This window comes from Periophthalmus magnuspinnatus, chromosome 4 (assembly GCF_009829125.3).
Source record: "Periophthalmus magnuspinnatus isolate fPerMag1 chromosome 4, fPerMag1.2.pri, whole genome shotgun sequence".
Lineage (NCBI taxonomy): Eukaryota > Metazoa > Chordata > Actinopteri > Gobiiformes > Gobiidae > Periophthalmus > Periophthalmus magnuspinnatus.
Window position 1 is genome coordinate 2,083,710 of NC_047129.1, and position 144,179 is coordinate 2,227,888.

At 39.2% G+C, this 144,179-nt stretch overlaps 2 protein-coding genes across 3 annotated transcripts in view; both read left to right on the top strand.

The window, feature by feature from the left end:
- hs2st1b (heparan sulfate 2-O-sulfotransferase 1b) overlaps positions 1 to 13,545 on the top strand; it is a 41,156-nt gene extending 27,611 nt beyond the window's left edge. Inside the window, exons 2-7 of the mRNA XM_033965516.2 lie at positions 743 to 981; positions 5,054 to 5,139; positions 5,462 to 5,600; positions 6,394 to 6,491; positions 7,879 to 8,036; positions 11,441 to 13,545. Coding sequence (XP_033821407.1) covers positions 743 to 981; positions 5,054 to 5,139; positions 5,462 to 5,600; positions 6,394 to 6,491; positions 7,879 to 8,036; positions 11,441 to 11,667 — 947 coding nt within the window. The 3' untranslated portion in view covers positions 11,668 to 13,545. The remainder of the gene's footprint in view (positions 1 to 742; positions 982 to 5,053; positions 5,140 to 5,461; positions 5,601 to 6,393; positions 6,492 to 7,878; positions 8,037 to 11,440) is intronic.
- Positions 13,546 to 59,868: 46,323 nt separating this feature from the next.
- lmo4b (LIM domain only 4b) lies at positions 59,869 to 113,170 on the top strand. 2 transcript variants are annotated; one of them, XR_008648684.1, is made up of 6 exons: positions 59,869 to 60,331; positions 63,264 to 63,501; positions 72,334 to 72,430; positions 74,153 to 74,308; positions 80,697 to 81,352; positions 113,161 to 113,170. XR_008648684.1 is itself a non-coding variant. In XM_033965451.2 (5 exons), exons 2-5 carry the CDS (start codon positions 63,269 to 63,271, stop codon positions 80,703 to 80,705), a joined length of 495 nt encoding a protein of 164 aa, XP_033821342.1. In that variant the 5' UTR covers positions 59,869 to 60,331; positions 63,264 to 63,268; the 3' UTR covers positions 80,706 to 81,498. The 2 variants fall into 2 exon arrangements, 1 of the variants encoding a protein (XP_033821342.1); XM_033965451.2 differs by lacking the exon at positions 113,161 to 113,170 and having other exon boundaries at positions 80,697 to 81,498.
- Positions 113,171 to 144,179: the final 31,009 nt, after the last annotated feature.

The window sequence follows — 144,179 nt, forward strand, 5'->3', positions numbered from 1 at the left end:
CCCTTCCACCTGCTGCCAGAGGAAAACAGTAAACAACTCACTAAAGAATGTGGAAATATACAACTTCATTATTGTAGAGTCGAATGATTATTGAGGCTATGCAATAAGGTTGGTTCATAAATACAAAATTTCTAAATAAATTCTTGCAAACAAAGAATATATAATGCCCAGATTTGCACATCAAAACATTCTAGTCTTATGCTTAGGACTGGGCAATATAGCATTAAACCACTTTTTCCCCTTTTATTAATCATTCAGAATTCACAATTCTAATTATTTGCAACTTTTTTACCCAAAAACAGAAAATAAAAGAAAGTTGTTCCACGTTGGATGTTTTTACTGCATTGGAAAAGTTAGAAAAACATGTGTCCCTAGTGTGAGTGGACTTACCTGGCCTAGAGGAGGGCCTTCTCCTGCTTGTTTCTATTGAAATGTTGTCCCTTTGGCTATAATCTTCCACAGTAAGGCATTAAATGTATCTCTCTCCGTGGATAATCTTCCAAAGTATGGTTTTAATTTTCTGTCTCCATGGAGTTATGCAGGTAATGTGCCACCTCCAGAAACTTACATACTGTGCCCTTAATAATTTTAAGTTTGAGCACAATGCTAAGGTGTTTAAAGTATAACATATAGTTGGATAATAAACACATAATATATACAGTGAAACCAGTAGATACATTTATTTATCAAATAAAATGTATTGTACCTCCCCATTCCTGACCTTACCTGTGTTGTGTTTCAGAGCGCACCATAGCCAGACATGAGGTGGCGCAGGTGGAGCAGAGGCACAGTGAGTCTTTGGGGCGAGAGTCATCATTGACGTCAGAGAGAGATGATTCTGTGATCATCTACAACCGAGTCCCAAAGACCGGCAGCACGTCCTTCACCAACATCGCCTATGACCTGTGCCCCAAGAACAACTTCCACGTACTACACATCAACACCAGCAAGAACAACCCCGTCATGTCCCTACAAGACCAGGTCAGAGCCGCTCGATTAAAGTGGCTCTACTTGATTTGTATTCATGTAGTTGAGCATAGCTTTTGCCCCAGTACAGATATATTTTAAAAGCTGCTCTTAAGCTCAAAAATGAGGCCGCTGTGTGTTATCTACATCTAATTGTAAAGAGTTTTATTGTATGAGAACCAGGAAGTGCACAGGTAGCATGTTAGCTGTTAGAACATGATGGCCAAACTCTGTTCCAACTTCTGAAAGCTGTGAAAAACACTTATAAATTCATTGCAGTGAAAAAATGTGCATGCTCAGAATAAAGTATAGCTTTGAACTGTTACAAACCGTTTACTGAACTAGTTTGTTTATAAGACCGTAAAAGTAAGGTATAGTGACTTTAAATTACTTTGCAGTCTAGATTTAACTAACTCAACTGTGAATATTTGAGAATTTGTGTTGATTAAATTAGGACTTCTGACTGACATTGATCATCCATAAGTGTCTTACTCATGGACACAACAGCAGTATGAATGCCACTGCAGGGGTTAATCTTCTAGACTTCTTTTTAGTGAGCAGTGTGCACAACTACTGGTATTTTGTGTTAAAATGGTAATCTTAAATGTGCACTTTGTAAAATTTTTGGTGGGGAGTCAGCCATCTGCTCGTCTCCGCAGTTACGTTATTTCTTTGCCTGCATAGTTCCACACTATTGCATTAAAAATATCTTTCCAGGATTTATTTCGGCACAGATGTTTTTATTGCTCAAAATACATTTAAAAACATTAATTAACAGGCCTACTCAAAGTAAGAATTATGATATGATGCAACTCAGACAAGTACTTTTACTTGTAGGATATTTCACTCTAAGCCTGCAGTACACTTATTTAAAGCAATTTCAAACATGTCATGTCTGACAAGTTTTAAATCCTACTTAACATCCCGAAATTTTGAAGCACGATATATTGCTACATAGAAAAATAATGCTAAACAATAACACTGAAGCAACTTTATGCCTCTGACACGATAACAGGTTAATACCAGTAAACCATTTTTAAAATTAACCGTGTTGTTAAAAGGCATGAGCTGCCACAAATTACTCACAGAGTTAAACAATATTTAAGGCAAGGCAAGTTTATTTGTACAGCACAATCCGTACACAAAGTAATTCGAAGTGCTTTATAGAATAAGAAAGACATAAAAATCACACAAATCAAAACATAAATAATCACAAACAATCATCATAAAGTTAACATTAAAAGAGAAGAGTGCAGATTAAAATCCTTTCAGTCGTATGCACAGCTAAACAGAACTGTTTTGAGCCTGGATTTAAACATTGTCAAAGTAGAGGCCTGTCTCACATCTTCAGGGAGATCGTTTCATGTTTTAGCTGCATAAAACTGAACCGCTGATTCTCCATATTTAGTCCTGACTCTGGGCACCAGCAGGAGGCTGGTCCCTGAAGTCCTCAGAGTGTGAGATGTTTCATATGGCACTAACATGTCGGAGATATACTTTGGTGCTTGGCCATGGAGAGCTGCTTTAAAGTCTATTCTCTGAGCTACAGGAGCCAGTGCAGAGACCTGAGCACAAGACTGTGTGCTCGTACTTCCTATTTCCAGACAATATTTAACCATAGAAGTTGCATAATCAACCCTTTACAGCTCAAATCTTATCGCATCACATATAAAATAAGAAAAATCTCACCATACTTGCAAAGAAAATGTGCACACGATAAATATTGTCCCCCAAAATATATTGTTCTAGCCTTCATGTATTGGAAGATAAGTTGATGTGATAATTATTGTGACAGGCCTAACTTTGAGTGGATTCACCTCTCCACAGTTCTGACCTGCTGTAACTAGGGCTCTACTGTGGAACATTTCAAGCGGAACAATAACTTATCCACCAGAAAAGTTGTATAGTCTAGCTTTAGCGCACTGTGACACAGCTACTCCAGTCATTTTTCCCCATCACTTGTCGAGTAGAGACTTGTGTATTGGTACTGGCAGTATTATTAAGCGTTTTCTTCAATTATTTTCTGTGTTAATGTTAAAAAAATAATGTGTGTGATGTTGTCAGCTGACAGTACTGCTTTGCCTTTAGGGTGTTTGTGTTTGACCACTTTGACATTCTCACATAATTTCCAAAGTGGTGCATTGACTTTTTGCCCACTTTTTGACACCACTCTTTTCATGGCACCCCACACCCACCCCACACCGGCACAGCTGTGGTTTAGCCCAGGACACAGTAAACAGCCTGGGGCTTTGTGCTGGTGAAATCTGGTTCTTATGCCAAGGTAATATCCTGCGCGCCATGTCACTACAGGCTGAGCTCTACTGATTATCATTATTATTATTTTAATGAGGATAAAGCACCACACCACACATCACAATCATTTCATTTCAACAGGAACATTTGTCTTGTTTCCAGGAAAACTACAGAGCGCTGCCAAATCCAGGTTTTGACATTGCCATAATTTCAAATCAAACCACAGGACATTATGAAATATTACCTACAGGTGTTCAGAACCCAAAGTTGTTACATAGAGCACGCATGCCAGTCTGACTTTTCTATTTAAGACTTGGCACTGCTATTGTTTGACTACAAGTACCCTCGTGCACTAGACAATATAATGAAAACCATTTGTTTGTTTAACTTGATGCTGCGGTCTCTTTGGTGATATTCATCTGTTTTTAGTCCACTTGATACTATTGTAGTGTCCATGGGCAAGACATTAAAGGTTTTGGTGGGTGATATTAAAGCTGTTTTTTTATTATGCAAAATCAACTTTAAGAGCTTTCAACCGTGTCATAATTGTTTCCCCTTCTCATTTATCCTCTTGAAGTTGTTTTTAGAGTTCCCGTTGAGCACCGCAGTTTTCTAATGCGTAATTCAGCAGACTTGTTTCTTTTATTAAGTCATTTTAGATGAATATTGCAATTTATAACATAATGATCCACGGGTGTCATAGTTTATAAGTATATAGCAGATGCAAACATAGTAGGTCTTCATTAACAACAATGGATGACTCTATTTTTTTGTTTTGACAAAAATGGGCTGAAATGTGTTGAATGTTTTAGCTGTTGATTAAGAACCAGACAAATGTGAAAATGGAGAAATATTAATTTATAGCCTTGTTTGAAGAATAACTTTGTTCCATTTTCATTTTTAATCAGCTCTGTTTGCAGCATTTTGAGACACAAACCATAAACAATATTTCAATTTTGCATATTTTCAAAACAACATACATAATATTATTGATAATCCCATATTTCTGTTTGCCAAATCTGAAGTTGTTCATAAAAAGGGGAGCAAAGTAAGATGATAATTGTAATTTTATTCATAACGGTGCACTGTGTAATGTTTCTGGTGGATGTTCCACCACCTGCTTGTCTCCAGGGGGATGTAATGGCTTTGCCTGGAATGTTCCATATGGCATTCAAGGCAAGGCAAGTTTATATGTATACCACAATTGGTACACAAAATAATTCAAAGAGCTTTACAGAATAAGAAAGACTAAAATCACTTATAAACAAATCAAAACATAAATAATTGTGAGCAGGCTCACATCTCCACAGTTCAATGTATATTATCTCCATGGAGGGAAGCAGGTGACACCACGGGGCCAAGTTACAGGTCTGAACTGTGGAGATGCGAGCCTGCTCACAATTAGATCTGCATCTTTTACATTATGTAAGCAATATAATCTACTGTTATTTAATAAATGGAAGATATGCAAGTCCATTGCCATACCGTGGAAGATTCCAGGCAAAGCAAAAACAGGAAACTTCACCAGAAAAGTTACATAGCACACCCTCACTTCTTTACTTTAAAAATGAGAATAATCTCAATACTTACACATTTTTCAGCTCTACCATTAATAACCATGATCAATTGTACCATATTGGTATAAAAAAAATGTAGTTTATTATTATCCATCCAGTCATCCATCCATTCTCTTCTGCTTCCTCTTTATTATTATTATTATTATTATTATTATTATTGGTGTTGTTGTTGTTATTGTTTTTATTATTGTTATTATTATTGTTATTGTTGTCTTGTTGTTTTGCTACTAATTCCTTTCCATTGTTCTTGTGCCCAGGTGCGTTTTGTCCGAAATGTGACTTCCTGGAAAGAGATGAAACCAGGCTTTTACCACGGCCATGTCGCCTATCTCGACTTCTCCAAGTACGGCGTTATTTCCATTTAACTCTAATAGTGTTCATATTCAGATGAGTTGGAAACAGTTAGCTCTCTAGATAGCGGGGATCTCCTATTGACCGCTAATGCTAATGCTGCAGTGTTGATTAATGGCTTTGTTGTCCTTATCTCCATTGGCTGTATCATTTCAGTCATCAAAGCTAATTATCCTAAGTGTTCTCGCGTTGCGTTTTTGCTAATGGAAAAAGGCTCCCTCTTAAGTACAATAAACACTAGGTTCACAGAGCATTGAGAGGCAGTCTGAGTTTTCAAGTGCACATTTAAATGAGAATGTTTTATGTGTCTATAGGTATGGAGTGAAAGGGAAGCCGCTGTATATTAATGTGGTGAGAGACCCTATAGAGCGTCTGGTGTCCTATTACTACTTCTTAAGGTTTGGAGACGACTACAGACCTGGACTACGAAGGAGGAAGCAAGGAGATAAAAAGGTAGGATATGGAGAAATGATCATTTTGGCTTTATTATATTTTGAGAAGAAACTGAAAAGGTTTAGGCTATGACTTTACATAATAAACTGCTACTTTTACTAAAGTAGCCACTTCCTTGCATACAGTAATGCTAACAATTGCTATCTCAAATAAAAAAAAATAAAAAACTATTATGGAGATTAAATTTAATTGATTTTTCCCCCCTGTCTGTTAATCTGTTCAGTCTGCATGGATCAAATAGTGACAAAAGACTGCACAACTACTTGTGTATTTTTTATCATTTTTTTATGTCCAATATAGTTGATGCTATATTAAGGGTGCACTAATCCATCTTTTTCAGTTCTGATACCGATTTCGATACTTTAAGCTTAAGTATCTGCTGATCCTCGATATCAACCGATACCAGTGCAGATACTGAAAACATCATTTTATTTCCTTTAAGCAAAAATAAAATAAGAATTATGTAGCTGTTATTTATTTCCCAAGTGACTACACACTACATAACAGCTGTGTAAATGTTTTAGTATCGGGGCAGATATTCTATACAAGTATTGGATTGGTGCATCTTTGTGCTATATTACTATATTCTGCAAAGTGCATCAGTCTAAATGGTCATAACTTATCGAAAGAGCATTCCAATAGAGTCAGAATCGATTTGAGTTAAACTATTATCGGTAATAAGATATTATAAATGCTCATGGACAAGAATCCGTATTTCTATTACTCATTTCCATCCTACTGTATATAGGTTACAGTATGCTATTGTAAATCCACCATCTTGTTTATGTTTCAGACTTTTGACGAGTGTGTTGCGTCTGGAGGCTCAGACTGTGCTCCGGAGAAGCTGTGGCTGCAGATCCCTTTCTTCTGTGGACACCACTCCGAGTGCTGGTGAGACCCTTTTTTCAAGAGCACTGTCTGCTCCTTTAAGTAAGAGCAGTGGTTCCAAACTTTTGTCTTGAGTACACCCTGAACATTGTCTCACACCCTGAATGGCCCTATGTTATGTACCACTGTTTCATTAGTGATTATAATTTTACTAGGATTTGCCATCTATAACAAAATACATTATTGTTTTAATTATATTTAAGACAAAATAAACCAACAGAAATAACAAGAATTTAAAAATGTACTACAAAGAATATTTTCTATTCAAATACTATTCAATGGAACTTCTCTTTGATATGTAAAATAATTCCAAGTACCCCCAGAGGTCCCCATGCCACAGGTTGGGACATAGTGAGTCAGAGCACCCCATCTTCAAAACTAATTTTGCACCTTTATATTACTCAAGCAGAATATCTCTTGCTACATTGGCTGATTCCCAATCTAACTCAGCTTGCCTACACTGGAAGTTGCATGTATTTTTGCATTTAAAGTGCAATGCAAGCACACTTTTTATTCAATATTTTTATCACAACACAGATTTGCTCTGTGCTAGCTGTAGAAATAGACCAATGTACAGACCCAAATTGGATTCTTCTACATCCAATCAAATTCAATGTATTGCTTATATGCCTTCATTGTATTCATCAATATTCTAGTTAGTTTGCTCAGGGAAGTTATATACATACATATAGGAAGTAATATTGTGTTTCAGGAACTGCATTAAGTGTTAAAATGTATTGTAGCCTTGCTTAGCTACTGTCACTAGAGTCATGTGTTTCTGACTGGTGTTGGGGGATGGTTCCTTTAAATTAGAACATTGAGCGCTCTGTCTAAAGCTCATTATAAAGCTCATTATAAAGCTCATTACAGAGTATCTATCATTGAACAGTGACCAGTCATTCAACTATAGCTGACCCAGGCCTGTCACTGTTTGTACTTGTTTATGATGTGTTTCTCCCACTGGATTTTCCTGGAGTTTTTTCTTGCCGAGAAGGACATAAACATCACCAGTAGAGCAGTAAAATCCACTGACTCATTGGTTGGCAGTGTGATTCCAACTCCCACAAATGAATACTGTTGTTGTGTCCTTGGGCAAGACAACTTTTCAGATTCAACAATTCAACAACTTCAGATTTTCCACAATAATACACTTTATTTGTAAATAATTTCTATTTAGAAGTCTTCAGTCGCCATATTTCTACCTTTATTATTTTGTTTATAATGTTGTTATCCTTGTTTTCTGTGAGTGTTTGTTAATCTGCTTGTCTGTTATAAACCGATTACTGTTTCACTGTTTTTTCTAACTTTTTGTTGGTTTAAAATTTTGTTTTATGAGGCGAGTGCTGTTATGTTTTTGGGCTCTACAATGTTAATTGAATTGACTTTGTAGGAACGCAGGCAGCCACTGGGCTCTGGAGCAGGCCAAGCTGAACCTGGTGAATGAGTACCTTCTGGTGGGAGTGACCGAGGAGCTGGAGGACTTCATCATGATCCTGGAGGCTGCGGTGCCCAGGTTTTTCAAAGGAGCCACAGAGCTCTACAAGTCAGGTACTTGGTAATCTGACCTTCTACATTCATAAAATAAATGTTTTAAGATGTTTGAAAAGTAATTCTTGACCAAAAATAAGTTAAACATTTAGGACTTTCAGCACAGTGACGCAAAAGCAGCTCTTGGGGGTCAAAATAAGACCGCTGTGTGCTGTGTGCGAACCAGGAAGTAATGTTGCATGCTAGTTGTTGTTAGCAGTGATGCCCCAATTCCACTGTGGCCACTGAAAGTTAGGAATTGTGCAATGTATAAAGTCATTGTGGTGAATAAATAGGATGTTTAGAATGTGTTAATAAAGGAATAAAAAAATAAATATTTATTTTATACTAGGAAGCCATTAACCGCCATACAGTGCTGTGAAAGAGTATTTGCCCCCTTACCAATTTTGTACTTTTTCTGCACCTTTGTCACTCTTAGCCAAGCAAACTTAAATATTAGACAAAGATAATTCAGTAAACACAAAATACAGTTTTAAGTACCGATTTTATTAAGGGAAGAAGCCATCTGAACCTACATGGCTCATGTGAAAAAAGTATTTACCCCCTAAAGGTAATAACTGGCTGAATGACCCTTAGAAGCAACAACTGAAGTCAAGTGTTTGTGATAACTGGCAATGAGTCTTTCACATCGCTGTGGAGGAATTTTGCCCCACTCTTCTTTTCAGACTTGTTTTAAAATCAGCCACAGTGGACCGTTTCCGAGCATGAACTGCCATTTTAAGGTCATGCCACAGCAGCTCTATTGGGTTCAGGTCTGGTCTTTGACTAGGTCACTTCAAAACCCTCATTTTGTTTTTTTTAAAGCCAGAAGTGGACTTCCTCGTGTGCTTTGGATCATTGTACTGCTGTAGAACCCAAGTACGCTCCAGCTTGAGGTCACAAACTGATCCTTCAGGATTTGTTGGTAGAGAGCAGAGTTCATGGTTCCTTCAATCCCCCCAAAAAAGCCCCAAACCATGACACTACCACCACGTTTCACTGTTGACATGATGTTCTTTTTATCAAATGCTCTCTTCATTTTACGCCAGATGTAATGGGATGCACCCCTTCCAAAAAGTTCAACTTTTGTTTCAGCAGTCCACAGACTATTTTCCCAAAAGCTTTGGAGATCATCAAGAGTTTTTTTTTGGCAAAAGTGAGATGAGCCTTTATGTTCTTTTTTTTGTCAGCAGCGGATTTTACTTTGGAATTCTGCCATGCCATTTTTGCCTAGTCTCTTATGGTTGAGTCATGAGGCCTGCAGTTGTTCAGATCAGATGTTGCTCTGGGTTTCTTTGTGACCTCCTGGATCATTCGTCACTGTGCTCTTGGGGTCATTTTTGTACACTGGCCACTCCTGGAAAGGTTCATCACTGTACCATGCTTTCTCCATTTGTGGATAATGGCTCTCACCGTGGTTCGCTGGAGGCCCAAACATTTAGAAATGGCTTTGTAACCTTTTCCACATGTCAATTACTTTTCTTCCCATCTGCTCCTGAATTTCTTTGGATCGCTGCATGAAGTCTTGGGTTCAATATGGCCAACTTCACCTTGTCAGACAGGCTCTATTTAAGTGATCTCTTGATTTGAAAGGTCTGGAAGCAATCAGGCCTGGGTGTGGCTATGAAATTAAACTCAGCTTTCGACAATAATATGATTAATCAGTTACCTCAACATTTAACAAGGGGGGAGGGGTTACTTTTTCCTACAGGATCATGTACGTTTGGATAGTATTTTTCATTTAACAAATACAATTATAATAGAATGCATTTTCTGTTTACTTGGGTTATCTTCGTTTAATATTTAAATTTGTTTGATCTGAAACAGCTAAGTGTGACACATACAAAAAAGTAAGACATCAGGAAGGGGGCAAATACTTTTTCACAGCATTGTATATTGAAGATGCAAACGTAAGGAGCACATTTAACAATAATTAACAATATTTGATTTTTACATGTGTTCTTCATAACTGGGAGACAAATAGGTGATCTTTAAGAAATGTATCCTTCATATACTACCTTGAAGTTCTGCAGAGTTTCAAGAGACCCAGTAAAGGTTTTTCCACACCCATTGCAAAAAACATATACAGATTTAAAACACATTATTATAATTTATAATCCAAATACAACATAAATTTAGTTTGATGTTCCACATGGATTGACTTACCGGGCAAAACTCTGTGCCTCAAAATGTCTAAATCCATTCATAGATCATCAATAAACCCACATGACTGTTTAGTTTTGATGCCAGTGCAGTTAATGGACAAGAACCTATTTTATTCCACTGAATTGGCCACTCTCCCCCACCCCCTGTTGATGTTCCCAACTAATGTCTGGAAACACTGGAGCATAAAAATGGTCAGACAAAACAAAATCATGCATCACTATAGCATTTCTTATTCCATATGAAGTATATTAAAACACATTTGTATTAAATTAAGTGACAGGAAATGGACTGAGAGGCCATTACAGGTAGATCAGGTAGAAATTATATGTAAAATGAGATATTTTTAAAACTTTTTCTCAACAAAAAGGACATTTTTATATATTGAACTAAGTAAGTATGTATGGCTGGGTGATATGACTAATAATGACAATAATTATTACTATTATTAGTATAATGATTATTATTATTTTTCCCCTTCAAATTTATCACTGTTTTTAAATATTTTTTGATTTATTTTGTTTCATTAAAACTGCTAATAATGGCTTTCTATATACATTTTCTGAACTGTCTGTTAATCATTGGCATTACAAAGTACGTGCTCCAAAATAGTGCCCCAAAAGTCTACTGACAGGCGGCTGTAGACCTCTCGATTAAAGTGACCCAAGCTGATCATTGTCAATTAGAAATTACCAAATTAATTGATATTTGAAATTTGATTAAAGCAGAGCCCTAGAAGTAAGAGGTTGGTAGTTCTCAGTTACATTTATTTAGTTACATTTATTGGAGCAATATATTTATTGAACTAGCAGTACTCTTACTTTAGGTAAAGTTTTGGTGACTGTTCCCACTGTGAGTGAGTCAACAGCTGACCAAAAGTTTTATGTTGACAATATGAAATGATTTGAACACTTGTGTGTCTTGCAACGCCCCTTCAGATATGATTTAGTTTTTCTCATTTTGTATCTACCCTTTAGATACCAGATTTTGTGCATTATTTAATATTTGGTCCTCGCAATTACTTTAACTTTAAAGTACAAATCAGATTACACCTCAACAGTTACTCATTAAGTTACTCTCACTTGAGTATCAATTTCCCAAATACTTTTTTACTCTTGAGTAATTTCTTAGACCACTACTTTGTACTTCAGTAATATTATTTTGAAGTAACTTTATTCTTACATGAGTAACGTTTTTGAATACTCTACCACCACTGTATGTTACCCACCACACCTTACAACTATCTCTCATGTGCTTTTCAGGAAAGAGGTCGCATCTAAGGAAGACCACAGAGAAGAAGGCCCCGACCAAAGAGACCATCGCCAAACTGCAGCAGGCCAACATCTGGAAAATGGAGAATGAGTTTTATGAGTTTGCTCTTGAACAGTTTCAGTTTGTGCGTGCCCATGCTGTCAGGGAGAAGGATGGAGAACTATATGTGTTGGCACAGAGCTTCTTCTATGAAAAAATCTACCCCAAAGTCAACTGAGATATGGGACATCTGGACACTAAGGGGTTAAACACTGGGTCCCAATAGACGCTGGTCTGTCTAGTGCCGAATGCTGGAATCTGCTCCCTGAAATTTATATTTGGGGAAATTTGCTCAATGGAAACTTTTATTATTGCCGCCAGTGCAGCTGTTGAGGAAGCTCAACATGAAAAACTGGGATCAAGCAGAGATGTAGTTTTGACTTTTACACAATTTGTCTCTAGACTAAGTCTTGAATTGCATTTCATTCCATACATCCAGTGTGATTAAAGATGAGTTGTTTTTATATAGTTGTATTTCTTTTCAACACTAATGGATAAATGAAATAAACTTTTTTGAAGTTTGAACATAATATTTTTGACTGACACAGGGTTAAACAATTTGAACATTCTTTTAAATCTTTGATACTTGTTGGTTAAAATAAACATTAATGAACAAAGCTGGCACATATTTTAAAAGGTCTGTAACCTATCTGGGGGATTTCTAGGTACTGTTCTGTACTGTACTGTAGTATGGTAGTTGATGGGGGCAAACTTCACAAAGTAGCTTCACTTATACACTACAGCAACATTTGTACATGTACCACTGGCGGTACGTGGAACCCCCTATTGTTTGAGTATTACTTCAAATCTATAATGTTTTGTTGTCCTTTGTGTTTATCATTGAAGAACTACCTTATCCAGTCTCTTTTTAGACTTAATATAGTTTAGATCTAAAGGTACCCAGAAATTCAAAGAGTGGTACTTTGTGGGAAAACACTGAGAATCACAGCACTACAACATAGTTCTTTTCATATAAGTAATGAGAAATGGGTCACAGTTGACCTTAACCTGCCTATACAGCTTATACTACCATTGAGCAAAATAAATAAATTAGATCATGTTATTCAAAATGACCATGTTATAACATTGTTCCCACATCAAAAATGTACCTGGAATTGTATTTAGTTTCTTTAATGGTTGTTTGATTAATTCTCTGATAATTCAGAAAACGTCTGTTTCAATTTTACTTGGATTGTGACCTCAAAGATAGAGATCTGGGCGTCTCCTGAACACGTTTTCCATATGATTCTGTCCATAAATCACCAGGCTCATCCTGAGCATTTCTACTGTAAAACTGGGTTAATTAACTTTATGCTTATGATAACATTCTGGCTAAAATGCTAAAATAGCTAGAATTTTTTTCCATGGTAATTCCCACTGTTACCAGCGGATGGTGTGCTAACACCAAATCCAAGAGAGGGAGTGTAGACTTGATGCAACTTGATTTGTATTTTAAGTTTTAAAGCATGAAAATCCAAAGCAAATGTGCTCCAGAGCATGCTAAAAGGGCAATAACAGTACAAATACACCTAATATGTGTCCTTTAAAGCAATATCATCTTCATGGAGACAAGAAAAGTTGTGCATTACACCTTTTACAAGAGCCAACAAACAGCAGAACAAAACTGATCTTTCCATTCACTTTTCAAAGAAGCATCACATCTCCAGTCCTTGTTTTCTGATGACATTGTTTTTGTACAATGTCTTTCTACAAGCAGCTGACATGTTTTGGACCAAACCTTTGAGAGAACTGGGCCACGAGGTCCTTGTAGTGGTTGGCAAATTGTTTTTATTCCATCCTGAGATGTTGTCAATTCTCCAACGTGTTTTACATGCCTTTGAAGATGCTGGGCCACTTTTTGATACTGAACTGAAATTATTAATGGGAAATGAAGTGATGTGTGATTTGGGGTGGACACAGGGTTAGCTATGGGACTGATGTGACAGATGCAGAGATAGTGCCTTGATTCAGACTGGAGTTTTATTGGTTATGAATTCATTTGAACTGATTGTTCTTTTAACACATTGACATCAATACAGAACTACCCTCATCTCTGATCCTGGTTTCTGTAATTCTTTATGCAAGCAAATGGTCTTCTCATTTCCTCCAACATCCATTACAAGCCAATATTCTTTTTGTTAAATTGAGTTAACTGAAGTCCAAAAGTGTGATAACAAATAATAATTATTTATATATATATAATATATTATATATATTATATATATATATATATATATATATATATATATATATATATATATATATAGAGAGAGAGAGAGAGAGAGAGAGAGAGAGAGAGAGAGAGAGAGAGAGAGAGAGAGAGAGAGAGAGAGAGAGAGAGAGAGAAAATATTTATATTTAATCAGGTTGAACCTGTTTATCCACCACCATTGTGAAAACAGGGGCTCAAAGAAGAGCTGGAGAAGGCCTGGAAGGTGAAGGTATCAGTGGTGCCCGTGGTCATCAGAGCACTCGGGGCAGTGACCCCCAAACTGCAGGAGTGACTACAGCCGATCCCAGGAAAAACATCACACATCGCAGTCCAGAAAAGTGCAGTACTAGGAACAGCAAAGATACTGCGCTGAACCCTGAAGCTCCCAGGACCTGAGCATCACTGTGTTGATTAGACAGAGGGCAGCTGCAACTTATATCATTAAAATAATACATATTTTTTAAAAGTTTGCAATAACAATAGGTTAGCTTAATATCACACATTAGTCATATTTTTCTTTGCAATTAGAATGCGCTCTTCTACTTTTAACCTACTTTTAAACATATATTGCAAATCTAACAACTCCAGGAGAATTAACATTTGAGTAAAGACTGAAATATGAACTGATGAACTAAAAACAGGTTATTTTTTTCTTTGCAGACAACATCTAAAAAGTTTGTCCACTGCACCAACGCAAATAACTATTTTGATTGTCATATATATTGTGTAGCCCGAATATAGATGCAAATTAACCTGCATTTGACCGGCTCACTTTCTTGATATCATGGGCACCAGCATTTATTGTTCTGAATCATAGCCTTCAATGTACTAATTTGAGGACTAAACAAGGACCAAACACAAGTCTCCTGTGTTTGGCTGGAGGCTGCATTAGTTTCATTACCAGATGATTTCAGTCTGATAATGAGTCGCTCTCATTTAGAAAGATGGAGCATGTTCTGTATCGACGCACCAGAACGAGGTTAATTAGGAACACAATATGGATCATTGTTATTGTTCTCAGAGTTGTGGAGGCCATTTTAGTTTTTTGTTTTTCATTTAATTTACACTCAAATATTGTCAGAATAAGATAAAAGATAAATAAGCTGCCTTGCTGTCCTTGGTTGAACCCTGATTAATAATATAAACATTGTGTAATATATTTATTTTAATTTTTCCTGAATCTGACCTGAATTGCCCTAGTAGTTCCTTCACAGTTACAAATACACTTTCCATAATATTTATTTGTTTTATAGGTGCTGCTTGTCTCCATGATGTTAATGCTTTGCCTATGTGTGTTTCCATGGAGACAATCGATAACACCAGGCAAGTTACAGGCAGATCTGCGGAAAGGCTATCCGGCTCATGTTTTTCATGGTATTTTGAGCAGCAAAAACACATGTAAATAATAAATGTATATTTATTGTGCCATATTGTGGAACATTCTAAGCACAGCAATAACATCTACATGAAAACAAACAGGTGGTGGATATCATAATAGTTACACGGTGCGTCTTTAAACATGCATTTAAATGACACTTATAACCTATACGGCATCTATTCAGAACGAGCAAATAAGGCTAATTTACTTTGTCTTGCAAGATGAACCACTATACAACTTCATCCAATTCTTGTATAGATTAATGTACGGTATTTTTCTTTCCCTCTTCCCCAGTCATCCACTGGAGGGCGCTGTAACCCTGCCCTTCATCCCTTCACTTGCTCTCTCTCTTCTCCACTCCGGGCCCCATTAATGCACCTGTGCTGAGCCAAATGGAACAAACTAATAGAGCATTACCATTAACAATACAAATGACACCATCCAGGCACACTTGGCTTCAGGGCTGCTGACGGCTATTAATAGTTTGACTGGGTCTTGGACGATTTGTGCCGCACTTGCATAATGACAGCTCTCAAATTAATTCGCCGCGTGGAGTGTTGTAAAGGGGACATTTTGGCCCCCTTTTAATGATGTGCCTTTCCCTCTGCAGTTTTAGAGTTTGGGGGGAGAGTGAAGCTGCAGATGCGAGAAGTAAAGTGTGGGGTACAAAGTGTGGGGTACATAGTGCGGGATACAAAGTGTGGGGTACATAGTGCAGGATACATAGTGTAGGGTACATAGTGCGGGGTACATAGTGTAGGGTACAGAGTGTGAGGTACATAGTGTAGGGTACATAGTGCGGGGTACATAGTGCGGGGTACATAGTGTAGGGTACAGAGTGTGAGGTACAGAGTGTAGGGTACATAGTGTGGAGTACATAGTGTAGGGTACATTGTGTGGGGTACATAGTGCGGGGTACATAGTGTGAGGTACAGAGTGTAGGGTACATAGTGTGGGGTACATAGTGCGGGGTACTAGAGATCCACTGTGTGATGTCTGTATCTAATTATAGCATCTTATTGTCTGTTAATCATCAAGTGCAATGTTAGCATGCTAATTGTTGTTCTCTTTACCTTGATGGCCTCTGAAAGTTGTGAAAAGCGCTTATTCTCCTTCCAGTAAATTATTAGGATGCTCTGAATGCTAAAGGTAACTGAGGAATAACTTTGGATCAAAACAAACCTTTTAAAATAAAATAGTTCTGTTTTTCATGTTTTTACGACAGGAAAAATCAGGTACAGTGCCTTTAAAGTTACAGTATGTAACTTTCTGGAGGTGGTCACCTGTATAATTTTATGAAAATAGAAAGTTAAAACCATACTTCAGAACATTCTCCGTGGATGCAAACCCCCTCAGAGTAAGGACACATGTTTATAAGTTTTTTAATGCAATAAACGCAACCAAAATGAAAAAAAAAAAAGCTTTTATTTTTTGGCTTTTTTTGGCCTTTTTCTACTATAACAAAATGATCAAAATAAAGATGTTTATTGATATGAGGAGGATGAAAACTTGCCTATTTTACCGACTTAAAACAAGCTTTTGCATGTCAAGAATCACTTTTAACCCCATGATCTTTGTGTGATCCCTAAGTTCAGACAAAACCTAAAAAACAAAACCCTCACTATATCCCATTAATTCACTGCTCATAGAAGGTTGTTGATTTGCAGTATCGATCCCATACTGAAAAAACTTTACTTTAGAAACTGAACTTGACTGACACACATTCATTCCTAGACACTCGCATCTTCCCCTCTGAATTTGTGGAGAATAATGACCTCTTTTTGTCAATGAGACTTGGCCGGGGCAGGAGAAACAGCCCTGCGGAGCGCCTTTTGGATCCTATTTCAGCCGACCATGAGAGACCCAACACACTTTCACCAGCTAAGTGACCTTAAAATGGTTCAACTATATGCTCCATAAAACAAGCAGAGCAAATCTGGCAGACCGTAGCAGACCGCGGATACAACCTCGAAGCTCCTTTGGCCAAAGGGGGACCAGGGTGGTACCTATTTCTAATGTTAATGTGAAGGTTGAGTGAAGCCAGCATGACCAGGGCAGCAGGCCAACACAAGTGCTCCTAATGTTCCTCTTTTAGCTGGGAGGAGATTGATTGCACGTGATTGGGGTGAGCTGAAGAAGGCATCTCTATACTCTATCAGAAAAGTACAGCCAAGTCTGTCCATTAGTGGTTTATACTGTTTAACTTTCCATGTAATGGCATCTGAGAATTAAAGACAGGCACGGATTTGAACGCATGTGTTTGTGTGGGTGTGTGTGTGGGTGTGTGTGGGTGTGTGGGGGTGTGTGTGTGTGTGGGGGGGGGGGGTGTGCGTGTGTGGGTGGGTGTGTGTGGCTGTGTGGGGGTGGGTGTGGGTGTGTGTGGGTGGGTGTGTGTGTGGGTGGGTGTGGGTGGGTGTGGGTGGGTGTGGATGTGTGTTGGTGGGTGGGGAGGTGTTCTAAATGTGGAGATTTCAACCAATTATAGGAAATCAAGTAGTCCTTTCTGATATGATGTCTTGATAAAATGAATTTATAGTCAAGAAACAACTATTTTTATTTAAATTATTTATTTATTTATTTTTGTCATTTAAAAAAATAAAAAAATAAAAAGTGCCATGTCAAATGTCAATATCACTGATTATTCCTTTAAATACAGATTCAAATTATCGTAATCTAGGAGATATATGCATTTTTTTTAAGGTTACATATCACTCCAGTAGGTTTCCTTTTTTCATAATATGTCTAATAACCTCCAGCACCATTCAATTACTGACTGTTTGTAGTTATTAAGAAATGTCGTGGATGCTGCGCTCCCTAAAGTTCAGGTCACCACATGGCACACAAATCTTCCTATTGATGCTCAGTCGATCTTGAGTTTCTGCAACTGGAAGGGCATCTGGAGTAAAACATAAGCTTTACTCCAACGCAGCAGCAGAACATCATCTCATGTTCTTCTCCTCCACAGTATTCAGAGGATAATTTCCATAATATGTTTATCATAGTTTTGCAGGCATATACTTGCCCATCTAAATGCCTATTATTTACACCTCATTTGTCTTGTTTAGTCTGTCCTTGAAATACAAGTACTCTTTCACGGCATAGTTTCCATCATCAGCGTATTTACAGATCATCATGCAATTACTTTAAATATGATTCAATAATAATGTGAGGCAATATTAAAACTTATGAAGACCATCTTCATTATGGCGCATTATAGTCACATGATCACAGAGTCCCATCTGGCCTCATTAACTACAATATAACACCCCTCACCAGTGTGGACCATCATTACTGGTGATTTCAGTTCAAAAACATGCCAGACCCTATAGCTGTAACAGTGCAAGAAAGGATTTTTTTTTTAAATATCAAAATCTGAATCTGTTTGAAAAAAATAAAAAATTACAAATGATAAAATTAGTTTGGACAATGCAACATACAACAAAATATACTGTCTCAATGGTGCCTTATTTTGAGCCTGCTAATCTCACCACACTGCAAATTTTGTGGTGGAATGTCTGTCATATGTTTCCATGGAGATATTATGTATTTGCCCTAAATGTTTCACAATATGGCATTAAACTGATCTTGCATTTATTCAGTTACATATGTTTTTATTTCTGTGTTTTAAACCTACCATAAAAACATGCATTCTTAATGTGAGCACGGTTACCTCTTCTCAGACCTGTAATTTGGCTTGGTGGTGTCAGATTCTTGTTTCCATATAGCTAGTTAATGAATATATACTGCAGTCAAAGCAATAAATATCCTACAATGTAACCGACACTCCACCAGAAAAGTTACATGCATACTCCTGTACGACTTGACACTGTATCTGATTTTTACTCTCTTAAAAATGTGAAAAAAAGAATTAGTTCATGTAACGGCTTGCAGTGGTCCAAAGTTATTTCTCACTTACCTTATGCATTCCGAGTATCCTAATTATTGATGAGTTAAACACTTTTCACAACTTTCAGAGGCCAGAGCGGACACAACATCAATTAGCATGCTAACAATGCACGTCCTGATGCAATGAAACAATTTATAATTCGATTTATTTTGACACCAAGTGCTGCTTATACAACATTTCTGTAGTTGGCAAGACAAATTTTGCGAATAATGCATGGGGAAAAATTGGTACAAGGCCTTTATCCAAACCCTACAAATAACTACCATACAACTGCAACTCTACATTCTTCCCAAACTGCCATATTACAACCTTTCTTTTACTCAAACAGGTCTCAATTAAGAAAAACACGGTGGACACGATCAAGTAAAGGCGATGTAATCAAGGCTATCCATCACATGACATGATGTAATTGCTAATGGACAATATAAGGCTTTGACCCGGCAAAGGAAAGTCTCTAATACTCTTAATTAGATTGCTGTATTGTAGTTTGACCTTGGTGGAAGACACTTTGTAACCTCCCTCCTCCCTTCTTCCTCCCCTCCTTCCTTCCTCCCTTCTTTCTCTCCCTGTCCTCCCGTCACCACACCATACTAGCAACAACCATAGCTAGCAGGCTATTTTTTTCTTTTTTCTCTTGGAGGGTAGAAAAGAGGTGCAATCAGCAATTCAATCGTGGCCATTGTGTAGCAGTGCTGATGAGCTTCGCCGAGTAGATAATGGATTAAATTATTTATCTGCCCCCCCGCCCCTCTCCTTCCTCGCCGCTCATTGTTGCGTCCTCTTTTGTGCTACTACAGTGATGCACAGGCGTGGGTTGAAGGCCCAGAGATCAGTGGTTGCCTTTCATAGATCTAATTTTTCTAATTAGTGCCTGAATGCTGTGCGGCCTCCTCCCTCTCCGCCTTTTATAACAGCCCCTCCCCTCTCCGTGGCAGGGCCTTCGTCGTCACATAAGATTCCATGAGGTAAAGATGAGAGATGGAGTCCCACGTCACTTTTGGCAGAGCAGAGTGAGGCTGTGGATAACATCAACAAGGACAGTTTTTATAAAAGAGTGGTGATATGAAGATTTGACTGGAAATTACGTAAAGGTGCACGATGTAACATTTTTGGTGGAGTAGTGTTGTCATTATACTCATTTCAAACTCAATTTCGATACAAAGGATTAGGGAACAGACTCAATACTCGATTCTGATACCATGGTGATAAATAAAAGCACTCTTTATTTAGACAACATAATGTCATTTGCAACATTAACACATCATAGTCCAGTGAGGGTCATCTGGTCTTTTGTTTTCAGACCAAGATTTAGTTTGTTTTCATATCTGACACTGCTCACTAGCAAGCTCATGGTCACGTGATGTTGCCGTGACATGTCCGGTCTGTTGATTTATGGTAGAAAGCACCATCCGTAGTCCAACTTCTTCACAACAGTATCCCAAGTGTGTGAGAATAAAACAGCCCCCTTGTCCCCGTTTAAGGTCCCATGGAAGACAGTGCCAAAACTTGTTTAAATCAGCCGACCGGACACGTTACAACTGTCAACCTTGGTCTGAAAAATAATCTATTGAAATAAATGATACCATAGTAATTTCTTTTATATTACCATGTAGTATCTGTGTAATCCCTCAGTCGTCCAGGTAAGTTCCATAGTGGTTCATAGGTGCATACTAGTCTGTGTCGTCTTACAGGTTCTGATACAGCTCAAAATTATTTTAAAGCTATTCAGGAAAAATACATTTTTGTCCAGCTGATGTGATTGTGTTGTTAGCATATTTCGTGGAGATAAGTTTAATGCCATACAGTGGAACATGCCAGGAAAACAATAACATCTCCATGGAGACAAGCAGGTGGCAGACCCTCTGCCAGAAAAGTTACAGATGCTTTGATACATAACATGCAGATTCAACATTACTGTGATGTTAAACTGCAGATCATTGTAATAATTTTCATTCATTTTCTTTTTCTTTTTTTTTTTCCCAGGGACGAAGGTCACAACAAAGAGCTCTTGGAATTTAAGTCTTAAAGTAGCCATATTATACAAAGCAGACTCACTTTAAAACAAGTTATAGAAGATACCAAGTTGTGTTTTTGTTGACAACTGCACTGCTTTTCCGCACTGCTTTATTTGCATCAGAGGCCTGACTCACTCTCTATGCACATTTGTTTAGTTGCCATACCATCCATCCATTTTCTTCCGCTTATCCGGAGCCGGGTCGCGGGGGCAGCAGTCTAAGTACTCAGCAGACTCCCAAACTTCCCTCACCCCAGACACATTCTCCAGCTCCTCCAGTGGGATCCCAAGGCGTTCCCAGGCCAGCCGAGAGACATAGTCCCTCCAGCGTGTCCTGGGTCTTTCCCGGGGCCTCCTCCCGGTGGGACATGCCCAGAACACCTCCCTAAGGAGGCGTCCAGGAGGCATCCTGAGCAGATGCCCGAGCCACCTCAGCTGGCTCCTCTCAACGTGTAGGAGCAGTGGCTACTCCGAGCTCCTCCTGTGTGACTGAGCTCCTAACCCTATCCCTAAGGGTGCGCCCAGCCACTCTGCGGAGGAAGCCCATTTCGGCTGCTTGTATCCGCGATCTTGTCCTTTCGGTCATTACCCAGAGCTCGTGACCATAGGTGAGGGTAGGAACGTAGATTGACCGGTAAATCGAGAGCTTTGCCTTCCGGCTCAGCTCCTTCTTTACCACAACGAACTGATACAGCGACCGCATCACTGCAGACGCTGCACCGATCTGCCTGTCAATCTCACACTCCATCCTTCCCTCACTCAACTGAACAAGACCCCGAGATACTTGAACTCCTCCACTTGGGGCAGAGACTCTCCACCCACCCGGAGAGAGCAAACCACCTTTTTCCGGTCGAGAACCATGGCCTCAGATTTGGAGGAGCTGATTCTCATCCCAGCCACTTCACACTCGGCTGCAAACCACCCCAGTGCCTGCTGCAGGTACTGGCTCGATGAAGCCATCAGGGCAACATCATCTGCAAACAGCAGAGATGAGATGCTGTGGTTCCCGAACCAGACCCCCTCCGGCCCCTGGCTGCGCCTAGAAATTCTGTCCATAAATATAATGAACAGAACCGGTGACAAAGGGCAGCCCTGGCGGAGTCCAACATGCACCGGGAACAGGTCTAACTTACTGCCGGCAATGTGAACATAGCTCCTGCTCCGGTCATACAGGGACCGGACAGCCCTTAGCAAAGAGCCCCGGACCCCATACTCCTGGAGCACCCCCCCAAAGGACACCACGAGGGACACGGTCGAAAGCCTTCTCCAAATCCACAAAACACATGTGGACTGGTTGGGCATACTCCCATGAATCCTCGAGGACCCGATGGAAAGTATAGAGCTGGTCCAGTGTTCCGCGACCAGGACGAAAACCACACTGCTCCTCCTGAATCCGAGGTTTGACTATTGGTCGGATTCTCCTCTCCAGTACCCTGGAGTAGACCTTACCGGGAAGGCTGAGGAGTGTGATTCCCCTGTAAATGGAACACACCCTCCGGTCCCCCTTCTTATACAGAGGGACCACCACCCCGGTCTGCCATTCCAGTGGTACTGTCCCCGACCGCCACGCGATGTTGCAGAGACGTGTCAGCCAAGACAGTCCCACAACATCCAGAGACTTGAGGTACTCGGGACGGATCTTGTCCACCCCCGGAGCCTTGCCACAGAGGAGCTTGCTAACCACCTCGGTGACTTCAGCCAGGGTGATGGACAAGTCCGCCTCTGGGTCCCCAGTCTCTGCTTCCTCCTCGGAAGACATGACGGGGGGATTGAGGAGATCCTTAAAGTATTCCTTCCACCGCCCGACAACATCCCCAGTCAAGGTCAGCAGCTCTCCATCCACACTGTAAACAGTGTTGGTGAAGCACTGCTTCCCCCTCCTAAGGCGTCTGACGGTTTGCCAGAATTTCTTTGAGGCCGTCCAACTCCGAGTTTTTGCCTCTGCAACCGCACGAGCCGTGGCACGCTTGGCCCGCTAGTACTCATCAGCTGCCTCAGGAGTCCCACGAGCCAACAAGGCTCGATAGGACTCCTCCTTCAGCTTGACGGCATCCCTTACTTCCGGCGTCCACCACCGGGTTCGGGGATTGCCGCCGCGACAAGCACCGCAGATCTTACGACCACAGCTACGAGCGGCCGCATCGACAATAGAGGTGGAGAACATGGCCCACTCAGAGTCCATGTCTCCAACCTCCCCCGGGATCAGGGAGAAGTTCTCCCGGAGGTGTGAGTTGAAGACCCCTCTGACAGAAGGCTCTGCCAGGCGTTCCCAACAGACCCTTACGATACGCTTGGGTCTGCCAGGTCTGTCCGGCTTCCTCTTCCGCCAGCGGATCCAACTCACCACCAGGTAGCGATCGGGTGACAGCTCATCCCCTCTCTTCACCCGAGTGTCCAAAACACGCGGTCGGAGATCAGATGACACGACAACAAAGTCGATCATCGACCTCCGACCTAGAGTGTCCTGGTGCCACGTGCACCGATGGACACCCTTGTGTTCGAACATGGTGTTCGTTATGGACAAACTGTGACCAGCACAGAAGTCAAATAACAAAACACCACTCGGGTTCAGATCAGGGAGGCCGTTCTTCCCAATCACGCCCCTCCAGGTGTCACTGTCGTTACCCACATGGGCGTTGAAGTCCCCCAGGAGAACAACGGAGTCCCCGGTCGGTGCACTGTCTAGTACCCCTCCCAGGGACTCCAAGAAGGCCAGATACTCTGCACTGCTGTTTGGCTCGTAGGCCGACACAACAGTGAGAGACCTGTCCCCGACCCGAAGGCGCAGCGACGCGACCCTCTCGTTCACCGGAGTGAACCCCAAAACGCAGCGGCTGAGCTGTGGGGCAATGAGCAAGCCCACACCAGCTCGCCACCTCTCCCCGCGGGCAACGCCAGAGAAATGGAGAGTCCAGCCCCTCTCAAGAAGTTGGGTTCCAGAGCCCAAATTGTGCGTGGAGGCGAGGCCGACTATATCTAGTCGGTAACGCTCAACCTCCCGCACAAGCTCCGGCTCCTTCTCCCCCAGCGAGGTGACATTCCATGTCCCCAGAGCCAGTCTCCATGTCCGGTTGTCGAGGCCCCTGCCTTCGACTGCTGCCCAGATATTCATGCACCGGCCCCTTACAGATCCTCTTGTGGGTGGTGGGTCCACATGAGGACGGCCCCACATCACTGCTTCAGGCTGAGCCCGGCCGGGCCCCGTGGGGAAAGGCCTGGCCACCAGGTCGCTCGCTGTCGAGCACCCACCCCAGGCCTGGCTCCAGGGTGGGGCCCCAGTAACGCCGGTCCGGGCGACGTACCTTGATTGAACACTCGTCACAAGGGGCTTCTGAACCGCTCTTCGTCTGACCCTTTCCCCTGCACCTGTTTGCCATGGGTGACCCTACCAGGGGCATGAAGCCCCCGACAACATAGCTCCCAGGATCATTCGGGCACTCAAACCCCTCCACCACGTTAAGGTGGCGGTTCAGGGAGGGGGGTTGCCATACCATATCATACATATGCTCTGAAAAAGTCTCACCTATTCAAAAAAGTCTTAAGACCAGTTCAAACTGTTACCATAACAGTATCATTAGGCTACATGTAATTCTCTGTTATTTGTGTAATTCTCTGTTATTTGTGTAATTCTCTGTTATTTGTGTAATTCTCTGTTATTTGAACTTTGTGTCAGCAAATCTTCCAAGGTATCAGCTATGAAGGACTCGAGGGCTATTTTTTCTACTAACTCAACGTTGTTCATGCATGTCCAAACTAGAAAATAATAGTCCATTGCATCTTGTAAAGAGATAACAGTGATGGCTGCCAATGCTCTCACACATTGGAGGATGGAGTTATAGATGAAGGATAGATTATGTCTAAGGCCCCCATTCCTGTTTAAGGAAGAATTGTCTTCCCTCCCAAAACTTGCTTCTTTAACTCCCCTCTCAAAACATTTCTTTTCTCTGGCTCAGATCTTCACTATCTTCAAAGGAGTGGTTAGTGGCTTTGAGATGGAGATGTACAGCAGACTGGAGTCCAGTGGGGCTCTTGTGTTAGTGTTGGTACATTCTCTTATGGAGTTGGCTGTTTAGTTTCTCCAGTGTAACAATCACTGCACTCTGAATGGTTTAGACCACATTACTTTGTTTATGGCTCCAGTTTTTGTCCTTTGCGTGAACCAGTTTCTGTCTTACAGTGTTTGTCAGTTTGAAATAGACCAGAATTTTATACTGTCTAAAAATTCTAAATAGTTACACATTTAATTCTAGGTTCTGATTTGCTGTTGTCCTGTTTTTTAGCTCTCTTAGATCTATTGAAGGCCCATTTTGGATATCTACAAGCAGAGAGGGCTTTCTCCACGTGTTGTTCCTCCTTCACTTTTCCCTCTGTGTTTGTGGGCACCACTTGAGCTCTGTTTTGTGGGTAGGGATAAGTTTGTGCTGCTGTGGATGGTGTGAATCAAACAGCAGGCATTGGTCAGTGTGTGTGAGTTTCCTGAAGACTTCTACCTGGACTTCTACTTTTTAATAAGACCTCTATAATGCAGCTAATGGCGAAGGAACACTGTTCTACTTCTACCTTCTTTAGCAGTGTTCCTTCACCATTAGCTATATCATCATTTCAGGCTTATGTGCTCAGAAAACTTCTGTCCCTTATGCAATTATTCAACAAGAATTATCCTCTGGACCATACATACGGTTGAAAATACTACGAAGCCATTTTTCAAAATAAAAATAAAATGTAAAAGAAAATTCACTACTTGCTACAGCTAAATGCTATGTAGGAGCGGGGCTTTTTAATTTTGCTATTTTGAACAGGTAAAATGGTAAATGGTCATATTTATATGACACTTTTCTACCTTCGGAGGTAATTAAAGTGTTTTACATTAAGGAATCATTCACACACACAGTCATACACCACCAGTGTACACAGAGACTAGGGCAAGGATTCTTGCTCAAAGACACAATGACAGTATTCATCTGTGAGAGCTGGAACCTGTGTGTCAGTGGATCTCACTGCTCTTCCAACACTAAGCAGAAAATAATAATTATTATTATTATATTGTGCTTTACAGTGAAAAATAAAATAAAATAATGACCTTTGTGTGCTATAGATTATTACTAAGCATGTCTTCTTTAAACAAAGTAAAATATGCTTGTTAATATGAAAGTTAATGTTTGAATGACGTTTCTTGATCTCAATTCATTTTACCAGACAGACTGTAAATACTAAAAGTAACACTTCTGGTTTTCTACATGGATTGAATTAGTCCTGTTCAGTTTGGGCTTTAGGATGTGTGAGAGAACAAAGCTGTATCTATAAAAGTCAGTTCAGTAGAATAAGTGCAGTCATTACCATACAAAACAATGAATCAGCTAAAACAAGAGCAATTAAGTAAATGAGATCAAAGATTGTAAGTGCCCGCAGGACGCAAACAGAGAGGGAGCCTGTCTGCAATTTGTTCCACTTTACCAACTCAAGACTCACTGCAGCTGGTTCTTCTGCTTTCTCCTCCTGCACTTTCACCAATGTCATGTAGTTCACATCATATTGTTTGGCCAGCTTTGGCCTGTTAATGTTGTTGTTGTGTCCTTGGGCAAGACACCAGTGATTGAGAGTAGTGAGAGGGGTTGATGGTGCAGAAATGCAGTAACATATAGAAGTAGCTTTCCAATAATACATTTGAATTTTATGGCATTTTTGGGGGGCACTCATAGACGCTTTTCGGTGTATTATTCATTTACTCTATACTCGGTAATGGTAAGATACTATTGTAGCCACAGTTACCCTGGGGCAAACTGGCATAAGTGTCGCTGCCAATCTGTGCCACTGACCCCCTCAACCACCACCAACACTTGCCCACACATCACATTTATATTAGGCAATGTGGGTGAAGTGGCTTGCCTAAGAACACAAAGACAGTGTTTGCCACCGATGTCCCACTGTGAGACCTGATATTCCGAGCAATCTCCTGTCCTAACCAGGCCCAGCCCTGCTTAGCTTCTGAGATCTGAAGAGATCAGGCTTTGACAAGGAGGTTTAGCCACAACCACATTGTTTGGACTTCAAGTGTCCAAAAAGTACTATAAACATTAAGGACAATTCCGCAGTGTAACTGGTCATTCCACAAGTCAAAGCCTCTATGGTGAGGTGCATGAGATGTACAAAACCATACTGGCGATGGCATAGTGGTTAGTCTGCTTATCTCACACCAAAAGGTTCCAAGGTTGATTACTTTACAATGTCATAGTCTGCATGTTCTTCCAAGGCTTCTGTGGTTTTTGAGTTTCTGCCATTAACCTAAAAAAACAAAAAACAAAAAAAAAACAGCAGTTAATTCTTCAGCTATGTACTCAAAGGTCAGGGAGCGTGGACCTACAGCTCCTGAAAAGTTTCCCAATCGTGAAGGATGAGTTAACCTGTAGAGCAGAGCAGCAACCTGTGGCTCTGGAGTCACATGTGGCTCTTTCTTCCTTATACTGTGGCTCTGCGTGGCTAGGGCAAATAAACTGTAAGCATTTAATTGAAGTGTATTTTATTTATTTATTTTTATTGTATTTTAAATAGGAAGATTATTGTGATCTTGAAATATTAAAATCAAATTATATTTTATTATTTTTCGTTCAGCTTCACACTCGCAGAAGCCATTATACTTGCCAAGACAAGACAAACACTACTCACGTCTCACAGACGACAGCTTACAGTCCTGCGTATAGATGAAAGTGACTTCGTACAGCCCTGATGCAGACACTGTGCAGAGGCTCAGGAGCAGAAGTCTCTGTAGCACTTTGTTGATTTCATACGCAGCACACTATAATTGTTTATACAAAGCATAAAGGTAAAAAAAATAATAATAAAAATCCAATATATACAATGTTATCTTTATTTTAGATGTCAAGAAGTATTTGCAGCTCCCAGTGTTTTTTTTTGTTTTGTTTTGTTTTTTTGTGGAAACCGGGTCCAAATGGCTTTTTGGGTGATAAAGGTTGTCGACCCCTGCTGTAGAGAAACGCTGCAATGTTACAGAATTTGCTTATTTGTAGAAATCTACATCTGACAATTAAGAGATTATTTGAATGTGTATAGGGACGTGATGGTGAACTTAAGTGTAGATGGATATTTAGGCAAGAACTGGAGGCCTAAACGATGACATTGATGATTGTAGTGATAGAAGTTAGTAAAAAGTGACATGATAGGCCTTTATTCACTCCATACAACTAGGGGCAACATGAGTGCAATAATCTCATTGTTTTTGATAGTCTTTGTCATAATCCATGTATTATCAACTCTGTGATCACAGACAGGATTCCTCTGGCTTCGCGTGACACAGTTCTACGCTAAAATCCCATGACAAAACCTTAACTCCTTTTAAAACCTAGAGTATTGAGTGTCATCTAGCTCACAGTTCACTGGAGGTCGAGGCGCGTGTCGTGTGATGACCAAAGCCAGGCTGCGTGTGCTCTGTGAGTATTTCATTAAACTGCTCTTCCCATTTCTGAGCTGTAAGATCTCACCTCCGCACTTTGAAGTGTGACCTGAGCCTGAACGTAGCCACATGCCAGCTCTGCACCACCGGACTGTCATTAGTGCTCATTAATGAATAGTAACCCTGGAGATTACACAATAAAAAGACAACTACTAAAGTTTTGTGTCGGAGAACATTTTTAGATCTTCAGTTTTATTTAGATTTTACAGTCTTCTAGGGTATTGCATTTTATAGTTTAACACTTATATTGTCCCACTATGTAAATCAGAGTTTCAAAGAACCTCTGCAATATTCCACAACATCAGTACTGTTACTGACTGCTTTTGAATCACTCTTTTAAAAATCTAATTTCAAAGAACAATGCACCGACCATCTTGTGAATGGGTTGTTTTTGCCATGTGAAAGTTTCATACTGTGTTGACAAACGGGACTGCCAAAGCATTTGCGTTTGCTTCAGAGGGTTTGAAGGCTTTAACAATTTTTTCTGATATCTGAATATCTGCCTTGTTTATTAAACTGTTGATCTATGGTAACCACAAAAGGTCAAAATTCAGACTATGGGACTATTGTGTGATGACGTCATCACTCTCTGATTGGCTTTTTCTCGGATCAATGGAATTCTAACCTCATTAGCTATAATGGCATTTTGGCAGAAACTGTACCCGGGTTTTGTAAAATGCTGTTTTCAACCTATGCAAAAGTGTACAGTGAATTTAGATGCTTTTCAAACAAGTTATCAAATTTTACCATTATTATTCTAGCTGGGCCTAAAAATAAAATGGCTGAAACAAAGTTTTTATAGCGTGAAAAAGCTTCTGTCCCCTCATATGTCTTTAATTCATCAGGAGGTTCAGACAAAGTCCCTAGCTCTGCAGTTTGTCTAAATGAAACTGAACTTTTGGACCCAAACAACTGTGATGATGTCACACTCAACAATCCCAAACCTCATAGAGCCAGGTCAGAGGGTCAAAAACAAGCTCTGACTTTCAGTGTCTCAAAATATAAACTAAAAGTTAAATACAAAAGTGGACTCAAAGGGTCAAACTAAAGGTCAAAACTCCATCTACAGATGCCTAGGAAGGCCAATGCTTTGCAGATGTCTATAAACGCTACAAACAAACAAGCTGAACAAACCTGAAAGTCACTATACACCAATGTGAGAAGCCCTGAGTGCATTTCATATTTTCTGCACTATATAATTTTGCAGGACATTTAGAATCGAGCAAAGTCTAAAGCAGGAGGAAATCCAGAGGAAAAGCTTGGCCCGGGACGTGGTAATGAGTTGCACCTGCTTCCTTTAAGGCAGCTCCAGTTTCCCTGAACAAACGCATGCAGATTAGCCATCAAAGGCCTGTCGCTGCCCGCCTCAATAGCCCCATTGTGTGCAGTTGTCAAGGAGGCGGCCCATGGAAGTATGTAACACAAGCACATTGCATTGCTCCACGTCATACGGGACGTGCAGGACTAGATGTCTGCTGCCAATGGGACAACATATACAGTATGGAGACATAGGGGGACTCAAGGGGATTGTTGTTTCCCATGTGAGAGAAAAGCATGCTAAGTTTGAATGAAAAATGTAAGAAAAACTATTATTTACCTGATTTACTGTCTTAAAAACTCGAGAGAAAAAAAAAAAAAACACAGAACAAATTTATCTTTAACAGATTGCAGAGGTCTCCTAGAGCATTTCCAGCATCCTAGAATTCACCCAGACTAGTTTATAACCAGAATACAAACTTCTTCAATACTTTACAAAGATGTGATTCTGGTCAGTGGTGAATCTCCCCGTTTTCAAATGGGCATAATTGACAGGTGGATTAGACAATCGGGGACACATGGTGTGGGAAAAAAATATCACAGGCCTGAAAAAACATTTCAGATTTCTGTAGAATCAATGAGCATAGCACTAAACTCTGTTAATTAGAGGTAAGAGCTCCTTCTTTTCATGTGTCACTGAAAAAAAACAAAAAACAAATCTGATTGAAGCGCAACAGAGGATGTGCTGACCAGACTGATATCAATCTGTATAAAAAACACAGAGAGAATTAATTTTGGATTTGCCATATTAGCATGTTTACAGTGTACTTCCTGTTTCTCAGACACTAAAACACTTTATACTTAGATGCAGACAGCTCTCAGGCTTTTACAATGTATCTATACTGTAGCAAAACAAATTCCTATCATATTGTAAATAGAATGGCTTGAGTTACAATTTAATTTTCTTCGAGATTGGTATAGGTGTTTAAAGTATATAAATTCCGATAAGTCTTTCTAAATGACTCCATTCTAGATCATGCGTGACACCCATATTTATTGCCATGTGTACTTGCTGGATGTTCGCCATGACACCCAGTGACACCCGGCCACGCAGCGACATATGTTTTATTCCACGATGTGATTGATCTAGTTGCGTGCCGGCTGTAAGTCCAGGATCTCATTATGTCCCATATGATGTAACTGCTCTGGTCAAATCCATTGCCTTCTTTACCTTCATGTCCCCGGCCGAGCCCCCTCTCATCTGAGCTGACACTTAATTAGCCTTGTGCGCCGTCGATAACGTCAATGTTTTATCAATCTGAAACAATGAGGCTGTAACATGAGCAGAGCGCTACGTGGCTCTGCACACAGCCATGGCCTCTGCGATCAATGGCACCTATGGATTTGTCCCGTGTTTTAATTTGTAGTCACTTTCCCATTTCCTCCATATGGCCCGAGCTTAATGGAAAAAACAGACTGGTTTGGTCATGGGAGAGGAGTTTGGTATATAGATAGTGGTGCTGACTCTGTCTCAATAAACTATCAAACCCACAACTGTTATCTTCTTCATGCACGTGCCATAGCTGGGTGTGAGGAAGTACAAAATGAAAGAGCTATAGCCTGATTGAACCTATCTGACAATGATACTTATACTGATTCTAATATTAGTTTGTAATTAGTTGATTTTTTCACCTTGTAGTAGAACTAAATAGCTTCAGTTTACCCTTAATGTAGTAAAACTTGTCAGACTTTTGTTGAATAATTACAATATATAACAGTGTCAGGAGTGTCTCAGTCCAAATGGAAATGTCATCAAGAGCTTCAGACAAACACAGGTGAATAGGCTATTCGTTTTAGGAGTCTCAGATTAAGTCAGTAGTTAAGTTAAAAAAAATTTGAATGTATTTGTACCAGCTTAAAAAAATTGAGCTAGATCAATTGAAACTGTTTCATGCAGTGCAAATATATTCCCCGCGTTGTTACATATTCCTAGCGTTGTAATTATCTACTATGAGGAGTTTAGAAGCTTTTCCCAACTTTCAGAAACCAGAGCGGAGTTTTGACATCATGCCACTGGTAACAAGAAGCATGCTAACAGCACATCAGCCTTACTTCCTGGTTTGCGACCTATAAAAATGCTTTATTATTAGATGTAGACAGTACACAGTGGACTTATTTTGCCCTGAAGAGCTGCTTATACAATACATTTGTGACTAATAAAGTAAAACAAAACAAAACTTTATTACATACAGCCCCTTTAAGCCATTCGACTATTGCTAAAATGGAAGACCAATTTTCCATTCAATTCTCCATTAGTTTAGTTAAGTCTTTCCTGATTTTGCCAAATTGCTTTTAAATTTGATTACACTTTTGCCCAATGACTCAACAGTGCAATAGTTCAATTATGCAGCCGTAACAAATTGCACATTTCATATCTAGTTTGAAACCTCTAACACTTTGCAAAGAGAGCCACACCTCCTGCGCAGATTAGCCCCAGGTCCGTGTGTGTGCGAGCGGCCCAGGCAAAACAATCTTGCACTAACAAAACCATTATTACTTCATTATGAATTAGAGAGCCACATCTGCAACCAATCGCGGAGCAGGTGGGACCGGTGAAGGCAGTACAGTGCAGAGTTGTTCAGCTAATGCATGATAAACACTGGGAACATGTGGCCTTTTGAGGTTCCCCTCTCACTCAATATGAACCTGGATGCTACGCACGGCTAATGCATCTCACATGGGTCAACATTTGTGAATTAAACAATAGGAGATGAAAAAGAGTAAGGTTGTTTTGCATAGTGTGTTTTGGTTGAAGCCGTGGTCCAACTCTGCACTTTTTGAATGTTTTTTGCCTGAAAGCGAGCATTAATATGAGACAGGCGGATGAGCGGAGACTTCTGGTAAATGGGTTTATGTAATTACTGCACTCTAAATATTATGATGAATTGAGAAATATGATTATAATGTTTGGATGTGTACCGGGTGAGATGTGCCAAAGGGTTTAATGCATTGAAATCCAAAGATCAACAGAAAGCTGAGAAAGTGTAGACTTGGGTGGCCTGCCATATCACTTTGAAACACTAGATGGAGTCAAGAGCAAGTGGTGTACGTCATTTGTACAGCATTCAAAAGTCATTTCATGTTTTCAATAGCATGTAAAAAAAAAAAATAATAAAAAAATAAAATCCTCTCCAATTTTATGATGATTATTTATGTTTTGATTTGTTATTTTGTGATTTTAATGTCTTTCTTATTCTGTAAAGCACTTGGAATTATTTTATATACAAGTTCTGCTATACAAATAAACTTTCCTTGCCTTGCGTTACAAAAACTAGTAATATTTTTTTTTTAAAGTGCAGTATTTAGCTTCAGTTGGTTGTGAGGTGTGCATTTTCCCAGGCTCCTCAGACAGTGCGGTGTGTTTGAAAAAGTTTCAGTGAGAGAAAAGGGACATCCAAATTACTGCGTTGTCATCGGAGCCCCGCACCATCCATTTGCCTTTCTCCGGCCGATCTGTCAGCAGGCCCTGATCAAAACGGGATCCTTCTGTGAGCATTCCCCTGTCCCAGAGATGAGTGTCCCGCCACCACATCCTGTGTCCAAGGAAAACAGTACAAAGGAACCAAACAGAAATACAACAACTATTTATGAGATTATGACTCTGCTCGGCTTTCACTATCAAAGGGAGGACTGTTTTATGAGTGCACACAACAGGAAATGTTTTGGTACTGTCTTGTCTGGAGAATGAAGGATAATCATGTGATATATTTTTTAACATAACTTTTCTGGTTGAGGGTCCTCCACCTGTTTTTATAGAGATGTGCTTGCTTTGTCTGAAATGTTCCACAGATGACATTAAAGTATCCATCTTGCATTTACTCAATTACAATGAAAAGCACACATTCTTACAGTGAGCAAAGTCGGCTCTCCACAGATCTAAACGGTAACTTGGCCTGGCGGCGTTACCTGCTTGTTTCCAGAAAATGCAATAACAGTTCTGAAGAGACAAGCAGAAAAGTGTGGAAGAATAACTGAATGTTTAGAAAGTGTTTAGACCCAAAAATGTAAACATTATATAAACTTCCACTGAAATTTGATAAAACAAAATGTTTGCAAGTGTAATTTTAATTTGACTTGGCTATTTTAACACATATAGTTGTTTTTTTATGTATTACTTTTACTTTGAGGCTTTTCATCCATTTGCTCAAATGAATTGTAAGTGCATAGTCTCATTATTTGTCCCATTGTCATCATTTTAATTAAAGATGAACTGAGACCAAGTTCATTTGTAAGAAGTCAGATTGCTTTTTATTGACAAAACAACCACAATTTGAATTACAGAGCAACTATCACTATCAAATATTCTTCTTCTCATCTCTCAACAGTTTTATGGATGTTTGTTGAGAATGTTTTTAATGGTATATTGTCACCTCTAAAGATAGTCAAATTGTATCCCTACTCCAATGGACCATAAGTGGGACATAAAAGAACATAGAACTGTATTTAAAGGGCCCTTATCTCTTATACGTAAATTAGTAAGTAATCATTGAGTGAAGTGTCTTTCCTAAGAACACAACAACAGTCTTTGCCAGTAGCCACAGAAATGCTGTTTCCTCATCAAGTTGCGTTTTGTTTCATTCACACATGTTTAATACACAGGCACATCTGCTCATTTAGGCCGTGTTCTTCTCTCAAACAGAAAACGCTCTGTTCCACCATGTGATGTCATCTGGTAATACAAGATAATTTCAGCTCTGGGATTGCCAATCTCTGCTGAACAAAAGGCAGAAGGGAGCTGTTAACTTGAAACCTATCACTACATTATGTCATAAGGTGAAACAGAGCATTTTGAGCTTTGGAGATGTAGACTAATAATAAAGTGTTACTCAAACATGTGTGAATGAAACAAAACACCACTCCAGGTATGTTTTTGATGAGGTAACAGCTTTCTAACATGGCTTAAAACTCACAAGAACTAGTTTTGTGTAATATAGGACCTTTAAAAGTGAACTGTGTAACTTATGGTGTCTCCTTGGAGATTGTTATTGCTTTGCCTAGTTACCAGGCACATTTACAGGTCAGGTTTGAGGAGAGGCAACCTTGCTTTGTCATTCACGTGATTGTTTTTCAAGGTACTTTTTAAGGCTAGACAATTATGTTTTATGTCATGGTATGGAACCAAGCAGATGGCAAACCCCCTGCTGGAAAAGTTACGCAGTGCGCTTTAAAAATAAACCTACTATTATACCATACTAATTAGCAAAGAAAGAAACTAGAAAATAGCAAATGTTGTATAAATGCCCTGGAACAGTTTGTAAGCATCTTTGGAGCAGATTGGGTTGGTGTTAGTTCCCCAAAAACAATGCGGAAAGGGTTTACCAAATTAGACTAGTCATTAGCGTGTTCTTTTACCCTTCCAACTCTCAGTGTATTAATACCTCCAAAAGCCTGCGGTAGTTGGCATTGTTTGGCCGTCTAAAAGTGGGCGAAACTGCTCCTCTGGTCTGTGCGCACCAGCTGGGAGAGTGTGGGTGCCGCTGAACAGGAATGAGTAATATTCTCGCCTCCAAGAACCACCACTTTGCTCCCATTTGTTCCGCTAATGCTGCTCAAAGGCCAGCAGCCGACGCTTGTGGTTTGTGCAAGAGCAACAAGAGAACATGCACACTTAGCAAAAACGCGCTCCCATGATAAATATACAGAATGCATCCACAGCCAGGGGGACGGTCGGCTGCTCTGCACCAGAGGGAACCCGCTCATTGTCCTTGCTTGGAAGGTTGTAATTAGGGCGGCTTCTGCTCAACTTTAGCTAAGAATAATCAGTCATTAGGTTTTGTTTTATTTGGATAAACTAAGAATGTTTGATTGTGACTTTTGAAACTGAGAACCTCTTGTCTGAATCCATCACAAAGGAATAACGTTGTTGTGTCCTTGGGCAAGACATTCAGCTTAGGTCATCTGCCAAATCATCGTGCGGTTACATTTGGCAGTTTATGGTGAAAGAGGAAACAAGCACTAATTATGATACAACTTCTGCTATTGCTGTCCTTGTATGCATGGATATGCATGGAAACAGACAGGGGCATAGTCTTGATTGGTTGCTTATGAGGTGTTGATATGCAAACTGGACAATTGTAAAAAATCTTACTTCAGTAAACAAAATATGCAAAAAAAAAATAAAAAATCATCAAATCAATCAGCGATCATGATAGCATCCAAGGACCCTGCTCCACCAATAACTTTGTCAGGAGTAGCTAGCTGGAGGATTGTGATGGAAGTGGCTGGCTACAGGAGTCATTTGCTACATTCATAAAGTCTATATGCACAAGTAACTCAGAATATGGCTACATATTTGGTGTTTTTTTCTTTTACTTTTTGCGGAGTGGACGTTGAAGACCATGAAGGAGCCATAGTTTGTCATCGCTGTTTATCTAAAATGAGTGAGTACACATACAAAGACATGTCTAATATTTGCCTGTTTTTTACCCTGTGCAGTTGGATGCCTCTTGTAGCATAATTGGACTGTTGCACTGTTACATGCAGCGGGGAGTACCCATGAATCACACCACCTCAATCAAAGTTGCTTAGTTTACATGCATATTGAAAATCCTGTTTAAATTGGAGTAGGCTTGTTTTCCAGTTTTCCTGGCGTGCATTAAAATATGGTGATTTATTGACAAGATCCCAGCGTTTTAAATTAAATCTGCAACATCTGTACTGGCTATGGAACAAACTTTTAATTCAAATCTATTCTTTCATTTTCAGAGTTGATATTGTTTGTATTTACAATGTAATTCTAAAAGGTAATTTGCTCAGAATGTCAGACCTTTCTGGTAATGTTGCAGTGAAACTCACACAGAAAGATATTGCATTCATTGTTAACCTTCAAAGCACTGATACAGATAGCTCAGTATTCTCAATTATAATGCAGTCTCTGATGGGTTTTATGTTCACAATTGGCTGAGCATAAATACCATTGATTAGTTTGTCCTTGGAGCTGAGCTGAAAGCCTTTTCCAGGTGACAGTGGTTACTGAACAATGGCATATATAAGGCCCATTGTTTACTCATACGTACATGTATTACTGTGAGATTGTATGCTCCGACATCGGCGGTGCAAATTCACAGCACTTAAGGCTATTTTTTCACTCCCACACTCATTGATTTTTGTAGAAGCATTAATCTGGGCTCGCTTATCACCTGCAGAAATCGCACAATAGTTTTTCAGGAACTAATTGCTTTCAGTGACATGTCAGCACAAGGAGAATTCATTTCAGATTTGACAATAGAAATGCCTACATACAGCAATATGGCCAAGAGAGTTGGATGAGTTTTCTCCCGAAATATTACAACATTTGGGTTGTGCTAGTAGACAAACATACCTATGTACAAATTAAGATGATCTGGCTGAAAAGAATATTTAGTTCTGGCTAATGAGAATATTTAGACTGTTATAAAGGCAGTGCAATCGCAAAAATGGAAATCAACTGAAAATTGTAAGCTAAACCAAAACCTTTTTCTTTCTGCCATTTCTGCTTCTCCTTCACCTATTAGTGGACATTTCTAAAGTCATTTTAATGGGGCAGTGATGGGCTAATGAAGTCTTTACTGCGACCACACCATAGCAACAAGAAATACATAAAGACGCCTTTGATTTACACCAATAATCAATATTCATTTCTATGAAGAATACCATGCATATTATAGAGTCTTGCTAATGTTTTAAGATTAAAGGTATACTATGTAACTTTTCTGCTGGGGGGGTTTGATGGCTGCTTTGCTTTAAAGGTATAACATTAAACGTATCTCTTGCATTTGATCAATTAAAGGTGTGAACTATCTTGAGAAACATGAATTCTTTCTGTGAGTGGGTTCATCTCCATAGAGAAAAGCAGTTATATACTACACCTTTAGTATAAGTATGTATATTCTCAAATATGCAGTATTTGTCTTATACATGTGTGAATGAAACAAAACACAAATCACACCTCCAGGCATCTTTGTGATTAGGACAACAGTATAACCAAGAGCAGGAACTAGTGTAATATGGGTTATTTAATCTTGCTCGATATGATATTGAGGCTCCATCTCAAACCATACAACTCCATCCAAAAATCCAGCAAATGCCCTTGTGTGGGAGGAGATTGGTTTTTCCACTCACTGACTGGACCCTGAAAGAGGAACACTTATCTCACAGTAATTACCCTCCGAGCACAATGAATAACTGAGAGGCACTTCTATAATCTGGGGTCGGGCAGGCTCCAGATTACACTGCCACTCGCATTATTCAACAAGACTAATAAGCAAAGATCATAAACAAGTGGGGTTATCTTTAGCATGAGTATAAAGAGCCCATTCAAATGATTCTGCATAATGGACAATTGTGTGGAATGGGTTACAACTCTATCTGGACTTTGGCTAATTTGCGACGATCTAAACCAAGACCCAAACCCTTCATTGACTAAAGATATACAGTATTACAATTTAAATTGCTTGCTAATGATCTATAGACCCACTCTCTCTGACAGTACACATTACCTATGAAGTTTAAAGGGCCTATATTACCCACATGTTTAGTCCATGTTATAATGCTGTTCCTCATCAAAAACATGCATAGGATGTGTTCTTCAAAACTGAAAACAATCTATTTCACCTTGTGATGTCGTTAAGTGGTAATACAGGAAGCACTCCCCAGTGTTTTTAAACTCACTTCACTTTCACTAGAATCATTTGGATCATTTCTGCTCTGGAATTGCCAAACTTTGAAGCTACGTCTAGCCTCATTAAAACTTCTTCACCCCTCGATGCACCAGAAGATCTACCGCAATATCTGTGGGAATCTCAACTGAACAAAAGGTAAAACTAAAATATGCTTTAAAAAGGCAACAATGTATGGTTATTCTAGTGTATTGTAGAGTAAATCAGCTAAATTGAGGCAAAAAAAAAAAAAAAAAGCTGTTAACTTTATGACTTGATGACATCACAGGGAGGAACAAAGTGTTTTGAGAATTGGAGATCTAGACGGTCTAATAATGCAGGATTACTCAAACACGTGTGAATGAAACTAAACACAACTCTGGATGTTTCTGATGAGGTTACAACATTTCAACATGACTAAAATTTCACATGCGCCAATTTTGCATAATATAGAACATTTGCCTCAGTAGGTATATCTATCCACACATTGCATATAGCCATATAGCCTTGGGCAGTATACTTGTCACATTGTATGAACCATTGGAAGGAATGATGTACAGCATGTAGAATGACTGCCACTTGTCTGCCCCAGGGCATCTGTGGCTTACTACCACAGACGATAAACAAATAATTGATGCTAACTATATAATCAGGATTGGTTAGATATTGGTTAGATTCTAAAAATGGTTTGCTTTTTTAATTAATCTCTTTGTATGACCTTGCATTGCACATAGAACTTGGCATACACAACTATTGTCCATTATTTCAAGTTCCACATGAAAAAGTGCACAGCCGATGGAGTTCAAGTCTTTATGGAATTTAACTTTCCTCCCTTGTTAAAATGATAGATCTCTGGCCTTTTCTAAGACACTGACCTCTTCAGACACTTAGCCGATCCTTAGAGCTGCGGACTTTCTTATAGCGCTGAAATAATTAGGGAAGTCAATGTGTGCAGGACGACAAAAGACAACAGGCAAATTAAATGAAGCCTCTCTCTCTCTCTTTCTTTCTTTCTCTCCATCTCTCTCTTTCTCTCTAGCCCTCGGGTCTTTTACAGCCATTCTAATTAAGCCCATCTAGAAACAGAGAGGCTGGATTGAGGCACTTTCTCATCAGGGTCCCCTTCCTAGTCCGCCTTTTGTCGCGAACACACAGCCAATTACAAAGCTCAACAATGGCCTCAGCGAAGTCTTATACCCTCCACAAAGAACGACGGACCGCGGAGAGCTCATAATATTACCATGAGCGCCCAGTGACTTTGCACATTCACCTTTGTGCACACTGAAACCAAATATGGATTCCTTTCTGAGCACGCCAATGGTCAAACAAGGCGGACAAGACAATTAGAAAGCAGCTGCAGAAGGAATGCCTAATACCCCGGTCGTCAAGGGAACAGCACCGAGTCGGTAATGGGGTGGTTTTTCCAAATATGTGGGCCGCTAATTAAAGTAAAATACATTTGTGTGGAGGGGAAGATTGTGAATAGAACTCACTTAACCAATGCATTCTGCACCCATGGGATAATATAGCAACCGCTGTTAGTAAGAAAAGTATGGATGGGTCGTTTTTAATAGACTGGTTTAATAGACTGTCTGAGTGGTTGAGATGCAGTGTTCATTAAAATGGAGTGCAAATATTTAATGCTTCTTGTTATCTACACGCAACTCAGTACTTGCGGTTTGGCTTTAATGATAAAACCTTGAGCTGTCTAGAAGGCATCAATTGAAATTACATGCTTTCTTAGTTGGTGAATGTCTTGGAACAAAAACATATCATTAGTGGTGCGGTGAAAACTTAAAACTTCCTGTTCCAGTTTCTACAGGTGCCCGGGAAAGACAAACTGAGGACGGAAGAAGAAAAATGCATTCCAATATGATGGCTGAAGACATCTTACTTAAGAACTTTAGTGTAATTTCTACTTTATTGCTCTTATACAAAAATATATCAATGGCTGTTAGCATGCTAGTTGTTAGTAGTAGTGTGCAAATGTGAATAATCAGGAGGCTAGGGAATGTAAGAAAGTAAGAAATAAGTACAGACCGCTCCAAACTAAAATGTAGTAATACTGTTTGTCATGTTTTAAGGCAGTAAAAATCAGATACAATGTCTTTAAGATTCACTTTATTGTCCCTTTAACCACAGCATTTGACCCATCTTTCAATCTTGTTGTATGGTGAAACACTCCAACACACAATGATAGTGCAGTCATGCTGAATATGACAAAATTCATTTAGCATAGCGTAGCCTTTATAACACAAATTGCACTTGCACGAGGCTATGGCTTTAGGTACTCTCAACGTAAAGCCGTACATTTGTCCCTCAATGACACCACTTCATCGTGTATTCCAGTTGCGTTTCCAAACTCTACTTATTAACCCAATTTAAAACCCTTAAAATATATGCACGAGTAGTCAGCATATCCTCAACCTACATCCATACCATAACACAGTATCTGCATAAGAGATTGAAATTGCACTGTGGCATAAATAGTCCCTGACTGTGCAATCTGGCTCGGGGAACTGGAGGTCTAATGAAAGGTGCGCGGGAGGCTGCAGCGCTGCTATTACTGCTCACAATACGACTCATTGAGGCAAACTGTTGGTTGGAGCAGTTAATCACTTGACATAAATAGCCTTAAGAGTAACAATTTACCTGTTGAATTTTACATGTAAAGTCAATCACGTAGGGTTGCTCCTTTTCGCACAAGCCGCTGTAGTGTAGAGCTGGCAGGATGTGGCGCTGTATGAGGGTGATAGGAGTAATCAAGTCGGGGAGGGGGGCTTCTCTGTGGGACGTTCCTGCAAACAGAGTGCACCCACTTTTTAAACCCCATTTGTCTTGTTAATGCTCCCCCCTGATTACCTGATTGCACTGGATGACTGTGGAGAAATCTGATTGCGTAAAATTATATAGAGCAAACTTTTGATTGGGGAGGGATCTAGCGAGCCGGCTGCCACCATTGACAGGCTTTGTGAAATTTGGCCTCGCTGATTCGAAATCAGCTAAGTGTCACGTCCCGTAATTGTAATCAGGGCTTAATTTTTTTACTCTTGTTCTCCTGCGCCGTGCCAACTTTTCCAATGCAAACTTCGCAAAGGTTCAACAATACAGCTTTGTTAGGTTGAGAAGCAACAACAAAGGCTCAGTTAGGGATCCTTCGTGGGGGCTGCATGAAATTTCACTGATTAATGACGGTGAATAATCTTACTGTCTACCAATCTACTGTTTGACTAAATATAGTGACAATATTTTATAAACTTCACCCAGTGTTAAATAAACTGATTTAAGGGGAAGTGTATTGCAGATTGGTTGGCGCTTGAGTGGTTGTGGGTTAAAACCCTCAGGTTCGGTTTCCAAAGAAATCGCATGACTTCTTATTTAAAGGTAAGAGGGAACTAAGAGAATACTTCAGTTATTCACAACCCCTAACAAAAATATAGGAAAAAATATTGATTGATTGCTTAAAGCGCCTGTGTCTAACTTATATTTATCCTAGAACAAGTAAAAGCTCTTTGCACAATGCAGTGTAATGTAAAGTAGCTATTTGTTAGGATTAAACTCAGGAGAATCGCCTATGCACTTTAAAAGACGTTTTGTTGGAGGAGAACCATACAGAAGCAACTATCAGGGACACTGTTTGTTATCTAATTACGCGCATTGTTAGGTGAGAAACATAAGTAAACAACTATCTGTGGCTATGTCTGTCATGGTGCAATGTCTAAAGCGAGAGATTAGATTGCGGAGTTTGCTGACGATCAGACGGAGTCAACTGCCTTTGACTATCCGTGACTATCCGAGTTGTTTGTCCACTCATGGCTCTACCTAACAGCGAGGAGGAGGGATTAAGTGGGCGGAGCTCACGCTTCAAATTCTAAGCATGTTTTAGACTAATTGTTTAAAATCAGGTACAGCGTCTTCAATAAAACACTTACAATTTTAAAAAGATGTTCCTCTTTAATCTTTAAACATGTCGCTTATGTCCCATTTTGCCTCACCATAAGACCCCGTGTGGCCCCAGGGCTGTACATTTCCCTATGTTTGCTTTGAAGCCACTCGGATCAAAGCGGCCTTAATGTCAACTATAGAAACCACATTTTGATTTATGAAGGAAAATATTCAACACATGATCAAACCGAGAAGCGATGATTAAAATATTCAAAGCCCTCTTTTTCAGAATTTGCCAATGTTATTAAAGTTTGCAGAGTTACAACACAAATCTTCCATTACAAAAAAGTTAGCGCTTCACATTTTAGCTGGTGCTGCACTTCAAAGTGGGACTTAAAACCAACCGGGGCTCTTTTTAATCGAAATCCAAGGTAAATGAAAAGCGGCTTTTTCCGATGCGACGCTGGTGACATTTCAATGATCGCAACACAATCATAAGCATTCGGAAATCCATACACCACAACACTGCATACTCTTCATTAATTAACTTACTATTGATCGTTGACCTTGCCACTCCAACTTATTTCCAATCCCGCACATGGGCCCACAATTCATTTGGCTTTTTCAGTGGCAAAAATAAATAAATAAATCTCGCAATTGGTGAGAGGGAACATAAGGGCAAGTGTTAATTTAATTGCACAATAATGAGATTTTAATTCATCGCTAGATTGTGTCTCCTTTTGAGGGGAAGATTGCGTTTGTTAAAGTTCATGATTAGGTGATAAAGAATATTTTTGCAGAAAACTAAAGTGGGGACTTGAGATTGGAGCTCAAGGATGGCGCCACATCAAACTCAAGAGGCTGTAGACTCTCTCTGTCTGCTCTTCGCTGGAAAATACAAGGTTAACACTGAAACAGTATTATGTAAACTGCGCGGCACATTCACAGTGAGAGGAGGTGGAACCAGGACTTCTTTAGTCAAAAATGTGAAATGACCTTTGTTAGATGTGTGCAGTATTCAGAGAGAGGGTTCAGTATGACAAGGTAAAATGTGTTACTCAAATGTAGCTACGTTTAATAGGTCTGACTTTAGCTTTCAACTTTGTGAAGAATATGCATTTAAGCCAAGCTACATTGGCTTAAATGCAAAGTCTGTGTCTCTGAGTGGAGCACAAAAGTTTATGACATCTGAGCTTTCTATGCTTTTTTCACATGTTTTTTCACTATAATTCTGGGGCTATCATAATATTTTATTTACTGAACTATATTTACTGAAATATGTGTCCCAATGGGTATGAAAAAAAAAGAAACATTTAAAAAAGTTGTAGGGGATTTCAGTTTACTATACAACTATGCTTTTCCCTTGATACCTTCACCAATCTCTAATATGATGATTGATTATTACTGAAATATTTATGTTTTTTTCAGCTTTACTTTATAAGACTTGTTATGGCGGTGTCCCTGGGTTGCCTCTAAAAATATTCCACAGATTAAGACAATTTTTTACAAACTTTGGTGTTTCTGTCATAATGGAAGCATTTGGAAAGTATATAATTGATATGGCCATCAGCTGTGGTACGTGTAATACTTCTGGTGGTATGCAAAAACAAGTCATTTGCCAGTATAGTGTTTGGTTAATTTTGATAACATTTTAACCACACATTTCTCCTTTTTGGGTAAGTTTCTGGTTGCACAGTTTTTGTTTCTGTTGCAATGGTGTAGTCCTATTTTAGCCTGGATTTTGGCATGGGATAAGTATAGAGCTGATATAGATCTGGTGGTACTGGTTGTTGTAAGCAACCGTTCCTTTACCAACCATTTAAAGGGGCTCTGATGCACTGTTACAATGCTAGAAGAAGCTATTTTTGTCCTTAATCAGGAATGGGGGCCTGAGACATAATCTCTCACAGATCTATGATTCCATCCTGAGACCTAAACCAAACAAAAGAAACAAAAGAGAACAAAGAGAGGGCCATTAAAGGGTAAATAGGGCCATTAAAGGCTGAAACAATAGCTGTTAACAGTTTCAGTGTAGTTAGCTCCTCCCTTCAGACAGATATAAGGCAGTGCCCACCAGTAATCTGACCAGAACTGAAAAAATGCCTTGGATGAGCAGCGAAACGTCTTCACTCCTACAAAATTCGTCCAGTTGACAGATTTAAACTTTGTTTTTTGCTACGTTACCATGCTACTTATTGTTAGCATTATCATGGCATCAAAACTCCGCTTTGACCTTTGAAAGTTGTAAAAAACACTTAAATAATCTAATTGCTGTAAAAACAATTACAAGGCTGGGAATACATTAGTAAAATGAGGAATAACTTGGACTGCTGCAGACAATTTTAAATTAACTAGTTCTTTTTTTTTGGTTACATTTTTAAGATTTAAGTCTCCGCTAGAGTGCCTTCAAATTTTAGTCATTTTAATACGGTACAAACGTAGCTTTCTGACAGGCCTATCTGCATGTGTGTGGTTGAGTTTGGAGGTGCACTGTAAATTCCTGGGATGCCATGAGGGCGCTAAACGTCTTTCCGTGGTGGGTCCGAGATTGCAGCGTGGATACCGTGGCAGCAAGTGCAATTTCCTGTCTTTAGGATGGAGTTGGTTTTAGGGACTAAGGCAGAGGCACAGGATTACACAAAGTCATAGCGTCGGAGCCTTTAATCTGTGTTTTCTCACACCTCAAAGTCTACCAGCCGCGCAGCCTGTTGGAACGCAGCCTGTTTTGGAATGGGAAGTACCTATGGCATGTGCACTAGCATTGACATAGACCGTAGACATGTATGAAACGCACAAGAGGCGGTGTCCTACACTAGTATATGTTTTGCATTTGAACATTGAGTTGATGGATGGGAGAAAGTTCATTGCTCCTTGTAAGTTGTATTTAAAGCTGTACAGTTATTGCTTTGCCTTGAATGTTCAAAAGTGAGCGGGGTTTGCCTCTCCAAATATTTGACCTCTAACTTGGCCTAGTGGCAGCAGTTCCTTTTATCCTTGGAGATAGATTTAATGCTAGACTGTGGAACATTCCAGGTACAGCAATGACATCTCCATAATGACAAGCTGGTAACTGACCATCTGCCACTAAAACTGAATAGTGTACCTTTAAAGCTACCATATGTACGCTTTTTTGTTGTTGTTTTATTTTTAACCAGTAGATGGCAGATGTGAAACCTGTCCCCCGTCACCTCACCTGGCCTTTGTTTGGGCTCACTTTTGCCCTCTGGTTTTCTTCTTTCAGAGCGAAGCTGGCATACCATCAGACAGAATTAACATAGTAAGCATCTAGTGGTGAAGTGTGACAATACAATGGGTCAGCCAATCTAATGGCAGATGGTAAAAATAAAAAGGAACAATCACATTTATACCTCCAAAGAAGATGATCATTGCTGATTCGGCCCTATGCAGCAACTGCTGTTGTGATTTTGGACTTTACAGAAATAAATTGAATTGATTTGTAATTACAGAATCTGATCTCTAATAAGATGAATAGCACAGCCCTACATTCTCCCTTTTGCTACCCGCATGGATTGTTTGCCTAACTGGCAAGATGTCTGCCACTTAAGGCCCATAGTCGCTGGCATAGCCTCTGTCCTCTTCGCAAGACCCATCGGAAGACGATGAATGAGCCAATGATTACGTATTGACAGCCATTTCGGATATCAGAAAAAAAACTCTAATCTAACCTCAATGGCTCTTTACCGTTTTGGCCCGTCTCCACTCCACATTCTTTCTCTCCAGCCACCTGCACGTCTTGTAATAAAACTGTCACAAATGAATGAAAGTTTGGGGAGGGTGGGGGGTACGGAGGGGGGCTGCGGCTCACACAGATGTTCAAATAAAGTGTGAATGATTCATTTCGCCGAGATTAGTGCCACAAACTTTCCCATGGCAAAGAACCGACGTCCGCTTTCAATTCAGCTCCCCGGATTGTCATCATAAATTGATTTTCTCTCTATCTGAAAGACAAATTAAATTGAAATAAAGAACAAGAATGTGGCTGTATCTAGCACGTTTTTTTTTTCCATAACATTTTTTGCACCCTCCCTTTTTTCTTTGTTGTCCCCGTTTTGTCAATTTCCCATGTCTCTCCCCATCTAAGCGATCCAGAGTGTTCAAACTTAAATTAAGATCTCCGGCAAGATAAACAGTTAAAACCAGTTCCCATAGAGACAGCTCACACAGCGGCGTGATTGCATTATAATCCGACAGCAATCAAGTCTAAATGAAACGGGGATGATAAGGCTGCTATTTTCTATGTGTGTGTGCGAGAGTGAGTGTGAATGTAGCTTATTTCGGTCCCTTTGTTCAACTTAGATTTTTATTACCTTCCAATCAGGTCAGCCCCACAGTGAAGCCTTTTTGGACAAACACAGCCGGGATGTGGTGCGGAATGAGATTAAGTCCGACGTGGACTGAAGGAGTAGAGACGAGGAGGGAAAAACAACAACGACACTATTAGGGCCAGATGGCGCTACAAGGGGACAATATTGTCAATATAGCAGGTCTTTGTTTTCAACAATAACTATTCTTCCTGTGGTTGTTCATGTGACATCCCAACATTCAATAGAGCCAATAATTTAAAGGAAACACTATAGCTCTGTTCAGTATGGAGCAAATCGGTACAGTCCAAAAAGTGATTCCATGATCCAAAGTGAGCTATATCGGCTGGTTGAGGGGTCTGAAGCAAAGAGTGGTACAACATTCCAAGGAAGTGTAGCCCTCTTTGGATACCATTAAGCTAATAACTAGCTATGGACAAAGATTCAATAAGAAACAATGCACAGAAAATGTCAGCAAACCCTGACTTAATCTTTTGATAAATCGCTGTATTTCTAGTCAAGGCAACTTATGTTAAGTTGACATGCTTGCAAAACAAAGCTAACGCACATTAGCAACAGCTGTTTCCTGTGTATCATATCCAAATTCAAGCAGCACTTGCATTTGAGATCGGAAAATTACATATTTCCAGTGCAAAATGCGTTATTGCTTTTGTCCACAAGAAACACAAACTGGCACAAAGTTTAAAGGACTCAAAAAAAAAAAAAAAATCTCAATTCCTTTCTTTGTGTACACATTTCAATATTTCTCTGAAAATGTGAACACAACCTATTCTTTTGTTGTTGTTCCTCGGTGGCTTTGAAAATCACTTAATGTCATCTCGACCGCTCAGTCTGCATGTGACCCTTTGAATGATTCTTTTCTCCAGTTCTGCTTTTTCATTTACAGTTGTATAATGGATTACATTTATGTCTCACTTTCAGAGCCTTTCAAAGCACTTTACACTAGTCTATTATTCATTCACTCCTCCGTCACACTCGTGAACTATATGCAGCCACAACGGAAATTACTCTGCTGCAACCGTATCTCACGTAGGCTAACAAGCAATGAAATGGCTTGCCCAAAGACACAACAATAATGCACTGCTGGGAAAAGTAGAGTTCAAACAAAGTGATAGCGCTCCACTTTTCAGCACAGTGAACAACTAAAGATCTATTTATTTTTGTAATTTGTTTGTAATTTTAGTAATTACATTATTATTTTAGTAATTACATGATAATTACTAACAGGCACACTTTTCATTGTACTTATTTGATGTTAATAGGATTCATTCTGACCCTCTAAATTATCAGGAATTCTTAACAGAGCCACATCTTATAGTTTTCAGTATGCTGAACGTTAAAGCAATGGAGATTTAAAAAATTAAAACATTTGCTACTACATTATAACACTATGTTTTAAAATTGCGTCCATTCAAATTGCGATTTTGATTTGATTGGAATTCATTAATGTTGCAGCCCTATTTGAAACTAAGTTCATTAGATCTAAACAAAACTACTTTATCTTCAAAATAAACCCTGAGAAAGCTATATCTCTGACTTTCTCATGGCACAGGCCACACGACCTTGCGTGTGTTGCGTGTGGGAAGAATGTGGGTAGTCCCTTCTGACATGTCTACAGGTTGTCAAAGCTCAAACACTCCAAGTCCGGACTCCAAGTGAGACCTGAAACTGTCCCGGGACAAACAAGAGGGACGTCTGTGCACCCAAAGTCATCACCACTCATCCTGGAATTACCCCTCCCTGGACGTCAACAAGCAGACAAAACAGCCATTGAGAAGGGGCCAGTGGCATCTATTTTGAAGGGAACCCATAGCACTTCTGTCAATGGAGCTGTTGGGGATCAATAAAGACGGGGCATCTGACTCCGAGACATACCGACAGAAAAATGGATGACCTTGACCTTGGCTGTAATTAGGCAGTAGAAATAATGAAGTATTAGAGAGTTATGTTCACCTTTCATTCATAGTATTAGTCCATTGGTTAAGAAATACATGATGACTGATGGAGATTAGGATTTACTTTGAATGGGACAAGACACAATTCCCACAAGATGAGGCACATGTTTAGGTCCACAAGACTGAGACAAATTCACAAATTTGGCATAACCATTTTAAAAAATGCATTTAAAATATTTTTTCTTCCCAATTAACTCACCAGTGCTAACCCATTTTTTGTTCAAACCAAACTTAAACACATGAAAAAAATACATGTGAGAATATTAACCATTTAAAACTAATAAAAAAATACTGTTTTGAACATTAAGCTACACATTCATTGATTCGTTTCTGTAAAACTATATCAGAGTCCAGCCAGAATCCTCCAGTCCATTGTCATTAGGGACTCTGGAGACATAAAAAAAACAAAACAACTGTGCACTCAGTGGGCACCACAGAACTGCTGCCAACCAGAGCAAAGCTGGAGCCCCATCCTTGATCTCTTATTCTAATTAATCTATTATAAGCTTTAGTCATATCTTTATAGCTTTCTAGAGATTTTTTTTTATAGCTTTATAGATTTTTTGAACAATAAAATCAGTTGCTCAGTGAACCAATTTTTTCATTATATAGCACTTTTCAAAGGACATTCAGTCATGTTCATTATAGGCAGAAAAGTGGCTGCAATTCTGCGGCCAGGGTATTGCTGATTTCCACCACAAATTAAGTCACATCTCATCAAACCAAAACATGCATCTGCAGCTAAGTGTTCCTGACCAAGATCCTAGCTTAATATCTGCACATGAGCTGCTGATTACTGCACACTAGCTGCTCGCAGAATGGGTCAAATGCATAGGACAAATAAAGACAAAAAAACACAATAGTACTAAATCACTGACAGAACACAAAGAGAAGTGTATTGCCTAGTGACATAATGTCTGTATGCTGCTAGCCGGATTCAAACCGTCGAATGGCTTTACATAAGCTGCTGCCTCTTGTATTTTGTAGTCCCATTTCCAAAACTATTCCCATATTTCTGTATGTCAGCTTACCGTTGCTAAAACAAATCATCATCAAACTGGGAAATGCTACAGAAATAAGCTAGCTTAAATTGAACAAGTGGATAAGATCTGACCATGGTTTGAACAAATGTTAGATGTCGGGTACACTCTACGCCGCTGTAAATAAAAAAAGAGAACGCACAGTCAAGTCATTCAGTAAAGTGGGGTTAGCGCCGAATGAAATATGCTTCCAATTATGGCAATGGGTGTAAGAAACTAATAAAGTGAATGTTCCTACAAGACACTGAGCCCTAATGGATCCCTACTAATTTGCTCTGACTGATGACTCTCCCTCGGCTCTTGCGTGGGGTTGAATAATTATGAAATTTATCACAAGACACCGAGACTCATTACGGATTCACGACATTTCATTAAAACAGTGTCGGAGGCAGCGCATGTTGTTCTGTTTGTGTTTGTACATTTGCACACGCGGCGACCGGGAGCTGGTGTGTAGAAGTAATTATGCCGCGATTAAAGCACTTAAAGCCAGCGCTCCCTGTCATTTAATTTGTGAATTTGAGCATCTCCGTCTCGTTTGTCGTCGTCGAGATGTTTTTGTGCACGTTTATTACTGTCAAGGGCTTTTGGGCGCGGGGGGAAATGTGCACTCTGATCCATCAAAACCAGACTAAAACCATTATATTATACAAAAATGTCGTGACAAGCTCCCAAATGGTGCTTCCAATGCCCAAAATCTACACTTTGCCCATGTCCATGTTAATGTGCTTTCAGTTTAAAAGCAACTTGTGGCATCCAAAATATCGAGGCGTTTTTGAAAAGGCTAAAATGGTCTGTCAAAAGCATTGCCCAGGCTTTTTCTGCCAGAGGTAAACATTAATATTCTTTTTCATTTGCCATTTATTCCTCTAAAAGAAACTATACCCAATTGGTGCCAAATGGTGCTTTGTTATGGCATGGATGTTTTGAAGGTTGACTTTTCTTCTTTGTATGGAATGTTCTACAGTTTAACAGTAAATGTATCTATGGTGCATGTACTCAGTTACATTTACTCAGTTACAGGTGCAGTTTTTATTTTATTTTACAGGTGCTTATTTATTATACAACCAAATTTAATTCAAATTTGCCTGTATGGGGTGCCACTCCCATAGTATAGGTGAATAGGTGCAAATGGGGTCCAAGAGACATTCAGGGGCACCTAGTAATGTAGCATTAGCACAAAAACTTTGTAGCTATAATTGCTAACAAGAACAACTTTAGGCTATAACCACACATTTTTTCAAACATTAGATAAGCGACATCTTATTTATGCTGAGCATTAGATTTTTAGACACGCTAGGAACTGCGTTACGTAACTATCAGATTATTAGCTCTCCACAGTACAAATAAACACACTGAAGCTCTAGTAATTTTAACTTTCACTTTAACATAGCAAACCAAATCAATTAAACAACAGAAGCTAGTTTGCAATGGAGGGACTGTAGTTTGGTATTGTTGCTGGTTTAAAATGACATTCATGTTCCTCTAGTGATTGCATGGATTTTGAAAATTTGGTTTAAATTATCCAGTTTCCTGGTGTATGTAAACATAATGACTAAGAGCTTCTCCAAAGATCTGACTTATACCTAGACTTGGTGGTGTCACTTTGTTGACTTAGTGGCGTAACCTAAATAGATATGTTTAATATTATACTGTGGGACATTCAAGGCAAAACAATAACATCTCCATGGAGACAAGGAGATAGTGGACTCTCCACCAGTGAAAAAGTTACACTGTACACCTTTTATGTAACTCAGAAGAACTTAGTTTAACTTGCTCAGTAAAGAAATCCTTATCTTGAACATTTTGCCCGACTGCCCTCATCAGGACAGATTTTTAAATTCTCATGTACATTACAAATACTTGATATTCAATCCAGCCGCACTCGTACAAGTGTGCAGATTTGTACATTGAGACTGTAATACCACAATAACACAGAAATAATCATACTTTGGCACAAATGAACGGAAACAATTTGTCTAAACACATGTGCTCAATTTGCCTTGTAAAACAGATTTTTGCAGACTTTACTTACACAAGCCTACACTCCATTTGTGCATCGTGCTTTCTTGTAAGCCCTGCCAGATGCAGCCATCCGCCTGTAAACCAGAACGGGTTAACATTCGAAGGGCATTTATTAGATTAGATTAGATTAGATTTCTTCATTTGATCCCCGAGGGGCAATTCTGGTACAGCCACAATCTTAAAAATATTCACATCAGAACATCACACAGGCAAGAAAGATGATTGACTTGTTGATTTCTGTTTACCAAAGCTCATGTGTTCCCTGTTTAATTGCACACAGTAATTGAAGGAGATCAATAGCACCAGGCAAATGCGACGTGGAAAAAAAAAAAAAAGGGATCAAATCTAGCCAAAGACGTCTTGCTGTTTCATTGTTTCGTGACCGGAGTGAAGCTAAAGCCACATGGGGGAAAGTGGAGGCAGAACAGAGAGCTAACCACAGACATGAAGTCAAGATTACGGCTTTTGATTGGTCTAAATTAGCTTGAACGTGCCTGTGTCTGTGCCAGTCTGACTACACATCGCCTGAGTGCAGTCTGCCGTAACAATAAACTAGAGAGTATTGATTTACAATGTATTGAGCCAAATGTGCTCTTACGGTGTTGTACATAAACAAACTTCTGTAAGAGGGAAAGTGATTGACCTCATTCAAACATTGTGGAGGACTATTCCAAATAAAGACTGTGCCCTCATTAACTTTCACTGTAAGTTTATAATGTGGTTGGACAATGAGTTACCCAGATGGCTCTAACAACCTTGTGACCTGTTGTTTCCAGTGGCTGAAATAATCTGGTTTTAGTGTACAATAGTTGCATATCCATTGGATGTAGGTTTAAATCAGATGCCCTTCCCTGTACGTGCAACCCTCTTAACCCTCTTAAAGTTAAAGTCCATTGGTTTGTAGCAACATTAAATTGATAAGCTCTTTAAAAAACTTAACAACCCTCAATTAAAGCATAAGTAAGTCAAAAATCTACCTTATTAAGTCCATGTGATGGTTGAATCAGTATTTTGCCCCCTGCTGTCACGAGGCAGAAAACCAGCCTTGCAACATGGCCGACTCCGACCCAGAAAGAATTTTTGGAAACCCTGGCTCTTTTCTATATTTGGCAACGTGATATTTTTGTGATTACATTGCCTTATTTCAGTGAAAATAAAATAAAATAAAAATAACAAACAACCTGGCAGTGAATTCTCACAAGGGGCCTGTTGGGAGAGCTCTGTTGCTGAAGTTAGTAGTAGTTGAAGTAGTTACTAAGCCTTAATACATACTCATAACCTTAATCCCTTAATGAGTTACTAAGCCTGAATCGTTCTTACTGCTCATGCATTAAAGTAGTTATTATAAAGTGTGTAACTGCAGTTCTTACTCCCTTGTGAGTCTTTGCCTAAGATGTTGGCTCATTTCTAAATTTGAGTGAAATATTTTCTGTGGTGGTACTTGGTGTGAAGAGGGTGACAATTACTGTTGTAGTCTGGATCAACAGCGCTCTCAACATTGGCCTTGCTCACAAGCTCACTTCAAAAAGCCTTTGTCCTCATTGACTAAAACCAATTGAAAAGATTTCGGGCATAAAAAAATACCTGTTTTCAATTTCCAAGTGATTACACATTTAATTTTGGGAAAATACTTAAAACTATTTTCTGAAAAGAACTTGGACTTCTTTGCTATTTACTATTGATTTTTACATTTAGAGTCCTTTTAGTACGCCTCAAGCTGTGGCGATAAAGACGACTTGAATGCCTTGGATTGCTGTGTAATTTCATCAAGCATTTAAACTCTGTTAGTTGGGTAGCTCTAGTCATTTATTAGATTTTATTTGGAGATCTGTCCTGTGATGAATGCGCACAACTTGGTTATCTTTATCTGTAGATAATCTGTGCTCCCTCCTGGGTTCGGCCCGGCTAACTAAGTGAATATAGGACTCTTTGAAAGACACGGAGGATGAGACAATTGTGATCTTTGTAGTGTTTGAAGCAGACAAGGCCACTGCTCGCTCTGGTAAACAATCCAGTGTTGTGAGAAAATGAGAACAGATCAGCCGTTCTATTGAGCTGTAAACAGAGAGGATTCTTCAGTGCTTTAATAGAGAATAAAGGCCTGTCTGCAGTTGGTGATTGGAAACTCGTGACAAAACATGGAATCAGTCGAACATTTTATAAGTTATAAAATGGCATTGCGATGACCTCTTCGTGTTTGTAAACATGAACAGCACTTTAGAGAGTTGTGGTAGTTGTAAATGTGATATATAGATGAAATTAATGATGACCTTGATGAGATAAAATGATGTGATAATATGTGACATAACTACATTATTCAAAATACAAAAACACATAGCAATGTATATTAAAGACGTCTCACCAACACAAAACCCACCTGTTCAGAAGAGACTCACGTTTACCCATCCATTTGTATGTTTTTGATGTGTTACTGTTTTTGTATCTCTTTTAACCTTTGTATTTTGTTTTTACGTGACATTAATTATGATTAGCTTATAGACTAGTGAGAAAAAGAAAACAAAAATCTCTTACTTTCAAGATTCCATTTTGCTGATCAGTCCCTGTTTTCACTTCCACCGGCATTCCCCATTGCTCTGTACTTATTTTTTTCTTCAATTTTATTTTCTCAATCGTTGATATGTGTAGGATCCAGCAGTGTTGTTGAGTAATTTTGGCACAAATAAAAAAAAATTAAAAACCTGCTACTCAGGAGCGGTCAACAGTTACACGGCTCTCGGTTGTGATGATGTTTAAAAAATCAAAAAAGCAAAATCAGCTCCCACTGGGCACCGAGTTAAAATGTGCAACTTATAACATAATGATCCATGAGTGTTACAGATTATATCTGTACAGCAGATACAGGCACTAGTTCTTCAATAGTTCTTCTTTAAAAAATAAGTGAATAACATTGTATATTATAACTTTACAGTAGTTTCAGGTCCTGCATACTTCAGTCTTAGTTTGATCATGACAAGATCAAGCATATATAGATATAGAATTATTACATTTTGAGTTTTCAAACAATAAATATTTTGATACATATTTCATGTTGTCTCAATCTGAGGCTAAATCCTCGGGGAAGAATCAAACAGGATTCAAAGTAGTAGTTCTTCGTATAATAGGTTTTATGCCATACTGTGGAAGATTATAGCAAAGAACAACATTTCCATCGAGACAAGCAAGAGGAGGCTCTCCTTCAGGCCAAATAAGAGTAAGGTTCATGGAGATGCAAGCCAGCTCACAGAAAGAATGTATGTTTTCTATGTTTTTCAGTGCAACAAATGCAAACACATTTATTTGAGTCTACTTTGGGGTGAAACTTACACACTGTGGTTTAATGGCAAATTTTGCCTTTTGCACTTGTCTTGATAGAACATCCTTGCTTACAAAGAATACTGACAAATGAAAAATATGATCTGTCAAAATTCTCAAGGACGCTGCTGTTATTGTCCTAAGATTGTTTGTGAACGTGCATAATTGTGAGTCTAGCTGCCTGGGTGCTGCACAATGGCCTGTTAATAGACTGGCTGGCTCTGTAGTGGCTTTCTCCCACTGGACGAACGGATTCATTAGGAGCCCCACAGCCTCCTTTTATGCAGCGGAGATCAGCCCAGTGGGGAGCATCAACACTGGGGTACCATGTGACGCTCTTGTGCCTGTTTAAACATGGGTCCATAGCTTTCCACTACCAAAATACTGCATGGATGCTCTTCAGAAACAGCTGCTAGGGAAGTGCCCCAAGTCTGCAGTATATGAGAGGAGAATGGACTTGATTAGTCTGAGGGTAACTCGTGAATACACCAACGCAGAATGGAATGCAGTGTGAGGCTGATACAATGATGGAGGGTTTGTTCACGGTTTGATATCAGATGATGTGCTAAAACTAAAACAAAAATTACAAAGATTCTCACAACTTTAAATAAGACACATTTTCAGTTTCAGACAGTTTCAGACGCTCACCAGTGGTTTTCCTCACGTGATGTTGCTGTCAAGTCAAATATGACAAATATAGGGAAATATAGAAACACGCTCAAGTCTGTAAACTGTGATGAGGGGGCTTTTTACTATCACACACCTGGGATACTATCCTTAAGAAGTCAGACTGCAGATGGCGCTGTCATCCTGCCTCCACCGCCATCTGCCCCTCCAACTACCACCAAATCTCACACACCCACCACACTCACACTATGCAATGCGGGTGAAGTGTCTTGCTTAAGGACACAGCAACAGTTCCGACTAGAACCTGTCCAAATACAAACCAGCCAAGTACAAACAAAGAAGTTGGACAGGTAGATTGCTATTTATAAAATGCATTGTTGATCTAAAATGACTTAGAAACTGTAGAAACTGATCCATTGACGTGGGCGGGGATAAGTGATGGGGTAAATGGAGCCTCAAATCCAGAACAATACTGGGTTATGTTTTTTCATAAACAGAAGTAGATAATTGGTTGGTGGTTTCATTATTCCACAGAGAAAACAAGTTTAACCGCCATTACTATCTATGGTCTGTTTACAGGGGTGATTTCATTGGTTGAAGAATGTTTTCCAACAGAATGGTCCAAGACTAATTTGGCAGTCCAAAGTGTGCTGCTCTTAAACTATAATAGGTTTGGGGCAAATATAAAGCAAACTGGATCTTTTCTGTGAAGCCATCTTGTGAACGCATATGACTATTTTGTTCTTTTATACTGTACTATACCAAACAGAGACAATGTTATCAGATATAACCTTATCCCTACTGAAGTCAGCAAAATGGACTTCATATGATGGCACTTTACGGGTTAGTTGTTATAGGATTCTCGCTGAATTTTACAGGTGTCCACATGCTCTGTTTCCTCTTTCAACTTAAAACTATTATAGGTACTCCTAGGTCCTCTTCACTCTAAACCTTGTTCATATCCAATGAAGGGTTAAGCCTTTTTCATCAAACTGAAAATACAATTCTATGATCTGAAACAGTGCTAACAATACAGTTGCCGTATTATTTTAAGTGGACTATGTAACGTTTCAGCTGGGATGGTCTTACACTCGCTCATTGCCTTGGAGATGTTATTGCTTTGCTGACTAAACCTGTCTTCATTAATCAAACAGAGAAAACAATTCTATGACTCTTGCAGTACTTTTGTTGCTTGTTTGGTCAAAACAACTCAAAGACAATATTAGACAGAGATGGACAAAGTTTATGAAGGACAATGAAATGTCCCTTTACAAATCTGACTATGTGTAGAGCCAGCACCTGGGACCCTCCACCATCTCCACCGTCCTGCTCTTCAACTAACCACAATTAATTCCTCCAAAAAGCCAATGCACGGAATAATTCCTGCTGCCCAGTAATGAAAAGCTCATTAAAACACACCAGCAACAAACAATGCCGCTCCTGTGAGGCCCCTTTTCAAATCCATTTCATAATTTCCCTCTGTTTTAATCATTTATATCAATTAATCATTCCTTGGTGGAAAAGACATTCTTCCTCATCTTGCGTGTTTTTTGTTCGAGCGAGTACAACGTTTGATGAGAGTGTCAAAAGAAAGAGTTTGAGACCAAGGGGGCGCTGCTGTGTCTGCCAAAAGGGAAATCAGCTTGACGCCGTTCAATCTCCTCGGAGCGGCAAGAATAATTAAACAATTAACGTCAAGAAAAAGATTGTCTTTATACGTCTGATGTCTTTCTAATGAAGCCTGCGGCGCCTCCTAATCACGCTGTTTTGTCATGTAAAACCACGCAGTCTGGTGAATCCTAAATAAGTTTTGGCAACTTTTCACCAATTGCAACTTGTTGGTTCGAAGCGGTGTTTCCAAATGCGGGATGATTGACAGTCCTATTTACACGTACTCATTTTGGTGTTGCGTTTTAGCTCTCAACACTCTCTCACTCTCACTATTTAATTAGTTTGACATGATTTAGGTGCAGGTAATGATGATGTTGTGAGAATTTAATATGGCGATGGTGCATGAAGTAGTTGGGGCGTTGTTAATTAAATTCAGTCTTATACAATGCAGAACTCAAATGCCTTCAGAGAAAATACATGGGCATTAGAATATAAGTATAATCTCAATGTCTAAGGTCAGCGTTAAAGCAGTGGTTTTCAAAATAGTGAAAATAATATTCTACCATTGACGTATTATGTCGAAGGAGCACTAAGTAACTGTAACTCCACTTATAGTGTGATGGTCTGATGCCTGCTCATTGCTATGGATCTGCTATTGCTTTGTGTGGAATGTTCAGTCTGCACTGGACCTGTCTATCGTGTATGTATTCAATCAGGTGTTTTTTGCCCAAATACCTTTAGAAACATGCACTTCCCATGAGCGAGGTTGCCTCTCCACAGATCTAACATGGAACTTGGCTTATATTTCTCAGTAGTAACATACTTTTGTCGCCACAGCTGCCCTGGGTAGACTGTAGGAAGCACGGCTGTTAATCTGCACCATCTGCCCCTCCAACTACCACCAAATCTCACACCCCCACCACACTCACACTATGCAATGTGGGTGAAGTGTCTTGCCTAAGGACACAGCAGCAGTTCCGACTGGAGCCTGTCCAAGTACAAACTAGATTGGGAATTGACAAGGTGGGATGGCCAGAAGATTATGGGTTTAGATTAGTTATGTGTATTTTGGTACTAAACAGCAAATTAAACTAAATTATAAAACAAAACTGTCCCCATCTGAAATAAACACTGCACGGCTGTGAGCTCCCCTTGGCATTTTGGACAAAACGAGACTCAGTTGGGCTACAGGTTTGTTGAATCAATCAGATATTATACATTTTATATATCAGAAATAATTTATTCCCTTTGAAGTTATATTGTTTGTTGACTTAGTTCTAATTGCTTTGCTTACCGTCTTTTTGTTCTCTTTGATCTGATTTCATTTTTGTTTTTTCCCCCATTGCGTTGAGAGCCTCCTTTGATGCCATCTCTCGCTTTAATGTTATTGCAACTAATTAGCACATACTATACTGGCATTACAACATCATACCATTATACGTATACGTGAAATTATTATATTGCACTACGACTTCCTAAATCTACCAGAACCAGACGCTAAAAATCCAATACCCAGTTCCAACTATCAAACATGCCATCTTTCTATTGTCCTATTTTTACCTCCGTGACATCTTTCCATTTAAATCTCATCTCTCCATCTTTTCTCCTGTGAAAATCTGTGAGACTAAATGAATTAGGGGATGTGAGCCAAATCAAGGTCTGGCAGATTAGCCTTAATAGGTGTTGAAACCAATGACCTGGACCGTAATGGGGTTGTAAACGACACAAGGCCACGCTGCGATTTCTTTCCGTGACAGACGATGGCGCCACTACGCAGCTTTCGGGGCCTTGATATTTCCCAGAGGTTGCAGCAGTCACCCTCGGTAAACCAAGTACTTACTGAATGTCAACTAATTAAACTGAGACGTGAGGCGCATGTAAGGCAGGTCATGTTACCGTGCGCCCTGCTTTCTTAAATAGCATCATCTTATGGCAATACAATCAATTAAAACCTAGTGGCCCGATTGCAGTTGCAGTTTTATATAATATCACTGAACCGACCTTTAACTAAGTTGTAGTTGTAGCTCACTGACTTGAATATCGGATTTTACGCACGCGCTACTGTATTGAACTTGGGTTTCTCTACACTTTTAAAAGAATATAGGCCTCATGCTTTTAAATGTGCTTTGAATGTGTGGAAATCCTGTATTTTAGATGGCCTAAATAGTCTAACATTTACCAGCAGTAGCCAACTTTTCACTTTTTAGAATGTTTTATTTAGCCTTAGGTGCGCACAGTGGCACAAAGGGAAGGCAACTGGAGCCCGTCTAATACCCCCTCTATCCTTAATCATGGAAATAGCCTACTCTATAATGACTATTTTATATAGGCTAATTATCTAACAGGTCAATTTATACGAAACTGGTGCTGTTGAATATGGATGTAGCCTCCTGTGTAATAAATGCCTCATAAAAGTCGCTGAACGCCTTGTTTTAAGTTGTTTTGGTCATTTGCAATGCATATTTAGCACTCGCATCTCTCTGGTCTAGTTCATTGCAGTCTCCGTTCCTCTCTGCGCCGTGTCCGAGTCAATTACGCCTCTCTGTGATTGGCTGGATTTGTTATTCCTCTCAAACGGAGCGGGCGACTATTGGCTGCAGCTACGCCGTCGTCACGCGTATATAAAAGCTATTTACTGGAGGTTTCTTTCCTGACAGCGACACATGTAGAAGGAGCTGCTAACGGGACCTGGAGACGAGACAGACAGATCCGAGGCGAGAGACGAACGCAGCCGAGCACAGGACGCGCAACCGCCGCTGTAACTTATCCACACCGCGCGCTATTTTCCCTCTTACGGACATTACGCTACTAATTATCTATTGCTATGGACTTTAACACGATAGCAAAGCGAAGAGGGAAGAGGGAAGAAGCATCTAGTGGAAATACTATCTGATAACTCCATTTGCCAGGCAGCGGAACGTCGGAGATCTCAAGCCCGGGCTGAGGTTTGCTGTTCGCGGGGAGCTCGATTACGCACGGACCGCTGCTGTAGTTTTTTGGACATTTTTGAGCAAGATCACACTTTTTTGGGGACTCTTTTAGCTTAACTGTTTACCTTTCATCTCCGGATCGTCAACTTTGCAACATAGTCTCCGGTTTAACCCCTGAACACAAGGTGGGTTTTGAAGTTTGATCGTGGTTAATGCGCGTTTTTTCCGTATTTGTCGTTGAAGAATGCCAGCGTAGTTGATGCCATAATCCCTCTTATCCCTTATCAGATAATTACCCGTTACTGTTCGCAGCCTACTTTACCATTAGAACCCAAATATAAGCAATTTTAGAACAGAGATGATCTTTTTTTTTTCGTGTCTTCCATTTCAATGACTCCTAAATTGCCTACCCGTGTAATTACTTGCCCATTTAAGTTAAAAGCCACCCCCTGCTCCCCCTCTCTCTCTTTCTCTCTTCACTTCTTCCCCGTCTGTCCCCATCGCTGTCATCTCCTAGCGGGAGATGAAACTTGACTATGGGCTTGTTTATCCATAGATATGAGTCGTTACAGCTACGCGTTTTGATTCATTCGTCCTTCTTAGATGTAATCGCCAAAGGTAGGCTGCGGTTTGTCGCTAAGAGCCATCCCTAATGGGCTTAAACTGAATGCATTTCTGTGTGCGAGCCGCCCCCTCCCTCCTCTTTCGTGTGTAACCCAGCTCTAATTAGCTCTACCTGCCTTTCAACAAAGATTTAAGCGTTATCCGGGGCTTGTGTTGTCTGCGGCTGACCAAATTGGAAGGGATTACATTTTGAAAAGACATTAATTTTGCGGGCGAAACAAATGCCAGCGCAGTGCACGATAGATTAAAACCACTTTAGCGTCATTACTGGAGCGCCGTAGCGTGGCAAAGCTGTGGCCCCTATTACCTTACCACTGCTAAATGCTGATGAGAACCGGCTCTGACTCTGGAGACGGATCATATGCATCAGTTGAGGTCAAAAACACAATGCGTAAAAGTGTCGGTAAACACAGAGTAAAGTGTCAATTGTTTTCCCAAGTCTTTTGTGTGTTCCTGCGCACACCTATGCCCCGGGGCCAGCTATTAAAAGCGAGGTGTGCGTTGAACTATTGCACTATTTGAGAAATTCCTTGGACAGCCGAACAAAAGAACGCTGCGTAATTGTTCTTTTTTGGCCCTAGGTGTTATCGGTTAAAGCAGATTCATCGCGAGAGGTCCAACGAAGCAACAGCACGGGGGATGAGACGGAGATCAAGGGCGCAGATTAGTTCGCTAAATGACTCGTAGGCTCTGTTGTAGCGGAACAGCTCGCTCTGAACAGTTCCATAATGAGATCGGGCTATTGTGCTCCGGTGCAATTTGCAGTCTGCAGCTGTTCAAAGACTATACGCCAGTCAGTGCAATGAGAGGCTGACTGAGAAAGAAGAGGGAGAGATGGGATAATTTGAGAATGGGGGCTGTCCTTGATGGGGCTGTTGAGGCTGGGAAGTCAACACATGACCTAAAAACACCTTGTGCAAAGTGCTACTACTGTGGGTAGTCGTGTTCTATGAGGATTTCAACAGAAGGGGCACATTAAAAGTGTCTTAAACAAATCTAATTGTGATTTTTCTGACAAGTATTGTGATTCGATTTGCGATTAATGTTTACAGTATAGGATTTTGTTCATTTTGCACATTGTAAACAACTATAGAAGCATCAGCATCTGAGAGAAGGCTGAAATATGAACTGACACGAACTAGTACGAATTTTTTAGAACATAAGTAAAGGTTTAAAAATGACAGTCATTGCGATTTGATACTTGCACCTACTCAAATTGCCTCTTTCGATTCAATAAATTATATTGTGCAGCCCTTAAAAGCTCTGAAAGTCATATTTTTTCATATTTGGTCATACAAAAATCTACTTTTTAACTTACTTTAAAACAAACTTTGTCAGAAGTTTATTAAACCAGAAAGTATGCTTTACAGCCTCTTCCAGGTTACTTTTATTTATTTATTCATTTTTTACCTTAAAACATGAGTCAAACTTGTGTTAAATCCGTGCAAACTTCACAATACCACTTAAAAACTTCTAATAATATTTGTAATTCCAAACAATACAGGACACTGCATTCTGATGTTCTGATGTGTGTGTGACTCCTTTGCTTAGTTACAATCTCTTGACAATACTGGACAAGGAAATCAATTATACACTATTGTCCCGGAGACAGACTTGTTTTGTCTAGAAGCGGTACAGCTGCTGCAAACCATATAAACACCAAGACAACAACCAGACCTTGTGTTTTTTGCTAGTGGTGTATGCAATAACATTTGTGCACTAGAAACACAGGAGGAAGGGAAAACAGGAGAGTTTTTACAGCTTATTGTGCATGATTGCGTACACTCTTTCACTCTAATGTAAAACACTACAGCAGACCTGATAAAGTTTTAGATCTGATTTGAAATGTTGCATAGTTTGTGAACAGGCTGTGCCCAAATGTTACTGTTCACTTAGAAAAATGCTAGCACTACTAAGCATCTATTCCAGTGACTTTGACTTTATTGATCCTCGTGGGAGTACTTGGTCACAGTTAATTGCATTGGAAAATGAACAAACCAAAGTAACAGCACAGTAACATATAATACTAAAAAAATGCAAGAAAGGTCCTTGATTCTAAAACCTCAAATTTGATTTTGAAACAAGCAAATGTCTCTGTACCAATTTCAGAACTACAATTATAATCAAAAAACACAATTTAATACAATAATTATTGTGTTTTCTATTATTATGTGGCTTTATGCTAGATCAAGATCATTCTACAGCTATTCAGGAACGGTCCAACTTTGTCTTATTTATGTGTGTTCTTCAGTCAATACTTGCACATTTGAGTTTGTAGTTTTGATTCTAGCTTTAGTATCAGTTAGTATCAATTCTTTTTAAGTCCAGATATACAAGATTTTTTGAATCTATGGTATAAAAAGGAGTAAATAAAATAGAAGTAAACAAACTCAATTCAAAACTTAATAGAATACAATTGTGAAATGATTCATCACTAAAGTATGTCTAGCACAACTCCCTCTGACTGTTCCTGTCTTCCTGTCTTTGTTCTAGGGACGATGGTGAATCCAGGGGGCAACAGCCAGCCATCCGTGGGCACGGGGTCGCTGTCCTGGAAGCGCTGTGCAGGGTGTGGGGGCAAGATCGCCGACCGCTTCCTCCTCTACACCATGGACAGCTACTGGCACAGCCGCTGCCTCAAGTGCTCCTGCTGCCAGGCCCAGCTCGGAGAGATCGGAACGTCTTGTTACACAAAGAGCGGCATGATCCTGTGTCGGAATGACTACATCAGGTGAGGTACACAACATGGGGAAGGTTTGAGAGCTTTAGCCGGGAACATTATTTTTAGGGATTAGTATTGTCCAAAAGGTAAGTCAACATGATTGAAAGCAACTAAAACTCACACAATTGAATTTATTTAGCTATTTTTATATTCTGTTTTTTGTTAACATTAATAAGGTCAATAAGATACAGATACAGAGTTGATTTTTTGTGTGTATAATGAGTAGTTTTGACAAGCAAAGTTTGTTTAGTTAGTAGAACTAAATATTTGGACTTTGTTTGGTATGGCTTTTTTCATATGTTATTCTTGTTTAAAGCAAAATCAAGTTATAAATCTGTCAACTGAGTAAGATGTGTCCTACAATATAATACAATGTCTTTATAAAATACATCTTAGTACACCAAAAGTTACTTAACTTAACTAACTGCATAAAAGTAAACTAGTTAAAACTACTCTAACAAGATATTAATTTTGAATTAAGCCTCATGTAGATGAGGACATTTGTTGCAGTCTAACTTTGAAATATAATTAGATCTTCTTTTGGCATTGTAAAAGGCTTAAAGGTTGTACCTACTTTTGGACATCTTATACAGTACATTTGTCAAACTTTACAATCTAAAAACTGCTACAAGCCTTATTTGGAAGAGCAAAATTCAACACAGCAAGAGAATATAGTTAAGTAAAGCCCATGTAAAAGAATAAGATATATCATAGTAATTGTTGCAGGGAAGATAACATCTGCTATTTCCAACAGTTCTGATTAACTTTTGATAAACTGCCCAGCCTTGCATATGTTTCTTGTGGATGTCAGCTTAAGTGGATCAAAGATAAGTTGATAGTAACAGCGCAAAGTGAGAGTTCCGTCACGCCTATTTGCTCCTCCAAACTTCTCTCCAAATCTTTAAGAAAATGAGTCTTGTGTTTACCTTGTGAGACATTTTACTGACTTTGGTTTGAGTTCAGAATTTGATATTAGATTTATCACCTCTTTGGACTTAATACTAATGGAAAGGAGCATTTAATTAGCACGAGAGCCTTTTTAAATATTGTAGTAGGTGTGCCAGACAGACACCCAAGCACACTCACTGATGATACGCTCATTCGGGTAATGTAGAGCCCTGTGATGTGGCGTCGCCTCACTCAAACTTCTAACACTAAGTCCTCTCTTATTCACTTAGGTAATTAGTTAAACATGAGGGAGGCACTTCTAAAATGCCAAATGCAAATCCACAATTAGCTTTATCAAGAAAATCTAACTCATACTTAGGGTCTAATTTGAGCAAAGTTTTAGAGAGTAGAGAGTTTTCATAATTTTAAATACAGTCAAACTCTTTTTGATGCCACAATACGTAGAAGTATACTGAATATAGAGCCAATAAAGGTATAAGGTATAAAGTTGATCCGCAATATTGGTATTATCAGAGGTTTTCCTCAGATATCGGTATCGATCCAATACAGAAAATGTTGCTGATATTGGGCACATATTTTTCTGCACTGCTCTAGTCTCTGTGTGCTAATGTGTCATTCCCAGTTTGTCCTCAATGCATCGTTTGTCTTTTTGAGCACAGTAAAAGTGTGAAAGTATGAATGTGTATCCCAGATAAATATGCTTTGTTATTATTTTTACAAAAGTGACACGTTATAGTTAAGCCTACAAATGAACTTCACATAAACTTGGTGTGCACTATAGATTTAAAAAGCTAAATATCGGTATCGGCAAGTATTAGTTATCAGCCACAACAGCAAGAAAAAAATCTATATTTCGGCATCCTTATTTGTTCAATACAAGTTTTAATTTCATACACTGTTGTTAAATGTTGTTAAGGTGCAAAATATCACTTCATACTATATTTTGAAAGATTACGCTGAAAGTTAATTTAATTTTTATTTATAACTTCCTCTTGTTACAGAAGTTATTATCGACAATATACTCCACATTCTAATTTAGCAAATGTCCAAAGAATCAAAATGTACCTTCTAGCTGCAACCCCTAACATATTTTTATCTATTTATTTGTCTTTTGTCACAATTTTTGTGTAACTGGACACGTTTACAATTGTCACTATGGAATATTGCATAACTTGAGTCTGTCTTATTAAAGCATGCAAATACATGGCTCTGATAAGCAGTAATCTAAAAAAAAAAAAAAAAAAATCTGTTTTGCAGTCAACATAGCTGCCATTAAATCTGCACTGATAATTTCCAAATGTAACGTGTGTCTCTGCGCGCGCACACACACACACACACACACACACACACCCCCACACACTCGCACACACACACACACACACATCTCATAAAAAGGATGAGAAAGTCAATGGGGTACTTCATTCATAATGGGACTATAACGTAATTAAAATTGGAAAGTGGGGGTAAAGCGTGGATACACCTTCCCACTCGTAATAAGAGCGTGTTTGGGTGGGAGAGCTAAAATGCATATTATGGAACCATGAGATCTGAGTGGAGATAAAGATAGGAGCAGGAAGGAAAAAAAACAACACATCTGACAGTGAGTCTACACAATTAAATGCTTTAATTATAGTCCCCCTCCATTTCCTTTAGTCCTGATGGGTTTTATCTAATGAGATCTGGTCCCTGGCTTGTATCCGCTCCCAATGACGTGTCCGAAATGAATGAGCGCCACACTGCAAACAAAACATTTAATTAACCAAATTGGCTTTTGAGAGAGAGCAAGAGAGACAGATAGAGAAGAGGGATTATTGTGAAGGCCATTTGCTGTTATTTTTTTCCCTCTCCGTGTCTTAAAGGGACAGGACGGCTTTGGAAATGGATTGCTAAACAGCTCGAATGACATATATTTTCCAGAGTGGAGCGTATAATGAAAACGCTCATCTGATTGATCAGGACAGCCAAGTTGAAATGCATCATATCACTGCTATAATGGGATGTAGTACGCCTGGCCTGGGAAGATAGCCATCAGCCATCAATCAAGCAGGGATATTTCACACAACGTAAACATCTGAGGCCATCACTGGGCTAGCTAGCTTGCTGCCACTAAAGCTTTTAAAGGTCACTTATTATAATCGCATTTTAGACTTTGGTTAGCTCTATCATTTTGAAAAATATAAAAGCTACACATAATCGAGAAAGGCCCTGAGATTGAGCCTTGGGGAACACCTTTTCAAAGCTGCTATTGTCATATAAACTCAATTGACTTATTTGACGGTGGTTGCACACTTGTACTTGTTGGGTGCTGATTTGAGCCCAGTTTATATCTGTGTGTAGACTTGTTTTGATCCTGTTCTAGTCCTGGTCTAGTCTCGATCTAGTCCAGTTTTAGTTTTCAGGTTTAGTGCTAGTTTTATCCAAATTTTAATGTGCCATGTTTGCAAGTTGTGGCATGGGTTCATACTTTATACAATCATTTATTCTCAAAGTATTGATTCTTCCTGAAATTTTTGGATTTGCAGATCCTTAGAAACTTCACATAAGTGTAGACTGAGACATAGGCCAGTGAGACATAATTCGTTTTTAGTGGGTGTGGAATCCCTTTCAGGAGTCGTCCATCATTGGGCGTAATCTTACTGACCAGACCAAACCACTTATCTAAAATGATGCAGCTTTTATGCATAGTGTATTTTTCAGCTTGGAACAGCCACATGAAGTATGGTCTGGACAGTAACAAATATTTTGCAAATAAAATGCAACCAGTGAGTGTTATTTATTTGCCAAAACGATTGAGATGAGAAAATGATTGTTGATTTTAAAGGTGCACTGTGTAACATTACTGGTGGTGGGTCCCGTACCTGCTTGTCTCCATGGAGATGTTATTCCTTTATCTAGAATGTTTCAGAATATGGCATATTAAACCTCTCAAATGGAGAAGCAGACGACATCAGCAGGCAAAGTTACAGGCAGATCCGCAGAGAGGTTGCAAAATACAAAACAAAAAAACACCTATGTAATTGAACAAATTCAAATAGGGTTAATGTCATACTGTGGAACATTCCAAGCAAAGCAACAACACCTAAAAGTTATGTAGTGTACCAGTAAGAAGAACATTGCCAGCTACTTGAATAAAAGATAACAAAGTGAACAGTTTCAGGTTTCGCCTTCCTTACCTGTCATTACGACTCTGATGAGCGTATATTTGGAAGCACATGGCTTGGGGCACTGGAGCCTTTTATGAGACGAACATTTTCCCTTTGGGGTTGGTGAATAGTAAATTGCTTTTTAACACCTATAAACCAGGCTTAATGAACCCAAATAAAGAATATTAGTTTGTGGCAGGGAGCGCGTAGGTGTGACCTTTAATGTCAAACACTGCTGAAGTTTGGCTTTTCAGTCGGGATCATGTTGTCTTAAGCCCGAGGTGATATTATTTCTGTGGCCTGCCAGTCGACGGAGAATTAATTTAGTTTTCAGGGAGAATGCTGTCCCCTTAATTGAATAAGCCTAGGTAATTAAATGGCACTTTTCCAATAGAACGTGTGAGGTAAATCTAATAGTTGGTTATTTAATATCACTTTGAAGTCTGCCCACTCAAGCACTCTGACAGCATAAGAGAATGTGAACTATTAGGCCCGGGCAAAAAGCGGGATCTCCGAAATTAATTAAACCGCATGCAATTTAGGGGAAACGTTTATCTTGATTTGTCATAACAGAATTAATTCAAGGCTTTCAATTCACTAGGGGCCAGATCTGTTACTCTGAATTATCCAAGTGTAATTTGGCTGACTCCCCCCTCCACTCCTCCACCCCTCCACTCACCGCCGTCCGTCCGACACCCACGGCGCCCTTCCCCCTCCAAAACACATGCACCTACTCCAACTACACTGCAAAAAGCAATATCTAGATGAGTTTAGATTACTTAATAGTTCAAAAAGGTCACGTTCTATTGGTACATAATTTTACTTATGAAATAAAATCTGCTCAAATCACAAAAAAATATATTATTGATATATTGTAAAGGCCCTGTACCCCATTTCCAGGACAGATATTGCATTGCATTTTGTGTTTATGGTTCGATATTCAGGAAGTGCATTAGCATCTTAGTTGTTGATAGCAAACCTCTGCTCTGGCCTCTAAAAGTTGTGAAAAGTACAAATAAACTCATTACGGTGAATAATTAGGACGTTCGGAATGCATAAGGTAAGTGAGGAATAACTTTGGACCAATGCAAACCTTTTAAGATGTATTACTTCTATTTTTCACATTTTTTAAGACAGTATGTGTGCAGTGCCTTTAACTTACCTACCGGTAGATACCACTTTTTGCAGTGTAACTCTAACCACACGGACCGCCCTCTCATCCTTACAATGTGCCCCCTCCCCTACCCGCCTGCCCCTGCTCTTCTCTAATGCAGCTCGTGCCATTATGCAAAGCCCCGCTTCAGTATCAATATGGCCGAGTGCTTTTAAGGTGCTTTGGCTGCTGATGTAGAGAGGCATTTTTAATGGACTGTGTTGCAGAAATCATTGTTGTGGGGTAATTTTACCCTACTCAAAGGCCTCACTGAATGAGCTCTGCATTTACCAGACAGCCCATGCTATATTTCACCTGGCAGTCAGCACTGAAATGAAACTCAATAGTCAACGCCTATGGACAACAGACAGCTCCAAATGTGTTTTTTTGTTTGTTCTTTAATTCAAGCCCACTAGCATTTTAAAGTCAAATCCAAGGGGGAGGCAGAGACATAAATCAAGATAAAGCCGTCTCTAGCGTTTTCAAAGCGCTACTGATTTTTAGGGAGAAACCAGATGTGTCATTGCAATTAAAGAGTCCCTTGGCCTTAATTATACTGACCCATGGTGTCAGCTTCACCCCAGCGCTGTAGTTCACTGGCAGAGGAGGCCATTAGAGCCCAAGTTCAAACCGATATAGCAACTTAATTGAGCACCTAAAGGCACGGGCTCCTTAAATCAAATACTATCAAGAGCCGTTCCCGTGGTAAAATAATTAACCTGGTATGAGTTCCACACTGTGGCGAAATACAAAGAGCACGCTGAAAATGTCCTCCAGCCTTTGTTTCTGCAGCTTTCAGAAGCAATTTAGGAGATTTAAAGGTGCAGCCAGACCGAAGCCTAATGCTGGGAATTGAAACTATATCCCACCGCTTTCAAAGACGAAGAAAATAATGCCTGGAAAATATTTTATACAAGAACTGACATGTTGATTAGAACAGGCATCTTTTGAGGCTCTGGACAAGCTGTCAATAATTCTTCATGATAACATATGGTAACATTATTTAGCAGGGTTTGGTATGATGTAGGTGTCGAATCATTCCTACCCCAATATATATACACCGCGATATACCACAGTCCAACAGACGTTGGACTGAACAAGATGCCTTCACATTAACCACTCTTTTGAAATAGTGCGAACACATTTGCAGAGATGTTATCCTCAACACAAATGTTTGAAAGCAAGGCCCTGGTATATGGCTTTTCAGTCCCACGTCTGTCCCGGAAAGGCACAGAATTGGCAGTGTTGTGACGACAGTCTCCAGTTAATTAGTTTCTGAAATTGAGTTTTGATGGAGCCTTTCTAAATGATGCCAAGACAAAATTTGCTTCTGCCTTGGCTGTCTTATTGAAAGCCATTTCAGTCGCTTTTGCAAAGAGGTCTGGCTTGTTGTTTGTTTGTCAATATATCTAACTGCTTGGGTTATGGCTTGAATGCTTGAAATATTAATTTGCCTGCTGCAAGATTTTGATAAATCCTTTTGTTAACAGTTTAGAGTGCTGCTCCCACTTAAAATATCTGCAATTTGCTATGTACAAACAAGACAGTTGTCATATCATCCCCTTAGAATTATAATGTTCTATGTGAGTAGTTCTGAGCTACTAAAGTTTACTTAGGTCACTAACAGACCTCAATGTTTTTTGCTCATATAAGCCTAAGAAAATACCAAACCATACAAAATCTCGATCAATGTGTAAGTTATTCAGGCACAAGAATATAATATTCACAACTCAGTGTTGACAAAAATGTGAGATACAACCTTATATTTCTTAACAAAATACCAACTTGTATGTACTGTTGATTTCAAGTAGTACAACTAGATCATTACAGCGTCCTAGGTCAATTTGTGCCAGTTTTAGACTGTAACTTTCCTTGTTGAAGAAATACTTTAGACAGTTTTCTTTCTGTTTCATTTCTATGGTCACAAAAATATGACCTCGATCACCTGAAGCCCTCTCGATTCATTTGGCTTTTAAACCTACACTAATATTATTGCACACAAAACTTGCCTGTAACATTCTTTGCCTTTTTCATAACACACAACAGGGCTAAACAATTTGGGAGTTTGAATTAGAGGATTCAGCTCAAAGTTCACATTTTAAACATGTCCAGAAGAATTGACAAAAAGACTGAAATATGAGCTAACAAACTAATACAAGAATTACATTTCAAAACATGTTTGTAGAGTTCTAAACTCCAGGGTTAGCAGTTTTTTTATGTAAATGTTTGTAGAGGAAATCATGGAAATGCAAGCCTTTAGGATCTGCTAATTATATCCAGTCACATTTTGATTTGATTGCGATTAACCTTACAACCTCAGAACACACAACAACAGCATCATTAATGAGAACCTAAAGTCATTGGTAGAAAATAAAATGGACCTGGCCTTTCTGTGTTCTTGTTGACATTACAAAGGTCACAGCAATAACTAAACTAAACCAGATCAATATTTCCTTGTAATCTCTGAAACTGCACACACATCTCACTTCTTATGCTTCACCTTGTTCTACATTTGTGTCGCTTGTTAATTTCTCTGTATCCCGACTTCCCCATGTGATCCAGCCGGTTAACCACTCCCCCTATCCCTTACCCTCCCCAGTTCGCTACACCCCCCCCCCTCCTCCGCCGTGCCGAGCATGTCAGATGCCGTGGTCTTATTTGATTGCTTAGGAAAAGTGCAGTGATAGAGCAAACACCCGGTGAGATATGATGACAAATGGGTCCAGATCCCAGTAAATTACTTTCTGCTCAAATCGAAATTTCATTCAGTTTGCTGCTCACCGAGATGAAGTAATCTAAATTGTGGACTCAGAAGGAAGATAGAAGGGAAGCTGGAGCAAGCATTTCATTATCAAGAGGCAGAGAGAGAGAGGAGAGAGAGAAGGGAGAGAGAGAAGGTTAGGGACGAAAGAGATGAGCAGAAGCAAATCTAAAGTGTTGACACCATGATTGAAAAGGTTAACCCATGCACATTATATATCAAGGCGAGTAGCTCCGGCGTTCTAATGGAAACACGGCAGTGACAGAGCGCTCGCAGGACTCCTAATGGCAAAAGCACTACGTCTCCGCCTGGATGTACAATCAAATCCTCTTAGGCCCTGATTGCTTATGTTCCAGATTATTATTAGGTTGCAAAAAATGGCCACCGAAAGTAGTGTGCAACTCCAGAGCGGGAAGGCAGGAACGTGGAGTGGTGGTATTTGTCTGTTGGTGATAATTTGCAGTGAAATCACGCCAGGGGGTACTGCATGTATGTCTTTGGAGGGATGTCCAGCAGTTACCATGGGGACGCAATGCACACATTAGCGAATACTGTGCGATGTAGCTTAATATGATTACATTAAAGTATTAAGCCTCCTAATAATGTACACCTAATTGTTGTATTACTCGACACACTGGTCCCTGCGGTACACCCTAAGTTCAGAAACTCCTACAATGAACCGACCATGCCCATAAATGTATCAATTGTGATGGCTTTCTCTTTCTCCCAGTTGTTTGGTTGTATTTATCTAAAGTTCGAAGTTGAAAATGGGGAAGTTGCCGCTCAGTAAAGTGACACAGCAGCCAAGTGTGTCCAGGCCAATGTCCCGTTCATATCTCTCATAACATATGTTTCCTTTTTCTTGTTTTTTGCAGATTATTTGGCAACAGTGGAGCTTGCAGCGCTTGTGGTCAATCCATTCCCGCAAGTGAACTGGTGATGAGGGCACAAGGCAATGTGTACCATCTCAAGGTAAACTCAATACAGAGGAATAAAGGAATCATTTTATTTCTTTTCAGAGATTTTGTGTAGAGCTAGCAGACCTTTCTTTGAATTGAAACAGTCAAACAGCCTCAAATGAACACCTTAAGCAATGTACATGGCAAATCTTTTCAGTCAGAATACTGGGAATTTCTTTGACGTTTTGACCTTTTGTTTACACTACAATGGATTTACACTGAGCACATAAAACCAGTGAGTTTGGGGGAAAGGAATAATATTCTTCTTGCAAAACCACCTAACTGAGAGATCTTAGATTTCTATTATGATTATCAACAGCAACACTATCACATCTATCATCAACTCCAAGAAGTGGAAGAAGTCCCTCTGGTATTTACATTTACATAATCAAAGATAAAGGTGCACTATATAACTTTTCCAGCTTGTCTCCATGGAGATCTTTTAACTTTGCCTAGAATGTTCCACTGTAGTGTATTACAATTATAACTATCCTACCTTCAGAATGAATTCTTAAGCAATAATGTAGGCTACTTTTAAGAAATTAAAAGCTAAATAGATGTGCTTAATGCCATACTGTGGAACACTCCATGCAAAGCAACAGCATCTCCATAAGTATCATAAAAAAGTCGTTATTCCACCACAAATAAGTGAGTTGACAGGACTTTAAACCATAAAATGAATGTGGCAAGTTTGTTCATCTGGTCCCTAACAAATGATACGTTTCAACATTTGCAGATGGTAAGTTTTGATAATTCTTTCAAAAGCGGTACATTTCCCACAGAGTGTCAGTAAAGGCCCCGGCTCTCAGTCTGAAACATATTACTAAACTTTCTATGATTCATTATCTACATATTACTAAACAACTTCCTTTCTGGCTTAAAACAGATTATGACAAAACAGGCAGATGTGGCTGTCACAGGAATTTAAGTGTTTAAATATCAGAAAGCTACTATAGCTTTGGCACTTGTGAACTGGGACACATCGCATGACACTGCTGAGCTGGTTGACACCTTATTTCTGCTCCTTATCAAAGATTCATGTGACACTCCATAGACATGTGTATGATGCAATATGTATAGAGCCACCAGGCACTGGAAGGGGTGGGAGGTCACATGATTGAATACAGAAACAGGGATGGAAAAATTATTATCAAGATAAAATATTGAAAAAAATGTACACTACTTGATTTTGGCTGCTTTTTATAAGTATCTATTTTTAATACATTGCTTTGGAATCACACAAACTCGATCAACGTGTTTAGTGCAGTGTTTAGTGCAGTATCTAACTTTTCAGAAGAGGGTTCCACCACCTGCTTGTCTCCAACGAGATGTTATTTCTTTGCCTAAAATGTTCCACGATATGGCATTAAACTTATCTATCTGTGAAGAGATGAGTCCGCTCACTGTAAGAATGTATGATTATGAAGGTATTTTTGAGCAACAGAAACACCTTGACTTTCCTATTAATAAAAGCGACACATATAAGTATAACTATACTTTCTAAGTTACTTGTTTAAAGGCCCACTATGTCACTTTTCTGGTAGAGGACACGCTACCTGCTTGTCTGCATTTTCAGTATGCATTCTTATTGTGAGCGGGGTACCCTCTCCACAGATCGGACCTGTAACTTGTCCTGGTAGAGTTATTTTTAAATCAATACCACTTTAGAAAATGGCTTCTTTAAAGTCATACTAAATTAGTCCCAGTATAACTCCATACTGCTCTATCCCTGCAGTGTTTCACATGTTCCACCTGCCGGAATCGCCTGGTCCCCGGAGACCGCTTCCACTACATTAACGGCAGCCTCTTCTGCGAACACGACAGACCCACGGCCCTCATCAACGGCCATCTGACTTCACTGCAGACCAATCCACTGCTGTCGGACCAAAAGGTATCTCCCTCCCCCTCGAACGCCCCTCCACACAACCAAGTTCATTTACAGTGCCATCGTGTTATCATGATACAAACATTTCAGACTCTAAAGAGTACACTTGATACTTGATATTGATACTCAAATGATCATTTTAAAAGGTCTTTCTTAGACAATATTGTAATTTTCAACACAAAATAATAGTGTTTGTTTTTTATACCATGTGGTCTTACACTAGTTCTGATAAAACTCAAGATGAAACTGTTCAGGAAAGGTCAAATTCAGTGTTTTTTTTTTTTTTTTTTCTCAGCATCGATACTTGCTTAAATGAGTAGTTTCGATACTAGGTTTAGTATCAATTAGTATCTGATTTTCAATACTTTTGACAACCCTACAGTGCATTTGCCTGGCAAATCCAGAATGATATCTCTGTATTTTTTTAAACAGATTGATATCAGTCTGGTCACCACATCCTCTGTTGCCTCTGAAGCCCGGTCAAGTGTGATCGTGTAATCAGATCATTTTTTGTTTTTTGTTTTTTTCAGTGACAAATGTGAAATGAAGGAGCTCATTGGTCACCTATGATTTACAAATAAACTCAAGACCACCTTCATTTGACAAATTAAACAGGTTGTCATTAGTTTTTATTCGCCCAAATTTTAACTATTGTGCAAGTTTTGGCCCTGCTTTGGTTAACATTATGGTTGCTAGATAACAGGTATGGAATTACCTCAAGTTTAAGTATGTCATATCTGTTGCTCATGTCCGACCAGGAAGTGAAATTATAAACTTCACCAAAATAAAAATGTGATTTTTTTTTTTTTTTTTGTAAAAAGTGCATTCTTAAATATTATTATGTTAACTATGTTTTAGTGAAACGAGTAGTCTAACCTGTCATATGCACTTCAAAAACAAACTCATGATGGAGTGAGAGAAGCTAGTGATTACTCTCCATCACACTGTCAGCTATTAACAGGAAAAGCACAAACATCTGTAATTTTCATGCAACTTTTTCTGACGCGTTTGTATTGACGTGACTGATTACTGCGGAACACGAGACAGATATTAAATCTCTCAGAGTAGAGATGAATTTTATTTTTAGATGGGCAATGGATTTTTCCATCATTCTTATTGGAAGACACGAACTGCGAAAACTGAACAAAAACTGAAAATGAATTCTTCTACAGCTGTCTTTGTTCACTACAACACTACATTCAAGCAAAGTCTAAGTTATTAGAGAAGAAAGGCAAAAAGTTACAAAAATGTCAGGATTTCAACAATTAGATTTGACAAAGTATTGTACAAAATGAATGATTCTTCTCTACAATATTTTTGGGAAGGCTTACTTTAGTTGAACCATTTCGGTTCTTGATTTCAATTTAAAAAAAGACAAGTTGTGCTTGAGTTTGCTATATAATTATAAAATATCTATCTATTATTGATCTAAAACAACTTAATAAAAGAAACAAGTCTGCCCAATGGGAGCTGACGTTGCTGTAAATATTATCAAAACAAAGAGCCATGAAGTTGTTGGCCCCTCCGATAGCAGCAGATCACATTAGAGAGTAGCAGATTTTTTTTCAAGTGTATAAAAATGGCTACACAATGCTGCAGAATTCAACGCGTATTAACAATTAAGAAAATAAAACAGGAGAACAAAGTAAATACATAGCAGTGGGCGTGTACTGCTGGAAAACCATCAGAGCAATGATGCCTTGAATTAGGCGTCACTGAGGAATTGAGGAGGAGAGGAACATACAGATTATACAGATTACTCAAACATGCATGAATCAGGCTGAATGCAACTTCAACTTCAAGATAAATGAGATGGGGAAACAACGATGAAATGGTAAAAAACTCTGACAAGTCAATTTTGCATACTAGGTCTACTTTAAACATGGTCATAAAAAGTAAATTCAATCATAAACCATAACTTCAATACAAAAGAAGAAACCAAAATTGTCTTCAATTATTATTATTATTATTATTATTATTATTATTATTATTATTATTATTATTATGGCTCTTCTTGCAGATACACAGTATCAAACAAGCAAAGATGATTACAGATGCAAGTAATACAACTGAAACACTAATAACACAAAACGAAAACAAAAATAATTGCAATTGATTTACATGCATGACCTGTGACCCACTGATTCTGGACATTTAATTTGCGTCATTCTCAGAGGGACTTATTAACCTTCGTAATCAATATTTCATTTTCTGGTTCTGATTGAACTAGCCAATGCTACGTTTGGACGATCAGGTGTGTTTTTCTTGTAACTTTGATATGGTGATGTGTAATGCCTTGCAGAGATAATCAAGCAATATTTTTAAAGCAAACCATAACTCAAAAACACTAATCAAAAACATTTATTTATTTTCTTTTTTTTTCGATTGCAAGAGCTAAATTATACTTTTTAATGGTAGGGCGATTTTGACAAAAAATTATGTATTTTTCAATTATCTTGATGACAATATTGAGATGATATTTTTACACCAGGAATGTGCTAAAATGTGCCTGTAAATGTCTTAGGTCAGGTCAATTTAGTGTTGTCACAATACTAAAATTTCAAGCTCAATTTCGATACTAAGGAATAGAGTCGAAGCTCGATACCAGTTATGATACCACAATGATAATAATAATTAAAAAAAACAAAAAAAACCTCTTTCTTTAGACAGTAGAATGTGATTTTCAATATTTAATCATAGTACTTTCTTTTTTATTACCATGTGGTCTTATTTCTGTGTAGTCGTCCATGGGTGTATACTAGTCTGTGTGTCTTATACTTGTTCTGATACAGCTTAAGATCATTCTAAAAGTCTTCAATAAAGTTTCATTTCTGTCTTGTGAATGCGACCTGCTGAAATGAGTATCTAGTTTTGACGTTTTTGCATTTGACTTTCGATACTGTTAACCTTAGTTCAAATATCAAAACATTAATGAACTATTAAACCACAAAAGGGCAGAAACACTTTATACCCTTCTTTAGAATATTAGACTAGATGTTTCTGTTTAATCAGATTTTTGATATAGTGTGTAATAGTTTAAACTTTATACAATAGATTCAATACCTTAATTTTATCCAAAACAACAATTGCGATACTGTACAATTTTAAACACATCTCTATACTTTATATGAACACATTTCATTGCTAAAACTCGCAACTTTTTGCATTCTAATTTTAAGTACAATGAATTCCTTGCATGTATCATTGTGTCACAGTCAGATTAGCGTACATAAAGTAAACTTCCTATTGCACTGACAGATGACCTGTTGGCTTTGAAAAGAACGTTTAAACCCCACGTTTGACTACTCTGTCAACAAGACTGGGATCACCTGTGCTAAGTTATTACAGGGAGGCCAGAAATCTGTATCCACGGCCCCAGGCGGCGGCAGCTCCTCCATCACAGAGCTGTCATCATGGCTTCCCTCTGATTTGATCTGGATGCCTCTAGTGAAAGCGAAACAGAAGGCCTAATCATATACGCTGGATAACTTCATTCTTCAGGATAGCTTCATTGTGCCTGCAGGAGATGTAATCATTTTTGCTCCAACAACAAGCCACTTTATTGATACCTGGGCTGCTCACAGATACGGAGGTTAGGAGCACACGTTTCACCTTGAGTGGTTTGTGAGTGGAAGTGGGACTACATTAACTCCCCTTCCCCACACTCCTTTTAGGGCCTTGTCACTTTTACAAATCAGCTCTTAGTGCTCTCACATTCAAATTGAAAGCATTATCTGGCTTAATTTTAAATGCCTGTTTAACTCCTCCCTGCCTGTCTCTCGCACTGCAGCCGCAGTAGTAAATATGAGGCTTCATTTCTTATTTATGCGCTAACATCAATTGTAGTGAAAAGTGCTGAATTATTGATGCTAAAATGCAATCTGAATATTGGCCCTGGTGCTTTAATTATAGCAGAGAGAGAATTATTAAATAAACAGAGAGGCGCGGCGCAGCGGGACTGTCTCAGGATGCTTTTGTTGAGTGAAATAAAGCAGAATGATCCTGCTGCTAAAGCGCGTTAGCACACAAACATTCCCCTTTTCACCGAAACAGAATTTGGACGGCCTCCGACTTCCCACAGCACAACAGCTTGCGGAGAGCGCTTCTCCAAATCAATATCGCTCATGTATCCTCAGCTGCACAGCATAAATTGAATATAGAACACAGGCCGGGTTAGCGCTGCGAAGAGGCCCAGCGAATTAAGCAGTCACCACTCGTACGGAAAGAGGGTTATCTACAGTCCGCCATAGTTCTGATTATGTGCGATTCTGCGCTCACATAATTGGTGCCGTGTGCATTCACAGCATAGGACATTTGATGCTCATTTATTAAGCTTTCTTCTCGGCTTCTTCCTAATCTCTTTGTTCAGAGCAGACAAATTACCTCTCTCCTACAGAGCAGCTTTGACCCAGGGGAGTGAGACCCTCCCAGCGTCAGTCACTTTAATTAGCCCCCAAGTAGGAGTTTGCAATTACTAATAGACTCAAGCCCTCCTAGTCATTTGAAGGATGAAGGGGAAAGTAAATCACTCCTCAGAATAGTGTAAAAAGGGCAAAAGAAAAACAGGAAAGATGAAAAAGTTGAACTGAGACGGATAATTGTCTTTACTCCGCAGCATTTTTCAGTTTCGCAGGGCCCGGCACCTCCCGCGGTTATGTCGGAACGCTGTTATAATTATACCAAAGAGAATCGCTTCATGGATGCACTTTTAACTTAATGCAAAGTAAATGGGACACCAGATGGGTTTCAAAGCCTGGCTGATCAATAAATTAAACAAGGCCCCACTGAAGCCTGCGGTTAATGTGTCAGCGATGGTGGAGGATGATCTACACAGTGGTTTGAAGGTAGACTCTGGGCTCAAGACAGTCTGTTCCCTGATATAAGTCTAACACAAAGTTCAGTTGCGCAGTCGTGCCTTCTAAACACCAATCACACATGGGTAAAGTGAGGCCAATGCCTTTTACAAATCTGAACAAATGTATTAAAAAAAATGGACACTTTGCTGTTCATTTGAATTTTTTGAATGTATGAGCAAAAGTTATTATAAAAGGCAAAAGTGGACTTTTCTCTTCACATTGCATTTGTTTCACTCACACACATCCCACCTTCTGAGGTCATCAGGTGGTAATCTAGGAAGCATCATTTTGTGTTAATAGGATATAAAACATTGTTATTATCGTAATATTCAATTAAATGCAATTCTATTTATATAGCACATTTAAATATAACTTCAGCTTCTCCTTTAAGTGCTTCACATAAAAAGTAAAAAAAAAAAATACAAAAAAAATACAGATAACACGATACATAGGCAAAGAACAATAAAACACCAATAAAACACCAAGATATCTGGTCTAGCTAGAATTAAATGCCAGGGAGAAGAGGTGTTTCTTTTGTCTAATTTTCGAGGATCTGACAGGCAGAGGGCGCTGTTCCATAGTCTGGGCACTGCCACAGAAAAGGCTCTGTCTCCTCTGGTCGTGAGTCTGGCTTTGGACACAGCAGCAGGAGCTGGTCAGCTGACCTCTGACCTCAGGGCTCTGGGTGGAGCATACAGCTACAGTAACTGCTTCAAATAAAGTGGACCCATAAAGTGCAGACATTTAAGCACAATCAGTAACATTTTGAATTGCACCTCAGTTGATTAAAAAAAATAAATAAAAATAGCAGCTATTGCTTTTAGTCTCAATGAATCTGTTTTTCTGACAAATGGACTGTGCTCTCATTTATAAAGCTTAACATGGAATTCTTACTAAAATTGTGCATAAGAACAAAACAAAAAACTTCCACAAACTTGCTCACATCTCTCTTTGAGCACATCTGTCTCATTTCCGAAAGTCCTGACACCCAAGATTCTGAGTTGTTGGACCGGCTCACACATTGTAATGTTTAGTTGTCTTTTTATACATCACAAAGTTAATGTGGAAAGTGTAACATTTTTAGACATGCACAGGCTTTATAAACGAGACCCTTGAACTGGACTGGTCTGCTATTTTCCATACACATATATAATTTTTATCTGCGTTGTGTAATGTAGAAACAAATAACCAAAGGTGTTGTTTAAAAATCTTGACAAATAACTTTTAATGAGACATGAAGTTCTTAAGAAAGAGTAGATTTTTTTTTTTTTAATATAATACTCACAAGTGGATGAGTCATGTACTGTATGCGCTCATTGCTCAAGGTTATCGTCCCGTCAGAATCTCGGAGCGTCCCAGGTCTAATGCACAGTAAATGGGACACCAGATGGTTTTCAAAGGCTGGCTGATCAATAAATGAACGCGGGGCCTCGGTGGGACTGGTGAAAGTTGACGTGTCAGCTCAGCGGTGTTTTGTGAATGACGGGTTGCCAGATTGTTCATCTTTTTTTTCTCTACTCTGTGTCTCCACTATGCAGGTTTGTTAGGCCGGCCTTGGGTGAGCGAGAGAGAGAGGGAGCAGCAGGATGTGTGCCTTCATTTTCGCCCTAACTCATTGTCACCCGAGACAGAGTGGATCCCAGGCTCTTTTTGCCCTCAAGGAATCCTCCAACCATCCTCCAGTAACCCATACCCCGCCGCTCAGCCTCCCCCCTCCCCGATTATGGCTACTGGATACTTGCACTTAATGCACCTGGATAAAGACTCTACGTGAGCGTGGACTAGAAAAAAAAAAAGAAAAGAAAAGAAAGAATGAGAAACTTAACAGACTCTTTGGAAAGAGAAATGAGAAAATGTGGAAAATGGACAAATGCAGACTTTTCAACTCTGCACATTTGTTAAAAAAAGACTTTGGAGAAAACGCAGGATCATGTTTATCCTTTTCTATCCTCCCCCCGAAACAACGCGGTGTTTCTATATTTGAAAAAGTTGTCAAAAGGGGATTGTTTTTTGTTTTTTTGGTGGTATATATAAAAAGATGGGTTTTAAAAATCTGTGGCTTTTTGTGCAAAACAAATCATGAGACTTTGGTGTATTTGTAAAAGTTCCCATGTATGTACAGTATGCATGTAAATGTCGTGGCTACAGGACATCCCAGCTCCGGTTCTCCTTGTACCCCCTAAAACAAACCCAAGTACCCACAAGAACCATGCCCATAGTCACCGATGTAGAACTCATCAACAACATATAAATGCTGAATGAAAGAGAATTTATTTGTGATATTTTCCGAGACATTTGCTCCACTATGGTGTATTTAATTAATAAAACATATGGACAATTTATGACTCCTTAACTTCATTGTTGCTCTTGAGAATTTTACTCCCAACTTGCAATTTACTTCAGTGGAGTTTACAGATTTTCTAATTACGGGTGCGAAGACACTGTCATGATGTCTGACTGCCTTGTTTTTAGCAGAGAAGTGTTTTCACAGGCACCATTATGTCTGAATGGCATAATTACTACGAGATCCCATTTGCCACTCTACAAGAATTTATCTTTCATGCAAAAAGCTGATAGGAGTGCGCCAGTCATCTGCTTTAGAATGCAAAAACTCTATTAAAGACGCCATTGAGTGTGCAGCCCAGCAATCATCAAGGCACATGATGAGCGTCTAACTGAAAATGGATAAACATGTAGCCACTCTCTCTGTTCAAATGACCGCTTGCTATTCATCACTCTAATACCTGACAGAAATAGAGGAAAATGTCCCTTTGAAGATTCAATTACTGCAGAGAGGGAGAGAGGTGTCTCTCCCTGGCAGCCACAAATTGAATGGGCTATTTGCAGAACAAATTGGTGTTTGAAGTCCTTGCAAGACCTAATAGGTCTGAAGGAGGAACCCGGTAATGGCTGATGCGCTTATCTGCAGCGTCTGGGCCTCTCAAGAGCCGCTGTGTGGCTGAAACAATAGCTCTATACGGCAAAGACCTTCATGCAAAATCACTGGAAATGGAAGATAAAATGGCTATAGAAGTAACAGAGCTCGGAGTTTTGGTAATGCACCCCTCAGTTTTTCTCAATATAAAGCGCAGTATGTAACTTTTTTTTTTTTTTTTTTGCCAAAACATAGACAAAAATATAAGTTGGGTTTTTTTTGCCTTCTCCTTTGACCGGGCTTGCATCTCCACAAACCTGGCTCTTCAGAGTTGAAAATGTATAGTAGGCCTGGAGGAGGGCCTTCTGCTTGTTTCTGTTGTTCCTTGGGCTATTATCTACCACAGTATGACTTATAACTTATTATGGATAATATGGTTTACATTTTCTATTTCCAGGGAATCATCCAGGTGATGTGCCACCTCCAGAAAGTTACATACTGTGCCTTTAAATATCATAACATGCAAATTATAAATGCAATGCTTTCACCAGAGTGAGACTGTGGTGAGTAAGTCTACAGGTATTTCTATTTTGGAATAAAATGTCCTGGACAACGCCTGAAACTCCACAACAACTCTAATTCAACGAATCATATTACATAAACAGTATGTTGTAAAGATTAATAAGTAAAACATTGTACAGTCAGTGAATGAATAAATCAGCTCAAAAACGTCAGGAATTTCAAGTCACATATAAAGGTCATCATAGTGCGACAGTGATGGAAATACAAGATGTTATGCAAGAAACAAGTGTATAAGTGGAAGATTTATCAGACTAGGTTACCACTAATCATCTGTTTGCAGCCAAAAACAAGTATGAGAACTAGCACAAGTATATTTCTCTGTACTTGAGTAAAGGAGCAGTATGTAACTTAATGGTGGCAGGCCAGCATGTGCTTGTCTCCATAGTAACACCAAGTTCAACGTCCGATCTGTGGAGAGGCAAGATAAAGTAAAGTATACATGTTTTTCAATGTGTTCTTTCAGCAATAGAATTACCTATAAATGAATGAGTGCAAGATAAGATAGATAAGTTTAATGCTATATTGTGAAACATTCCAGGCGTCAGAAAAGTGACATAATGCACCTTTAAACAGTAGTCTAGCCTTTGTCCTTGTGAAACCTAAGAGCATGTTCATAATTCCAGCAAGTCTGAAACATCAACAAAACGCGCTGGAGCAGATAAGAGCGCAACCACATTTATTCCAAGTTAATCCAAAGCAGATCAATGATAAATATGCTTTTCTGCAAATGCAAAAACAATATGGCCAGATTTACCTCCAAATAAAATATGACGAGAGGATAATGGCGCTTTTTCATGGGACATTTAAATTGGAGATTTGGCTGCAGACTCCACGGACCACTTAGAACAGGAATCTGGGGGAATTGCTATGTAAATATCACGGAAAAGGCAGCGAGCGCTAATGCCTGGATGACTGTACAAGCCTCACTTAGCTTAACCACTTGATTTAAGGCGTTTTTGGGATGTCCAAAGTTCATTTTTACCTCATATGAAATCGTTCTCTGTTCCAAAGCGTCGTTGACGATCAGGTTTTCCAAATGAATTAAGTTGATTTTTGGGGTTGGTTTTTTGCTTGACTAATCCACGTGATAACTATGCTATTCCCTGCTACACTGCATTAGGCCTTTTCCATTATGAAATCCTCTTGGTTCCTATAAGCTGTTTACAAGCTGCCACACACACACATAGACATTTCGGGTTGGGCAAAATGACTAGCAATGTACGCTAAAATGCCCACTGACAGGTATTTAGTGGCCGAGGTATATAATGGCTGCGATATTGGAAATGATAACGATATACAATATGGCTGTTAAGTACTATGATATAGATATTATTGCAATATTTTAATTCACACTGTAAAACTCTAAAACTAAATTAAAGGCCAAATTCCAACTGTATTTTAATAATGTTATAGTAAATGGTATTACAGTAAACTGCAAGGGATTCTGGGAGAAAAACGGGTGGGAGAGTTGAAAAACTCCATTACCATGATTATACAGTAGTATAGTGTCAGGGCAATGGGAAAATGAATCAGAGCGAAATTTTTCAAAGCTGCCATCTCTGCAGCAGGACTTTTTAGCCATAGCTTCATTTTTCTTTTTTTTTTGTACTTCTTGGACTACTTTTTTATTTCACACATGACAGCCTGTCTCTCTTTTATACCAGACACAGCAATTAGATTTGGCATTTTGGAGAGTTTGAGACCTGCTGCCCTCAGTCACCACCAGACCGGATGGGTAAGTTACAATACATTTTAAACTCTGAAATATTTTGGACCTTGTTCATTTTATTCCAATGCACACACTGTATCCAGAGTTTAGCTGTAAGCTACAATCTGCTCTACTTCATATTACTACAGTGAAGAAACAGACATGCTAATGTAGACTGACCTGTGTGGTTTGCAGGGGTGTATTTTAATTTTATTTTGTTAATTTAAGGCTAGCATGTGCCCCTCTTCCCCTCTCTCTGCTCCTTGAGCTGGATGATCAGGCTCTACGTACACAGACATGAGCACGTGAGAGAGAGAGAGAGACACAGAGAACAGGAACAAATACATTTAAAGTTCTTTCCCAGTCAATATGAACTATCCCTCATTTGGCTTCATTAAATGGTATTTCAGAAACTAGCAAGAGTACCTTTTAGCTCTGAGCTAAAGGAAAGCTAACTCTCTGTTTGTCCTTATTTCAGGCTGTTTCTGCAGTGCAGGAGAGTGAGCTACACACCACAGTGAACTTTGAGCTTGTAAGAACATGGTTATGATGCTTTTTTTATTTTTAAACCTACACTAGCAATAGTGATTACACTATTACTGCAGTTTTCTTGTACATTTAAACTGTGTTCTCCTTTTCAGGATGAATGACCATCAGGGCCAGATAATCTCTGGCTGTTTGAGACCAAATCATGTGAATGAACCACTATGTTTCTGCTTTTACTACAAGTTCATCCTCAGCCTGATACAGCACACTCCACACAGTCCAAAGGTGTGTTTATAAAAGTATTACAATAATTTGACAGATTGTTCTTGTGTGTTAGATAAGATGCATCATTGCCAAGAGAAACACAGGATTATTGATTATGAATTACACCTTTTGGCTTGAAATATCTGGTTCAATATATTATTGGTTTGTGTGGGTCATGGTTTTGCATATTTTGGTTAAAAACCAGTATTGGAAGTATTTGAACAGAAAAATTTTGGATAATATGTTGAAAATGCAGTCATTTACAAAGAAAATGCTTAACCTCTAAACTTTGCATAAAATCTACCATCACTGTAGCTGTATTGAGCTTACGGTATGTAGATGTACATACCTATAAGGTAAAGTTATTGTTGCTACAGTAAGCAACTGTTTATTTAATTACGGTAAAATAAAGGCAGCCTATTTGCCTGTGATTAGTGTTAATGTACCCTTCCCAGTTTTAAAGTGCACACATGCTGCACATTCTAATAACATTTGTCTTATTTTGGCCAGACTGAAAAAAACCCAAAAACATCTGATCATAGACAAAATCAAGATTAAATTAAGGGTAGCCACTTTCCTGGAAAATAGTAAATGAAATTCACCTTTTTCATTTAAAAACACTTTTTATAAAAACAAAAAACAAAAAACAAAACAAAAAAACAAAACAAAGCAAAACAAAAAACAAACTCACATTTTCTGTCAGATGGAGAATTTTGGTGTTTTTGCAGTATTTAGTTTTTGAGATATCAATTATTGCATCAGCCAGTATAGCAATAATGATACTATTGCGATCTTGTACAGGCCTTGTACATTTAATTGTTAGTGTGGGAAGTAACTTCAAACTAACATTTTGTTCACCAGATATTCATTTCTATCTCAAACACAACAGAAAACCAGTCCACCCTGCCCAATGACAACTCAAATCACGACAAAATGTGAAGATACAAGATGAAGAAAAACTTGAAATAGTTCTCACAATTGGACAATCTTTGTTTTTGAAATGATCATTTTAGTGAGTTTAACTTTTGAATTTGAGCTGTTTGTTGTGACTGTTTCAATGGTCTTGTCTTGTGTATCAAAAGTGATCCAAGGAAGGATTTTGATGCTGTTACTTTGCCCTGAGGCCCTGACCTTCAAGGCATAAAGCATTTTTATTGTTATTATTATTTTTTTAACATTTTCTTTTTTGAGTAAACTATCTTAAAAGGGAATCCAGCCCTAGTGAATGATTTATGTGACAATGTCTGCTGAAGGCATCTGATACATAGTGCTTCATTTTGCTGCTTATGTTATACAAGGGTCATTCAATAAATAAGGTGAATTTTTCGGTATAAGGACTTTTAATCCACATAAAAGCTTACTTTTTTGTGTTTGTTTTACTTGTTTTTCACATGGATTTAATTTCTTTTGCAGATTAAAAAAAACTTTGAGAGTTTTGGCGATTAACAAAGATGGCTGACCAAGAAGCATGATCCAGGATTGAACAGTGGTCAGTTATCAAGTTTTTGGTTGGTGAAGGTGCAAACCCGTTGAAATTCATAGGAGAATGTCAACTGTGTCTGGTGCCACATGTTTCAGCCAAAAAAATGTCTACAAGTGGGCTAAATTGTTTAAAGAAGGACAGAGCAGTGTTGAGGATGAACACAGGCCTGGGAGGCCTACAGAAGTGAGGTCTCCTGAGGTGATCGAACCAGACACAGTTGACATTCTCCTATGAATTTCAATGAGTTTGCACCTTCAGCAACCAAAAACTTGATAACTGACCGCTGTTCAATCCTGAAGCATGCTTCTTGGTCGGCCATCTTTGTTAATCGCCAAAACTCTCAAAGTTTTTGGGGTTTTTTTATCTGCAAAAGAAATTAAATCCATGTGAAAATAGAAATACTTTTAAGAAATGCTTTTAACTTTATATAGAAATACAAAGTTAAAAGCATACCTCAGAACATTCTCCATAGTGGGGAAGATTATAGTCAAAGGAACAACATTTCCATGGAAAGAAGCAGTAGGAGACCCTTTCAAGCCAGATAAAAGTGAGGTTTGTGGAGATGCAAGCCCGCTCACAGTAAGAACACATGTTTTTATACTTGTTTCAGAGCAATAAAGACACAAATACAAATACAACATACTGGCTTACTCTTGTTGTCAAATTCAGTATTCATAACTTAAACTATACATTATAAGTTGCTTTGATGTGATAAGTCTTATAGTCAGGGCTAATGGATCTCGTCCACAACAATGAAGCACTAGTAAATGACAGATCTACCTTGGGGAAATCACTGCTCTTTCTCCAGTCTCACCAGGGACTCCACAAAGGCAACACACTGGATTACATGAGTCCTCAACTTGTATTTATTTATGATTTGTTTTGCTGATACAGTTGTCTCTCGCTATATCGTGGTTCACCTTTCACGATCTCGCTGTTTCGTGGACTTTTTTGTGCAATTTTGCATGTTTTTTTTTTGTTTGTTTTTTTTTACTGGGTATGAACGTGCATTGTGTTCTGCGTCCTGATTGGCTAAGGGACTGTAGACCATTGTCCATCAGTCTATACACAGGGGTCACTTTAATCCAGATCCCCATCCTTTGTCAGCAAAAACATGTGTGTGAGTTCAAGTTTTTAGCAAAATTAAAATTAAATAGAATAGATTTTTGTCATATTGCTCAGCCCTTATGTTTTTGTTTTTTTGGGGGGTTTTTTTGGATTTAGTTTAGAAAATGTTGTGTTTGCATTACATTGTATGAAATATATTTTTCTTGTAGTAGTATATCTTCACCATTCAAATTCTTAAAAATACTAATACTGACAATACTGAAGTGGCATTTCCAGAACCAACCAAAGCCAAGCCTATTTTAAACGCCAGACAAACCTCCTGCTGGCATCATCTTGGCAACGAGGGGGGTGCCATTCTCTGCGGCTGAAACCAAGTACTCAAGGATGGCTAATTGCTAATGTCAAAATAGCACAGGCAGTACGGAGGGAAATGTCACGTTATGCCATCTGTCGGTGGCTAAAATCAATTAAGCCAATGGATTTGAGCGTTTACTGCACATCACCTTTGCTAATTGTCTTTAACATTTTGGGAAGAAATAAAATAGAACTTCTACTCAAGTTTGACTTTTGAAAATTCACTCCCTTGTTGTTTGGAACGTTAAAAATGCTATGCTAACGTCTCTACCTTTTCTTCCATGCTACAACTGTTCTATAAATGCCCGTACTAAGATGTCCAAAGTATGAAATAGAGCTTTACGATGCACACACTCATCCTGCTTTGGTCCTGGTTTGAGCCCCATTTAGTCCTGATGTAAACTTGATCTGGTTCTGTTCTGGTCCCAGTTAAATTCAGGTTTAGGTTTGTGTTTAGTCCCAGTTTAATCTCCATTTTAATATGTTCATACACACCCTAACACTGCAGTCATGATAATCCATGGCTTTGTGATTACTTGGCCTTTTAATAGCAGCCCTAGCAAAATGTTTCCAAACAGCCACAAAAGGTTTCAATCAATCCAGAAGCTTTTTTTTTTTTTTTTTTTTTCTCAATTCTGAGGCAACTGGTTTGAATCTAAAATGACATAATCTGAAAAACTTTGCCAGGTTTTTGAGATGATATAACACGCCTGGATTACTGAAGGATTACACCGATTACAAAAACACATACTGAAATAATGAACAGGAAGTGGTTTTGCGTATAATTTATAGAGAACAATCAACACCATCAAAAACACAACCACATGTAGACAAAATAAAAATAAATTAGAAGATTTATTTTTCTTTAACAGAAGATGGAAACCCTGACTCTTTAATAGATTACACTGCACTGATCTGTCTAATCATACTTCATTAGCTGAAATAAAAAAATAAAAAAAAACTTTCTTCAAAATTCCTAAAACTTTACTACTTAAAGCTCGAATACAACACTGTTCATTTGGATTTCATGCCTCAGACTTGCATATCTCTAACAAAGCTTTCTTGATACACTAATTGTTGCTTCATTAGCCTACACGTTGCACTGTTTCTTGGCCGGGTCTGATCTGATTTTGCCAGAACCTGCTAACATCAAGCCTCTCATCACATCTCTAATTACATTGATTAGGTCTGTGGGGGTTTGCCTGTTCCTTTGTTCCTCCGAGCTCATAAACCATTTATTACATTCAACACAAACTTGGGAATGGGATGCAAGCTCGTCAATGCCAGTTTTTTCTTCTGATTATACTAGCGCCTGAAATATAATGATGCAGCCATGATTAGCAGTAAACACCGTGCTGGTCTTGGTTAACCCCTAACTCGTTAGTGAGTTTGGATGGCGAATGGAGGGATAAAGTGGACTATTGTCTTTACAAAAAAATAACAGATTGTCACCAGACCAGGGATAGATTAGGGCATGGGTAAAACACTGAGTCACTGAATTTCACCATTGTAAAGTATCCTATTAAACAACATAGTATGCATTCCTGTGACTTAAATTGCCTTTTAAACATTCCTTTGGTCACCTTGGGATTAGTATTTCACGTATTCTAAGTTAAAATAGCTTTTATATTTAGAAAACACAAATAAACAATTAGGTATTTAGGCGCTGGAGCTCCCTCTGCTGTCAGCAATGGGAATGAACGATGAAAAGAATAAACAAGTGAAGTCCTTAGGCCATATGACTGCTGAGCTAATAAAACCATGCACTTGTTGTGAACACGTTTTGACCGCAGTACGTGACGCTTGGTGATGATTTATATGTAGCAGAAGTCTGGATTTTTACCTATGACGCAACAATCCAGGCTAAAAGCTGAGGATTTTTCAGTGCTCAGAAAAGACAACTTTGGATCAATGGATTAATGAAACAACTGTGAATGAAACGCACTACAACTATAAGTTATGTTTTTAATGAACATGATTAAAAGTGTGTGTTTATATGTTTGCCTAATTTAAAGTCAGTTCTGTCCACATTTTGGTCCTGCAGGGGTAATTTCTTAAATGTCATATATTACACAAAATGGGGTCTTTTGAGCTTGAAACACATGTTGTTACCTCATCAAAAACATGGAGTTGTGTTTCATTCACACATGTTTGAGTAACGTTTTATTAATAGTCTGCAAAGCTCACAATGCTCTGTTCCACACTGTGATGTCATGTAGTGGTAGTTTTCAAGTTAACAAGTACGTTTTACCTTTTGGTCTGTAGAGATATGTAATTCCAGGGCAGAAATCATCCAAATGATTCTAGTGAAGATGTATGGAGTTTAAAAACACAGTGGAGGACTCCCTTTATGACATGACAAGGTGGAGTGTTTTTGGTTTGAGAGAAGAACACAGCCTAAATGCTTAGGGTTTGTGTGTTAAACATGTGTGACTGAAACAAAGCAACACTCCAGGTGTGTTTTGAATGAGGTATTAACTTTAACATGGATCAGAAAATAGCGTAATATGGGCCCTTTAACTAAAACTATATAGTGGCAGTGATGTCCACTTTTACACTTCATTTAGCCCCTCATTAGACCCTTAATAGTCCTATTCAAGACTAGGTTTAGACCGAGTACCAGGTCTGAAAAGTGGTGTGAAAAGTTTGAATAACCACTATGTTAGGCTATTTGTTTTTTGACTGTGACTGGAGGTAGTATCTTTTTACCTTGGCCCTGTCTCGCAATGCTATGTTAAAGTATGGAAGTATGTGGTAGCATTATAGCTACTAAAATAAACATGGTGCAAAAACAAGCAGATTTGAGGGTTCTTGAGAAGGTCAGCGTCTAAAGTGTGCCTATATTAAAAGTGCAGGTTTTGAAATACAAAACAGCCTTAGTGGCCGAGCAGAGTGCAGGTATCTGGAGGAGAGCGTATTAGGTGACCTCTTTATCTAAATGGTATCTAAACTAAAGCCGCGTGGAGCGTCCAGCGAAACGTGAAGCCGCTCTAAAACACTGTAATGGTGTGAAAGGGGCTGATAATTGTCTGCTCTCAGCCCCGCGTGGCAGCAGCAAACACCTTAAAATAGTGCCTGGTGTTCAGTAACACTGAGAGGGACATGCAAATATTGGTAAGGCCATAATTGGCAGTCGTGTTGGCCTGAAGTAGCAGATAACTCTATCCCGTCCATTATAAATGCTGTGAACTGCGGGCCAAGGAGCACTGGTGAGGCTGTGCTTTTTACTGTTAAAAGGCTTGAGTACTGACAAAAAGCAGCTCAGTTTACAGGAGATGTCCTTCACGGAGCAAATGCACTGGTAATATGGAAACTCAGCACCACCTGCACAGTGCTATCGCCTCCTACAGCGAGGAGACAAACAGTTAACTCACAAAACAACTTGCTTTTTCTCAAGAAACAAATACTGATAACAACAAATATATTTTATTAATGTTTCTATAATTTCATAAATCATTGACTTCAACATAAACTGAGCAGTTTATACATTTTCATTTTAGCTGAAACAATAAATAGAAAAGTAATGAGACTCCTTTTCTCATTGATATAAATGTTTATTTCCTCTGAGAAAATGGGAAACATGTGGGCTCTGAGACTTTTATGGTGCGTTATTGAAATATGAGCGTAAATACAGAGGAGTGACTCAGCCAACACGCCCCTCCCTCCCCCTCTCCCATTCTCCCTCACACAGGCCCGCACTGACTCCTGAAAAGCATTCCTTGTTCCATTTTCCCCCATTCTCCTCAAGAATGCACTAACAATAATAATGCATTAAGTGGCTGAGTACTCTAAACACTGTGTGCTTCCTCTCACCAGAGTGCAGAGCGTTCACTGCTGTTGAAAGCATCTTACACCGAGTCCCACTCAGACCCCATTCCCTGCACCCCCCACACACACTCTACCCCAGTCCAAAGCCTCTCCCTTCACACACACGCACACACACAAAGACACACACACACACCACGACGACAAAGAGGTTTATTTGAGAGAGCAAGATTCCTCCACATTTCTCTGAAATATCTAATCAGACTTTGATAACAATTGGAAGCAGTTTTTAAATTACATCATAATGTGGCTATTTTTTGTTTTTATTTTGCTTATTTATTTATGTTATTTATCTGTGTAATTAGTTTTATTGTTGATTTATTTTTTATCTTGTTTCACAGGAGAAAGCTTCACAAATGGAGGTCAACAGTCCTGCCCACTTTGAAGTGTGCCCTGGAAGTACATTTTTCTTTCATTTTTCCCAAAGACTTTTTGAAAAATCCAAATATTGAATTGAAGTCATCGTGGAGGCTAATCAGCTTTGTAGCACTCTTTAAAACGCATCATATTTTAATAACTTAACAGAGATTTTACATGAAACTATAGATCTTCTGGTCTTTTTATGATTATGTTTTTTTTGCACAATTTTAAACAAAAATACCACAAAGTCCTCAACTGAAATGAAGGCTCTAAACCCAAATTCCAAACAGCATTAGAAGTAACACGTCATATATTTACAAACTCCAGGTGAGTCATGTGACCTCTTCCTCTTTGCTGATATTTGGGAGCGTGCATGAGCCGAAGTCCCATCTGAGTTTGAGAGCCGTCCCTGCTGCAGCGCTGAGCAGGGGGTTAAATCCTGGTAAGAACACCAAAAGGTCACCAAATGCTTGTGTTTATCAGGCGTCCTAAACGGAGCACGCCGCATTGATTTTTGCCCTTCTGCCTCAGCGCCATCTCAAATACTGCTGCCCGCTTATTATCCCGCTCCCCGCTCCTCCGCAGTGACGGGTAAACACAGAGGGATGATGGGAAAATATGACTGCCATCTTGTCCGAGTCAAAGCACTTTCAAACATTAGCCCCCATTTGCGGGTCGTATGAGGAATTTACAGATGGTAGTAAACGAACAATGAGTAAAAACAAAGAAAATAAAAGAGGTCAGAGCAAACTGAAAATGGTACAAAAAAGACAAATTAACTTCAATAGTTTGGTATTTTTTCTGGCTATTACATGAGGCAATTTTGTACTTTGAGTGATACCAGAGCAGTTGCAGTCCCTTTGGTGTCAGAGAAACCAGTCAGGGAAAAGTTCCTAGTTCTGATTGAAAAGTATACCTGCCTAGCCCGGCTAACACCTGATTGATATGTGTAGCACTAGACGAATATCTGAAGCTGATTAGACGAAGCGTCACAACAACGCTACAAGCTGAGAAATCTAACTTTTGTTAAATCCAGTTGAGAGTGAAGCACAGACATTCTCCCTGTCCACAAATGTACAAAATGCTTCCTCCCTTTTTCAAAAACAAAATAGTCAGTATTTCAGCTGAAGTAGTTCCTTGGCGTCGCCATGTTTGTTTTGGTTCATTTGGGTGCTTCAACCCAAACCACAATGCTGCCCTGTGATTGGTCTGAACCACTGGTGGCCCAGGTCCAATCACAACAGAAGGAGCCGGATGGATTCTTGTGAGTTTGTGAACTCACAAATATAACAAGAGCTCATCTGGCTTAATGTCTGCCTTGATGGAGGAGCTAAAAGGACTACGACAACAACAAAGTATGCAGTACTAAAAATGACAGAATATGCAAAAAATTCACAAAAGGGAGTTTCTGAGTTTATGGGATAATTTTAGCTTCCTAAAGTCTTGAAGTGAATTCTGTCAGCTGAATGAAGATGAATACATTTGGTCACTTTTGTGCAGTTGACAGAATTTAAATTTCTCTTGCGAGTGGTAGTATTAATATCATCATATTATCATCTTCTATAATCAATCTGATACTCTTAAGATAAGATATCCTTTATTTGTCCACCAGGGGAGACATTTCTGTGTTACAATGCAAAGTTCAACAAGACTGATTCCACAACACATTTAAATCATAACCAAGTACATTAAACTGGACAACTATAGGGATAGTCATTTTGCTCACTGATCTGAAAGTTGATGGTTTGATCCCTGTCCCCCAGTTCACAGTGTCACTGTACCCTTGGACAAGACACTTAACACTTTTGCCTCCAGTAAATGTGTGTGAATGGTTCCATGCTGTCAAATGCTCTGAGTATCCAATAATATAGAGAGGCGTTATATAACTATGACGATTTGCAACAGGACCTGAACCCCAGTTTGAGAACCATTTGTCTGTTCCAAAGCACACAGCACTCTGTAGAGAAACAGTCCACCCGAGGGAGATCCACTGCCTTTGATTCGCTTAAATACCAGTGTGATATGAGAGGGAGGGAGCACAGGGCATCTCCATGTTAGCAGTGTCCACTAATTATTAAACTGTAGCCTGGAGAGGTGCTGCTTTCCACTGTGACTGTCAGGTTGGATTACATGGTGGGACTATGGATCCAGGGGGATATAGTGGTTCAGTCCACGTAAAACAGGCTTGATATGAAAATCTGCACATTAAGTAGACTAGGTTAAGGCACAGTTTATTGCCCCTATAGGGAAATTTGTCCTCTGCATTTGACCCATCCTTCAATGTTATTGGGGCAATCTGTCAGGAGCAGTGGGCACCCCATCCCCAGATCTTGAGCTAGTCTTGATCAGGACAGCCTTAGTTGGATGATTGTTTTGGGTGATGGAGGAAACCAAATGCATGGAGGAAAACCACCTAGACACAGGGAGAAACATGCAAGAAGGTCCAGCCAGAAACCAGAACCTTCTTGCTGTAGGTCAGAGTCCACTCAGCCACCGTGCTGTCAGAACAACCAAGTTATAAAACCCCACAAATAAAATGGAGCTGTTGTGAAGCTGGGTCCGCTAATTATTGATACAGTAGTCGCCTTGAGACCTGTTTCTTCTGCTGCAGCTGTCAGGTCTTGTTAAACTGGGAGCATTATGGATGTAAAGAACAGCATCATCTAAAAACCTCCTGGACACACAAATGCAAAGTGGAATGGCCCATAGTGTTATTTCCGCTCGTTCTGCAGTCACTGACCTATGCATGCAATTACAGGACCAGCCCAAGCAGCGCCGAATACAGCCCAAAGACATGAGTGTCCAACACAAGGCCCCCGAGTAACATGTGGGCACTGGGAACTCAAATCTGGGACAAACATGGTGGAAGTGTAAAACAAAGGCTGGTGAGGCTATTTGGTTAGAAAGATCTCATTTAGGCAGAAAGACAAAGCTACACCAGTGGGATGTACATGGTTAAGGTTCATTTATATAGCACATTCAAAAACACATAACACATTTACATGCACAGCAGGAAAACTGGATAGCTGGCCTAGTCCAAACCAAATTTTCACAGTGCATGTAAACTCAGAAACTATGATCGAGGTGTCGTGGCTCAAATCTTCTTAATCCAAATAACACATCTGGAGAAGCCAATACATAATCTGATGCCTGCTGCATATAAATGTACACTGGATGTAGGCTAGGAGAGGCATTCAAGGTAAGAAACAGCTAGGAAAATGTATGGAAGTGTACTCAGTCATTTTAGATCAGCTCTGGACTAGCACATGTTTTTTTTATTGTTTTGGTTCATTATATTAAAGTGAAAACTATGGGAGCTTTAGTGAGTTGATTTGGGATGCTGCAGTGTAATTTAGAAGTTGCACCTATTTTTTTCTGCCAAAAGTGAGGTTATATATATGATAGAATTTTTTATTAGCAATTATAGGCGCAAAGCTTTAGTCCTAATGCTAAATTACTTGAATGCCTTGTGGGCCCCTTGCACCCACCATACGGTTCTTTAACATGCATGTAGATGGGGACAACAATGGTTTGACTGGTTTTGGGACAAAGACAATTTGAACTTGGTTGTTTAGAGCACTCGGAGTACCCTGTGCACAAAAACGTACACGCAACTATAGCACTCAACAACAATAACCATACTGGCAATTTTTTTGGATACTCACAGTTGCTTTGAATTGCATTCATTCAGTTATGGTGGTAACTAGGTGGTAGAAGTGTATTGCCCAGTGACACAACAACAGTATGCTGTGGTTCAGGTGTGCTCAAAAATTGTATAAAGAAGTGGACTAAGGGAGTGTGACGTCAACCACAGTATATAGCTCCAGCCAAATGAAGCTCACTGAGGCTTGGAGTTATACGTGCGAGTTTAGAGTGGAGGTCAATTTTTGAGATTACAACCACGAGTATCCTAGCAACCAAAAAGCCAATCTGGAGTGAGACCGTTGAAGGTAAAGCCCCTTCCCACCCACCCCACTGGTTTAGCAGGGTGCAGGTGGTTAGCAACACTAACGCTAGAGGGAGCAACCTTGGGGAAAGAAGGCACCTCATTGTTATGTTATTAGTCTTCACATCTTGATTTACAGACAACATTGTGAAATCATTAATACAAACATTTTCAAACCAAATTGACAAGCATGACAGCAGTGGTTACATGGACAGTTTTTCAATAGAAGGTGAATTGGAGCCAGAGTTGATGGAGCCAAAAACACGCCAAAGCTGATTTTTTATTTGGAACATGGCGGTTAAAGGGGTTAGTTATGTCCATTTATAAAAACAGTCGATGGGTGTGCCACTGTTTTTACTCTGAGGGCCAAATGAATGGATATTAGTGGGCACGGAGCAAAGCCTATCAATGTTTTTCATGTAAAAGTTTTTTTTCTGTGAAGATATTCATAAAGGATTTGTATTTCATCTCCTGACAGTCTTTTGAAAGCAAAATTTAAACAAAATAAATACTTCTTAGAAATCTCAGCACAAACACACGTGACAAATTAGACCCCGTGGAGAGCCAAATTTGACCTGCCAGCTCCACTTTGAGCACCCTGCTTTAGTCGGAGCTTGAAACAATTTTCAGTTATAGGACTATGAGCAAAGGAGAACTCAGTAAACTTAAAATTAATTAATAAAAATAGACTAGATACAGGATGAAGCATGTTGTGCGCCACAGGACATCAACACCCAACCCATGATTCAATAAAACCCGGTTAATGAGTGATACATCTGATAGTCCTGATGTTATCGTTATTTATCAGAGCGGTCTTTCATTCTGTTGACTGTGACACCTCTGGCCCACGTCCTGCTCCCCTGCCCCCTTGCTCCCTCTCTATGGACTCTCTCTTCATGTGTCTCTGACCGTGACCTGGCAGCGCCCGAGGACAACGACTTCACAGGCACTTTCCTCCGGGACTAATGTGTTTTCAGAGCGGCCACCATCTCGCTCCCTGTCTAACGAGCGCCGTCATAAATAAATGCATGGGCCTAATTAGTGTGTGCGCGTGTGTGGAGGGGGCAGGCGGTGACGGGGCGCGGGGAGGTGGCCTTTGGAGCAGATGCCTCCGCCTTTCATCTAAATCTATTAAGCCGCCTCTCGCAGAGCGCTCCTTGGCCGCGCGCGAGCTGATTGGATGCCGAGCCAAACACGGGCCAAAGAGTAATCTCATTTTTAAGATGATTAGATAAGAGCCATCAAATGAAGCTAAAATTCCACGTTTTTAAAAGCATGGATGTCAATGTGTTCACTCTGGAAATAGAAGCACTGTTTTGGCTGGTGGAAATGTTTAATGACTATAGCTGTGGTTCATTTGGGCTTGTGTTGTGGAGCCCGAGCTTTGTAGTGGTCAAATTATGTGGACTTTGTGAAGCACAGTTTTGCTCAGCCATCAAAATTCAGTGTCCAAATGATCATTAACGAATCCGCAGTGGCTGTCATTAGGCAAGAGTTTGGCTTTTACAGGTACGATTGGCAAAACTATTAGCAGAAAATATTAGATTTCATTTGCACATTTCTTTTATTTGATTTTATTTCCTGCACATTTAGCAAAAAAAAAACATCTCCAAGGAGTACAGCAAGTGTTTTAGCCACATAGACTCACATCATATCTCACAGAACATGTCATAAAGCTCTTACCCAGTGAGTTACAGTTCATTACTATACAACACACACACACACACACACTTTTTTTTATTTTTTATTTTTTTTTATTGAGTGTTATAGGGTCCATATTATGTTATTTTCTGATCTATGTTATAGATGTTGTTGATGTTTCCTCATTAAAAACATACCTGGAGTTATTTTCTCAAACGGAAAACACGCCACCTTGTGAGGTCATGTTGTAATACAGGAAGTGCTCCATTGTGTTTTTAAGCTCCATACATCTTCACTACAATCATATGGATGATTTCAGTCCTGGAATTGGCCATCTCTGTTGAACTAAAGGTAAAAGGAGCTGTTAACCTGAACATTACAACTACATGACAGATGTAGAGATGTAGACAGACTCATAATAAAGGGTTACTCAAACTGTTTTTGATGAAGTAACAACTTTCTCAAATGGCATAAAGCTCACAAGAATCCATGTTGTGTAATATAGGACCTTTAATGTGCATCCCTTCAAAGTAAAATCACAATTTTGGCTGTTAGAAAACAGTTAATGGTGAGCTGTAACTCATTTGGACCAAGCTGAGGCTTTGCAGTGGTCACATTGTGTAAACTTTGTAGAGCCCAGTTTTGCTCAGACATCAAAAGTAAGTGTCCAAAAACAATTAACAAAAAAAACAACAACAACCCAACAAAAAACTGGCAGGCAATCTCCTCAAGTAATCATATTATTTTAGTTTTTTACCCTTTTCTAAACTCTTCTCAGCAAATATTGACACGTTTTTCAAATTTTCTTCAGGTTTAGCAAAGGTAGTAATATTGTTTGTGTTACAGCTTTAGCTGGAGGGAATATATGAGACTAAATGAGACACAGAATGCTAATTGAGTACAATATATGGCCACTCCTCAAGTTGAGGAGTGACCAGTTTGAATAATTATTGTTAAAAGATAAATATTATGTTTGTGTTTCTTTTTTAAACTTGGACATCAGATCACAACACCAGTAATATTTGATAGAGAGGAGTGTGGCTAAAACAAATAGTGTTAAAATTCAGATTTTTATTGTAATAGAGTGAGTTCTAGGGTCTAGTCACTAATAGAAACAAACACGACAATATTTGTGAATTTACCTTTTAAATATTTCTTTTGATGTTATCGTGCCCCCCATCAGAGATTATGACATCACATTCTAAAATGTGAAAACCACCAATAGCAGTCTTATCTGAGATTTGGTCTGTTTCTGGCTGGAGCGTTCAGCAAAATGTACATATTTCAGATTTAGGGCAACAGTTCCCAAAGGTGTTTTGCACTCAAATATAATTCTAATGTTCATTCACTATTATTGTATTATACTAGTTGGCAAAGGTGATTTCAACTTGCTCAGAAGGTCAAGTGCAATTATTTCGAAACCTAGTTGGCTTCTACAAAAAGTGTGTCACGATAAATTGATCACAAAATTGGGGCCTTCTAACCAGCCCAGCCGAGCCCCACTGGTCACACCGCCTTTAATAACGAGTCCATTATATAATACCTGTCCAGAAATAGGGTAAAAATAGGTTGACGTCCCATCTCGCTGTATTGTTGGTCCTTTAATGAGAGTGTTGTGAAGTGGGCAGCTGCGCGAGAGACAGGAGCCCTGGCAGTGTGCAGGTGGCCACGGGAACATCACCGAAGAGGCTGATGTCTGCTGGCGACGCGTGACTAACTCTCTTCTCTCTGTGCGCTCGGAGGTACAGAGCGGGAGGGGTACACAGGCTCCTCCCACTGGCTGCTACAGACATGGCCCAGACTGACTGAACCTAGCTGTCTGCAGGTGGGAAAAGAGTTACATAATAATACCAAGAAAGGTAGTACAGATAATTTAAAGGTACCGTATTAACCGAAATTTACTCAATTGAACTTTAATCCATGTCATAATTTTATTACCTCAAAAAAACATCCCTGGAGTTGTGTTTAATCCTGCATTATTAGTCTGTCTACATCTCCAAAGCCCAAAATGCTCTGTTCCACCTTGTGATGTCATCAAGTGGTTGTTTTGCTCTATAGGGATTTGCAATTAATTATTGATATTAACTGAAATTATCCAAATGATTCTAGTGAAGGTGTATGGAGTTTGAAAACACAGTAAACCACTTCCTGTATCACTACTAAATGACATCACAAGGTGGAACAGAGTGTTTTCAGTTTGAGAGAAGACGTCATTATGTACATTTTGTAAAGGAGAATGCACCCCCTTGCCTTTCTCCATGGAGATGTTAGTCCTTTGCCTGGAATGTTCCACAGTATGGTATTAAAATGATCTATTACAGTTCAGATCTATGGAGAGATGAGCCCATGCACAGGAAAACTGAATATTTTTCATGATATCTTAGCAATAAAAATGCCTGCAATTGAATATACAAGATAAAAGATATTACAAGCAAAGTGACAGACCCTCCACAATAAATGTTCAATTGTTTAGAACTATGGCAACTGTGCTAATTTTTCCTTCTCCTGTAACCAATAGAGGTTTATTAGCCTTTGGTGTTTCATAATAAGAGTATGCAAAACAGATGAAAGTGATTCAGCCCTTATAAACAAAATGGAATTGTGGCCATCAGAGGGCCTGCTAGCTATTAAAATGACATGCTGTTTCATTTTTGCAGGACAGAGATTCAATAAGTTCAATGACAGTGCATGAAGAATGAGATCACCACCTTATGACATCAGCAGGTGGAACGGAGCATTTTGACCTCTTGATAAGGTCACAGATTCAATGCAGCTACCTAACCTTTAAAGAGATAGAGGACTCTTCCCACATATCCAGAAGATCCCTCATCTAACATCTATTTGAGCCCATACAACCTATCCTTTTCTGACCATTGTAAACAGTTAGCATTTAGCTGCCTCACTTTACATCCAACATTAGCCTGAAACAATTTGCAGAGAGTGGTCCTGGCCGCGGATTGTAAAAATACATTAGGGGCAGACATTAGTAATATTACAGCAGCCGTCCCAGCCATATGTGTGCTGTGGTCTGCCGAGGTCGTCCACTGAAGGGCACCTTTTCAGCTGAAATTATTAAGTGCTTCCCTTCTAATCAGATGAGACGTCCCACACAGCGCTCATGCACATAGCAACCAGTTTATTTATAGGCTCCAAACTGAACTGACCAGTTGGTTTAATTTAATAGTGGGCAATAGGATTATACAGGGAAACAAATTACCTAAGTGGGGGTACCAAAATCTTTTAACAATGATGGAAACCACGGACATGATGTCTCTCCCAGTGTTATTGGGTTTTAGCGGGTGCATCTGTCGGCTATAGGGCTGGCTTCTGTGCAGTAGGCCCAGATTGTGCCCAGACTGAAGCGCAGATGCTAGCGGCTAACGTGGAGTGTGGTGTCAGACCTCAACACACTGTGGGGTCACACAGGGGGGCACAAGCCTATTATATAGATCAGAGTTATTTAATTTGGCTAGGCTAGTGCTCTTTGACACAATATGACAAGCTTTTTCAAGCTATACCAGAGGTGGGAAGTTACTAATTACAAATATGTCACTGTAATTTTGTAGCAATTGTACTTTTTTGTACATTTAAAAATATACACTTGTACTTCGATTTGACTATCATTTGAGCCATATATTGTAATAAGTGTTTACTTAAAGGCCATATATCTGATTTTAAAAATGTGAATAATAGAATTAGTTCATTTTAAAGGGTTTGCAGTGATCCAAAGTTATGCATTCTGATCATCCTAATTATTCACTGTGATGACTTTATAAGCGCTTTTCATAACTTTCAGATACCAGTGTATAGTTTTGACATGATGGTAAAGCTAAAAACTAGCATGCTACATGCACGTCCTGGTTATCAGATAGTAAAATGTGTTCTAATTATTTTGACCTCAAGAGCTGCTTATACAATATATCTGTACTAGGACAAGACAATCCATCCATTTCATCCATTTTCTTCCTCTTATCCAGTCACGGGGCAGCAGTCTCAGCAGGGACTTCCGGACTTCTCTCACCCCAGACATATCCTCCAGCTCCTCTGATCCTCTGATCGGACCCCAAGGCATTCTCAGGTCAGCTCAGAGACACCTCCAGTGTGTCCTGGGTCCCTTCCTTGGGGCCTCCTTCCGGTGGGACATACCTGGAACACCTCCCCACGGAGTCGTCCAGGGGGCATCTGGAACAGATGTCCGGGCCACCTCAACTGCTCCTTTCGACGTGGAGGAGCAGCGGCTCTACTCCGAGCTCCTCCCATGTGACCGAGCTCCTCACTGTATCTCTAGCCCAGTGCCCAACCACCGTGCGGAGGAAACCCATTTCGGCCGCTTGTATCCATGATCTTGTCCTTTCGGTCATTACCCAAACTTCATGACTAACACTACCTCCCATCCATCTACAGTGGACAGTGCAGGCCATTATTTGTGCCACTCCTAAGCATAAATAAGAGGAGGTGAATCTGAGCATAGCCTAAAACCTATGTACATAATCAACACAATATAAGATGAAGATATGATGTCTCCACAAAGACAGCTTGTTTGGAATAGTTTGTCCATGGAGGTCATTTGGAATAACATGGTGTACAGAGAAACTTGTCCAATATTTGCAGTGGTACCAAATTTGTAATGCAATAAAAAATAATGGAACCAAACTGTAAAAACATTGTTCTTGCCCAAAACAAGATTCTTGATATAGTAGTTGATCATATAGATTGTGAATGTTAATTGCCTGCAGCCTAAGCCCCTGCCTACATGTATGTGGATAGATTTTACCCTGGAGAGTCATCTGGCCCTCATTAAAGACATCACATGTGTTTGAATGTCCCACGCGCCGCCCCTGCACTCATCAGAGCAGCTGCTGTCAGGCTAACGGCCTATTTGTGATTCTGACACACAAAAATCCACCCTAATTGTAGCCAGCAGGGGCAGTATACACAGTTGAGGTCACAAGAAGTTGTTCCATGAGAATAATTAACAGTTTTCAATTACACTTATTACACTTACACAACACTTATTTTGATTTAAATAGGTTATTATCTGTTCTCCAAATCTGTGACATTTCATTAAAGGGCCTGTATCCTATTTTCCATGTGTTTGAGCAAAATGAGTTTTTCAGCTCAGTAGCTCTTGAGGTCAAAATAAGTCAGCTGTGAGATGTCTGCATCTAATTATAAAGTGTTTTATTGTTTGAGAACCAGGAAGTGTGTAGTTAGCATGCTAGTTGTTGTTAGCATCATCATAACTGCAAAACTCATCAAGGTGAATAATTAGGATGCTTGGAAAGAATAGGTAAGTAAGGAATAACTTTGGAGCACTGAAAACCTTTTAAAATGAACTCACTCTGTTACTCTCTTTGTTGAGCTTGTAGCCATATTATTATGATGTATCTTCAAAAACATATATATTACTTTGTTCACTTGTTACAGTGATCAAACATGCACAAAGGGAGATGGATTACATCTCCCGTTCCAGAACTCAAAACCCCTGCTTGTCCAATTCACACAAGCCATTCTCCATAATGTTCCTTGTATTTTTTTATTTACAGGCATCTGCATCAGACTTTTTCAGATAAGGATCAAAGTAGGATGTGTGGCATTATAGCACATATGCTGGTCCCAAGCCTGGATACATTTTGAAGGTATCGTTCATACTCACTGTTAAATATGCACTGTGCAACTTTTCTGGAGGAAGGTTTGCCACTTTTTTGTCTCCATGGAGATGTTATCGCATGGTTTTAACATTGCCTATATCAACAAGCAGATAATGCCAAAGCCAAGTTACAGGTTAGATCTGTGAGAAGCAAGCCCACTCAGTAAGAATTCATGTTTTTCCAGGGAATTATTTTCAAGTAATAATAAGAACAGGATATGAACGTTTCTATAGAGCATTCCAGGGAAAGAAATAACATCTCCATTGAGAAAAGCACCAGAGAAGTTACATTGTGCATCTTTAAAGGGCTCATATTATGCTATTTTCTGATCTATGTTATAATGTTGTTTCCTCATCACAAACAGACCTGGAATTGTTTTTTGCTTCACTCACATGTTTAACACACAAACCCTGCAGATTTAGGCAGAGTTCTCGTACCAAACAGAATATTCCACCTTGTGATGTCATCATGTGGTAATACAGGAAGTGCTCCACTGTATTTTTTAAATTCATACATCTTAGAATAATTTGGATAATTTCAGCCCTGGAATTGCCAATCTTGACTAAACAAAAGCTAGACGGTAACTATTAACTTGAAAACTACTGCTATATGACATCACAAGGTGGAACAGAGCATTTTGAGCTTTGGAGATGCTGACAGATTAATATTAAAGGGTTACTTAAACATACGTGAATGAAATAAAACACATGGGTTATGTTTAGGTAACATCATTCTAACGTGGATAAAAGCTCACAACAGTCTTTTACATAATATAGGACCTTTAAATGCAACGGTCATGGTTTATTCAAGTTTTCTCCAATCATTTGAACATGTCCATATGTGTGTAAACATTTGGGAGTGAGTAGTTGTTCCTCTTCTATGAGTGTTAGTTCAGATAATACCCCACCAAAAGCCACTCATGGAAATACAACCATTCTAATATCTATACTTTAAAATTACACAGAGAACTTGCAAAGTTAACCAAATTGACATGAGCCAACACAATGCAAACCCACACCATTACCACTATTCCTCTCACAGATACCACAATATTAAACCGTAAAAATATTGCGTGCCGCCCCTTTAAACGCTGTAAACATGCACATTAGTTCATATGATGAAGTGCACGTCACCCAGCAGCCAAACTAGTGAAAACCTCCGAGACGTAGTAAACCATTCCTCCTCTCAAAGACCCTCCCATGACAGGTTTTTTTATTATCAAGGAATGCAATTAGACTTCAGCCTTAATATCTCAGCCCTGTCACATTCTCAAACCACTCGGCTATGCTTGCCAACTGCAATCAGAAATAGCTCTGTCCCTTCAACTTAATGAAAAACATGCACTTGGCTATAAACTTGTAGTCATCCTCTATCCAATCACATTGTCTTGAGTAATTAAAATGATTAGCTTAATTAGCTTAATTAACTAAATTTGACTACAGGACATGGCCATATGGTGTGGAAAAACAAAGATGGGAGCTAATTAAAGTTAAAATAATGCAGCTTTTAATTAACTCAACCCTTAGGCATCAACATTTTCAAATTTATCCAAGCCGATAATTAAAAAGTCCTCTTGCCCAAGCAACATTTCTTCACTCAGCTCATTAAATCGGGAAATAAATTAGCAACATGACGCTCCAAATATTAATTCCTGCACAAGATGACTTCACTTTCTAATGAAATTAATTAGCTGCACTGGACCCTCCATCAGATGCCAGGCGCTGTCCGTGAGCACAGGCCTCGTGTAATCTAGAGCGGGGCCAAGAGCCTAGAGGCACGAATTTACAATTGTAATGAAACCTCTTTAGCTGTGTCTCTCTTAATATACGCAATGAACATGTAGATCTATTTACGCCGACGGCCCCCAGTCTCATCTGTAAAGGCAAAACCAGCCAGTTGCAACTTTCTTTTTCAATAAGAATGCGTGTAAGTCAGAGAGGAGCGATGCCAGGAGCGGTGCCAGGGCGGGGAGGGGTCCACAGGCTGTGCAGGGTGCAGTGCCAGCCCCATTACACCCCCATCACTGCACTGGCACGCTCCGGGTGACACTGAGGAGAGGAGGGGAGAGAAGGGGGCATGGGGGTCTCATGTGCTAAACACTCAGCAATAAAGGTTACTATGTTTGTGTAATTTAGTCTCCAGAATTTTGACAGTTAAACTTTCGGAATTGTTCATGAATAGGCTAAGCTGAATTCAGAATGTATTAATGTTACATTTTTTCAGCTAACAATAGATTTTATTTATATTGCACTCTACATTTGAAAAACAAATCTCAAAGTGCTACAGTTGGTTAAAACATATAGCAACTACTCTTCATTTACATACCTACTTCAAATTAAAAGTGCACTATGCAACTTTTCTGGTGGAACGTCTGCCACTTGCTTTCCTCTATGGATATACTATTTCATTGGTTGGAATGTTCCACAGTATTGCATTAAGCTTTTCTTTATCACTATGTACTCATTTAGAGGTGTTTTATTGCCTTGAAAAAGATGCCTTCTTGCTTCGGGCGGCCACACCTCTCCACAGATCTGATATGTACCTACTTGTCTCCATGAAGATATATAAATTTAATGCTATAATGTGGAACACTGTGGGAAAAGCAATAACATCTCCATGGAGACAAGCAGTTACATAGTGCACAACAACAAACTGTAACATTAAAGCATTGCCTAACCTATAGCATTAAATACAGGGTTATAGAGTTTAAGTTATGTATCAAGTGTAGTAAGATTTCTGTTTATATTTCTGAAAGAGCCAACACCTGTGTAGTGTCTTGCACAAGGACATAACACCAGATGTGTGTATCAAATAGGGAATCTAACCACCAAGCCTCCATTTAACAGATGACCCATTTCAATTATCATTTGCATAAAATAATAACCACTTTACTCTTTCACATCTGGCAACACTACTCAGATATAAACATTCAAGCTGTGTTTATACATTTAAACAGGAAAGCCTTCATTTTCTGATGAATAAAATTTCAGTTTAAAGTAGAATGTGGAGGCACAGGTTACTGCATCAGTGCCAAAGCAGGTTAGCCCGTATTCAAACAGATTATGATTAAGAAGATAAGATCAAGATGAAATTTTAATGACCCCCAGAGGGAAAGTGCATAACATTTAATTAATTACAGCTAAACCCAAAAGTTTCACTGTGAAGGAGGGGAACTTTTGCACACGAGCCAGCTACACAGCCACTGACGCCGGATGACAAAGTGCACGCCGCCGCCACGATAAAGACCGGTTCAGGTAATTACACGCAAATGCCTGATAGAAACACAACGTCTCCTAATGTCCAACGGGCTCAAGTGCTTGTTTAATGTCCAGTCATGGCTTTTATCTTAATGGAGGATGTCGACAGGCTGATAATAAGCATTTATATAATGGTATACAGGCAGAGGCTAGCGGGAGCATCCCTTTGTTAGCACGCCACTGTATTTTCAATAATTAAGTCGGCTCAAGTAGCGCCCGGTGACACTGATCAATATGATGCACTTTATATTATGTAGAAGCTTAAGTACGTGAAGCAAAAGGGTGGTGATAGTGTAATATGTGGATATGAACTGTGCTGTTAGCGGTAATGTGCAATGGAAAATGTAGTGTAAAAAATAAAGATCTTAAACAGATTAGTGCCTTCCTACTATTAGTTTGACATGTTTCTAATGTGGAAACTGGTAACTGGTGTTGCAGATGCACTGATGGGACTGGTTTAAACTCCAACCAAAATTCAAATCTTCATCTACCATAAACCTCCTTATTGTCTTATAGTGGTCGGGAAGTTCGGGAAGTTCTTGTGACATTCTGTCCTGCAGCTCACTGATTTCAGACTCAAACTGTCTGCTCTGTTGTGCAAAGGCTGAATTCAGGGGATGGTCCATGTTGTTCAGAATAGCATCCAGTGTCTGGAGTGTCTGTTGCTCCTCTACCTCAACCAGAGTCTCTAAACATCTTCCTATAGTTGAACCAGCCATCGCCATTAGTTTTTCTAGTCTCCTAAGATCTCATTTTCTAAGACTGCTGCATAAAAAAACAGAGTTAGCCAATCAATCTGGCATGCTTGTTCTTCCTGTCACTGTTTGGGTGTCCTGAGGAGGGCATACCTGTTTCTGCAGCTTTATATTCCCACAGCACAGTTTGATTCACGTTTAAAAGACATTTTTGAAAGTAAATCTATAATCCCTACCTTCACACTGGCCCTAACCTTAACCATTACCTTTCAACCCAACAAATATGACAACATGTCGGTGGTTTTCAGATTCTTGAATGTGATGGTTTCATACTCATAGATGGGGGACAAGAGTCAGTTTTCTCTATTGACTGTCTTTTACTTTGCCATGAAATATCCAAAAGGTAAATTCACAAATGTTGAACCTGATCATTTCTATTAGTGAGTAGTCCCAAGAAGTCACTGCATCACAACACAAATCTGCATTTTAACAATATTTGTTTTAGCTGCCCCACATCTGTATTCGGTATTACTAGCGTGTAGAATGTTGCGATGTCATCTGAGACCTGACATAACTGCGGAAACATAAAGCTGACCTTGTCCTGGTTGCTCTGGATCCTATCTGTTGTAACATCTGGGACCCTGCTTCAAAAACATCAGCATCAGCCTACGCCCCCGCTCCTTACTACCTGCTCCATCAACCAACATCCACATTTCCCTGTTTTTAATATAGACTCTGTCAAACTTTTACCCAGAGTCAGTATCTTTGATTCCGGAGGCTTAGGTGTTCGTACAGGTCGTGGAGAGCTGGGTCGGAGGCGGAGGTGCAGGGTAGGTCCAAGAAGCGGGATCTGGCAAAACGAGAAAAAACAGCTGAGTACTGTGACTATAATCAGGACAACTAGACTGACTCAAGTAGAACTGTACCACAGAGGATACATTGACGATCTGGTGTAGTGTGTAGGACCCTCAGTCTCTTTTTACTCCCGAGGTGCAGGCTTGATTGCTCATGGGCTGCAGGTGCGTAGTGGGCGGGGCCAGAGTCTCCGCCGAGCTCCAGACAAGGACACAGAAGGAAGGGGGAAACACAGCACAGAAATGCAGGGACACACTGGGATCTTGACATTATCATACAACTATAAAATGCACCTTTAGGATATCCTCCAGCGAGGTACTCCTGATCTAGATCTAGACTCAAGACATGGAGCACAGTCCTTGTTCCTGACAGGTGCCCTATACCAAAACAAGGATTGGAAAAATGCAGATATCCTTAGGAACAGCATATTTTAGCCTAGCTCTGGACATGTGAAATGTGTAATACTATATAAAGAGGAAGATAGCTAGTCAGGTTCCTATGTATACCTAAAATCTATAAGTTGCATCCATGTGACATCGTAATCCACTACGATGCCTATAGGTTAAACTGAGTCAGAGAACAGATCAGATCTCTATGGTAAAAGTTGCTGTTTAACTATCAGATTGCAGGATTGTTTACTTGGTTTATGGTTAATATGTCTGTAGCCTAATTACTAGGCCTAACCACATGAAACGAAACTGGCACAATAGCTTCACAAAGTGGTGCCAAAATTCAAACCCTGACGACGTAATTGTTGTCAGTTGAAAATACTTTAGGCATAACATTTTTTATAGCAAGTGTGTGGAGCCAATCACTAACAATTAATAAAATCTTTGAACTTCGTGGATCACACGTTTGGATGTTTCTTTCAAAAACAGTCAATTTTGAACCTATTGAAATGTCAAAGAGGGGGTATTATGCAAAATCAATTGTTTTGATTTGAAAATGTATTAGATATGTTAACAATCCTTGCATGTAGCCATCTCTTCCCTCTATTCGAACCCTTCTTATGGATAGCTGTAAGATTCTGTGCAATGCTCAACCCACAATCCTACGTCACCCACGCTCCCACACGGCAATTCTCCATAAATATACAAAAGCAAGATACAAACTGTACACAGCAACTTGACAAACCTGATGCAATGTGCAGGGGAGTGACTTAGAGCTGGGAGCAAAGGGAAAGAGGACTCAAAAACAAAAGTGAAATATCTAAAGCATGTTAATATGTTGGTTTTAGTGAAGATAGCATTTCCAAAACAATAAAAGGTAACATGGCGATCTAAATATGTATGTGTTAGCAGGTAATACCCCAGAGAAGTAAAATACCCCCCTTAAAGCCTGTTAGTGCAAAAATGGAAAATATGACACAGTATGAAATCCGAAAACACACACTGCCTAGATATCATTGGCTATTAACTTCACATACATTGTTGTGAGGGTCATAAACAAATCCCTATCTTAAATCAGTTCTTATCATCCAATCAGAACAAGCCACAAGACGCTGCTATGATGTAGCGTTGTAGACAGGAGTATAGGTAGATGAAGCCCCTGCGCAGTGTGAAGCTTGTTACTGCCTATTGTTGTACACACACTCCAAAACCTTTATTTTATTACTCTGTCAAAATGCTTGGGTTCTTTTGTGTCGGCCGCTCAAAAGCCGACTGCGCTGTCTTTTAAATTGAGATAATTATGTTTACTGCCCTGAGAGTGGCTTTTCAGTCAGACAACAAACTCCGGCACTGAGAAAAAAAAGAAAAAAAGAAACTCTTTTGATTCTGTCAGTTTTTCAATAATTAATGCTCACTCCTCTGGCATTTTTGATCTGACATGTAAATATCGTCCGATCCGATTATGTGCACCATTGATGAATATGACAAATTCCGTAGAGAGGGTCCAACTGGTGCTGTTTTTTGGACAAACATTACAATACACTAATGACCACTGCGTTTGATGTTCGCCTGTGTGGGAGACTATGAGAGAATTTGAAATTAAAGGTAGGCATTTTGGCAAGCACGACGTCCCCGGGTTGCTAGCTAGACACGGCTTAAAGCTAGTTATGTCCTGTATCAAACGAAACGTCAACATGCCCAACAGCTAGCCCTGCCATTTGGACGAATCCTTAGTTGCATTTTTCAAGCTCTTCCAGTCTTAAACCACCATTAAAATGAAGGGAAGAAAAAAAATGTTTTCTAGCGGGCTTCGTTATTTCTTGTCCTTGTTAACTTGATGGTTGTAAACAAGCAAGCTGCTGACAAAGTGGTCAAGAATGTAGACACAATTAGCGCTACAAAGAAATGTCTAGATATCAACGCGCTGGTGCACTGACCTTTCAAACAAAGCACTGTAAAACACCAAATGTACCCCTGGCTTTTGCTACAGTTGCCCATAGAGTCCCACTCATTTATTTCAGGTGTTTTTCATATGTTGTTGGGGCTTTGAAGAATAATAAATCTGCCGCCTCTAATCACGGCGCTCCAGGCTGCGATTCTTGCCTTAGATATTATTAATAACTGGAAATACAGTGGCGGCAGTAGCAGTAGTTAGATATTGGGTCACATATCTTTCGTGCTGTTGTGATTGTTTATTTGATGTTGGGATACGGATTGAGAGCTTTTTTAATTATCTCGGAGCAGATTATATGCAGGGGATGGGAGATAATTGTGCGGCCTGATAAACTGTCGGCTGATTATAGAGAGAGTCATTTCATATCACTTTGATAATGAATTAAAGATAAAGAGGTTTACTGCGTAGTAACAGCAGGGGGCGCTGTAATTTTTATTTTATTTTTTCTATGGAGTGACCTGTTTTGTGTTGGTTTGTTGACTGGACTGAAGGTCCAGCAATGGTGTCAACACAATGTCTTCTTTGTCCTTTTTGTTGGTGCAAAATGGGAAATTCTCTGGGCTGCCATCCTGGAGCCATGGATGACTGCAGTGCCCTGGTAGAGCGTTGTCCTAGAGGTCAAGCTAAGGCTGTGCAATTAATCACATTTTAATTCAGTAATTTACAATCATCAACAATATACTTGGGTCTTTTAATGGAGAGATCTACATCCAATCCTCCATCAGTAAAAGCATGTTTTTCTGTTAGAGGCCAGGAGATGCCTTTATCTGTGGGAAAATAATATTGAACATACATTTTATTATGTTTTAATAAGACTAAATTAAATTTAGTTGAAAACCAATTGATCGATATGAGGAAACCCAGACAACCAAATTTCTAATTTGATAACTTGGGTAGTACCTGTATGACCTGCACAACAAAAGTGCATCTGTCCTCCAGAGGGGAGAGGAGGGGCAGGGTCTGGACATATGGACATACAAGAACAGTGTGATTGGTCTAACAAGTACCTTCATATGAAATTCTGATCCTGCAGTCAGGTGTTTGTAATCAGAAACACCTGGCTGGAATCAGGGTATTCCTGTGTGATCACGTAATATTTGTGTTTTTGTATTTTAGTGGCAGTGTCCACCAGAGGCACACTGTTGTTGTTTTTTTGTTGTTGTTGTTGTTTTTTTTTACTGTTTTTGACCACAAAGCTGCAGAAGTACCTAGTTTGCACTATAAGAGGTTAAGGAGGAGTGTGTGGGATAACCCATCCAGACACAGGAGGAACAATCAAGCAGAATAGCTGTACACAGTACAGGAATCAAACCTGGGACCTTCTTGCTGTGAGGAAGAAGTGCATTTACTGCCATCAACAATGCTATTAAGAAGGACGTGATAAATATGTATGGGAATATATCGCCAAGGCAAAAACTCACAATAGCAACATTGAAGATGAGGAAGCTGAGGAGGCAGTTGCTTCTGCTGCTGTGGTGACGAACTGATGACCACAATAGTTAAAATACTAATCTACACCATCTAAAAACAGGTTGATTTCTGCTTTTTCCCCCTTTATGATGTAAATGGTAAAAACACATACTTTCTAATCTGTTGGCAGGGGCTCTTGCTTTATTTCACAGTATATTGAAATGGAGGTTGGATTTGGAATATAGGCCACAGGAGGCAATTAATTACTGGTGATACCGCGAACACAATTTTCCCATCCTGTACCTCTATTATATGGCTATCCCTGGCTCTCTTTACAGCAACCCATCAGAGCGTGACTGTGATTAACTTTAAAAGGTCATATCCAAACACTTTCAGGACATTCGCAACGCAACCTGCTTCCCCCAGTTTCCAACCACGTACATGGAAGCTAAGACACTGCTCAGCGACCCCAAAAACTACCCTCCCCCTCTGCTTTAATAAGCCCTGACAGCATACGCGTCTACACCTGATTTTAGAACTACACCAAATACATTGAGTTTTCTTTTTAAATGAGACTTTTAACATGGCGGGCACTGACCTCTTTCACATGTCCAGGTTAATCTATGACAGGGTTAAAAGCCTATCTGGCCTTTGCGGTCACATAACATCCCAATTACTTTAACAATCGCACTGTGAGTGAGGGCGCGAGACGGGAGCGAGAGGAATACAAGCGATAAAAGTCTGTCTCTGGGAGGAAAGATAAGTTGTGATCCTAATCTAACGGCTTTAATTTGTCAAACCTGGCTCAACGTGAACGTAGGAATGAATAACGAGTGGTTCTGCAAGAGTGTTGATTGTGGAGAGAGGTGAGAGTAACAGATTACAAGTATAATTAGTTTAAGAGGGGCCTGAGGAGTTAGTGGTCCTAGTGAGCAAAGAGGTTTGGGGTTTGATTCCCAGGTAGGGTCAGTATGGGTCAGTACTCAATGTTCTTGTATGGGTTCCTTGACTTACTCCCATGGTCTAAGGACACAACACAGAAGAAGTTAATGGGACCCTGAGACATGAACACTCGACACACTGTGATATCAAAATAAATTTAAGTCTGGCTATGCTTCCATTGTAAGGAGTATTATAATGTCTAATGTCAGGTATTGGCAAGGAACTGAACGAGAACGTTGGCTGTGTCCTTGCTACAGTAGAACCATGGTAAGAATTGAGGTTTTATCCTTATATCCTTTTATAGGTCCTTTTATTTATTTATACAAACATGCATAAATAAATAACTCCTATAAGCTTAATGCAACGTTGCAGATCATTCTATGCAAAGGTATTATATCTCCATGAAGATTAAATTAGGCATCAGAAGATCTAACTTTAAACAATCTCTACAGCTGGGGCACAACAAATCCCTTCTGATATCTGCAAGTATCATCCAACTTCATAATGTTCTTATAAATGATCAATGGTGAATGTAAACCTTACTCTTGCACTTGGAAATATATGTACAACGGCCAAAAATCTTCTGTATATTGAGATTTTGTGATTTGTTTCTTCCACTTCTTGAAAAAAAAAAGATGTGTGTTTCTTATAAACAGTGTTATTAAAGGACATCTCTCAAAGTGTCGAGGATAGCGGAGGAACATGGGGTGACAACGAGGAGCGGATAGATTTTTTTTACTCGTGCTAACAGTTGCTAATTAGCGCCTTATCACCCTCCAAGTCGCTCCATACTGCCGGAGTATTTATATCTGCCGTGTGCAGTGACGACGGAGAGAAACAGCTCGCCGAAGCATGGACAGTGGCCAGAGCAAACATTCGGAGCGCGTTATGAAACAATTCCACTGTTCTTCCAGACAAAATGGAGGATTTATGGAGCAAACATTGACTTTGAGATTTGTGGTCCTCTACTGGAACGTTTGTTGGTTTTATCCCTAGTCTGTTCTTTATGTGCGTTTACACATAGAACCAAGTAGATCTTTCTTTTGAATGTTTAATATTCCTTCATTTGATCGAGGCTAAACAATAAGAAGAAGGGATACACGAATGAGCAGCCAAGGGAGAGAAAAGCCAGTTACTACAGCCTCCAGTGTAGTCTTGGACTGGTTAAGCAACTTGGTATGGTTAAAATGATAAGATTTAAAGAAGACATGTTATGCTTACTAGAACGCACCTAATTATTTACATTTTTTGTTGACTGTAAACTTCAATACTTAAGAGAAATTGCTCAAAACAGAATTGAGAGACCACACCTCTTCACAATGATATTTTCTTGTTCCAGGCAGTGCATTTACCTTTATATTTTAGTCTTTACTGAAAATGAATAATTGCAACTATGTGCTGAGCAGTGAGATAAGGGGTAGGTGAAAACAGAAATTTTCAAAAGACTCAAGATTCATATGTAGAACAATGCAGGCTCACCCAGACATGCATGAATCAACACTTTGAGTAAGAAAATTATATTAAATTTTATTTCTATAGCAAATGCAAATGAAAAAATAGGGAACACTGTTATGACATGGTTATACAACAATACTGTAATAATAATGTTATATCCATTTTGAGCAAACTGAAATAATCTAATAGTCAAACTGTAACAAATTATAAACTAGTTACAGTTACTGCTGCCAGTCAGAATTAGATGAAGGCAGTGCTTGTGTTAACTGCTGTGCTCTGTGATTGGATGTTCACTCATGAGGAGTTTCTATTCCCTGACAGGTACACTCACTAACACAGGCAATTAAATAGGATTATGCAGGGAATTAATTATAGCCTGTGCAAAGCTAAATTTACACGTGTGTACTGAACAGTGAAGGCCACATTGGTTCATTTTAGACTGAGAATAGTTGCATCCCAACCAAGCGCCCTGTCCCTACAACGGCAGTCATTATTTTTAATTAGCTTTTCCACTTCTCACACCTTTGTAACATGATGTTTTTTAAGCTAATTCATGTTAGCACCCTGCTAATGTTAGGAGTTGATTTATTTATGCATGGATTGCTCCCAGTGGTATCAAAAGTGCTAAACGTAGCAGCGGTAGTGACATGCTTTGCTAACGCTACACAAGACGGGCTGAGGTAAACTACACACAAACACACAACAGCCGTCTCATGAGCCGATGTCTTTGATGAGACAAAGAAGGAAAAATGAATGTGCGCATTGTGTGAGAGCAAATCTCAATAGATTAATTTGAAGTGTTCACTGAATTGTGATTCCTTTTAATTAATGACAGAATTAACTGCTTTGTTAATGCGTTCCTGGAGGAAATGAGCTGCCGGCAAATTCAGCTCTGAACAAAAGGAGGACACGTCTCTCTTGACATTTCCACAGCTCAGAGTTTGTCAGTGTCGGCACAGCCTCATCACGGGAAATGTGTCTTGAAGGAATGTTTTCTGCCTCCATCAGATTATGGCTCTGATAGTGAAATCAATAAGGCCATGCGCTAACGCTAGCCTGTTGTCATGGAGCTAAAGGTACGACGTAACAGAGGGCGAGTGTTAAATGATCATCGTGTTTATACATGACTGAACATGCTGTGCATCACTGCTTGGGTTTTACTGATGAATTAAGGAGTTAGCTTGTGGGTAATGCTATTGTAGCAGACCAAACCTGAAGCATGTGAAGAAGAGACAGAGTGGTTATAGTTGAATCTAGACATCAAAACATTGGATATTGGTAGCAAGTGAATAGAAGCAGCATATATAGCATACAAGGCCAGCCTTTTTATCAAGCAAAGTTAGACCTATTAGTCTCATCCAGTCTCTATTCCATGAGACTCACTGAAACATTGTTCCACTTTGAAAATCTTTAGACAATAAACAAACAAAAAAAACCTTTCTGTGTCTGTGCACATATCATCAAATCTACAATTTATCCAACTCACACACGTTGCATTACCCCCACCGATGAAGTGTCTTGCCATAAGGTATAAGGAAAGTCTGAACTGGAAAATGTGTCTGTTTCAAACTTCTGATTGTTGCTTGTTTGTAACGATTTTTTTGTTGTGGTGATTGTCTATCTCTGAGCATGTTGTTCTAAATAATCCTCTGCTAATTTGGCCATCCTTACTTACCTAAAGTTCAAAATGCAAAGAAACAGCAATCAGCCAACCATTAGAGGCAGGAATTATATGGCAAGGTCCAGAGGCAAATCACTGCTCTCTTGTTCCCATTCACTTGACAAGAGCTTCTTAAAAACCCATCCCAATGTAAAAGTGCTTTTCACACAACATCACTAGACTTGCATTAGTACAACACTTTAACAACGGGAGCATCAGGACACTCTGTTACCACTGCTACAATGTAAGTGGATTCAGAGTTTTTTTTTATTCTTCTTTCCTGACAGTGATTTTGTGCAAGACAGAAAATCATTGAGATTCAAAGAACGCCTCAGAATTGAGTGAGTATTCCCGGCTACATAAGGACATTGGCTTTTTAACACACACTAAATTACTTCACTGTCCACGCCCCAGCGCTATATAATCGGAGAAAAATGTGGGAAGTGAACGCATTGCTGTATCTTTTCATTCAGAGACCCTATTTTGTATTTAATTAAATGTTCTTGGTCTGTAATGGGTTCAAATATGCCTCATTTGAAGTACAAGAATGGCTGTTTATTCAGTAAGTGCAGCACATTCCTCACCAGGGAGAGTATAGAGCGTTTTAAAAAGGGCCAGGTCAGGCTTATGGCAAATGACATATTAAAGCCATTTCCATCAATGGTGGTGGCAGGTAAAATGTGGCGCAAACATTCTTCAAGATCTGCTGGACATTATAAATTGCTGCTTTAACTTCAGAGGGTGAATAAAAAAACACAAAAATATTGCACAAAAATGGCATAACTCACAAGGTGCAAACCTGTTGTCTAGGATCCCCTTTTTAACCCCTTACAATGAGGGCAGATTTTTTCTAAAACGTCTTACCAAAAAGACCCCCATTTCAAAATGAATCTAGTGGTAACAAGTTATGCATGAAGGAAAATCAGACTTAAAATCGCACCTAAACTTTTTGGGGTAAATATAGAGGTAAACCTGCTGTCTGAAGGGAGAGTTGTTTTGCTCTTGTTTTGGCGTGGGTTATAGCCTACAGTAGCCCTTGTGTTCAGAAAATAAACAACCAGAGGAAATTTAGCGTGTTTCCTTACACCAGAATGCTACAATACATTACACTATCATGATCACACTGTGGTGGCAAAATTCTTCTATAGCCACATCAGCCCTGGGTCACAAACAATTAGACAAGGCCATACCAATCCATTCAGGGCTACCATCAAACTGAGCTTCACAGTGCAATAGTGTCTTGCTCAAAGACACAGCAAGAATCAATCTCATCTGCTTAATTGCTGCTTTAGTGACATATGGCAACAGTACAAATAAGTATTTTCTGAGTTACACATATTACGAGTTTTCCTTCATCTGACCAATGGCCACTTATGGAAAAAGCAAGAAACCAACTTATCTTACCTTCCATCCCATGCATAGACTGTATTCAAATCAGAAGTGCATATATGCTTCTTTACAGGCTTTAACATTTCCCTGTTCCACACCTCATGCAAATGTCACCTTGTACGTCCCAGCGACCCTCCCAAACAAACAGCGACTGCGTACGGTTGTGATGCGCGGACCATGCGGGCTCCGTATCAACCATTCAGGACTGTCGCAGATGATGTACGTGGCCCGCTGGTATCTCCCGCGGCAGAGCTCCGATCGCTTTGATATTTTTATTAACATGTCCTCAATCATAAATCACGTCAGGCCAAGTGAGGCGCGATCCCTCCTCTCGGCACGCCATCAGATTAACCAAAGACAAAGTTATCGGACACCTTGCCACGTGTCTGTAAGCTATACCACACTTATGTTTTCCGCCGTTAGCGCAAATTCAGTTAGCATGTGGAATACAATATGCATGGAATTATGTAAATATTTTGGCTCATATAGGGGCTGGCAGAGTCTTCATCTGCGTTTATCGAGGCGGGAGACAAAGGCGCGTGGACAGGCACTTCTTGCACTGTCAGGATTTGATATCAAATCGCTTTGAATAACCTCAGAGGACATTTGGCGGTGTTGTGCGTCCCGTGATGTTATCGAATCCACAGGGACGTATTAAGTCATTGTTAAAGCACAATGCTCTTGCTATTTGCATCACAATAAGTGTCATGAATGTCTGTTAAAGGCACATGCAGAGGACCCCATATAGGCTGAAAGACGTCCTTCTGAATTGGTGGCTGATAGTAGCATATAAAGTTACACAGTTTTATTCCTACACTTGTACAAACTAAATAGTAGATTCCCCATTGAAACAATTTTCAGTTGTTTGTACTGTCTCAAAAACTGCTTGTCACCAAAAGATTCTTATTTGATTATCTGTGATCAAACAAAACCCTCATATCCCTATAATTGACAACAACTTCCCGAATATGGTTCCCGGACGAGCCCCCATTTGTCATAACGTCTGACAAAACTGACAAAAGAATGTGAGAATGGAGATAATACTAGAGCTTTAGTTTATTACAGTGAATCCATGAATTACACAGTGGCACAAAGAGTAAAAAGAACTTTATAAAAGCGCAGAGTCGGGATATTGTAATCTCTGATACATTGAAGCTTGTTGAGATTAAACATTGTTGTTTGTTTTATTATGTCATGTATTCACTTGGTTGGATTATGAAACAAATCTAGTTTCTGTCCTGAACCTTTAATAATGATTCCTTACACTTGTAATGTGCTTTACAGACTCAACAGACGGGACCGACAGTAGTTCAGTTGGTAGAGTGTTTGTCCACTGATCCACAGGTTGGCGGCGCGATTTCATTTCCCAAAGTTGAATGCTGTTGTCGTGTCCTTGGACAAGACACTCAACCCCCCACCCTCACCCCCAGTGTCTGTGCACACTGGTGTATGAATGTGTGTGAATGGGTCAGTGATTCCTTGATGTAAAATGCTTTGAGTGTCTTGAAGGTGGAAAAGTGCTGTATGAAAATGCGATCATTTACCACACACATTCTAGGCAAGGTGGGTGCACATGCCTAAGAACTTGGTCCAAGCAGGAATCAAACCTCTGCCCTTCTGGTTGGTGGATCAGTATTCCACCACTAAGTAACCAGTAAGCCACTTTAATTGAAAGTTTCCAAACAAAATTGAACTTCATAAAAAACAAAGTAAATCTAACTTTTTGTCTTATTCACAAATCTATAAAAGCAACAATCTAAGGTGCATGCAGACCAGACTTGCCAAATTGTATTTTTGTTGTTGTTCCTGATATCCTCCAAAGGAAAGTTATTTCACATAAACCCTAGTTCTGCATATGACCACAGCTAAGTCCAGCCCTCTCCTCTGTTCATGCGCCGGCACACATTTTCCTGTCATACCAAGTTGCGAGTGTGTGCACAAGTGCCACACTCTCTTAAAGCCTGTGGATGCTATGTGTAATTCCTTTAACACACGGCCATGCAGATATCCCTCTCATTGGAGTAATGGCGTGGAGATGCCACCCTGCATCGCCGGAGCTCACACACGGCACACGCTAATTCCTTTAATTTAGCCCAGCTGTCCTGTGGAGGATCAGAGCCACACACTGGACTGATGACAGGAGCAGGACATTCGACATAACATGCACAAGTCATTGTAGTGGAAGGCAACAAATTTGACTTATTGTTTTAATAATTTTTAGTGTACAGAAAAAAAAATAGAGTAACAAAACAGTAACAAAAATATGGAGACTAAAAAAACTTTCAGTGTCTGGTCAGTGGGCTTCATGTCCTTGTGACTCTTTGAAACCTTGAGCATTTACCTGTGGGTTTTGAAGAAATCACATACATAGGTATATTTAATTATAATATTGGTCCATTAACTTGTTTAAAACTACAGAACTGATTCACCAGAACAAGTACTCAATTTTTTATTTCTGGTCTTTTTATTTTTGAAAAACAGTTGTGCAACATGTTCCTTGAATAATTAATCTTTTATCAACAAAAAGCATAAACAAATTAGAAACAAGAGCACTCAAGCCTCAAATGCAAGACACTACAGGATTACTCAAACATGCATAAACCAAACAAAATACAACACTGAGAAAGCTAATAATGAGGGAGAAACATTATGCTAAAAAGCTCATAAATGTTGATTTTGCATAATATGTCTATTTTTAAAGCTAGTCTTGTTTTATTCTTTTCCTAAAGTTAGAGAAATTCTGGTTTAGTTCTCATGTCCACACCAAAGTCTTGGTTTAGCATCTTCCACTTATGTATTAGTCTTGCTGGTATTCAGAAAGTCAAACTAAAGTTTTGTGAAGTAGAAAAATAAAACTAAAGTCATAAATAAAACCTAGCATCAGATTAAAAACAGAGCTAACCACTCTGCTACGACGCATCTCCCCAAGAAGTATTTCATTATTTTCAAGCATCCCTTTCTGGAAACCATTTTGAGCCACACCTGTGCAGTAATGAATCTCTGTAATTAGCCTTTTCATAAGTCTCAACTGCTGGTGCGGGATTTAAACAAAGGTCAAGCGCTCAGTAATTTTAAAGTTTGAGCCAAATGAGCTCCATGTTTGCATGTAAGAAATCAGGACAAAACTAGACCTGAACCAGAAAGAAAACTGGACTAATACAGGAATAAATGTGTATTAGTGGCCACTGGTTATGTGAAATCTGTACCACAATGTGCGAGACATGTCTAGCTAAATGATATATTAAGAGATTTTTTTTTTTTTTTTTTTAATGAGACAAGAAAATGTATAAATTAAAAATAATAAATAAATCAAATAAATGTGATTAATGTGATGTGTTTTGTCAGCTGATTTAAACAGGTTTTGTCTGACTTCTTCAGGCCTGTATCCAAGGTGTGTGAGAGTACAAAGGCCCCCTCATCCTAGTTTATAGTCCCTCTTTAAACCTGACTTACCTTATTTTCATACCACAGAAGGAGGAAGCAGGTATTTAGATCTGTTTAACTTCTCCCTAGCTTTTACAAACCATTTATTACATCATTAATATCCACATCCATTAATACACAGCTTTAGAACAGCTTTTTTTAGATAACAAAGTGAAAATGGGTCTTTTCGGGCTCACCTCCAGGGTGACAAGAAATAAAAATTCTCTATTAGCTTCACACAGCATGTGGCCATCTCATTTTGTTACAAAGTTCTGCTTTTTTACATGCTCATTGTGGTTGAAAACACAAAAAAAGTCTGAACCCCAAATTTAATTCAGTGTTTGTTGTCTTCATTCCCGATGAAGTTTGCTTCATTCCATAATGTAGTTTTCTCTTTTACAATGATCAGAAATGACAGATTTGAGTTTTTCCTGATGTTTTGGGAGGACGAGTAAGTCCAGTTAATTGATGTCATGAGTAAAACACTATTTGTAGAATAGAGCTTTCTTTGTTGGTTGGATTCATCAACACCATCTGTACAGTTTAATCCTCCTCTACAGGCAGCTAGCCTCCTCCGTCTTCAGTTAGGACATTTGGCATCAGTGTGATGGGTCTTCAAAGCTGATTTCAGGATGTACATGTGGAGCGGTGCATTGTGAGTCCAAAACAGAGCCCCGGACCGCAGCTTGAAACCCCCCTGATGGAACAGACTGTACAAGATGGACTTCTCTAATGAGGCTTGGTGTAACAAAGGGCTTGGCGCTGGTTCATCACAAGAAGGGAGTGTTGTTGTGTGGACATTTGTGAGCAGGATAAATATGAAATCATGTAGTCTGTTTTGAAAGCTTTTAGGCACTGGATATAAAATTGGATGCCTTGAAAATCAAGCCATCTAATTATTTAAAAAAAATTGAAAATTCTGTGCAAGAGACATCGAGAATAGAAAAATGGGGGGGTCGGGCAATAGTGGATTTCAAAGAGTAGAAAATGGAAAGGAAAAAAAGACCATAAAAAGCAAAAGCAAAATAGTTTTTGAGTATATTTCAAATGAGAGGTATCTGTTTTTACATTTTAACTCTTCAAATAATATTTCTGATTAAATATACACTTTACTTTCAGATCACTGGATTGTTACACACTTACTGTTCATATGGGGCATATGCCAGTGGCGGTGAAAACAGGCATTGATTGGCAAAATGGCATCTTAAAAATAAGAGATTAAAGATTGCTCAAATCACATGCACAAATCACTCCAAATACATCTTTTAGGGGGTAAATGAGAAGGGGAAACAACAATAACATGGTTAAAACCTCTGAAAAGTCAATTTAGGTCTGCTTTTAAAAAGACTCAAGATGATTATTGACAATTCGATGACAGAATGACATTCTCAATTAAAAATTGATCAATTATACAGCCTGTGTTCCAGAATGTTCTTTGCAGCTCTCCTATGTTGCTGTCTGTAGTTGTATACCAGCCCTCATAGACCCACCTGTGTGTCCCTGTGCAGTCTGCTGAAGCATGTGGAGCCCCAGATGCAGACAGAGCTGTAATCCTGCGTCTGCTCTCATGGAGGTGTCCATCTGGTCCTCTCTCTGCTCTTATTACACCCTGGGAACATGCACTAGAGGGGACAGCTCTGGAGTGCTGGCATTTAGCTCAAATCATCTCATTCTGCTGGTATAGAGCTTGATTTACATGTTGAAAGCATGATTTTTGTTTTATTACTTTACTTCTAAACCTTGTGTTGAATACTAGGTCTTAAGCATTGAGGTGAACTTGTTTCCCAGTAAGAATGTGACAAATGCTTATTTTAAGTGTCTACACTGGAACCTGCTACTTCGGTTACATGATATGGGTATTCATTTTAGCGTTGACAAGAGGCCTTGTAATACAACTTTTCAGTGACTGCAAGCATCTTTTTAGTGACGTGTTCTACCTTCCTGTTAACAGTTAACAGTATATTCGTTTGTGACATTGTACAGGCAGTATGCAAAATTAGTTTAAGTCCTTATAGGACCAGCCTTCTATAGATTATACCTTTCTTGGGGTATAAGTACTTGATGGCTCCTTTGTAATGTAACACATACGCATGTGCCTGCTGTTTGTACCTAAACTCTTCTAATTCAATTCAATTCCTTTTACTTTTGTAACGCCCAAAATCACAACAACAGTTATCTCGAAGGGCGTTCATGTTTTGGTTGATGGGGGAAACCGGAGTACCCGGAGGAAACCCATCCAGACACGGGGAGAAACATGCAAAACTCCACACAGAAAGGTCTGGGCGACCCGGGGATCGAACCAAACCTTCTTGCTGTGAGGCATGAGTGTTGCCACTCAGCCACTGTGCTGCCTACACACAAAAACAAACAGGAAAATCAAATAACAGGAAAAAGCAGAGAAAACAAGAAAAATCAGTATCAGATAAAACTTCTTTCAACTTTCTACCTGGTCTAGAATTGCTTCTTTCATAATTGCACATGTGCAGGAGAGAATTATTTAAAAGGTGCAAGTTGTAACAGGAACAATGGCAATATTCTTCTATCTATATGTAAAAATACAGCTTTAACTATCTTTTAAATAAACAACTGATTATTGTGGGAGACCCTGGAGAGAAGAAGCTCCACTCTGAGCTTCCAACAAGTTTCCTTGATTGTTGCTAAGCGCCCGCTCCATGCTAAACCAGCGGTGTGGGCGGGAAGTGGCTTTACCTTCATCAGCCCCGCTCTGAATTGGCTCTTTGGTTGCTATGATACTCGTGTTTGGAATTCCAAATATGTGACTCTGCTCCAAATTCGCCCCTATAACTGCTAACCTTCATGTGCAATGAGCTTCATTTGGCTGAAGCCGAACGCTACGGGTGACGTCACACTCACTTAGTCCACTTGTTTATACACACTCTGGTCCATAGAAATGTTTTACAGATTTACAAAAAAGATTTTCAAAAACAGGTCCTCAGTTCTGTGTATAAGTTGTGTAACAAAATTTTATCTGCTAAATATTCCCAAAAACTAAAATTCAATGCACACACAAAAATGGCCTTTATTACAGCATGGCAATTTATAGTTACAATTTATAGCAGTTAAACGTGTGTGGAAATGCACATCTTGTAATTAATAATAATAGAAAAAATATATTTTTTAAATGTAATCGGGAGCTCCTCACTTTGTTATGAAATCTCTGCTCCAGTAAATAGCTAAAGGGATATTTCTTTGCGAGCACAATACAATAAAGTCTTCTAAAGTTCAAGCATTTACTATCAATATCCTACAGTACAAATACAAGTACAAACATTTGGACCAGCTTGAAGCCTCTCTTTCACCTCTTATGATAATGCGTTAGTTTTGAAGTGAATGTTGTAAGAGCGCCCCCTCTTTCCTCTCTCTTTTTTCTCTCTCTCTTCTCCCTCTCCCCCTCCTCTCCTCCTCTCCAGCAGCCGTGGGACAAAGCTCTCTCCACCCTCCTCCCCCTCCCCCCTCACCACTTCACAGCCTTTTCAATTAGCAGCAGAAGCACACGAGACGGGGCCATAATGAACGTGATGAGATGCACAAGGACAGGTGACACTAATCAGCGCGGCGCCCCCTGTCTGTGTGTGCCCGTCATTAAGGAAACAGAGCATTTCACTGCTCTCGCTCTCTCCTCCTGAAAAAAGTGTTCTGTTTGTAGGTAATTATTCATGGGATCAAATTCACAGGTAGGACTAAACACATTATGATGGTAGAATTATTATCAAAATATCACTTAATTTCAACATTATCTGAAGCTGTGTTCTCACTCAATTTTGATACTAAGGAATAGAATGGATACTTAAAACTGATTCAGATTCTGCTAATTACAAACACTCTTTCTTTAGACAACAGAATGTGATTTGGGACTTTAAATCGTAGTACAGTGGTCCCTCTTTTGTCGTGGGGGTTACGTTCTAAAAATAACCCTCAGTAGGTGAAATCTGCGAAGTATCAGCTTTATTTTTTACAATTATTATATATGTTTTGCAGTTGTAAAACCCCTCACCACACACTTTATACACTTTTCTCAGGCAGGCATTAACATTTTCTCACACTTCTCTCTTGTTAAATGAATTAATAGTGACTCAGGTGTATTTCACAGTTCCTCTGACCGTGCCTCTATGTCCTGGCGCCTCTCCGCTGTAGTGTCGATTGAATATTTTTGCAAATTTGGCTCATCACATTCTCTGTGTGTTGAGGCCTGGTTTTGTGAAGAGAAAATAACTTCCACTGAACTCCGATGTAAAAAGAGAGTTACAAAGTTTTAATTCACAGCTTTGCTCAAACCAAGTCATTCTCAAAAATAAACAATATTACGGTAATAAAACCATTTGGCTCTGTCTTTATGCGCTGCCTCAACTCAGCACGTTTCCCAAGCGTGTGCTCTTTTCCTCGTGCATGCTATTGCTCTTAAAGTGACGGTAACATATTTATGTAAAACGTAAATAATAACAGTTCTAAGATATTTTAACATCAATAAAATAAATGTAGCTCATGTATATAGATCAAATATTAAATCTTTCAATATGAAATGATTAAGGTAAACATAAAACAACATTTATAACAAAATAGCAACACAGCAATAGTAAATTTGCAGTATTACATTCTGTGCTGTGCTGAGACGCAGCACAGAGGAGATCGATTAACAGTGGTCCGCTGTTCGTTGGCTGTTCGGGATGCAGAGCGCAATACATGTACATACACTGTAAAAAGAGTGAAGAATTGCACTGGAAAAATCTGTGAAACAGGCAGGCCGCGAAGGGTGAAGTGCGATATAGTGAGGGACCACTGTACTTTATTTTATATTACCATTAGTGCTAAGAAACTGTACACATGATAAATACTGACCTAAAAAAAAATATTGTTCTAGCTTCCATATCGATCTAGTAATTATTGTGGCAAGCCTAGTCATCCAGGTAGGTTCCATAGTGGTCCAAGTATAAGTATATACCATATACTTATACTTGTTCTGATACAGCTCAACATCATTCTAAATCTACTCAGGAAAGGTTCATTTCTGTCCTGTGAATGTCACTTTTTTAGTATTGATAGTTGTTCAAATAAGTACCTAGTTTTAGTATCTGATTTTCGATACAGACCTAGTCTGAACTTCAGTCAGCTGTAAAAAACACAGCTGATTTCTATTTCTTTCTGTCATGTTATAATGCTGTATTACCATCAAAATCCTAGGAATACTGGGAACTGGGACTAGGAATGTTTTGTGATGTCAAAATAGTGTCACAAAATATTTTACTTTTGATTTTGATACCAAGACAAAAGCTTGATACCATTTTGAACATCTCAAAACTTTAAACTGACAAGATTTTAACACAAAATAATGGCAGTTTTGTTAACATTACCATATATTTTTTACTAATTCAGATCAAGACTATTCAGAAACTATTTAGGTGAGGTCAGATTTTGTATTTATTTTTTCAGTACTGTTGAATCTGGGTTTTGTTTTTTGACAACCATAGAAATTAGTAAAAGAAAAGTTCAATTCTATCAACTTGACAAAAAATTTGCTGCTTTTTGTTGCAGGATCATGGATCATATCTGGACAACTGAGGGATTACACAGAAATTGTAGAAGTCGTTTTATTCAAAGTCTTTGAAGAGCTTGACTCCACGCAATATTTGTATACATTGTTATATAAATTTTAATTAAAAAAAATGTCATGGCAAATTGTAATGAAATGCTATAGTATACTTAATTACCCCTAAAGAAATTCAAAGTAGTGTAAAACAAAACTACAAAAAGTACAATTATTTTTGAATCTACTGGGCCTGCTAAGTGAAGCTGCGACACAGCCAAATGTAATATCAAATGTAAAATCAAATCAAAATCAATGGCTCTTAAACTATGTAGTACCTTTGTCCCGTGTCTTTTCTGCTGTAGTCCTCTTGACTTGATAAACCTCTTGATTCTGGATCTTAAGGCCTCTTTAAGTCCACTCTCGCATCTTGGGACACCATCACCAAAGCGGCCCTCTGAGCCTCCTGGTATCTGCTGTTTAGAAGACCCTACAAACACCTGACCAGTCACAACACACTGCAATTAGTGAGCGGGCTTATCCATTTATTCATATCTCTTTTGTTAAATTAGCAAATATCGACTAAAATCCAGTGAGTCTACTTTTGCTACTTTGTAAATAATGGAATTGAAGTATTTCTAATATTGTCTGTGTAAGCCCTCAGTTGTTCAGGTAGGGTCCAGTCCCATCCATCAATTTTCTTTTGCTATGCTAATATTCAAGCAGTTAAATGTGTAAAATGTATTTCTAAATGTACTCTATTGGGAGAGCTATTGCTTGATTGTGTGTAAAGTGTAACTAAACTAATAATAATAATAATAATAATAATAATAATAATAATAATAATAATAATAATAATAATAATAATAATAATAATAATAAATAACTAATAAAATAACTAAATCATCCATTTTGTATAGACCTATTGAATAACATTATCAACTGTTTCTAGTCCGTTTTTGACCATTGTGCAAATTAGGAGCTTATTAATTTGGAGCTTTCTGAAAAACAGTGTGTGCTCCCTCCAGTGGCCTCTATGATTTCAAGTACTACATTACATCACATATGACTGCCCTGCTTACAGCCAGGTATTTCTGATTACAAACACCTGACTGCGGGGGTGGAGTTTGAACCTGTTACACCAGATATGGGCAAACTATGGCCCGGGGGCCACACACGGCCCAAATGTGGCCAAATTATATTAAAATAGCTAAGGGTAAACCTTGTTCAATTTACCTTTTTGTTGATCTTTTGGCACTTAAACTCAGCAGAAAAACTCACATTCAGTTTTATCAATTGAAATTTAATAAATGAATTATTAATGCATTTGGAAAACAATTTTCAGTTTCGGTGTTTAGTCCCACTTTAACACTGAGAAGTCTTTTGCAGATATTAAATGGCTGATACAAAAGCTGAGATGGGCAGTTCGATTTCAGCTCTCAAATGTTCATATTGTCATTGTGTCCTTGGGCAAGACACCCCCTCTCACTTGAGTTAATGTGTTAGATTGTCGGTAATGAAGACACCACTGGAGCGGAATAGCAGCCATGTTTCTACCAGTCTGCCCCACAACACCTTTGCCAAAGTATCTTACCATCAACAACTAAGGTGAAGAACAAAATATGAAAAAATATGACTTTTTTGTTGTGAAATTGTTGTTTTTAGTGGGAAGAAATAACTTTATTTTCGCTGACATGGAAATGCATTATCTTAATTGTTTTAATCTCCTAAGGAACAGTACAGCTAGGTGCTAATCAGCTTTCTTCACACTGTAAATAACACCTTTTACATTATACATTTATTCATGTATAGAAAACTGCCGTCATATCATTAAGTTGTTAAAAAAAAGTGTGGTTACTTGTGCTGTTGTTGGTGAGTTATATGGCCAACTTTGGGTCTCAGACAGATACGACTAAATACAGAATCATTCACATTCATTTAATAGCTCCAGTAGACTTTTAAATCCACCTCACACTTATATGTCTCTAGTCTATGCTAATCAATACCGCTGTTACAATTGACATAATCACAAAAGGCCATTGTGTTACTACCATTAGCTGATTGAGGCTAACCCGAGCTAATCACGGCCACACAATGCACACTGTATTATTTCATCCAATCAGTGACCACTTCTCATTTCTTGTATAAGACCTTTTCAGCGACAGTAGAAATAGAGGCATGTTCATTAATTTTTATTCTCCCATTTACACATTACAAAACAGGTTTCAGCAGGGTCGAAACCAGTACTGCAGGTCTAAAACAGAGCTGAACCAGGGCTAGGTTTCAGCTAAATCAGGAAAATAAACATGACAAAAGGTCCTGTTATGAACCATGAGTGAAGAACACCGTGGCCTTTCCCTCACTTTGACTCTTAATGGGATAACCACAGACTGGGAATTAGGAGTTGGAATCACAGGGTCCCTCACAATGTCACACTAAACACTATACGTGGCTCAGTTACAGTTTAACTACTACACATTCTGTTTATGAAATACAATCAATTATCAAAAGAGTGAACACACCGACTTAATAAATATGTTTACTTTCTCAAAATAAGCAACAGCAATTATAATGCTTGTAAAATGCACCAAACATATATCAGATTATAACAAAATATACATTTTCTGGCACCCCATTAGAAGCTTCCACCTGATTTGCATAAACCTCTGTCCCTTCTCGCACTTTGATACTGCTCCCTGACAGACACACATATCCATGGTCTTAAAAAAGTCAGTGCAAGATTTTTAAGAGTGCGTTCATAACCTTTTACACCTCTCTGTCTGTGTCTCTGGGCAAGGCATTCCACTCACTAGTTGGGCACCCATTATAAAAATTTAACAAAATCTCTCTGCAACTGGTTTTGCTTTGAGGCCTGAAAAATTGTGCAAAACTAATGCAAAAAAAAAAAAAAAAAAGAAAAAAAATTATATGAACTACACAAAACTCAGGACTAAACTGGGAGTGAGCTAGATTAAAATAGAAAATTCGTCTACCACTACCACCAGTGGACTTGCAGCCTGACTGAATGCATATCCTCACTCAGGCTTGTAATTGGCTGTTGACGCAAATCAATGTCTGGGATCAGAATGGAGGGTGTAGGCTTGTTTACAACATCTATCATTTGTACTTATCAACTCTGATCGGACCAATTCTCCCTCCCTTAATATAGGGTTTGATGGGGCAAAGAAAAGCTCTATTCTCAGCGAATTGGAAAACACATTTCTGGGGCCGGTGGTAACTAAACTGTCAGCAGATAAGAGAGTCTGTAGTATCAACTCATGGGTAATTCATCTTACAATTGCGCCACGTGTTTTCGGTTGGAACGCCTCTGGAAATATGTTTTGAGGCCCGGCTAAAATGCTGCAGTAAATGTTGGGGGCGAAATAAAAAAGAATTTGTGAAAAAAGACTGCACTCCAGACTGGAATTGCCGGCACTAGTCTTCCTGACAATTGTTTCATTAAAATCAATACATTTTTATATTTTGGAAACGTATAGGACTGAATAGCTTCCACCTCAGCAGCAGAACCAACAGCCTCCTCGCAGTATCCATCTCCTTTTCTTCACCATTGCCTATAGGCTCCACTCACAGAACTCCAGCTGGAAATTATAGTGTAACAATACGAATGAATCATAGACTGTATGTAAATGGACATAGATAGCAGGTTAGCTAGCTGCTACGTGCCAAATAAGCAGTGAGTATTGGTGCGCTTATGGTTTCATTGACTCAGCTCGAATTCACTTTGTACTGAAAAACTGTGGCCCCTCTCTGTAACTAGTGCTGTCAGGCTCCTCATTTTGGTCTAAGATGTTCGTATTATCCTGGTATTTTTATTTTTCTATTACGTTTGTAAATCAAGAAATGAACATTAATAAGAGACAAATCAAGCACTGTCATTTCCACAAGTGACTCCCGCTAGCATTAGCCACAGGTTTGATTGACAGCTAAGTACTTGCTTCCTGCTAAACTAACAGTGCAGGTGGAAAGGGGCGTTACTTTTAACAGCCTCGCGCCGGATTGGCTCGTTGGTTGCTATGATACTCGTGGTCGGAATTCCAAATATAGAACTCAGGTTCAAATTCTACCCTGTTATCACTGTAACTGCTAGCCTCGATGAGCTTCATTTGACTGGAGCCGACACTATGGGTGATGTCACACTTTCTTAGTCCACTTCTTTATACAGTCTATGGTATAAATGGGGTGTATAAGTGAGGGATCGGTTGTAGATAGGGTAGCTACACTTATCGCTACACTTATCACTTATCATGACCCCAGGGGAGTCATGAGTCAAACCCCCATTGACCTATACAATATTATACAATTATTAGTGAATGAGCGATGTTTCGACCTACTGGGGTGTAGCACTGGCGTATAACCAACTAATCACTGCATCCTGTTCTTTTGGCTTATCAGATTCAGTCCCTCTGGTTTGAAATCACATTTAAAATTTACAAGTTTGGTTCACAGCTGGTCTCATGGTGCAACACTGATGAATATTCTTTGTTTTACTTCAGTGTTGAAAGGTTGAACACTGGAAAGGAGAATAGATGGGTTCATATGTTTCGCTCCATTGACATATGCGTTTGTTGGGTTCCATGCTTTTTGGGAACATTACATTGACTGATCTAAACTTTAACCATAGTCACTGCCTTACTTTAACCTAAAGCCTGACCTTAACCTATTAAAGGAGGCAGGTCACTATTAATAGAGAGTGTGTACAATTTTTAGGCCACACCCACCACATCAAAATCAGGAAAATATGAAACAACCAACCAACCAACCAGAACTGAACCTGGACTAGGACAGGAGCAAAACCAAGTCTTCATTACGACTAAACACATCTTAAAACAGAAACATTTACTATAAGGCCTTCTCTGGCTTGTCTTGTCCTGCGGCGGCTGTATGCACCTCTGCTGACAGAAGCGTGAGGTGAAACCATACATCGGGCCACTTTGGATCACATCACCATCTTTGTGTCACCCATCGCATCCTCTCTGAGTACCCATAGAGCACCCTACCCCCACCATCACACACACACCCCTCACCCTCCTGCTGCTGCTGCCTTATCTGTCAATGCTGCTTAAATAATGTAATTAATGACTTAATTAACATTTCCATAATCTATTTTAATAAATCTAACGCGGCATAATGAGAGTTTCCATCCTCTGGGCAATGGCATACAGAGATTGCCAGAGCGGAGCAGGGCAGAGACAGTGAGACAAATGTCATGTGACCGTACCAATGTGTCCACTCACGGGCCTCTAGCTGCAATTTACAGCAATCAAAATGAAGTAAAAACATAAAAAATATAAATTATAGTGTGAAGCTGGTACAGATAAGGTCAAATTTAGAGAGATTTTGGGACAAAAGTTTAAATTGTGAGTATGGTTTTCTCTGAGCATGCCACGAGCAAACCTTTTAACAAATTTGGTCTCAACATGCAGAGACAAGGTTAGTGCATGACTTATTTTATCATTTATGAAATAAGATGAACTAAAGCTACATTGCCCCACTATTATGAACATGTAAAACTGAACCACAGTTTAATCGAGTGATCTTCAAAAAAAAGCAATGTTTGGTTATTTGCCATATAAGATACATGTTGTGTTCTGTATTTAACTTCAGAAATGGAATGTGGAATAAAATGTTCTGCAATATGTCATTAAACACATCTCTCTCTGAAGGCAAGCAGGTCAAGTTACACAAGTTGAATCAGTGGAGAAACGAGCCTAGTGAAGAGGTGAGCCCAGGCACAGAGAAATGCATGTTTTTTAAGCTTTTTTGCACACTAAACGGGGCGACAGTGGCTCGGTCGGTAGAGTGTTTGTCCACTGATCCGAAGGTTGGCAGTTTGAATCCCGCTTTTGACATAAACATCAGATCCACTGACCCACAGGTTGGTGGAGCGATTCCAGCTCCCACAGATGAATGCCCACGTCATCACCTCGTGTCTGTGTACACTGGTGTATGAATGTGTATGGTGACTGGGTGAGTGGTTCCTTCATGTAAAGAGATTTGAGTGCCTCGAAGGTGGGATACCGCTATATAAAATGTGACCATATACCATAATGCCTACTCTGGAACATTCTAGGCTAAGCGATAAGATGTCAGTGGAGACATGCAGATGACGGAACCTGACCAAAAAGGTTATATATTGCACCTGTTTTATCTGAGTATCCATGTAGATTATACATTTAAGGCCATGTTCTAGGCAAAGTAACAAAGTATGTGATAACAAATAACTAAAAACAAGGAACAGTGATCAGGAGCCACACATTTTGACTTTATAAGTGTACCTTCATTTTCCTTATATAGCACAGCACTTAAACCCTCTGACATTGTTTTTGCTATTAGCTCAATGTTTTATTCCACCAAATCCTGCTTTTCCGCTAAAGTTGCAAAGTGCCATCGCCATAGAAACTGACAACAGGTAGCAGAGACGATGCTGGGAAAGAACAGGCCCCCCACTGCTGATCGGACAGGGGAGCACGCTGTTCTCTCATCTCAAGTCAACAATTATTTGAAGCTGGTCACTTGTTTACTCTCTTCGGCCCTATTATGGTGCATGTGAAAGACCACCAGCCCGGGGGTATCTGTGAGGGTGGGTGCGGTTGGGTGAGTGTGTGTGGGTGGTTGGGGAGGGGGAGGAGAAGCGGGAGGGGTGCGGAGTGAGTAGAACCAGGGCTGACAGGGGGCAGCAGGAGGGTGGCACGTCCCGGGTAGCACTGCACCGAGGGCCACGGGGCTGGGAAGAGGCTGTAGCTGCTCTCCCTAATGAGTTTATCGGTCAGGACGTTTACAGGCTAAAATACTGTTAACTCTGATATTAAGAGACTGGTTGTGAAGTGCCACAGACTTAAAGGCGCTGTACCTGTATTTAATTTTTATTTAAGCTGCTTATACAATATATCTGTACTGGAGTAAAACATTTTCCTCAACTGCACAGTACAAAAAAAAAAAAAATTATAAAAATACACCGTCTTTAGGATGTGGTTATTGTAATGTAGAGACTTAAAACAAACAGTTTTTCTTTGAACATGAATTTGAAATGAATACGTTTTGTTTCCCACCAGAATGACAGTGGAAAAAATTCAACCTTGTCCACTTTTGCCGTAAATGAGACTAAACTGCTTTGTTTTTGTGGTGGCACTTCCAGGAATTCCATTCATTTTAATGGAGAATTTGAGAAAAGTTTTGCCGACAACATATGATGTAAAGTAGGTTTATTTGTGTAAAATGTTCAATGTTCATGTGCACCAACACGGCAACACTGCATTGACTCTCCAGGAGGTTTTAAAACGGCTCTGTGGTCCATGTAGAACTGATTTACTGTCAAGATCAGCAGCTCCATGCAAAATAATACAACCCAAATGACAATGGCTGCACCCACAGAATAAGGTGAATAGATAGAGCCACATGAGTCACTATATGATGCTTTGGGATGAGAGGTGATTAGAAACAAGCAGATAAGACCAGAAAAGTTTCATAGTGAGCCTTTAACATAGCAGACTAGTTAACAACTTTCTAATGATCTTCAGTAAAATCAGCCCAATACTGCATTTCATTTATTCATAAAAATCTGAACTAAGTCGACCAAACACATTTTAAATTCAGGATAGAAATTGTGATCAAACACATTTTTAAACATTTTATTTTACCAGGCAATACATAATTGTCAGCTTGTTTACCTCGTCCTGCTGTAATCACCTAATGCCACTGACCAGATCCCTGCTTTACCAGTCACACCAATGCAAAAGCACTCAGTAATTTGTAAATGTGCGTCCCGAACATGCTAATAGATTAAAGCAATACTCATTATATAACCTGTGTTTGTGATATTAGAAATGTGATTAGCGTAGCCGCCATGTGCTCCTCTCCATTCACGAGGCTGATATTGTTTATGCCAGGGATCTGATGTATTATTTACAAGTTAGATGTTAATAAAAACAGACTGCTCATTTACTAATGGTTTACAGTAGTGCAGGCAGCGGTCCAATTAGCAATATCAAAATGGGAAAGTGAAAACCCAAGCGGAGGGGTGCAATGGGGTCGGGCCACATGCTAGTTTTTACAAGCGCTTGTTCGAATGACATCAACAGCTTCTTGTTTTGGAAGTGGAATTCAAAGTGAAAATGGCGGTATGTTAAAAGCACCTTTAGGGTAATGATATTCAGACTGGGGGAAATGTGCTGTGGCAGGTTCAATCCCAGGGCAACTCAAATGGAAGAGGGCAAAAACAGGAGTGAAAAACTACAGTCGGGGTCAGAAATAGTGGACTAATCATGTGGTTTTAGCCAATGGTGCTTAAACAAGGACATAATGTATTTTCAAAGATTAAGCTCAAATTAAATGTGCGACACCATGCTCTGCCTAGAATGTTCCACAGTATGGCATTAAGCGTGTCGATCTCAGTGGAGACAAAATGCCACAAGGTCAAGTTACGGGTCAGATCTGCGGAGAGAGACGACCCCCCTCAGTAAAACTGCCAAGTGTAATTGAAAAAAAAGTGAGATAGATGAGATTTAATGCCATACTGTGAACATTCCAGGCGAAGCAGTAACAATTCCATGGAGATAAGCAGGTGGCAGGCCCTCCACCAAGTTCCATAATACATCTTTAAAGTGGTTATGTAAATGTTTCAGAGAATGTAATATGTTTTCAAAGAGTGATGTTTGTGAGTGGGCACAGAACATTTTTTGCTCAAGTTGCTTAAAATGTTTGTGTTTTACTTTGTGTCAACAGCTACAGTTTATCTAATTGCAACTAAATATGTGATGTCAATTGAAAGTATACATTTTAAGTAGACTGACAAATAATGGCATTGGCATTTACTTTGAGGGAACAGCCCGCCTCAACAACAGAGAGTGTGTTGAGTTCACTTCGCTCTCCCTGGACAATTCCTGTGTGATTCCTGGACTGCAGGACACATTTGAGGGACACTTTTGTCCTGAGGGCTGCTACTCTCCTCACATTGCCCTGACACATGATCTGCTGACCCTACCTGACCACTAATCCCATTAAACTGCACCTGAGAGCTTTTACAATTTGGAGTAATTTCTTCTATTTTAAACATTCCTCTTAGAGATAAATAAAGTTGGGATGATAGATTGATTTAACCATATTTTATTCCTTAGTCTTAATAAACTGGGACAGTCTGTAAATTTAGCCCCTTCACGACCATATAATTGCACTGTCCTTCTTGGAGATCTCTGCCATATTCTCAAGTTGCTACTGGCAAGTGGACAAATAAAATGGCCCAATTATAATCAACAGTAATAGAAAAACACTATTAGTTTGTGTAATAAAACCAATTATACTAACTGCAAGTGAAATTAAACGTAATTATATTAAAGAAAAGTGCTACAGACACAAATGATAACTGAATATTGAACTAAATTACACCTGACCATTGCAGGGGTCAGTCCACTTTGAATATTATGTACATACAGGATAAGAAAACCTTTTTTTTTTGTCCCACAGTGGAAAATTTGAAGCTTTACATTAAAGAAGTATCAAAATAGTCTAGATAAATACAAATACAAACATTCCAGTGGTTTATAAAAAAAAATTCTAATTTAAGGCTTCATTATTTCTTGAAAATAAATTAATCGCAAACTGTTTGCCCTTGTCAATTTCACAACATCCTAATTATTCACCGAGTTTACAAGCACCTTTCATACGTTTCAGTGAACAAAGCAGGGTTTTGCTGTCACTATAATGCTAACAGTATTCCAGCATTGCTTCCTGATTTGAGGACAACAACAGCGCAACAGTTTCATTTTGACCATAAGAGCTTTTACAATATATCTTTACTGGGGCAAAACAACTTTATTACATTAAAAAGAGTAAAATGTACCTTTCAGTGGTGGAAAGTCAACTGCATAATTCCAAATAGAAAGTCCAAACCATACCTTCAGAATGTTCTCCATGGAGATAGATACGCTTTAAGCCATACTGTGGAAGATTATCCCAAAAGAAAAGCAGTTGGCCAAATAAGAATTAGGTTTATGAAGATGCAAGCTCGCTCACTGTAATGATGCACGTTTACATATGCACATATATAGGCAAGCTAGTCTGGTAACCAACCATCTATATTGTTGCTATTTTGTAAAATCTTATTGCCAATGGTCAAAGACAGCTGGAAATTGAGGATGTTTATATTACCAAATTATAACACATGAAATCCACTTTTTTTGTTTGCTTCATCTGCTGGCACATTTCTCTACAGTGGACCTTTTGACCTCCATACCCCTCCATCAGACCAGCTGCAGACAGTGCGTTAAACCCTGCCCAAATATTGCCCCGCTCGGGAGACAAAAGCCGCCGTTTCATTAGTCTAGATTCATCTGCAAATGCACAGTCCTCGCTCCTCTCTCATTGCTGCCATTTGTTAATTAGATTCTTTGTGCCACTGAGCTATAGTCCATGTGTAAGGTTACATCAGGCTGCGTAAGTGGCTTTCAGATAACACAGGGCATCCATCTTCATTACTGTGTGCGCTGTGACCAGGAGCTTCTAAGGACCTGATAGATTTCATTGGTCTGAGATGGTGAACTTTTGCCTCCTTTGATTTGCGACGCGCTGATTAAATTACCATGCTGCGGTCTCCACTCATATCAGCTTCCTTTGTGGTCATTTTTCCGGCGTAGCATCAAACAAGGAGCCAGCGCAGAAAAAACACAAACACTTGTTTTGGTGACGTGTTAGAATTTTGGGTTGCGGTGTGGATCAAATGAGGTCAAATTTATAATACATTTGACTTAAAGGGCCTGTATCAGAATTGTTTTTAACCATATATTTGAGCAAAAATAGTCTTGCTTCAGTACATATATATTATATAACGATAATCAGAGAGTGGACTATAAGCATACTAGTTGTTGCTGGCTTTACTATGATGGCAAAACTGTGCCCTGGCCTCTGGAAGTTGCAGAAGGTGCTTATAAAATGGTGAATAATTAGGATGCTCAAAATGTATAAGCTAAGTGAGGAATAACTTTGGACCAAAATGAACAAATTCTGTTTTTAACTTAAGAAATCAGATACAGAACTTTGAGGTTTTGTTGGATAGACATTTACATTGGTATATTCCCTCACTTCATGCCAGGTGATTATAAGCTGCTTCTGTAACCGTAACCACAACACAACAGGCAAGCGGGTGCAGTGTCTTGCCCTATGTGGTACATCACAGCGGGAATATAGCCATCAGTCGCTCAGGGTGAATGGGTGAGCCATTCCTTTATATAAAACACGTTGAGTGCCCATCGGAGGAAGAAAAGCAAGAAGGTTCCGTGTTCGACAGCATTTCTGTTTTGCATGTTTCTCCCTATGTCTACCCAGACACGAATCTGGATATAGGTCTGATTGCCCTTGACAGGTTGCCTTATCTGCATTTGAAGAGTGGGTCAAATGCAGTGAACAAATTCTTAACTTACCTTTCAGAATCATCTTTCTTTTCCAGTTCAATCTGAGCGCATGGTTGTGTATGTTTCTGGCAGTCCTCTTGTCCCATAGTTAATTGGTTTGTATGAATCATTCCGTTACCATCAACTGAAAATCTGCCTGGACACTACCAGAATTAAACCCAATAAAATCTCTTAATTGTCTGTCTTCCAAACACCAATCACCTCTCCCCTTTTGTGCTCAGTGGAAACCTATTAGCAGCTTTCCCTCCGTGTGGCCACATCTCCTCAGAGCTAAGCGTGTTTTCAAACGCACTCATTTCCTCCGCTCACAATGTCTGCACACAGCCAAGGCTCACTATTGTCATTGGGGGAATTAAAGCTGCTAATGCGCCCTATTACAGCGCGTCTCCCTGTAGTGGTCAGTGCTTATGGCCCCATCGCCTGAAAGCACAACTGAATGCATTTTGGTGACAATCCTGAAAAGGCGCGTTTAATTGAAGCTGTTAGTGTGGCATCCATTAGCGGGACCTTAAGCTCTTAGTCATATCAAGGCCGGAGCGGTTTGAATCGGGTTAAAAGCAGCTCAATATGTTTATTGTGTAGCCGTGGTGAAATTAATTATCAGTCCAAAGGAGATGGGTAAGGTCGCCGGCTTTCTTGTCTCTGCCTGTTCTTTGTGTGGCGTTGAGAACCTTTTAGCATTTTGAATGTCACAATGATCTTTCTATCAGACAAGGAGGACCGTAATTAGTCTATTTCTGGAGGTACAAGGCTAACGTTGTATTTGACTGGCATTAGCTTTCATAATAGCACACATTTGAACTGAAATGTAACACTTATATAATTTATGACAAGACGCATTATTTGTGCAAAAGATTAAGACATTATTCTGATATGATCACCAGTGCATTCCTAGTTCCCAGTGTTATATATAACATTCTGCTAATGTTTAAAGTAGATTTGAAAGGAGCATTTGGGTTGTTCACCACCTACGTGTCTCCAAAGAGATGTTACGGGTTTGACTGGAACGTTCCACACTATGGCATCAAACTTTTTACCTCCATGGGGACAATCAGGTGATGCAACCAAGCTGGGTCACGGGACAGATCTGTGGAGAGATGACCCTCCTCACAGCGCTTAGGTTTTTATTTTTTTAAATTTTTATCTAGATAAGGACAAAACCTTACTGTGGTACATTCCAGGCAAAGCAAGTTTCTAAATGGAGACAGGCAATTGACAGATCCCAGACCCCAGATTACTCACATAGATTGTATATATAAATGGATATAGCTAACGTGCTAGCTCCTGTTTTCCAAATAGGAAGTGATCATTGGCGCACTTCCGGCTCCATCAACTCTGGCTGGATTTCACTTAACTTTGAAAAACTGTCATCCCTCTCTTCATAACTACTAAGGTCAGGGTCATCATTTTGCTCTTAAAATGTCCGTATTAACCCGCTCTACATGATCCTGGTATTTTTATTTCACTATTGGGTTTGTATCTCAAGATATGAATGTTAACAAAAGACAAACCAGACGCCTTCTTTCCAAGAGATTGCTTCTTCTAATGTTTGCCACAGGTGTGTTTGACAATGTTGTTGCTAAGTGCCCTCTCCCTGTCAAACTAACATTGTGTTCGGGAAGGGGCGTTACCTTCAACAGCCTGGCTCCAGATTGGCTCTTTGGTTACTATGACACTCAAGAAAACAAGAAAAAACAGCTGAGCACTGAAATCATAAGCACAAAAACTATACTGAGCCAAGCAGAACTGTACCATGGAGGATACACTGACGATCTGATGCAGTGTGTAGGATCCTCAGTCTCTTTGTACTCCCGAGGTGCAGGCTTGATTGCTCATGGGCTGCAGGTGTGTAGTGGGTGGTGCCAGAGTCTCCACCCAGCTTCAGACGAGGACACAGAAGGGAGGAGGAAAGACAGCACAGAAACACAGGGACAAACTGGGATCTTGACATGAACATGCCAAGCACAGCAATAACACCCTCCCCCCATCTTTAAAGGGCATCTATTTTCTGATCTATGTTTTAATGCGGTTTCCTCATCAAAAACATACCTGGAGTTGTGTGTTGTTCCATTAATACACAAACCCTGTATATTTAAGGTATTTAGAGTTCTTCTCTCAAACAGAAAACATTGTGATGTCATGTAGTAAGACAGGAAGTGCTCCACTGAACACTTTCACTAGAATTATTTGGATTATTTCAGACCTGGAATTGCCAGTCTCTGCTGGACTAAAGGTAAAAGGAGCGGTAAACTTGAAGACTGCCACTACATGACATCAGAAAGTGGAACAGAGCATTTTGAGCTTGTGAATGAACAAGTGTGAATGAAACAAAACACTACTCCAGGTGTGTTTTTGATGTGGGGACAGCATTAGAACTAATGACTAAAACCTCACAAGAATCTAGTTTGTGCTATTTTTAACTATTGTCATTCCAATACAAACACATAATTGTCTTCCATGATATTCCAATGTTATTTTAAACTATCTAACTTTATTAGCTAAGACAGATCCATCATGCCTATGTTTATTATGTCAAACAGTCCTATTTGCCTAGTTAAATCCAGGTGGAGACTGTGTTAGCGCATTTATTTCAAACTGGCCTTGTTTAGTGGACACTTTGACCAGTCTGTTACTCCTATACTATTTTTACCACATCTCCTCTCAGTATAACATGCAGAGTCACCCAGTCCACCGAAGGAAGCTATAAGTTAAAGAATATGCCATACATTAAGCACATGGTTAAAAATCATGGACTGTTAATTACACGCTGATGTTTTATGGCTGTGACCTTTAAACAGTAAACCAATCAATCAGGAGTCCAGAGCCACTGCCGCCTTTTGGGAATATTTAGATCCATGGATTCAGAAAGTAGGCCACTATTTACTCAAATCATTATTAATAATGGACAGTCAACCCAAATACATTTTCTGCATATTTTTCACATTACACACATAGTGGCTACAGTACTGCACATGTGAACGCAAAGCAGAGATGGAAGCGAGCCAGCAAAAGACATTATTGTTTTAAGACAGGGGATGTGAATATAGGGATGAATGTAAACAGACTAGCGAAGGTGAGGTTAAAAGATATTGCATTTTTTTTGGTTTTGATTTTTTTTTTTGTATTAAGTTTTGAACAATAATGTATGTAGATCATTAGTTTACATTGTGTTTATTGTAATCCAATTGCAACATTGATCCAATAACGGCATAAAAATAGGAATGGGACAGTTGACTTGTTCCTGTTTGAATCTGCAGAGCTGATAGGTCCCGCCTCTTCATCATGGCCTTTCACCGTAACAAGCAGCAAGTTGTCTTTTACATGTTTTATTTTTTTCAAAACATGATTAAGCTACAGTGTCACTCATTCAAATAACACGCAGCTTTTTTCATATCAATAAAATAGAGCTTCGTGTGTTGTATAAAACTTTGGTATGGGAGCAGATCATGTTCAAAAGGCACTCAAAGCAATTTAAATCAAGGAACCACTCACCCATTCACACACACATACACACACACAGTCACACACACATTCACACATACACACATTTGAACCACCAAATTTCAGATCAGTGGACTCCACCAACTGAACTACTTTCGCTCATAACTGTCTACTTCCTTCTTTTACTCAAAAAATCAAATACCTACAGCTTTAAGTGGAAATAATGCACTATTATCTTAATCTAATCCCTGAAAAAATATTTAAAATTTGGTTCATAGGGAGATTCAGTCACTGTTCATTCAAATGTTTAATTGTACTGCAAAATATGTCACCTTTATTAGTTTAAATAATTTCTGTTCAAATGACATAAATATTTTATATAGATCATATACACAGGATTTGCTTTAGACCAACATGAAATAATTATATGTAACATTTTCAATTTTATTTATTTAACACATGTAAAAACAACTTCAACTGTTCAAAGTGCTACACATAAAAAGTCAACAAAAAAAACAAACAAACAAATATACATGATACATAGAAAAAGAACAATAAAACTTCAAAATATCCTGTGTAGCTAGTATTAAATACCAGGGAGAAGAGGTGGGTTTTCAGTCTAGTCTTAAACTGTGTTAAAGACTGAGAGGATCTGACAGAGAGAGGGAGGCCTGACCTCTGACCTCAGAGCTCTGGGTGGAGTATATGGCTGCAGTAACTCCCTAAAATAAAGCGGATCCATAGAGTGCAGACATTAAATGTATGTAAAGTCAACATTTATGGCTACACAAAACAAAATTCTGCACATGATGAACTGCACCAACACCTACCAAACCATCTACATCAAAAAACAAGTCAGCCCTGTAACACTATTAAGCCCATACATGACCCACAGTTACAAACTTAACCATTTCCCAACACAAACATATGAATAGGAAAATGAAAGTGTAAGGATTCATTGTTGCATATACAAATAACATCCCATTTTATAGTCTATACAGCTTCAAACATTTCTCCATTTATTTCATTTCAAAGAATGTTGAGCTTGACAAGTTTGGAGAGGTCAGATCTGTGGGTGCTTTTGGGGTACGGCAGGAACTTAGGAAAAGAAACTAAAGTACTCCGTGCTCCTCACCGTATCATCGCTCTCTCTGACAGTGTCAAAAGGTTTTACAAATCTGAACACTGAAGTCTGGGGCTTTTGGAGAATTCATTGTAGCTGAAAATCCTTATACATTGCGTTCAAATAGTAACAAATATTACATTAAAATAAAATAAAAAATGCAGTGCTGCTCTTAGATTGGGTAACACAGCCTTCATAATGTACAAATTGTTTATTGAAGGAACTGTATGTAACCTGCACTTTTACTGTTTTAAAAAGGTCCTACAATCACAACTGAACCTGAGTGCCAGTGGCTAAACCTGCAGATAGGGCACAGGCATATATATATATATATATATATATATATATATATATATATATATATATATATATATATATATATATATATATATATATATATATAATTTTTTTTTTTTTTTTTTCTCAGTATATGGACAGGCCATAAATGGGAAGTCATGTCCTGTGTTTTTGGTAATTACCAGCATTACAGTTGTACAGTAAAAGCTACATTTGATTTGAATTGAACATGTGTACTTCATATTTGTGTATACAGAAAGGTCAGGTTTACATACTGTTTCTTTATAAAGATTGCAGTAGGGCTAGGAGTTAAGATGTTAATTAACTTGTTACTAAGTCACTAAGTCTAAATAATCATAAGTTGTTATAAAAGAGTAAAAAGAATACAAAGGTTTATGGTCTATGTAGTTCCCAAGTGTTTGTGGATGTTGCTGCAATAAAATGATAGTAAACCACATCATGATTAGCACTAAACTATAATTAAAACCCTAACCTGGACTAGATCAGGACTAAACCAGGCCATTAAGATAGCTGTAACTTGAGTACTAGCATTTGTGTCTTTTCTGTCAGCTCCTGTGCAGATGAAAGGATGCTGTTAATGTCTTCACTAACTTTTAAACAACTTCAGCTGGTACGTTATGTGTTCCTTGTGTGATCTCTCTGATAATTAATGGTTTTGTTCGGATCCAAATGATCATACACATTTGCTTTAAGTGCATTTCAAATATTCATTCAATCCATGGAGTCAACCTCTGTAGAACCAACTTTCTCCCCTTGGCAGTAACCTTTTTAGCGTCTGTTATTGAGCTATCGACAGAGCTAAATGGGACCTCCTGATTTCGGGTGCGGGGCAAATCAACTGCGTGATGTGCAAATGTCCGGAGTTTGTTAACAACAGATAAAGTTCTACTAAAGTCCATTAACTTATTGAGATTAAAGGCCTGACGCTGCCTGGGCCACACAGCACTGGTGCAGAGAGGGTGATTGATGAGAGCCATCAGGACTCCGCTTTCATTAGACCGCCTGTGCATCTAAACCAGGCGTTGTGGTTAAAGTTAGCAAGAAGCATTTTCCAAAACAGGCCAGAGCTTTCTAAATCTATGACAATATCTTATGGCAAATATATCACTGGACTAGTTTTGTATTGTCTGACTAATAATAACCTGGGAACATCATGATGTCCAAATGATGTGACCCTTTATTGGTAAATAAACGTTCTTCCATGTTTCGATAGGTTTGTGTTTGAGCAGATCGTGTGATCTGAAAGTGTTTCCACTGTCTTAGATAAACTGTACTTTCCTGGGGGTAGCATCTTCCAAAGTTTTGTTCACTGCAGCTCTTGGATTCCTTTAAATAAGAAGAAGCAAAGCACCAGAGCGAGGTGATTGGAGAGGAGAGAACTGAGACTCAGGCAAAAATGAGATGTCCAAAAGCAGATATCAACAAAAATAATAATGTCTTACCAAACGCTGACTTGATCTTGTGATAAATCAGTGTTTTATCCACTAATGGAAACTTTTGTT

Coding starts and splice junctions, on each gene's coding strand:
- lmo4b (XM_033965451.2), top strand. CDS start 63,269: ATGGTGAATCCAGGGGGCAACAGCCAGCCATCCGTGGGCACGGGGTCG. Junction 63,502..72,333: donor TGTCGGAATGACTACATCAG/GTGAGGTACACA, acceptor TGTTTTTTGCAG/ATTATTTGGCAACAGTGGAG. Junction 72,431..74,152: donor GCAATGTGTACCATCTCAAG/GTAAACTCAATA, acceptor CTATCCCTGCAG/TGTTTCACATGTTCCACCTG.